Source organism: Martes martes (assembly GCF_963455335.1).
Source record: "Martes martes genome assembly, chromosome: 7".
Lineage (NCBI taxonomy): Eukaryota > Metazoa > Chordata > Mammalia > Carnivora > Mustelidae > Martes > Martes martes.
Genome location: NC_137894.1, coordinates 70,311,730 through 70,451,322, shown reverse-complemented (window position 1 = coordinate 70,451,322; position 139,593 = coordinate 70,311,730). Strand labels below are relative to the sequence as shown.

Sequence of the window (139,593 nt, the reverse complement as noted above, 5' to 3'; positions counted from 1 at the left end):
ATGCAACAAAGATGTAGAATAAAATGTGAATTGGGCTTTGCCAAGTGGTCCAGTGGGTTGACCCTGAAGAGATACCCAGTTTAATGCCTAAGTACCAGGACACCAGAAAGAAAAGAAAAACAACTACTGTTTAGAGTGCACCTGTCTAGAAGAAATTTTTGAATGGCAAGTGGGCTTTGACCCTGGCAAAGAAGAAGAGACTCCCAAACAGTATCTCCTGAAAGTTCAACTATTAAGAGTCTTTGGCAGAGTGGAGCTAGTTTGGGTAGATTTGGAAAGCTCCACAGGGAGGACCTAGAGGGACTAAGAGCACCTGCAGAAGATCTTGTAAATGAAGCCCAGGGGAAGGGAAACCAGAAGGAAATTGGAAGCCTTCCAGATGGGGTCAGTGTTTTTCTTCTATTTCATTAAAATGATGAAAACAGCGTACATACTGAGTGCAGGTGGCAAATAAATATCTATAAAATATAATCGGTTTCAATTATTTCCAAAGTTTTTTGTATTTCCACCCTACTAGGCAGGGTCCTTACTTTCAGGGACTCCATTCATGGAAACATGATGCATTCAGTATGTTCATGAACATGAAGGAGGTGATGGGAGAGGATTCATCTTAGTCTCCTTTCGGGTATTTAAAACTTTACTCCCACCACCAACCCCCTAATATATTACCACTAGAAGTCTCCACACCAAGGTCGTTGATTTCCCCATGCTTGAAATTTAGTTAAGCTGCCATGGTCAGGACCACACAGTGTTTATTACATCAGCCAATTCCTTAGAAAACATTAAGCAGGAGTTTTGTTTTGTTTTTTTTTAAGATTATATTTATTTATTTATTTGTCAGGGAGAGAGAGAGGGAGAACACAAGCAGGCACAGCAGCAGGCAGAGGCAGAGAGAGAAGCAGGCTCCCTGCCGAGCAAGTAGCCCGACGCGGGACTCGTTCCCAGGACCCTGGGATCATGACCTGAGCTGAAGGCAGCAGCTCAACCAACTGAGCCACCCAGGTGTCCCAAGTAGGAGTATTTTTGTCTTTAGCTTCTTCTTTAAGATCTTTCATTTTGCAGGGGAGACGGTTAGATCTCAAAAGCCAGATCTCCAAAACAACAAGGATTTCAATCATAGGATATGGCATCTTTTTTTAACCAGCAGTCTAACAAAACAGCTGTTGAAAGCTGACACCCAGGAAATGGCATCAGTAAGTTGGTCAAATAAGATGTTCCTTGCTCCTATCCCCATCAACAACAACTTGGTATCCATCCTAGATCACAAATGCCTTCCTGGGAGCTATGGGATCCAGCACCATATGCCAAGGGACCCAGGAGACGTCTTGCCAACCCTTACAGGGTACTAAGCATATAGACCTCAGTTCCAGTTGTGGACCCTGCAATGGACCAGGAACTGACTCCAGTGCCTCTTGCCCATGGCCCAGGAGTCCCTGGAGAACATTATCTTGGACAATTACCCATGAACAAGAAATCTTCTGTGAAAGTCCAGGAGTCCAGAATACCACTGGAGAGGAAAAAAAGAAAAGAAAAGAAAAATATATATATATGAATTTGGATGCATTGGAGAGGGTAAGAGGAACAGTTTGACCTTATCTACATTATCCTTTCTCCATGAGGGACCTTCTTAGTGCATGATTTCTCCCACAACGGAAAGTGAAACCAGGTGAGTGAGCACCCAGCTTCCGCAGCTGTGCAGGACAGGGCCAAAGAAGCCCATTTCTTTTTCACCCCATCCAGAATAGTGAATTGTGAGCTCACCACTGGGGAAACACAACCCAGCTCTGAAACAAAGCACTTGGTGGTCTTTGAGAGGTCTAGATGATACTTCTGAGCTATGCTGATTGAGATACAAACTATAGGTATGATAAAGAGAAATCAAGTTATAATTCAATGAGATGGGATAAAACATAATTATTCTAAGAATTTACTATCTTTTGATTGTTTCACCAATTCCATAAATTCCACTGATCAAGTATTCATTTTGACTTTTGATTAAATGAAAGTTTGAATTAAAAAAAATTTTCCTCTTCAAAAAAAAAAAAAAAAAAGGAAGTGGCTGGCACAATAACAGGACTCTCAGAGGACACTAAAGAGCCACAGATCCTAATAACCATGTCATGGACTCCATCAAGAAGCTCACCCATGATCTTCTAGGGAATGCTTCAACCACAGACCCCCCCATCTGGCCACAGGCACCCCCAGCACCATCTCAAGTCTTACCCCTTCACTCACACACACCCTATTGCCAGTTCCCTACATGTGCCCCCAGCAGAAGTGAGAGAGAGCTTTGGCAGATGGCTAGGGAGCCTCACAGACGGCCTGCACCAGCCCAAATCTCTGGTTCAGGGAGAGACCACAAACTAGAGCTCTAGCAACCACCCTTGAGAAAGCAAAAGGGAGCCTGTCAGCACTCAGCCTGGTATGCTGATGGATCAAGAGAGAGCACAGAGCCTAAGAACTCTGCCACATGAGGAAGCAAGAAGCATGGAGCAGGTGTATCCATAGAAGGTGGAGAAAACCTCAGAATCTCTAGCAGGGCTTAGGGAAGGTTTTTCTCTCTTAGTTATTCAGTAAAGACTGGAGGGGGTACTGCAACTTTAAATCTGAAGGCAGCAATATCAGACTTAAAGGGAGAAGAAAATTCAAGGAAACATGACATCATCAAAGGATCACAATAATCCTCCAGTAATCTACTCCAAAGACATGGAGATCTGCAATTTACCCAAGAAAGAATTTTAAATAGCTGTTTTTAGGAAGCTATAAGAAAACATAGAAATACAATTCAGTGTAATCAGGAAAATAATACATGAACAAAATGAGAAGTTTAACAAAGAAATGGAAACCCTAAAAAAAAAAAAAACCACACAGAAATTCTGAAGCTGAATATAATGAATTGAAATGAAAAATGCAATAGTGATCATCAACAGCAGAACGGATCAGACAGAAGAAAAAAATCTGTGTGTTTAGAAGACAGGAACTTTTGGGGAGCCTGGGTGGCTCAGTGGGTTAAAGTTTAGGCTCAGGTCATGATCCCAGGGTCCTAGGATCAAGCCCTGCATCAGGCTCTCTGCTCGGCGGGGAGCCTGCTTCCTCCTCTCTATCTCTGCCTGCCTCTCTGCCTACTTGTGATCTCTGCCTGTTAAATAAATAAATAAAATCTTAAAAAAAAAAAAAAAGAAGAAGAAGAAGACAGGAACTTTTGAAATTATCCAGGGAAAACAAAGAAAAAAGAATGAGGAAAGCTTGTGTGATCTTTGGGATACCATCAAAAAGAAACCATCTGGAAATTATTGGAGTTCCAGAAGGAGAAGAGGGGAAGAAGGGGGCAGAAAGCTTAAAGAAAAAATGGCTGAGAACTTCCCAAATCTGGGAAGAGATTTAGATATCCAAGTTCATGAAGCTCATAGATACCCAAACAAATTCAGCTTAAAGAGATCGCCAAAACACAATAAAATAAAAACTACCAAAAATCAAAGGCAAAGAGAGAAACTTAAAAGCAGCAAGAGAAAAGAAGTAATCTGGGGCACCTGGGTGGCTCAGTGGGTTAAAGCCTCTCTACCTTAGGCTCAGGTCATGATCCCAGGGTCCTGGGATCGAGCCCCGAGTCAGGCTCTCTGCTCAGTAGGGAGCCTGTTTCCTCCTCTCTCTCTGCCTGCCTCTCTGCCTACTTGTGATCTCTGTCTGTCAAATAAATAAATAAAAATCTTTAAAGAAAAAGAAAAGAAGTAATGTACAAGGCAACCCCAGAAGGCTATCAGCAGAGGGTCAGGATCGAGTGAGATGTTATATTCAAAGTGCTGAAAGAAAAAAAATCTGCCAACCAAGAATGCTCAGTTCAGCAAAGTTGTCCTTCAGAAATGAGAAATAAAAACTTTCCCAGACAAACAAAAGCTGAGGGAAATCAGCACTAGACCTGCCTTACAAGAAATGCTGGAAGGAGTTCTTCAAGCTGGAATGAAAGGGCACTAGTTAGTAACATGAAAACATATAGGAATATACAACACAATGGTGAAGGTAAGTATATATTCAAATTCAGAATGTGTTAATGCTGTCATACAGTGGTGTGTTAATCACTTAACTCTAGTATAAAGGTTAAAGGGCAAATGTATCAAAAATAAGTATAGCTATAATAATTTATTAATGAATACACAATATAAAAAGAAGTAAATTGTGACATCAAAAATATAAATACAGGGACGCCTGCGTGGCTCAGTGGGTTAAAGCCTCTGCTTTCGGCTCAGGTCATGATCCCAGGGTCGTGGGATCCAGTCCCGCATCGGGCTCTCTGCTCAGCAGGGAGCCTGCTTCCACCTCTCTCTCTCTCTCTCTGCCTGCTTGTGATCTCTGCCTGTCAAATAAATAAATAAAATCTTTAAAAAAAAAAAAAACAAACATAAATACACAGCAGGTAGGAGGCGGGTCCTACCTCTGGCTTTGCTGTCTCTATGACTCTCAATAAGTCTCTCAACCCAGTGCTTCTCAGACCACTTTGTACACAGATCACTTAGAGTTCTTGTTAAAAATGCGTATTTAGATTCAGTAACTCTAAGGTGAGACCTGAGATTCCAGGCAATGCTGTGATGCTGGTCCACAGACCACACTTTATACAGCAAGGATTTAACTTCTCTGAGCCTCAGCTTCCTCTTTTGTAAAATCAGAGATTAAGACTTAGAGGCTCTTCCCATTAGAACACATTCTGATAAATCCCACAGACAGCACTGAAAAGATTATGCTACACCTCCTTTCACCCACCTCCTCCCCACAGTACCCCTGATGCAGGATTCAAACTCAAGACAATACTAAACCTAGAGTACATGGAAGGAAGTTAGACAAATTCTGTTTTTCCTGTGATAACTACTTTAATCCTTTTCTTAATAGATCAAACATCATAGGCTTTCCAAAATTTGTTCTCAAATTTTGGTACCTTAAGTGTGTCCTTGGTCCACCTAGTAATAACCCAGCTAAGCCCAGTCAACCCACTGGCTCAGAAGATATCCTGCCATATGCCCAGAACACTCGAGGCACCCGAAAAACTGCATTATCAGTACATTATCATCCTTTGGGAAGAGCTAAGACCAACCTGGAGCCATCTGATCATAAGAAAGGATTTTTGTTTCCTTAACTACAGTTCTACCTTACATGCCAGGTGCCTTCTAGACATTTGATTGCCTCCTCAGTTTATGCCTAACTCAAGGATTGCCCCATCCCTTCCAGTTCCATAGCATCTAAGGCTGCCATATACAGCTCTGCCCACCAGAAGGAGGTGGCCAGGGAGGCTATTTCTGTATATAAAGTCTCCTTCCATCAGACCAATGCACTGGCTACATGAAAAGATGCTCAACATCATTAGTCATTAAGGAAATGAGAATCAAAACCATAAGGAAATATTCCTTTATACCCACTAGGATGGCTATGATAAAGACAAGAACAAGTATTGGTGAGGATGTAGAGAAACCAGAACCCTCACATGTCACTCGTGGGAATGTGAACAGGTTTAGAAACAAGTTGGTAGTTCCTCCAAAAGTTAGTCATGGCATTACCATTTGATGCAATTCTACTCGTAAGTATATCACCGAAAGAACTGAAAACATGTTCACACAAAAACCTGTACATGAATGTTCATAGCAGCATTAGTCATGAGAGCCAGAAAAATGGAAAAAGCTAAGTGTTCGGTAGATAAACGAAATGAGGTATATCTACAGAATGCATGGTTATTTAACTACAAAAAGGAATGGGGAACTGATACCTGCCACAAATTGCAGGAGCCTCAAAAACACGACACTAAGGGGAGGAAGCCAGACACAAAAGGCCACATACCATATGATTCTGTAGGGCCAGAAAATGTATCCCTTCTCCTCTTCTAAGTTCTTTGGCTGGTCTCATGATTAAATTGACATAAAACAGATGAACAGGAGAAAAACGAATTTAATTTTGCATGTAAGGGAGCCCCAAAGGTAGGAGACAAAAGGGCAAGTGAGGTTGCTAAGACACGTACGCCAGCCTGAGCAAAGGAATGGGATATGGACCCGGGGCTTCCAAGGGGAGGAAGGTAATTCACAGAGCAGATGTTTGGTAATCAGGTGTTTACCCTGCCATACGGATAGGTCTTTCACATAAAAACTTGTCTGTGGTGATAGCTCTCTCTCTCTGGGTCAGGCCCTGGATCTAAATTCTCTTCAGTAGTTAAGGGAGAGGTAAAAGTTTTTCTTGAGTCTACAGTGTCTTAATTGACTTCGGCTCAAAATAATCAAATAAACCACATGCCAAGGTGACACATTTTCGGGTGTCTGCTCCCCTTTAATTTCATCTATATGAAATGTCCGGAATAGGCAAGTCCATAGAAAAAAGAAAAGCAGACATTAGTGCTGCCAGGGGCTGAGGGAAAGGGAAATAGGGAGTGACTGCTAATAGGTATGACATTCCTTTTGGGAGTGATGGAAATGTTCTAGGATTAGGTAGTAGTGATGCTGCACAATCTTATGAATAAACTAAAAACCATGGGATTGTACACTTTAAAAGCATGAATTTTATGGCAGGTGAATTATATCTCGGTAATGTTATTTAAAAACTGATGGTACATGCCGAAGAGCAAAGGAGCAGACTTTAAAAAGCTCCCAAAAGGCCTAAGCTTGGACCATATGAACAACAAAATAAAAAATGAGAGCATTGGCTTCTAACCTATGGAATAAAATAAATATCCAAGAGTACATACCGATATGCAGGAAGAAAGAAAGAGAGAGAGAGGGAGGGAGAAAGGAAGGAAGGAGGGTAGAAACAGCCCTTCCTTACAGTAGAATTCCAATTTCAAAATGTAGGAATGATGGCAATAGTCCCCACTAGGCAAAATCACAGTAATGATCACTGCAAGTGAGAACCACTGATGAATGCTAATAGCAGTAGTTGAAAGTATGGTAAACAGGACATGTGCAAAATCTCACAGTATTTGGCACAAGATGCCCATAAACTTAAAAAAGGAAAATAATAACTCTACATCAGAGAAACCTGACAGACACTTCCTTAAGTAAGAAGTCCAAGTTGGCATCACGGGATGAGCAGTGGGGAGGTCACCTGGCTGACTCAGGGAGGAGAATATGTGACTTTTTAAAAAATATATATTATTTATTTGTCAGAGAGAGCAAGTGTGCATGAGTGGGGAAGAGGCAGAGGGAGAAACAGGCTGCCTGGGGGCTCCATCCCAGCACCCAAGGATCATGACCTGAGCCAAAGGCAGACACTTAACCGACTGAGCCAGTGGTATCCCTGAACATGTGACTCTTGATCTTGGGGGTTGTGAGCTTGAGCCCCAAGTGGATATAGAGATTACTTTTTAAAAAATTCTTTTAAAAAAAAGTTAGCATCACTGTTCATAAGTCATATTAATATCATGTATCCCCTTACATGATGGGCTGACAAAAACATGTTTCTTCGATCTAATCATAAGAAATTGTCAGACAAAATGAGAGACATTATACAACATAACTGACCAGTACTCTTCAAAAATGTTAAGGTCAAGAGGACCTGTCACTATCAGAGAAAACTAAGGAAACGTGACAACATAAGCTCCTGAATTAGATCTTGGACAAGGAAAGGAACATTCGAGGGAAAATGTTCAAAAATCAAATTAGGTCTGTAATGTACCTAAAAGTATCGTGTCAATATTAATTCTCTAGTTTCAATAATGGCACTATGGTCAAATAGGCTGTTAAAATTAAGGGAGGCTGGATAAAGGGTGATTGGAACTTTCTGTACTGTTTTATCACTTTTCTGTAAATCTCAAATTATTTCAAAATAAAAAGTTTAAAAACTTTGATTTAAGCAGCTATTAATAAAGTTATTTTTCTCTGAAAGTCAAGTTATTTTTCTCTGAAAGTCAGTTGTGGATTCCTTCTTTGCCTTATAGGTTGCTAACAGAATAATGTGAAAAGCAGCAACCCCATGACATCACAGCGCATTGCATTGGAAACCTCAGATTTTAACATTTTCCTTGTCACAGCTCCTTAGTTATATACACTTTGGCCAGCAGGTGGCAGCACTCAACCAGGTTCTTTTCCGCAAAACGCCGGAAGCCCGAGATTGCGAAGAGGGAGGGGAAACTGGCAGACCTCCCCGACCCGGGAGCTGAAGGTAACAACGTCATTATTCGATGTACAGTCACTAAAGGGAGATGCCCTTTTTATGGGCGCTTAAGTGATGAGGCAGGGAGGAAAGAATTGGTAAACAGTGATGTAAGGCTTGGAGACAAAATTTAACCACCCCGCCCTATCCCCACCCTGCCCCCACCCCAGCCCGGGGCATGAGGAAGGAGCCCCGGGCGCTGCTTCCACTGGGTGCTAATGCCACACTGTTGAAAGAATAACAAAGGATGACTTGCGAATTTAAACTTTCAAAGAATGAATTACAAAGAAACGATACATTATCAATATTATAAGAAGTTTAATGAGGTTTGAAGATGACTGGGAGCAACTTGGAGGGCGGAGGGGAGGAACTGTAGACCTGGAAGAAACTCCACACGGTTCTGTCTCTCTCCTCTCCTGTCTCCTCGCCCCAGAACTGCCCCCAACAAAGCCTGATGTCAGCCGTCGTTGCGAGCTGCTGAGCGCCAGGGAGAGAAATGTTTAAAAGAGCACAGCCACCAAGCGCCGGAGCTAGGACTGAAAGCTAAGACTTGGGAGAAGTCCAGTCCTTCCACGGAGCGGAAACCAGGTCTGAGCTCCTGCTTTTTATCAGCAAGTGAGTGGGCTCAAAGGGAACAGGGAGGCGGGCTGACTTCTGCCGTGGTGGGCACCAAGGGTGCCCGGAGGAAGGTGAGCTGTGCAAAGCCGAACCCTCCCCCACAGCGGTTCGGTCGTATAAAATATGTATTGTTATGTTTTGTAATTCCAAGTTTCCTAGACTGAGGACTTCTGTTCCTCATTCCACCACCCCACCCACCTAACTTTTCTTTCTTCCATTGAAGTGGGAGGGAGGATAATGGTTGTGAAATGTAAAACCCCAAGCTTCTGACCAGAGCTTCCTGCTACTTCTGAAGCTTCTCCCAGAGTGACCTCAATCACTAGGCCTGAAACCAAACAAACAAAAAAAGAAATCTATTTAAAGATATCCCTTCTACCACTTCTAATCCATAGCCTACTGCTAATGGACAGATGGGCATTGTGGTGTCCGCACAGAGAGCTCCCCAGCAACATTCAAATACTCAGTTAACACTCAGGGCCTGGCATCCTCAGACATCCCTTCCCCCTTCCCGCCCTCCTAGCCCATTCATCAAAGCCCTAGACTGGATGTGTAGAAGGACACAGCCTTCAGCATCAGCCAGGCCCAGGAGGGCTCGAGGGTGCCAGGCCTGAGAAATAGAGGACTGACAGAGATGAGCTTAAAAAGTCCCAAGGGGAAGTTGTTCCTGAGTTTCTGGTAGAGGCCCAGGTGCGGGGCGGGGCTGGGAGGGGGACCACTGCAGGCAGCTATGACTGTGGGAGCCACAGGGCCCATCCAAACCAGCCAGCCCAGGGACCCACCCGCTTTACCTCTGCCTTCCCTCCCAACCCAGAGTCCTCGCAGTTCATCTTGACCCACAGTATACCAGGGTAGGCCTTTTGTTCTGCTCGGAGCTTCTTCCCACATCTGCAGCTGAATGTGACAGGATGTGGGTAAGAAGGCTTAAATACTGTGATGCGGGAACCCGGAGCTTTACATAACACAGGCACCGCTCTGCTGACGGAGCAAAACTTCATACAAGAACTCACTGCCCACAAAGAAGCAACTCAGAAAGACCTGCATGGCAGTAAACATTTCCATTTGCTAAAATTTTCTCCCCACACACCTACCCCCCCCACCAACACACACACTGTTGTCCAGGATGACACTTGGTTTTAACCAGAAGGAAAATAAAAATGTAGCACAGCCTTGCACCCTACCCTGACCTGGCAACCTTCATCTTACATCTTAAGAAATCAAAGTTTGGGGGGAGGGGGGGACACAACACAGTTTGCTTTTTAACTTTGGGGTATCCTCTTTTTAAAATAGGAACTTTTTTTATAGTCAAAATAACATTTTCTCATTGAACCAAAGTTAAATTACCTAATTACATGCCTTAATATACAATTCCCAGTTAGAATTTCTCAAATTGTCAGTAACGTCCTTTATAGTTGTTCATCGAAAGTGGATCCCAGGGGCTCCTGGCTGGCTCAGTCAGTAGAGCATGTGACTTTTGGTCTTGGGGTTTGAGTTCGAGGGGCACGTTGGGTATACAGATTACTTCAAAATCTTTTTTAAAAATAAAGAAAGAAACTAGGCTCTAATAGCAGGTGCACACATCGCACCTGTTTTTTTATGTCCCTATTGTCTCTTCATCTACAACATTCCCTTTTCTCCTGCTGCTGGCTCTTTGGGGACTAGGATGGGCTGATTAGTAGAATACCAGCCTCCTGGTGATGGCATCCTCTGGATGGAGCTTAGCTTGTTTCTCTGTTCCTTAAGTTTCCTGTAACCTGCATGTTAGATCTAAAACAGAGATTTGGGTTAAACATTTTTAAAGTGCCAGAATTCTCAGTGTATTTTATAAAATGGAGAAAGCATCTCACAGAAAGGCTAAAGGACATAAATGACAATGGCATAGAATATAGCACACATATCAACTGATTGAACACATGTATCTTAGTCTCATGAAACCCAAAACCTACTTACTTACTTGTTACATGGACTGAAGTCTACTTATAAGTCTACCTTTGGAATCTCATAAGTCACAAATAGGAGCCCTGACACTGCCTGGAAGAAATCCCCATAAAACAAAAATAAAATAAAATAAAATAAAATAAAATAAAATAAAATAAAATAAAATAAAAAGAAATCCCCATAAAAGAAATTAGGATATTTAAGGAAACACCTCTGTTTTTTCCTTGGGAGCAAGATCTGTCTGTTTCCACTTTCTGAAGCACAGGCGCTAGCCTGCCCCCCACTGCTGGTTCCTATCTCAGTCTAACTACCTGTTCTGCCTGGTACTTCTCTCTGCCCTAACCCCATAACTGACAAATCAAGAGTAGCAACAGTGAATCCAGTAGTAGAAGAAGAAGTAGAAGAAGATGGGACTTTTGAAGTTTTACCTCATTGACAAAGTTTATAAGAGCCACTAATTTTAAAACTTAATCTACCCCAAATCCTAAATATTTTACCACGTTTTGTGGAATAAAGAATTTGTTCTATGAACATGTGACCTACTCAGAGAAGCCCCTTTAAAGTGATCTCAGCTATTTCTTCTGTTCAAGGAAATGCAGAACCTCTGGATCATCTTCCCCGCCCCCCACCCCAAGTTTTTATTTAAGTAATCTCTTTGCCAGGTGTGGTGCTTGACCTCATGACCCTGGGGTCAAGAATCACATGCTTGTCTAGCTGAGCCCGCCAGGTGCCCCAGCCCCGGGATCATCTTAAGACAGGTTAGCTTTGGCCTGTTGTTAGGATCATGGAACACTGAGCAGCAGCTGGGAAGGAAATGCTCCAAGTGCTAAGTTACCCTCAGATTAAATCAATCCATCAAAGAAAGCAAGGAGGCAAAAAAAGAAAAAAAAAAAACAACGAAAAACATGGGGATTGGTGGGACAGGAGGAGCCACAACTGTAGGTAAGAAACAAAGGGAATCGCTCTAGAGGAACACCCATCTGTCATCTGTCTGACTCTGATGAGTATGACTGCAGAGAGACTGAAGCTATGGGTTGGGAAGAAAACAAATTTTAATGTGTAGCCTTGTGTACCATAAGAGCTTTTTTTTTATTTTTTTAAAGCATATGCATGAGGGCACCTGGGTGGCTCAATGGGTTGAGCCTCTGCCTTCCGCTCGGGTCGTGATCTCGGTCCTAGGATCGAGCCCCGCATCGGGCTCTCTGCTGGGTGGGGAGCCTGCTTCCCCCTCTCTCTCTCTGCCGGCCTCTCTGCCTACTTGTGATCTCTCTCTCTGTCAATAAATAAATAAAATCTTTTTTAAAAAAAGCATATGCACGTAGGACTTCTTTTTTTTTTTAAGATTTTATTTATTTATTTGACAGAGAGAGAAATCACAAGCAGGCAGAGAGGCCAGCAGAGAGAGAAAGGGGGAAGCAGGCTCCCCACTGAGCAGAGAGCCTGACATGGGGCTCAATCCCAGGACCCTGGGATCATGACCTGAGCCTAAGGCAGAGGCTTAACCCACTGAGCCACCCAGGTGCCCTGCACATAGGACTTTTTCAACAACTACAGTGTTTTTGTTGCTGCTCTTTGTTTCACGCATTGATGTGTATTACCGTTCTTGGGAGGATTTGCATTTTCACTTGTCTACAGCTATAGGCATCCACCAGAGAGAGAATTTTAGGTGGCTCTTTGTTAGAACAGGGAATGTATTTTTGCCCAGGAGAAAGCCTTTCTCAATTCTTCTGAAATTTCTATGACAGCTCAAGACTGTCCCCACTATGCTTCTAGGGAAAGTGTGTGGTGGGCTACCCTTGTGTTTGAGCAGCTTTCCAGAAGCAGAATGCCCAGGTCAGGCAGCAGTGGCTGTGGCCTTAACCGCTAGTCTTCAAGGTGACGCCCCGCTCTCCCTCAGCCAGAGCAGAGAGAGGTATTTTTAACCTTGGTGTTGGCTTACGCAGAGGTTCAGGTATTCTCTGGGGCATTCTATGAGACAAGAAAGCTGAGATCCGACGCTTAGACTCATTTGCCCTACCTCAATGTGCTGGTTTTATGCACCTTGGAGGATTGGACTATAAAAGCTGTAATAAGTGAAAACTATTTATTACGGTTCCCCAGAAACCCTTTGGATATCATATTTCTTTTTGTTTCTGACACAGACGTGCAGTGCAGGGACGGGCAGCTCACCCCACTACCTCCCCCACCCCCGTGGGGAAGGGGATAGAAAAATTACCTCCACATCACCTGCCTTAACTAGACCAGGAAGAGAAACCAGTTGTGGGTCTATTACAAAAGAACTAGAATTACAGGTAGGTTATTTAGGTCCTCTTCAGAAGGTGGCGTGCGTTAGTCATAAGATCTAATAGCACGTGCATGAGACAAATCAAGTCAACAGGAAATTGTTGTGTTTTCATGAGGTGAAGACAAGATGAAATATATGTGCGACACAAAAAGATTTGTAGGAAATTCGGGGATTGCGGGGTGTTTTTTTTTTTTTTTTTATGAAATGAGTATGAAGGGATATCGATTTATTAACAAAAGAGGGATACAGACATATCGCTTAAGTAAATAGATATCCCTCCACGTCACCAGCTATGTAAGTGCTGGGCTAGAAAGCAACTAGTCTGGGCCCATTTGTGGACAATTGTCCCTTCCCTTAAGAGAAAGGAAGGTAAATGTAAGCAGGCTGTGAGTTTGTTTCAAATACACACAACTGCACACACACACACAATAGGAAGACAAGTCTGTAGAGACCATCAAAATTCTGATTACAAGGCCACATCATCTTTTAATGTCATGGCCTTTCAGAAAATGGAGTCCACTGAAGAATCTAAATCAAATTTAGTCCAGTTTTTGGGGGGTTTGCACTGACCTAAGAATAAGCTCGCTCCCAGCATTATTCTCTCAGATCATAGCTAAGGAAGAAGTGGCCGCTCCCGTATCACTAACACAGAACACCCCCAGTTACAAGGCAGGACGCGTAACATACAGTTTACAGCTGACTGTCTTGTCCCAGACTCCAAGTGTCTGCTTAGAACCTCTCCCGGAGCCCCTCAGAACTGGAAGGGAAGAGACCCACATCCAGATTCCTGAGTCACCCCAAAAGGTGGCCTTGGTTCCTTACTCCTCTCAGCTGTGCACGTCCCTCCATCTCACACCCAATTCTTCCCAGCTCCACCTCCCTCTTCTCCCTTTGCATCTTTCTTAGCTTTTTAAAAATCAAGACTTAAGGGAGCCTGGTGGGCTCAGTTGGTAGAGAGTGTGACTCTTGATCTCAGGGTTGTGAGTTTGAGCCCAATGTTGGGTGTAGAGATTACTTTAAAAAAAATAATAAAAATCAAGCTTTAGAATAACAAAGGTTTCGGAGCATATGGTTATATAGCTATTAAATCTTTATTTTCTATTTAATCCCTTTTATTCATATATGATATGGAAATTTTTTTTAATTTATTTTTTTAGTAATCCCTACACCCAACATGGGGCTCAAATTCACGACCCCAAGATCAAGAGTCGCACGCTCTTTTGACGGAGCCAGCCACCCCCACCACAACATGGCACAATCAATAGAAGAAACCTGAAATCAGTAAATTTAAAAATCAGAATTCAGGGCAGCTGGGTGGCTCATCTGGTTAAGCAGCTGCCTTTGCCTCAGGTCATGATCCCAGAGTCCTGGTATGGAGTCCCACATCAGGCTCCCTGCTCAATGGGGAGCCTGCCTTCTCCCTCTACCCCTGCCCATACTACCCCCCCCCCAACCCTTGTGTGCATGCGTGTGCTCTGTCTCTCTCACAAAAATAAATAAGTACAATCTTTAAAGATCAGAATTTATTTTCAGATTAAATCCCCATACTGTAAGTGCCTCCATGTGGTTGCGGTCTAATATCTGTAGCTACACAGACTTAACTAAAGAATCTTAGATCTTCCGTCTTCTTAATTGGAAGAGGAATCTGGAAATCATTGCCAAACAGGCTGCATGAGTCACAACAGGTGACTGTATTTTCCTTTCTGGTGTGAGGCAGTGCCAGATAAATTTAGTTTCTATTATTTTTGCTGTTTCTCAGGAAGAGCAGGGTTTGCAAAGTAAATTAGGATGGTTGATCTGATTCACTTCAGTTTTCATTTCCTTCGGGGTTGTTTTCTGACCAATAATGGAAGGTCATTTCACTCACTCCTCCAAGGCTGTCTATGAATCTGGCCTCAGACGTGAGGGTTTTGGAGCTAAAGCGTATCTGGATCACTTCCTAGTCACACTCAACTCTGTGGTTCATGCGGTCTGTTCGGTGTAGTACGGACGGCTAACAGAGTTTTGGTCCTTTGTTTTTCATTTTATATTCACTCATTTCATAAACATGAAATGCGGGCCTATGGTGCTTTGGGGTGCCTTGTGAGCTGTGTGAGAGGTGTAAGATTTGGCCTATGTTTTCAAGGAAATAGTCGGTGACTAATTCTAAATGAATTACTGAATGGCAGTAAATGACATCTATATAATGCTAAGGTCTTAAGGAGGGAAAGGATTCCCACAGGAGAAGGTCACTCAGGACAGTGTCATAAAAGAAGAAGAGTTAAAGTGGTACTTAAGGAAGCAGTAGAATATGTAGCATTCCTAGCAGCCTGGCTGACCAGACGCCCTGCCTAGATACCCCAACAAAACAGCTAGATCTGCAATGAAACATATTTTCTTTGCATCAATGAGCTTGTAGGAAGTGAGGGACATTTCCCAGGGACGGAGATTTAAATGCGAGTGCTGAAACCAGGGTGGTGAATAATCAGTACACCGGAGGCAAATTGCAGTTACCCTGAGGGCAAATCCTAATGAACTGCACTAGGGAGCTTGTATTAGTTGGCTAGGCCGCCATCATGAAATACCACACACTGGCTGGCTGAAACAACAGAATTTCATTTTTTCACAATTCTGAAGTCTAGAAGTCCAAGATCAAGGCACCAACAGGGCTGGATCCCTCTGAGGCCGCTCTCCTTGGCCTGAGGACTGTCACCATCTCACTGCCTCTTCACATGTTCATCTCTGTGCTCTTGCCTCCCTTGGAAGGGAACCAGTCATACTGGATGAAGGAATGACCCTGATTGGATTAGGGCTTCTGCCTAATTTTAATGCTATCACCTCTTTAATGAGCTCATCTCTAAATATGGTTATGGGTTCGATCTGAGGCACTGGGAATTGGGATTTCATCACGTGAATTTTGGGGAGAAAATTCTGCCCATAACAGAGCCTACATCTTGGGTCACAAAGGTGAACCTTGGACTCTAGATTAAGCCAAGGATCCTGGAAGGGGCCAAATGGTCCCTGAAGGCAGTGGCCCCTGCCTGCAGATAAAAATGAAAGTTTCCTCTGAAAAAAAGCAACTTCAGTTTAGACTCTGAGGGTTCCTATAGGTTAAGATCAAATATGCACTAATTACCAAAGATCAATAAGGAAGAAAGGCACCATGAGAGGGAATCCTCAAAAACGTTCCTCGTTAAGTCACCACTTACGAAGAATGAGGACCCTCCAAACTTTAAATACTAGAATTACCAAATAAAGGCTATAAAATAGTAATATAGGAAACATCTAAGGGCTGTAGGATTTCTTTTCCTTCTTGGTCACGCGGTTCTAAAGAGCAAAGAGGTAGACCAGAGGAAGAGTGGTGGGCAGCAAAGCAAAGTTCATTGAGTGATAAAAAGCGACAGTACAAAGCAGATAGTACAAAGTTTATTGAGTGATAGATACAAAGCTCCCAAAAAGGGAGGGAACCTGACGGGGTTGCCACCAAAGTTTCCATGTCTACGAGGTTTTATGGGCTTGTGGAGGGCTATTTTAATCTGACTCACCCTCCCTCGTCTGGCATCCAGTCAGGTTGTCATCTGTCTGTCATGTGGGAAAGTGTGGAGGGGTCCTTCCAGGGTGGGTGTAAAATCCTTTTAGGGTGGTTTCCCCTTAAGGCAGGGGCCCTCATCTCTGCCTGCCTTTCTTCCAACTATCCTTCATGGTAAATAAATAAATGTTGGAATCACAAAAATGGGGGGGATAACAATAAAAAATGATGGGGCTGAGTGGAAAAAGAAACACATAGAACTTTTAAAATAAAAAATATAAGTATAGAATTTTTAAAAACTCGATAAAGAGATTAAATAGCAGATTAGAAACAACTGAACCAAAAATTGGCTAACTGAAGGCAAGAGCTTCAGAAATTAACCAGAATGTAGTGCAGAGAGCAAAGATAAGACAGAAAAGAAGAAAATGTTTAGCATATGCCTAATTAGAGTCTCAAAAGGGGAGGTCTGAGAAAATGCAAGAGAGGCAATATTTAAAGAGATCATTGCTGAGGATTTTTCCAGAATGGTGGAAGACAAGAATTTAAAGATACAGTAAAAGCGATCTATGCCAAGGAAAGTAATTTCTTAAATATCTAAACCTAGTCACATCATAGTGAAATCTGCAGGACGCCAGAGACAAGAAAAAATCTTTTCTCAGAGAGAAAGGGCAGATCACCTACAAAGGAATAATACTTAGAATGACTGGAGACCACGAAATAGCACTTCCAAAGTCTGAGACAAAACAGCTGACAGCCCAGGCTGTCAAATTAAGTAATTTCTTAAATATCTAAACCTAGTCACATCATAGTGAATGAAAGTTGATTTGAGAGGTGATCCCAGGAAATATTTGTAGGCAAGTAGGGAAGTGAGACAGAAAGTAAAGGAGGCCAGAAAAGGTGCATTGTCAAGCAAGTCACCACCGTGAGCCACTGAAGCTTCATCCCACTGAGGAACCCCAGGGGCTAGTGTCGGATGGAGGAAGCCAAAGGGCAGGAGAGCTGGGGTATCCGCCCATCCCTTCAGAATGGGGTGCTGTTCCCAGGAGGCATTATTCCTCCACATTCTTGCCTGCACCCGGCAGGAGCAAAGAGCATGCAGCAGGCAGACCCGCAGATGCCAAGGGTTGGAAGCAGGACTGGCTGAGGGGATACCGAAGGGCCACCGGCAAAGCCTACCACCCACGGACTGCAGGAAAACTGCACTACCGTTGTGCAAGGGGAAGGCGTGAAGAATAATGAGCCGCTAGGCTAGCTACCATGTGGATCCATCTAAACAGACGCTGTTAGCATAAAATGAGAGTATTAGCATCGACGTCGTACTCCGACACGAGACAAAACAGACGGGACTGAAATGGTGGCTCCTGGTATACTTTAGAGTCTGCCTCACTGTTAGGGGGAGGGAATTAAAGGTTAGGAACCCTGAGTTTCCTTAAAAGAATACGATTTAGCCAGTTGTCTTTGTGGGAGGAGGATAAAGGTATGTTATCGGAGGTGACCTGATGCAGGAGCAGCTGGGCTTACAGCTTGGAGCAGTGCCAGCTTCCAGAAATGGCCAGCTGGCTGGCAGAGGAGCAATGGCTGAGAGTGGCTGTCAGGTAAGGCAGGGGAGGATGGCGGTGGGAGAACCCTGGAGACCTAATGTTCTATCCCACAGGACAGGGGTCCAGGGCTTTTTCATCACACACATCATCCATTAGTATTGTTTGGGCTTGTACCCCTGTATGTAATATTCGTACATTATAAACCATATACTCAAAAGGAATTTTTAATGAGCTAGATAACATTGATCTAGATTAGTTAAATATGCCTTAAAAATCGTTCTTAGTATTTGTTCTTAAAAACAATAATTAAAAAAATTTATGTGAGCGATAAGCTGGACTTACACAAGATGGTTATATGTTGATCTCTGGTTTTAGTGGCTGTCATGGCTGATAAAAGATACCGGGGGCGGGGGGGACGCCTGGGTGGCTCAGTGGGTTGGGCCTCTGCCTTCGGCTCCAGTCGTGATCCCAGGGGCTCAGCGGGGAGCCTGCTTCCTCCTCTCTCTCTCTCTCTGCTTGCCGCTCTGCCTACTTGTGATCTCTTTCTCTCTGTCAAATAAATAAATAAATAAATAAATTAAATTAAATATTTTAAAAATTAAAAAAAAAAAACCAGAGGCGCCTGGGTGGCTCAGTGGGTTAGGCCTCTGCCTTCAGCTCGGGTTGTGATCCCAGGGTCCTGGGATCGAGCCCCGCATCGGGCTCTCTGCTCTGCGGGGGGCATGCTTCCTCCTCTCTCTCTCTGCCTGCCTCTCTGCCTACTTGTGATCTCTGTCTGTCAAATAAATAAATAAATTCTTTAAAAAAAAAAAAGATACCTCAGGGGCACCTGGGTGGCTCTGTAGTTAAGTGTCTGCCATGGCTCAGGTCGTGATCCCAGGGTCCTGGGTTTGAGCCCCGGTCCTGGGGCTCCCTGCTCAGCAGGGAGCCTGCTTCTCCCTCTCCTGCTCCCCCTGCTTGTGTTCCCTCTCTTGCTGGGTCTCTCTCTGTCAAATAAATAAATAAAATCTTAAAAAAAAAAAATCCCTCACCAAAGTAAAGCAGACTGAGAAAGAAGTGTGCTTATAAATCATGATAATTATTATTTCTTCAATCCCACACACTCATTATGCAAGCATTTTTATTGAAATTCAGCTAGGAAATTTCCATGTTCTCTGATTTCAATCAGTGGTGATAGCATACTAATCAGAAGGGGCTGATTTACAGGGTTGGTTTTTTTGGTTTTGTTTTGTTTTGTTTTTTAACAAATGAGTGCAAATCCCATTGAAATTCTTCATCAGAACCATATTTAAACAAATTAGAAAATTATGTTTCTGAGTTTTTTTAAGCGGGCTGTGCCAGGAGGGCCCTGCAGCCATGTGGGTAGGAGACTTAAGGTGTTCCAGTCAAGAGGTAGGTATGGAAAGAGGGGTTAGAGAACAAATTTGACAGGATTTGGTAATGGCCTATGGAAGGAGAGGGAACAAAGAAAAGTCTGGGATTATGAATCCCTGGATTAGTGGGATTCTTTCAGGTTGCAAAATGCAAGAAAATAATCAAAATACCTCCATGAATAGAATTAGATTATAAGACTACATGGAAACCTGAAGGGGACTAGGAACCAGCTCTGTAACTGCATTCCTAGCCTCATGAAAATGTCACTCATGACATTTCAAATGTGGCTCTCGTGATCCAGTATCATCTCAGGGCTCAACTGAAGCCCTCCTCCGTGGCCAAGTTTGCGACAGGTCTCCAGAGCCTGCCATCACTTGTTCTTTCTCTCCCACCCCCAGTGGACTGACCCCCCTACTTTCCCCATCCACCTCACAGTTCCTGCTTCCTCCTAGACTTCATGATTCCTCTTTGCTCTTTTCTCCGTTTCTCTGTCTCATTCAACACCAGTTCACTCATTCAGCATCCCCTCTCTGCCTCACAATTTAAAGTCTCAAAGGGAGAGTGTCTGACTGGTCCAGTCACCACAGTGCTGGCCAGAGGTCTCAGGTAAGGCCAGTCGTAGGTCACTGGCCAGCCTTCAGATGGCTGCCTTCGAGCAGGTGTGCATCTGGGGTGGTGGGTAATGTCTCCATGGCACAAATTAAAGCCTCTTATGCAACCTGGGTTTCTGAGAAAGCAGCAGTGGGCATGCAAATAGGCTGTGGACCTACAAACAAGCTGGGGTTTTGCATACATGAGATGGGTAATGAGTCTGCTGCTGATAGCGTCTGTCCGTTATAGCCTGGGAGACAGGAAGATGGGATGTTCTAGATGTGGCTTATCATGAAACTAAGACCTGGGACTTCATATTTGTATTTCACTTCACGCCTGAAGCTTTACTTCAGGTATAACATAAAATTACCTAACTGATCTGTGCCACAGTTTTCGCATCTGTAAGATGAGTTCAACAAAACCTTATCTCATTGGTAGGTTATGAGAATTGAATCAGTTAATATATTCAGATCATTTAAACAGTGCCTGGCATATAATTATCATAACATGAATAGTTGCTATTTTACTTTCAATCATGAGTTAAACTCCAACTACATACCCCCATCCATGCATCATATCTGCCATTTTGGTCTCTTGATTTTTAAGTTTAGCCTCTGATTAAATATTACCTTGTATTGTTTTTTAATTATTTCCTGTTGCTAGTCTTGGCTCTCTCATATGATTTTTATACTTTAATATGTGTAAAATAAATGTTTCCTTATTCAGAATTTTGAAACTATTCTTTGTTTTTGTTTTTTGTTTTTTGTTTTTTTAATTTTTTAAATATTTTATTTATTTGACAGAGAGAAATCACAACTAAGCAGAGAGGCAGGCAGAGAGAGAGGAGGAAGCAAGCTCCCTGTGGAGCAGAGAGCCCGACGCGGGGCTCGATCCCAGGACCCTGAGATCATGACCTGAGCCGAAGGCAGAGGCTTTAACCCACTGAGCCACCCAGGCACCCCGAAACTATTCTTTGTTTTCATTTCACAGCCTATTCTCAGACTTCTCTGTCTGATAAATCAGAGGGTCAAAATTCTGGGAAAGGAAATAATTCTTAGCATAATAAATACTTTTTTAAATTTCTCTTGTTCTTATTTTTGTTTCAAGGTATCTGTTATATTGTCATAGTTTTTTTTAAAAGATCTTATTTATTTATTTGAGAAAGAGGGAGAGAGAGAGAGAGAGAACAAGAGCAGGAGGGAGGGGCAGAGGGAGAGGCAGAAGCAGACTCCCCACCGAGCAGGGAGCCCAACGTTGGGCTCAATCCCAGGACTCTGGGATCATGACCTGAGCTGACAGCAGACACTTAACTAACTGAGCCACCCAGGCATCCCATGTTGTCGTAGTAGTTGTTGTTGTTGTTTTTAAGATTTTATTTATGTATTTATTTCATAGAGAAAGAGAGAGCACACAAGCAAGGGGAGCAGCAGAGGGAGAGGCAGGCTCCCCACTGGGCAGGGAGCCTGATGCAGGGCTCCATCCCAGGACCCTAGGATTATGACCTGAGGCATGACCCAAAGACAGATGGTTAACCCCCATATTGTCATAGTTTGATTGATTTCCCTCTGAAGAAGGTCAAGTTCCCTGGGACATTTGATATCATCATTGAGAGATGAAGTAGGTGTTACATGTTTATTGAAAGTGATACACAAGATTGACTCAGAAACCAGGAGGCATATGTTGGTTTTTTTTGCCTCAGTAGTCTTACTGGCATGTGTACATACTTGAACTTGAATACTGGCTCAAATGAATCTTTTATGCAATGATCAATAGTTGGTAGGATTTGCTTCAAGTATTGAAACTGCAGTGTTACACTCTATTTACAGATGTACATTTAAGCAAATTTTCATGATATCCTTGTATTTTGAGATTACATACCCTAACTGTGAGACATAACCTACATGGCAATAAGCTAGTGGATACATTAACGAATGGATCCATCCCTCCTGGGACATGACATCCTTGAACTGAACCCCAAATTGTCCCTATCAATACAATGATTTTCCATTGTTTCACCTTGCAGGAATCTGGTTTGGAGCTTGTGCAGATCTCTTCTCTTTCCTCTCCCTCAGAGGGCAGTCATTGAGCCAGAGCAGTAACCCATAGACCATCCTTCTTCTGCAAAGCCCTGGCAGAGATACAGCATTCATGCCTCCCCAGTTTCCCTCTCACATGGCCAAAGTGGCCTGCACAATTGCTAACCCTCTCGGCTCCTTCTTTTTGCCAGAATTATCACTGTGTCAGTCAGAGGGTCAGGTGCTTTCCCTCTTCCCACGAAAGCAGGCACAGGTCAGATGTCACTATCGATGAGAGAGAGTGAGGCAAGGAATTTCAAAGCAGATGGAGGCAGGGTATATGTTTCCAGATTAATATTGCAGGGGCTATGGGGGCGACACATTTTTTTTTAATGATTTTATTTATTTATTTGACAGACAGAGATCACAAGTAGGCAGAGAGGCAGGCAGAGAGAGCGAGAGGAGGAAGCAGGTTCCCCGCCAAGCAGAGAGCCCGATGCGGGGCTCGATCCCAGGACCCTGGGATCATGACCTGAGCCGACAGCAGAGGCTTTAACCCACTGAGCCACTCAGGCGCCCCTGGAGGTGACACATTTAACAGAGATATTTCATTCCTTCCCATCTTGACACCAACCTGAAAGTCCTTTAGATCAGTAATGACAGCCACCAGTACTGATAACAGTAGAAGGCTCCTTCTCAGTATGTGTGCCCCAGGATCTCTAACACCCAAAATAAGGTCAAATGGAATCACAGGGCCATGACACCTTCCAGCAAACTCAAATATCCACAGTCACAGAATGTGCAGAAATATAAACATGTGACCCTCCATGTCAACAATGCAGCATTTTCTAAGCCAAAATTGTGTGCTCAATATAATTCTGGGTGCTGAAGAATTACCAAAATGCACAAGAGATTTTTCCTGTCCTGAAGAAATGTACAACCTCATTACAGAGCTGAGGCAAGCAACAGGAAACAATTTGAAAACCATGCAAGATAACATTTAATCAGAAATTGTAACTTAAATTAGAGAGACCAGAATGGCAGATAACAATGCATCTTGGGATATGTGGCCTTGAAAGAAGAATTACTCTCTCTGGACCTCAATTTCTTTATTGGTTTTTGTTTTATTTTGTTTTTAGGTAGGAATAATTAGGAGTAATATTAATCCCTTATTATCTGTTAAATGATTCTGTGATGGACCCATGTAATACAGAATGTGTCAGCACTTAAAAAAATTCCTAGGATTCATGGGGCGCCTAGGTGGCTCAGTGGGTTAGGCCTCTGCCTTCGGCTCAGGTCATGATCCCAGGGTCCTGGGATCGAGCCCTGCATCGGGCTCTCTGCTTGGCAGGGAGCCTGCTTCCTCCTCTCTCTCTCTCTGCATGCCTCTCTGCCTACTTGTGATCTCGCTCTGTCAAATAAATAAATAAAATCTTTAAAAAAAATTCCTAGGATTCAAATGTAGGACATCATTATTATTACTGTAATTATTGCCATTATGACTATTCACAGAAGACTTGAAGTTCAGGAAGGGGAAGGGATCCTGGTACTTTGGGAAGCATACCCAGAGAAGGAGGAATCTGAAAACCCGAGCCAGCTCTGAAGGATGAGCAGAATTCAGAAGGGGTGCAAGCAGGCTTGGAGGGGTGGCAGGGAGAACAGTGTCACTGAGGCAAGGAGAGAAGTGTGAAGGAGATGAGATCAATCAGGTGCCTGTTTGGCTGAACATAAGAACTGCTTAGGGTGTGAATAGGACACATACAGGGGACCTCACCACCAGGCACAAGTCCCACAGTTAGAAAAGGAATACGTTGGCATTTCCTTTGTTCAAGACTAGTGGTTTGGAAAAGAAATACTCGTGGTTTGCTTAGAAAAAACAAAGTCTTCTTATCAGGGCAGGTGCTCAGAGAATTAAATGTTTTGTTCTAGACACTACTGGCTGGATTGAATCCATGCTACCTGTATCACTGTCCATCATCACTGCTACCGCTGCTCCCCAATTTCTTCCTGCTACCAGTGACCTCATTTATGCCAACCAATGGCCATTTGTCTTCATCCTTCTTGACCTCCGCTGAATCTGTGCCTGATCCTTACTCATGCTACGTTTTCACAGAAGGCTGTATTGTCCACTCAGTGCTGGGAACAATTCTATCCCTGATTCCCAGGCAAATAGCTTCAGAATTCTGCCTGAAATTTAAACCACTGAGATATTTATACCTGTAAACCAGTCTTTCCTTTCAAAACACAAATACATCCAAGATGGCTAAGGAGGGCTGAGACTCACACTTCACTGTTAATGATTTTAATAAATTAATTTTTCTCCCACCATCTACCTTCAAGCTGTGCTGAAAGGAATGAAGGAATGCTTGCTTGATGAGTTCAGGTGGAAGGAAAGGTCATTTGGAAGATGAGGAAATCATGCAGGAGGGCTTTGGTCAAATAAAAAGCAGAATGAGGATACCAGAGATGAACCTAATTTTCAGACTTCTGCCAAAACTCGACCTTACCCATGTACACATATCTGGGGTCCCCTTCCCACCCCTCACACCCACCCCAGACTTTTCTTTTCCTGACAGCCCCAGAATGTAGAAGGGAGACACCTTTCTTTCCTCAGAGCAGCTCCAAATAAGAATAAATATACATTATTTTCTTCTCTCCAAACAAGACTGCAGGGTTCTCAGAAGGCAATCCTTGGCTCCTTTTCAGGACTGATCTCAGAGTTTCAGTTGCAAATGCTTAACTGCAACTTATATCTGCTGCCCCTGACTCCCCAATCAGGAGCCACAGGGAGTGAATGTTACCTAGCTATGCCCTGATTAAAACTTGGGTTCATGTAAAAAAAATCTAACTTCCAGGACCCAGCTGTTCTGGAATGTTCTGCTGGGATAAGACTGAATCACATGAGAGCTGGGAGAACACTTCTTTCCTTCTTCTCATGTTCCACATTGACCCCTAGAATAGTAACTTCTGCCCAGACTTTGTCCTCTCTAGGAAAGTGAGAAAGCACTCCCAGCTCTGCCTTTTGGGGAGGAGTGACTGATATGACCGGGGAGAAGGGTAAAGGTCACATTGCTTGCTCATTCTCTCTGGCTCAGACCTGCTGGGCCTTCTCCTCTCTGATTTTGTTCCTGTGAAGCAAGTGGATCTGGATGGGGGTGCAGGCCTACTTTCTGGAGGCTGATGTCTCTCTAGGCCTCCTCCCTGAGTCTGATAGGTAATATGGGTGGAAGCTCCCTTCCCTGCAGAAGCAGGTCAAGTATGCTCTGCAGAACAGCTTTTCCTACCCACGGGTAGAGCTGAAGTCCTACCTGGGTCTGGGTAGTTGTGGGGTTGTCTAGTTCAGCTTTACCATTAATTTCAAAATGTGGTTTTGTTCCCACTAGTTTTGCATGTGTATTTCTCAATTGATTCCAAATGAAAGGGGAGAAAGCATGTGATTGATTGGGTCCCTAAGATTTCAGTGATGTTTTAGGGAGACTTGCTTAGCAAAGCCTTCTACCCCCTTCCTTCTCAGTGCTCTCTGAAGAGCAAGAACCTATTCTGATATACCTTTTTTTTTTTTTTTAAGATTTTATTTATTTGACAGAGAGAGAGAGAGAGAAAGAGGGCATAAGTAGGCAGAGCAGCAGAGGGAGAGGGAGAAACAGGCTCCCCACTGAGCAAGGAGGCAGATGTGGGGCTTGATCCTAGGATGCTAGGATCACGACCTGAGCCAAAGGGAGACACCAAACCTACTGAGGCCCCCAGGCGCCCCTGATATATCTTCTTAGAGATCTAGCCCCCACCTTCACCTCTATCCTAGTCTTCACCTCCTTCCATCCCCATTTGAGACCTGGGGTTTGTCAAATGTGCTTGGTGGGCTGGAGAACACATTTGGTGCTGGTGATGAGGACCCAGTCACCTTCCAGTTACATCGTGTTCTGCTCCCTGTTTCTCAGGCTCTGATTTGGGGCACACTGTGGATTACCAGGGTATTTGCAAATGCTCTAAGGGCCCGCAACTCAGGATACACTTAAGTCTACGTGGTCTCCTTGCATAGTTATCAATATTAAGAAATAGTGGGCCATTTTAAAAATTTACCATTTACTATTCACTTTTCTTTAGGAAAAGAAACCACTGTGGGAATTCTATAATTTATTATTTATCAATAGGACCTTTCATAAGAGTAAATATTTTTATCTTTCAATCAAACCTCTGATGGATTACCTTTGAAGAAAGACACATTCTTATATTACAAATGTTTCTTATATTACAAGTTTAGAACAGTAACTCTAGAATTCAATTACATTGTCAGAGTTATCTGGCACAAACCATTATTGCAATGTCTCATAAAAAGCAATGAGACGAAAAAATAACCATGTTTTTATGACTGGAATATTGGCTGGCTGGTGTCATGGCCATATTCCAATTAGAATAATTATATTCCATCTATATATTTCTATCTATGAATCAGCTGGAGTGATCTATAATAGGAAAATTCATGTCTCAGACTTTTGAGGTCTCAGGCTTAGTAAAATCCCACCCCATTCCACTCCAGAAGTGTATTTTAAAAATTAATGGTAGGGGCACCTGGGTGGCTCAATGGGTTAAAGCCTCTGCCTTCGGCTCAGGTCATGATCCCAGGGTCCTGGGATCGAGCCCCGCATCGGGCTCTCTGCTCAGCAGGGAGTCTGCTTCCCTTCCTCTCTCTCTCTCTGCCTACTTGTGATCTCTGTCAAATAAATAAATAAAATCTTAAAAACAAATTTAAAAATTAATGGTAAAACATTTTTAATAGCCCTATTTTGCAGCTGACCAAATTCTCCATCTTAAAGGCTACAAAATGACATTTATTTGCATGACTTGAGATAACATAACATTCGAAAAGGTATTACACATTTTTCTAAGCTATGTTGCTAGAAGATATTACTATTAACATTTCTAAGCAAATATGTTCTTATATGTCATGCTTAGAGCAAATGCTTCAGTACTTGTACTATTCTGAACACATATGAATAGGTGACAATTCTGTCTGAAAATATCTGAGAGTGTTGCTCCGTCATGAAAAATCATACATGCTAACAGAAATCTGAGATGAACTATGTTAGAAGTGTCCCTCCTGGCCCCACCAATAACCCAGGAGTGAAAAACTTCTTATCTTCTGTTTTGTTCTCCCCTATCTCAGTAGTTTCTAAGTACCACAGAAACTTCCCTGTGTGACCTTCCCAGTTGCTGTCTCCTTTTCATTCCTTTGGTCACAACCTTGTCACCCTTCACTGAATTTTTTTTTTTAATTTTTTTAAAAGATTTTATTTATTTATTTGTCAGAGAGAGGGAGAGAGAGTGAGCGAGCACAGGCAGAGGCAGACAGAGAAGCAGGCTCCCTGCCAAGCAAGGAGCCCGATGTGGGACTCGATCCCAGGACGCTGGGATCATGACGTGAGCCGAAGGCAGCTGCTTAACCAACTGAGCCACCCAGGTGTCCCCCTTCACTGAATTTTTGTGAGAGACTTCTAATAACCTCAGTGCCCGTTAGACCCAGGCATGAGGGGCACATGCCCTTGTCCTCTTCTGGCTGTGCCCTTCTCCACAAAGTGAGCATACTGTAGGGCTGAGGGACATAGAGTGTATGGGCCTCTGTTTTTACTCTTGCCTGAGCCCTATGAGCATTAGCAAAAGGCCTGTCTAACTGGCGTCCCTATGCCCAGAATTTTTCAAGATGAACATTAGAGCCTCTGGCTCCTCAAGCAGAGAGGGGTGATATCAGTGGTATCTTACTTGGGCATTATTTCTCAGGCTCTTTGGAAATGTGCTTCCAGGTTTTGCCCTCAATTTTGTGGGCAATGTTGTGTCATTCGCAAAGAGGTAAAAAAAGAGAGCAGCTAGTTTAAATGACTAACTGCATGGGTGAGTCTATCAACATCCCAAACCAATCAGATTACTGAGGAGTCCAGAGTCACACGTCTAGGAACGCAGAGAACTGCATCCCAGCAGAGAACAAGCAAACCAAACACCACAGACATTTGCGTAAGCCTCCCGTAGTACCTGACCTCTCTTGACCCTCACAACTCCCCTGGTAAGGCAGTCAGGAACATTATTCACATTGACAGAGGAGATAACATGCTTGGAGAAGGGGAGTTAGTAAGTTGCCTAAAATTAGACAGCTAATAAATGGCAGGGTATCCCAAGGCCTGACTCCAAATTTTTGCATCTAGGAGGTGCAGGATCCAGACTTACTCTGAGATCATATAGATGTGCTTTTTATACTTGCAAAAACACTCTAGGAAAGTACATTTGGCTTCCAGCTCTGGTCTGGCACTGACGAGTGTTTCTTGGGGAAGTTGTTCCAGTAGAAGTAGGCCTAACTTTCCATCTTTAAGATAAAAGAGTTAAAGTAGATGATCTCTAGGACTTCTTCCAGCTCTGTGGTTCCTTTAGTCTGTACCCCAGATTGCTTTACACGTTTGTGAAAGTGGCCCCGGAGCCTGCGCAGTACCACTGTGTTCTATGAATGAGTCTTTATCAAGTGGCCCCTGGTGTCCTCCATCCTCCTTGGTTCATCAGATCCTGGGGCACCAGAAGTTAGACATGAACACTGGGGATGCAATGGCAAATCAACAGTCCCTTTTTTGTTGCTATTCCCAAACATTAAAAAAAAAAAAAAAAAGATTTTATTTATGTATTTGACAGAGACACAGAGAGAGAGGGGAACACAAGCAGGGGGAGCGGGAAAGGAGAAGCAGGCTTCCCACTGAGCAGGGATCCTGATGTGGGGCTCGATTCCAGGACCCTGGTATCATGACCTGAGCCAAAGGCAGACACTTAATGACTGAGCCACCCAGTCGCCCTATTCCCAAATATTTTTAGCGGCAAGACCACAGGCAGTAATTCCCATCGGATGCTTGTTCCAAGGGATATTAATAGGATCTCCTTGAAAAGGGAATCTTTCTGTCATTTGGCTAAACAATATCAAACAGGTTTCCTTTGTAGACACCCACTAATACTTACAGAGATTATTAATTATTAATCTTCAGGAGGAAGATTTCTCACCTCCAAAAGCTAATGCTTAGAACCTAGCTTTAGAAGACATTTGGGGGAGCACATTTGGGAACTGCTGATTGTTGCTAGCACCTCAGAATTTATACATATCCAAAGCAAAATGTAGCTTTTGGTGATGGCTAAATGAGATGTAAGATGATGAGGTTATCTGTTTGTTCCCTAATAAACCCAAAGGCAGGAATTTACCTGCCTACATGTCAGTTCTTTAAATACCCCCCTAGGAGATGATATACTTAATGCAGTGCCTAATCAGATCCGTCATGGTAATTGGGGGGAATGATGCTGGTTGTTTTAAGAGCTCCACGAGAGGTCTGTTGAAATCGAATTCTGGACTGGATGAGATCCACAGAAGGAAGTGTTCTTATTATTTAATGTTCTTATTATTTACTCCTCATCTTTTGAATCTAAAACAGCTTCACTCATTTACATTTTTTAAAAAAAGATTTTGTTTGACAGAGAGAGACAGAGAACAAGCAAGGGAGCTGCAGGCAGAAAGAGAGAGAGAGAAGCAGACTCCTGCTGAGCGAGGAGCTCAGTGCAGGGCTGGATCCCAGGACCCTGGGGCCTAAGGCAGAGGCTTAAGCATTTGGGCCACCCAGGCACCCCTTATTTACTTTTTTATTTTTTAAAGTAGGCTCCAGGCCCAACATGGGGCTTGACCTCACAGTCCTAAAATCAAGAGTCTCATGGTCTACTGACTGAGCCAGCCGGGGGCCCCTCATTTACATTTTTCAACAAACGTGACACCTAAGGACTTCAGCTATTTTTGAAAGTGAACTCTATCCCTGTGGCAGATTGCATTTTCTGAAGATGCCTGCAATAATTCCATCCCGCATACTCTTCTTACAATGACCCCTTGAGCCAGATTATAAAGATGTCGTGCACCCTTGCTCTCTTGTTTTGTGTTGCTCTCTTGTGACCCTCATTTGTGGAATCTGGCTACCTTGCTGGGAAGATGTCTAGACGAACGTGTGCAGAGAGACCACACTGAGAGATCACGTGCATGTATGCCTAGTCAGTCACCATATCGTCCGCCAGACCTGTGAGTGAAGATGTCTCCATGGGATTCCAGCCTTCAACCATTGACCACTTCCCCCTTCTTCCCAGTGGCAAACCTAGAGTTACAAGAGTGGAGACAAGCTGCCCCCTGTCTGCGCAGTCAGAATTCCCGATGCACAGAATCCATGAGCATTAAAAAATGTTTATTTTTTAACCATTTCAGGGTGGTTTGTTAGGCAGTCATAGTAACTAAACAACCACCGAAGGATAAAATGTGTTCCTGCTGAGGAAATTCGAAAGAACGTGTCGAAAAAGTTTTATTTCATGAATCTTTAGAATTTGAGATTTATCATCATCATTGTGTCTTGGACCTCTTTGTATTAGAGATGTTTGGATTCGGTACCAATATCACCAGCATTTTAGCATTTGAGTTTCTCCAAATCAGAATTTGTTTGTCCAAAAATGCCCAGGAATCCTAAAATTGTTAGCATATGCCACCCGATGTCTGGAAGCAGGGCTCATGAAATCAAATGCCTTCTGGGGCCTAACAGGTGAAAGAAATGAACCAAGTAGAGAGTTGGCCAAGGGGAAACAGGAGGGTTCCAACCAAATTACTATGGTGTAATTTGTGATTTCCACCAGCAAGTGACCTGGTCCCAACTTCCCTTCTGAAACTTTTGAGGAAGCCCTGTTGGCTTATTGCAATCCCTGACTTACGCCAGATCTCTTTTACAAGCTCCAAAGGACACTGAGAGTCCTGGGACACCCCCAGAATCTGAATTCTTTTGATGTTGAAACATGGACTCAAAGGTCATTCTCGAATTAAACTCACTGAGCATGATAAATATGCTAGTGCCACAGGGCAGTCTTGATTAAACTCCTCAGCAAAAAAATTAGTCTGAGAACTAGAAATGGGTCATTTGCTCCAAGGGATCCCATCAAGTTTCTAGGAATAAATCATTTTATCAATTTATAAACGTGGCTTGGATTCTTGAGAACTCTGGGCTCTGTGACTGACAGTTTATCTCCCCCACCAACATTTCTGAAATGCACTTTTGTAGCCAAACTGTGAAAAAAACACAATTTTTTATGTGTTTATTCCTTTAAGATGCGTTTTCAATCAAGTGAATGTGACTTTAATGACTGTCTTCCCTTCTAGACAGGAAGCCTCCTTGGGGGAGGCTTTGCCTGTCTTGTTTGTCATATCGCCCGCATTCAGTACAGTGCCTGGCACATGTCAGCTACACAATAATACATAGTCAATGATTGAACTGTATCCCATTTATTTAGTCCATGCACATACAGTAAGCACCCACTGTGTGTAAGGTATTAATCTTGGAGGTGGGGTAATGTTATGAGCAATACAGGCCCAACTCTGCCTTGGGACACTTAGAATTTAGTGAGGGGAGGGGAATGGAGAAATACCCAAGTAAACAAATAAACTCAATAATTTCAGGTACTGCTAATAGTTATGAAGAAGACAAAACAGTGTCTGGTGATTGAGGGGGTAGTCAGGGCTATCCCTTAGGAAGACTCTTTTTTTTTTTTTTTTTTTTTTTAGATTTTATTTATTTATTTGAGAGAGAGAAAGAGAATGAGCAATGGGGAGGGCAAGGGATGAGAGAAGCAGACTCCCCGCTGAGCAGGAAGCCTAATGAATGCAGGGCTTGATTCCAGGACCTGGAAACTGAGCTGAAGGCAGACAGACACCCAGTGGACTAAGCCATCCAGGCATACACCCCCTCACCCCCGCCACTAACCCCCCCACCCCCACCACTAACACCCTTAGAAAGGTTCTTATTAGTGAGCTGACTCATGGATAATGGGGAGCCAGATATTTATATAAGGGAAGAGCAGTAACAGTGGGATGAGTGTTCCAGTAACAGATATAACCAGTGCAAATGTCCTGGGGTGGAATTTGTTTGGCTTTTTAAAGGATATGCTACAATGAAAACACAGTATAGCTGGACCGTAGTGGAAAAGGGTCACATGGTAGAGGATAAGGTGGAGATGCTGGCAGGGGCCGAGCAGGGAAGGCCTTAGAAACAACAATAGAGAGGGATTCCAGGGGGTGCAAAGCATCAAGCTGTAACAAGAGCCAAAGGAGCCTGTCTGTAGTGGACCTAAAGGAACATTTAAATACACCTACCTCAGGAACAGAAACCTCACTAGCTACAGCTGCAATCTTACAGGTGCTCTTCTCAGCCCAGGACTCTGAACTTGAGGACACCTGACCTCACTGCTCCCTTTCTTTGGGATCAGCTGCCAGCAATATAACACACCAGAGCCTGGTGGGCCACTCACTAGCTCTAGAAATTTGGAGTTCTGAGTTCTTGTGCGCCAAGTATCACCCTGATTCAACATCATTATCATGATCACAATAATAAACAGCCCCAAATGCTTTACTCCAGATTGAATGAATCAGACCACAGTATCAGGAACGGGCCTTAACAACAAAACTATTTGGGGTCAGCCAGGTTGGGACAGTCCAAGGGCCCCCTCCTTCAGCAAACCAGTCCTCAGGCATCCCCCCCTTTAAGGACTTCCTTCTTCGCTACTCCTCCCACAGGCTCCAACCTCTGTTTATTTATGCCAGAAGCAGCAACCCCTGTGGGTCCTCATTGCTTTCTCCAGACCCAGACCCTCATTTGGTCTTCATGGCAGAGAATGCTTCTGGCCCCGTGGGACGGACTTAGGAGGTATGTGTCTGGAGGAAACGGGGCGTGGAAGGGGGATGAAGGTGTATGGGGGCACGCGGTGGGATGAAGAGGTTGAAGAGATTAAGCAGGACAGAGGGCTCAGATAGTTTTATAATCGGATGAGGTAAGAGAGCTCTGGAATATTCAAGGGAGAGAAAGCAGAAAGCGGGTGCAACCTTGGGAGAGGTGAACCGGGCCTGTCTACATTGTGATGTGAAAAGGTCACATGAAAAATAATCCATGCCTTGTCATTTTGTAATCAGTAGTTTGGTCCTTTAAGAGAGACAAGAGAATTTGAGCCTTGGGGCAAAGTTCAGCAAATACGTGAAAAATGTTATGTGAACTTTTCAATTCAAGTAGTAACTGCTTGGCTATGTGAAGTCTGATGATTTTGCAATGAAAGGAGACCAGCAAGAGGCATCCAGGTTAATAAATACTGGAAAAGGAGCTCCAAGCGAGTTCCCGTGCCAGATGTGAAATTTCAAAATAATCAATCACAGGGTTTGGGAGCTCAAAGGGAATTTAGACATCCTCTAATCTAGAGGAGGCAAAACTGACCCACTTGCCTAGACAGGTTTTGTGTCATGAAGGCCAACAGGTAGGACGTGCTGTCTCTGCTGACCCAGTCCTCCCCACTCCTGAACGCTCACGTCCCATCAGCCAGCTCCACGGGATTGTGTGACGTGGTTGGGCTCCCGAGAACTTGAGGTTGTAACCCCTGTGAACTAACAAACCTCATTTTGCCAGGGAGAAAAGGAGAAGACTCCTCTATGATATATATTTTTAAAGATTTAATTTTTTATTTAATGGAGTGAGAGAGGAGGAGAGTACAGAGGGAGAGAGAAAGAAGCAGACTCCTCACTTAGCAGAGAGCCCCACATGGGGCTTGATCCCAGCACCCTGAGATCACGACCTGAGCCAAAGCTAGAGGCTTAACCAACTAAGCCACCCAGGAGCCCCCCTCTATGATACGTTAACACAAGTGGATAATACTGGGGTGAGTAGCCTAAGGTTTAAAGTGACAGGCTCAAGCAGAATTTGTTCATACGACTGGAATAGGTAAAAAAAAAACCCTATCATTTTAAATTGGTGCTACATTATTTCTTTCCAAAACAGTTCAACAGAAACTGTCTCTTCAGTCCCGACAATGCTGAGGGGTGGATTTTATAAATACAACTATTCCCACTTTACAGATTGAGAAACGGAGTCCATTTTAACACCCACACCTTGATTCAGAAAAATCCTCCGAGCCCTGAGCTGTGTTATGAAGTTAGTGTGATAAGCTAACATCACAAATCCTGAACTGCAAGCACGGGTGTCCCTCTGGTTAAAAACAAGATCTCCTAAGATCTCCTCGTGGCGCCTGGGTGGCTCAGTTGTCAAGCATCTGCTTTTGGCCCCACCTTGGGCTCCCTGCTCCACGGCGGGAAGCCTGCTTCTCCCCTTCCCGCTCCCCTGCTTGTGTTCCCTCTCTCAGCTGTGTCTCTCTCTGTCAAATAAATAGATAAAATCTTAAAAACAACAACAACAACAAAAAACAAGATCTCCTCAAGTGCTTTGGTTCACCAGGAATCCGAGGTTTAACTTTCTGGCAAATGATAAAGGTTCTGAGGACCTCTCTTCTCCTCTCTCTTCCCTGTCTTTACATCCCAGGAATGTCTTCCTTTTTCTCAATTCCTCTTTTTTCTCAAAACAAGAAAATCAGTTCCTTTTCTGTTTTTTATTTTGTTTGTCCTTTATAATTATGGATTGTACTGATTAGTTAGCTGATTATACTTTAGCATAAATACATTTGCATGTGTGTGTGCCGCCTGGCCAACTACTTGCATTTGAAGACTTTATCACAAATGAAATGCGTGGCTGTTTAAAGAATTAAAACTCTGGGTGAGGAGTTTGTTTTGGGTGGGAAGCGGGACTCTGCCGGCTTTGACTCCCAAGGCGAGATCGAAAGTGTTATTGGTTTACCTTTTGGAACCTGAAAGTCCTTCTCCCTTCTCCCCACCCATTTTCTGTTGAGGAAGAGGGGATTGGAATTAAAACTCTGGGTGAGGAGTTTGTTTTGGGTGGGAAGCGGGACTCTGCCGGCTTTGACTCCCAAGGCGAGATCGAAAGTGTTATTGGTTTACCTTTTGGAACCTGAAAGTCCTTCTCCCTTCTCCCCACCCATTTTCTGTTGAGGAAGAGGGGATTGGAATTCCCTCTCCTGTCAGTGAAAGGTGAAGGTTTTGGAAGGAGTCACAGTCCCCCAAGCTGCGGAAAGCAGGATTGATCCCGGCTTCACTCAGAGAGGTTGGCGTGCCTTCATTTGCTCTTTTTCTTTTTCTTTCTTTCTTTCTTTCTTTTTTTTTTTTTTTTTTTTTTAACGATTATTTGTGAGAGAGCTTGAGCCTAGGCTCTGTCTGGGCTCCTAGCTGAGCAAGGAGCCCAACAGGAGACTCGATCCCAACACCCTGAGATCATGACCTGAGCCGAAGGCAGGCACTTAACCCACTGAGCCACTCAGGTGCTCCCATCATTTGTTCATTTTTCATTTGTCCTATTTACTACTCTTCTAATTTGATAGTCACTGCGATTTTCCCAGGGTAACTGCACTCCTTTCTTGAAGTCCCAGAAAACCTCTTTAAACCTCCTGTGTTTCCACCTTCTGGTGGCAAGGTTTCTCTGGCACAGAAGTAGTGTGGATTTGGGACTAAGATTTTCCTGGCTATCCTAAACCAAACTGCTCTCAGAGGCTCAAAGATGAAAGGCGAATGAACATAACAATGCCATTTTGTGTCTTTAATGAGCACTTCTTACAAACATTCTATTATTAAACTTTTATTTACTGAAACATTGTAAGAAGAGTCCAGAAAACTTCTGTATACCCTGTACTCAGATTCACCAGTTTTTCAGTATTTGCCACATTTGCTTTATCATTTTCACTCCCTCACACCCCTCCTCACTATTTTATTTTTTTCTGGATCATTTGAGAGTAGGTAGCAAGTATCATGCTCTTTAAGTATTTATTTCCTAAGAACAAGGGTATTTTTTAACATAACCACACTATAATTAACAAATTCCAGAAATTTAATCTTGTTAAAATAATTTAATCTACAGTCTGATTCTGATTTTGTCAGTCATCCAAGTAATGTTCTACTCTCCCTAAAAAAAGGTATCCTGTCTCTTTAGTCTTCTTTAATCTAGAATAGTTCCTCACTCTTTGTCTTTCACTACTTTGACGTTTATGAAGAATGTAGATGGTTTATTTTTATGTTTTTCAAATGGTTCATCTGGTGTTTCCTCATAATTAGACTCAGATTATACAGCTCTAGCTGGATTATTACATTGTGATTTTGTGTTCTTTCCAGACTCTCACATCTGGAGTCATGATATTTGTCTGTATCTACAACGGGATAATCTTAACCACCCAGTCACTGTTTATTTTTTCTCTGTGTATTTATTACTTGGACACTTGAAATCAGTAAAAAGCCTTTGGAAAGACAATGAGTTCATACAGATAACCTCCTCATCAGATTTAACATGCGTTCTTGTTCATCTGCGGTTGCTCAAACCGGCTGCAAGATGGTCATTTTTCCAATTATACCACCACTGCTTCCACATTTATTACATGACCTTTGTCGTGGAGAAGAGTCTTCCTTTCTAGGCCATTTTATGGGTGTTTAGTCCTACAATTTAGTTCTACAATTCACATACCATATAATTCACCCTTTCAAAATGTACAATTTGGTGTGTTTCTTCCTCTTTTTATTATGGTAAAATACACGTAATATGAAATTAACCATCTGAACCATTTTTTAAAAAATTTTTATTTATTTGACAGAGATCACAATTAGGCAGAGAGGCAGGCAGAAAGAGAGGAGGAAGCAGGCTCCCTGCTGAGCAGAGAGCCCAATGCGGGGCTTGATCCCAGGATCCTGAGATCAAGACCTGAGCCGAAGGCAGAGGCCACCCAGGTGCCCCACATCTGAACCATTTTTAAGGATACAGTGAAGTAGTATTAGATGTCTTCACACTGTGCAACCATCACCATCATCCATTTTTCCAATTCTTTCATCTTGTAAATCTGAGACTCTAAGCCCATTAAATAATAACCCTCTATCCCTCTACCCTTGGGCAACCAGCCCCTGGCAACCGCTGCCATACTCTCTGTCTAGTCCTGTTGGTCCTCCCCTCTAGTCCTATTCCTTCCATCTCTCCTCCATCTCAAACTCTTCATCCATTACTTCCCCTCTCCTCCTCAGGGAAATAGAGGAATCAATGAACCAACTAGATGTAACAGACACATTCAGAACGCTCTACTCCAAAACAATGAAGGACACATTCTTCACAAGTGCCCATAGGACGTTTTCCAGGACAGACTATATAATAGACCACAATTTAAATCTCTATAGGATTAAAAAATTTAACCTCCATCTTCAGAGAAGATATCCCATCTCAGAAGTTAGAAATAAATAACAAAAGGAAAACTGTTTATATTCACATGAAAATGGACACTTGGGTTTTTACAGTTTGGAACTAGCGCGCTTAAAGTTGCGCCCCATAGTTTAGTTCTGAGCAAGTTTTAATTTGGCATGATACCCGCTCCAAGATCATAGTGGTGTACCTATGAAAGTTGGAGAAAAGAGAATAGGTAAATACTTTTCTCCCCTGGTCATTAATCCGATTTCATGCTAAAGATCTAAACTTCAGAATCTAAAGGATTTCTACTTTGAGAATAAAGTAGTTAATGCCACACCCATACACATCCTGAACATTACAGAAGAGGGAGCTGTGTTGGGGGGAGCCCCATGTCTTGTGTTTAATGTCCTTCAGGTTTGGAAACCTAGAAACTGCAGAGCTGACAATTTAAGGAAATAAAAGGCAAGAAGGAAAATGACAGAATTGCTGCGGACGTCAGTAAGACACCAGAATTCTGGTCCAGGTGATCCTGTGAAGGCTAACCTGGGGGGTTTCCTCTCCCTAACACGTTCTGAGAACTTGTCTAGGATGCCTGCTGGGGAGATAAGGCTGCTTACCACCAGTTTGGATTTTATACAGAAACAAAGGGAAGCACTTCAGTGGAAGGACCCTGATGGGAGCTGCTTTTTGGGTAGATCATTCTGGTTGCTGGAGAGTGGAATCAGCATGGAGAGATCTAAAGCAAGATGAATTAGGAGACTATATTGGAGCAACACTGAGGGCCTTACAAGGCAGTGGCAGGTGGCAGTTGGGATTTAGGGATTCCTCTGGGACACCCACCTGGGATGACGAGGTACACTCTCAAAGATGTGGGAACGGCAGGGGTTGGAGACGGCACTCTGGGAGTCCCTTTCTCCTTGCCAAATGATCTTCCTCAAAGATATTTTTCCATCTCCTTCAGAAAGGAATAAAATGTTCATCTCAAGTGCTACCAGTGTGAAGACACATGCAAAAAAAGAGGAGAGAACATAGGAAATAGACATGACAGAGGTGTCAGCTGTCAGCGAGTGCTAAGGTGGTAATCACATTGCAATATATAAATATATCAAATCAACATGTTGTGCACCTTAAACTTACACAGTGTTATAGTATCTGAGTAAAAATAGACTTAGGGGCGCCTGGGTGGCTCAGTTGGTTAAGCGTCTGCCTTCAGCTCAGGTCATGATCTCAGGGTTCTGGAATCAAGTTCCGCATCTGACTTCCTGCTCAGCCTGCTTCTCCCTTTGCCTGCTGCTCCCCCTGCTTGTGCCCGCTCACTCCTTCTCTCTCACTCTGACAAATAACCTTTAAAAAAAAAAAAAAAAAAGTAGACTTAAAAAGATGTACTGATGGTTAGGCCAATGTTATGCCTGTGTTCAGTGATTCTTGAGCCATTGGCTTAACTCAGGTTCTCACTGTTCCAAGACTGGACATGCTTGTTCTAACATGGTACATTTGTGCAGTATGCTTTTACTTTCAAAATATTTCAGTTTTCATTCTCCCTTTTACTCCTCCGGAATAACTTTATTCTTTCCACTGGGTCAACTGATTTGGACCGTATTAAAACCATTTTCTAAATGGTTGTGCCATGGTTTGAGTTTCCCAAAATACTACCCCTTCTGTAGATCTGATCAAGTTTCTTTATTATGCTTAATAATACTATGTAAAGTGCATAAAATGCACTAATCTTAAGTATATAGTTTGAATATTTATGTGTGTATATGTATGGATAACCACCATTGAGCTAAAACTATAGGATTAATTTCCTATACCCCATGAGATTCTCTTAGCTGCTTCTTAGTCTATGCCCTGAAGCATTAATTGCTATTTCGATTTTTATAAACAGCTTCTACTTTTGATTGTTCTTAACCTTTATATAAATGGAATTACATACTACAGCTTTTTTGTGTTGGGCTTTCCTGCAACATAGTATCTGACCTTTCTCCATCTTGTTGTTGGAGACAATTATTTTTTTTAACTGATGGGTAGTAATCCATTATATAAATGTGTCACAGTTTATTTGTTCATAAACATTTGGGTTGTTTGATCTTACAGATATTATGAATAAAGTTATTCTGGATGTAAGGTACAAATACTACAACATTTGCATTCATTTCTGTAAGACATAAAAAAATAGAATTGCTGTATCATAAACAAATGCATATTTAATCCTAGTAGAAACAAATGATTTTCCAAAGAGATTGTCACTTTGCGCCTCCCCCCCCCCACCCCATCTGCAATATAGGGCATCTACATCCTTAAAAACATTTGATATTGGGGCACCTGGGTGGCTCAGTCAGTCAGGGGTCTGCCTTTCACTCAGGTCATGATCCCAGAGGCCCCACATTGCTGGGGGGGGGGTGTCCCTGCTCAGTGGGGAGTCTGCTTCTCCCTCAGACACTCCCCCCTCTTGTGCTCTTGCTCTCCCTCTCTCTCAAATAAATAAATAAAATCTTAAAAAAAAAAAAAACAACACTTGATATTTTCAGTCTTCTAAGTCTTAGTCTTTCTGGGGTGAGAATAATAGTCTCCTGTTGTGGTCTTAATTTGCATTTCCCTGATGAGTCATCTAAGGCCCTGTTGAAGTTTGCCTCGATATTTATCACCCATCTGGACATCCTCCTTTTCCAAGTTGCTGTTCAAGTCTTTTGCCCAATATTTTACTGGATTTTTTTTTTCCTTCAGATTTTATTTATTTATTTGACAGACAGCATAAGTAGGGGGAGTGGCAGAGGGAGAAGCAGGTTCCTGGCTGAGCAGGGAGCCTGACTCAGGGCTCCATCCCAGGACCCCAGGATCATGTCCTGAGATGAAGGCAGATGCTTAACCGACCAAGCCACCCAGGTGCCCTAGTTGTCTTTTTCTTACTGATTTATAGGAGTCTTTTAAAATAATGGTTCTGAATCCTTTACCAGATAAATGTATTGCAAGTATCTTCTACACTGTGACTTGCAAGTAAATTTATCTATAAGCAAATGGAATTTCATGTTCTTAACCTAGGGTTAGAAGACTGAAGGAAAAATTCTTGAGGCTTATTTCATCATGTTCTTATGAATTAAAGAAGTAGTTCATAATCTCAGATCAATTTTCTTAAAAAGTATTTAGTTCAATTCACCTAGCCATTTATGAGGCATCTGTTAAAGCCTTCTAGAGATTCCTAGGTAATTAAGATGATTTCCTTCCATGAGGTGTTACTGTTGAGCAAGAGAAGCAAGCAAGTCAACTAAGAGTGCCATAGGATGTGAAAAGACATGTATGGTGTGCAGTGGAAGTGTGAATGAAGGGAAAACTAATCCGGCCTGAGAGGAGGCAAACTGGAAAAGGGTGAGTTTTGAAGATGGGGCAGCAGGTTTCCATGGTTGGGTAGGCCTTGTGACTTTCAGGTAGAGAATGTAACTCTTGATATCAGGGTTGTGAGTTCAAGCCCCACACTGGGCATGGAGCCTACTTTAAAAAAAAAAAAGAATAGGGGGTATGTAAGGAGCAAATGCCCAGAGGAGTGAAAGGGCCAAGTACCAGAAGCAGCATGGGTCCGGATGGTTAGAATGCAGACTGCGGGAGAGGAGGAATGAATTGTCCTACAGCAAGAAATTTAGCTAAGTGAGGATGTGGAGAAGTTTGTAGCACAGTTATAATTTGAAACTTCACCCTGTGTGCTGGCAAACCGCATGAGGATTTGGAAAGTATGGAAGTAGTAAGATCAGGTCTAGATAGATTAGGTATAATTAGAACAACAATTTTAATCTTTTCTGGCCTTGAACCCCTTTGGAAGTCTATAAATAAAAAAAACTATAAATTCCTAAAATTAATTGTATTCAATGTATAAATTAAAACACATGGTAATTAAAAGGAATCCAGTCATGTCGAAATACAAATTTTCTTAATTATGACATTTGTTCTATTAGCATATTTTTTAAAAAAGATCTAGTGATAGATCTAATAATTATCATAATTTCGAAGTAATGATTGTAGATGATGAGATACTTGTTCCAACTGTAATGTGATAGGAAAATATCTGATTTCTACTGATGACCGTCATGGGTTCTCCTAATACTGTGGTTTGTTTCTTACATTCATAATCACAGGAAATGCTGAATTTCAGTTAGATGTAAGTGAAAATAGAAATGTGCTTTTCTCGGTGTCAGACCCAATGAAGTCCAGACTTAACGCATCCCAGACTTAAGGTTCCCTGTGATTAGGATACCTTGGCTGATAGACTTAAAAGAAGGAGTAAGCCAGAGGCAGACCAGCTGGGACACCATTTCAGTGATCCAGATAAGCCTGAGTGGAGACTGTGGTAACGGGTGGTATTTGGAAATAGAATCCAGGTGCGTGTGTTAAGAGCAGGTAGGGAGATGGTTTGGGAAGTTTGGGAAGGAACTCCCTCAGGTTCCCAGCTTGGGTAAGAGAGTTGATGGCATTCCGAGCTATACTAGCTCTTAGCTGAATTGTTGTTATAGCCTGCTAACTAGCTAGGAGGGTCTGTTCTTGCCTCACTAAGGTCTAATTTCAACAGAGCAGTCAGTGAACTTTTTAAAGATAAGTGAGATTACATAACATTTCTGCTCAAAGCCATGCCATGGTTGAAGTCCTTCCAATAGTCCTTAAGGCCGCATGTGATCTGGACCTCCCATCCTGTCTCTCCCCTCATTGCCTACTACCTTCACCCCTCCTAATCCCCTGCCTCCACTGTTTACTACCTTCCAGACAGTTGCTCTTCTCAAATATAATGAGGTGATGTTCTTGCCTTGGGCCTCTGCACTGATTCCTCACTTATCTGAAACAACTTCTCTCTCTTTTCCTTCTTTCCTTCCTTCCTTCCTTGCTTCCTTCCTTCCAAGATTTTGAGAGAGAGTGAGTGAGAGAGAGAGAACGAGTGGGCAGGAAGGGGAGAGGGAGAAGCAGACTGTCCACTAAGCAGGGAGCCCAGTGCAGGACTCGATCCCAGGACCCTGGGATCATGACCTGAGCCAAAGGCAGCCGCTTAACCAACTGAGCCACCCAGGTGCCCCTGAAACAGTCTTTCTTTAGGCAGCCACATACTAACTTCCCTGACCTCCTTCAGGTTACACCAGTGAGGTGTGTCTGATGACCCTACTTAAAATAGTCCCTCCTCAAGACTCACTTACTCCGTTCTATTTTTTCCTGCCTTCTAATATACCATACCACTTGCTCTGTTTATTCTCTCTCTGCTCTCACTAGCACAGAAGCCTCTTGTAGACAGGGATCTTTGTTTTGGTCCCTGTGGGTCTCTCTCTCTGGAGAGAGCAGTGGTTGGGCAGAGCAGGTGCTTAGCAGATGTGTGAATGACTAGGGGTGGTGTGTCTCTGAGAAAGGAAAGGCAGGAGAGCAGCAGAAGCTTTTAGGGAATGAAGTGGAATGTTATTGATTTAAGCAAGCTATGGGTTATGCTGGTAGATGTAAACACCTGAGTTGGTCTGGAGTTCGGGTGATAGAGTGATTAGTAGAGAATTGTATATGGAAGCTGTTTAGCTTGTGGGAAATACTGGAAGCTTGGGCCTGTCCAGAGAGTACCTGTAGACTGGTCGAAGAAGAAAACTGTCAAATCTGGGGGAAAAACTAACATTTAAAAGGAACCCCAAGGGGCGCCTGGGTGGCTCAGTGGTTTAAGCCGCTGCCTTCAGCTCGGGTGATGATCTCAGGGTCCTGGGATCAAGTCCTGCATCGGGCTCTCTGCTCGGCAGGGAGCCTGCTTCTCTCTCACTCTCTCTGCCTGCCTCTCTGCCTGCTTGTGATCTCTCTCTGTCAAATAAATAAATAAAATATTAAAAAAAAAATAAAAGGAACCCCCAAAAAGAAGTGATAGCTTTTTCTACTATTCTTTCTTTGGCTATCAAGAGTACACACAGAAATTACTCAGTTTAAAAGTGGAAAAGTATATGTGTTCAGGGAAATTGGTAAGACAAAAAATATTTTCAAATTAGATTTTAAAAATGTGCAGTGGGTTTTTCTAATTTTGGCAGCTGTGCTCTTGAAAAACAGTGGGGTTTTGTGGTGTTATAAATGCTTTGTTTCATTATTTTGTATTTTGTATTATTTGCTTTGTATTTTCTACCTGATCTGACACAAAGGCACCAGGTCAACTATGAATTCTTGAATGTCAAAGGAGACAGGGTAATTATCTGCTTTAATTCTAAGCAGTCATATATTGAAATGCACTTTGTTGGAAGCCCAAGTGTGAAGTGCAGAGACTGATGGGAAAAGTTGCAAAATTCTAGGATCTATTTGAAGGAAATGTATCAAAGTACAAAATAGGGGACGCCTGGGTGGCTCAGTGGTTAAAGCCTTTGCCTTCGGCTCGGGTCGTGGTCCAGGAGTCCTGGGATCGAGCCCTGCATCGGGCTCTCCGCTCGGCCGAGAGCCTGCTTCCGTCTCTCTCTCTCTGCCTGCCTCTCTGCCTACTTGTAATCTCTCTCTCTGAGTCAAATAAATAAATAAAATCTTTAAAAAAAAAAGAGTACAAAATAGTCACATCATGTAGTGCATTTAGAGAACTCCTTTATAGTTACTGGACAAAAGAAAGAGTGTAGGTATCAGAGAGAAGGATTTAAATAGTTATAGGCACTCTTCCATTCCCCTCAACTACTATCTTTTTTCTTTCTTTTTTCTTTTTCAGAAGACCTTTATTATTCACAGATTTTATCGGTAGATGAAATTTAGGATTTTTTAGTAAATTGCATTAATTATTTCTATTGCATTACATTTATTGATTAGGTCTCAGGCCCTTTTTAAAAAATTTTAAATTTACATCTAGTTAGTTAACATACAGTACATTATTTCAGAACTATCTTTTTTTTTTTTAAAGATTTTATTTATTTATTGGACAGAGAGAGACACAAAAAGAGAGAGAACACAGACAGGGGGAGTGGGAGAGGAAGAGGCAGGCTTCCCACAGAGCAGGGAGCCCAATGTGGGGCTCAATCCCAGGAGGATCATGACCTGAGCCAAAGGCAGATGCTCAATGACTGAGCCACCTCAGCGCCCCAGAGCTATCTTTTTCTATGTGAGCATGGAAAGCAAGACTTAAAGATGCGATTCATTAGTTGGTATTTTCACGTGCTACACTAAGAAGTGTAAGCATCTCACTGTGTTAAGTATAGTTCTAGTGTTTCATGTAAACCTTTGTAATCAGCTTGTCAAATTCCACTTAAAACATTTTTGTAAATTTCGATTGAGGATACACTGAATTTGTAGATTGAAAAAAATTTTCTTCAAAACATTGGGTTTTCCTGTCCAGGAACACAGTTTATCTCTAGCTATTTGTCTTCTTTTATGTCCTTTTTTTTTTTTTAATAAGTCTTTAACATTTTTCATTGGATTTGTTTGTAAGCAATATGATGGTTTTATTGCTATTGTGAATGGATCGTTCTCCCCTAACATTTTCTAACTGGTTGTTGGAGTATTAGAAGCTATTAATTTTCAGATATTAATCATATATTGAATTAGGTCTAGTTTAACCATCACGTCTGAAATAATTGTGTTTAAATAGAGATTTTATTTATTTATTTGAGAGAGAGCACCCATATGAGCAGGAGGAGGGAAAGGGAAGGTGGTAGAGAATCTCAAACAGACTCCACCCTGGGCATGGACTTGAGGCTTGATGATCTCCTGACCATGACATCATGACCTGAGCTGAAACTAAGAGTTAGATGCTCAACCAGCTAAGCCACCCAGGTGCCCCATCCTCCAAAATAGTTTTGTCTCAATCCTTCTTTTTTTTCTTTTTTTTTTTTTTTTAAGATTTTATTTATTTGTTTGATAGAGAGAAAGGGAGAAGCAGGCTTCCTGCAGAGGAGGAAGCCCAATGCAGGGCTCCATCCCAAGACCCTGAGATCATGACCTGAGCCAAAGGCAGACACTTAATAACTGAGCCATGCAGGTGCCCCTGTCTCAATCCTTCTATTTACTTATATCTTCTGTTTCTTTTCCTTTTTGAGTGTGTTGACTAAAACTTCAAATAGCAAATAGTAGTAGTGGAAATTAGGTGGTTTTTTTTGTTTGTTTGTTTGTTTATAATGTTCAAGGGAATGCTTGCTTTGAATGTTTCACTATTAGGTATGATGCCTTCTGTAAGGTTGTGTTAAATCCTCTATAAGGAAGCTTTCCTCTCTTCTTAGCTTTTAGAGGCATTTTAATAGGAATGTTATTAGATTTTGTCAAGTGTACTTTTCAGCCTAAGATAATAATTTGGTTTCTATTTCTTTTAAATGGAGGGTCTGCTGATTTGTATTCATAGACTTCATATTGTTGGAGTAGTTCTATATTCCCACAATAAACTCTTAGTCATGATGGGATATTCCTTTACCTTACTACCATATTCGTGCTAATACTGTATGTATTGGGGATTTTTGCGTCTAAGTTCATAAATGTTATTCTGGGTTTTTTTGGTGGGGGCAGTATTTCCCATTTGGGTTTGTTATCAGGATTATGTTGGTCTCAGAATGAAATGGGAAGGTTTTTATTCTTATCTTTTCAGTTTTTGTTTTGTTTTGTTTTGCTCTGGGTAGTTTGTATAACAAAGAAGTCCTCTGTTTGATGGTTTGGTAGAATTCTCATGTAAACTTGTGAAGTCCTCTGGGCCTGGTATCTCTTTGGGAGTCGCTATTCTGTTTCTTAGAAGATGATTAGTTTTTTTTAAAAAAAGATGATTAGTTTAGTCTGGCTCTCTACCCGTTCTTGACTCCATTTTATGGTTTATATTTTCCAAAAGATTATCCATTTCATATTTTCAAATTTGTGTAAAATCACATAAATAAAATTTTGCAATAATTAAATTATCTCTTCTAGCTATAGTTCTGTCCTCTTTCTAATGTCTAATGTTGCTTAAAGAGCTGCAAACATTTAAACTGCAACATATTGAACTGAAGACAGCACAAGATAATTTCCATAGCAGTACTGTAGCAATCAGCCTCTCTCATACAGCAATTAGAAGTTCGGGTGCTTAGGGATTTGGGAATCTTGGAAGAAAAGCCTGAAAAACATTTGAATGGTAGACTATAATAAACAAGACCATTAGTCCCTTGATGCTCCAAGTAAAACAATAGCCAGAGAGTCTGAGAAACTTTGAAGAGTTTAACAGTGTTCCCGAAACACTCTATTCTCACTGGACCATTTTATCTTCACTGGAAATACATTCACTCTTAATTTTAGGCAATTTAAGAAATACAGCATTAAAATTTTTTGCTTTGACTACTGAGTTAACAGCGGGATGCATCAATGTCAATTCCTTGACGTTTCAATTTCACCAAGCACTAGATTCCATCTTCTCCATTTTTCTTCAATCTGGCTTAATGAATTACCTATATCTTTATTTTCAGCCTTGTTATCTTGGGCAATCCAGGCCATTAATTTTCAGGTTATCTTTTACTGAGGATGAAGAAAAATGGCCTTTTAACGTCAGGACTCACTTTCATTTGTAGGTGACACATTACCACTGGTGCAAAATGCTCGTGTATAAATGTCATCACTTTATTCATTTCTGTTGACTTCTGCAAGCCTCATCTTGTTACTACACTTCTGGCTCTACTCAGCGACCATGTTCTACTTAATAGTTTATAGTTCTGTTAACTCTGTTTTCTCTCATTTGCTTTTTTTCCAGATATAGTAAATCTTAGAAAGCTCTGAACTGAACTTATTCTAATATAAATGTAGGTGTCCCTAGATTAGAGGGTGAACACATACCATACCCTTATCAATGCAGTATATTTGGAAAACCTTGAATATGTAAAACTGTAGATTGCAAGCTTCTGAGACTTACTGAGTGTAGGTTTGTCCCTATAGTACATATTAAGACCCAAGTGGTCTAAGTATTTCAGGTTAGACCATAACACCTTGCAGGCAGCAAGTCACATTTACTCACTCCTGAATTCCTAATGCTAATACATGTCTGGCACATAGCAGGTAATCAGTCCATATTGTTGATTGAATAATGAATTGACATCTGTAGGAAGTCTAATTCATTAATGCATCTCGACATTTTCACTCAGGATTTGAGAGTAATAGAAAATTGTGTTAGATGCTTTCAAGTTTCAACTCTCAGAGATGTTCAGGTTGCCTTTGTTACAGAGGTTTATTGGAAGAATTCATGGTACCATGAAAAGTAACAACAAAGAATCTCAGAAAAGCCTCAAAAAAAGTCTTCACAGAAAAATGGACCATCATTCCCATGACTGGGGACTGGCAACACCTTCAGCAGCCTACTTGAAGTTTGGATTAAAAGCACGTAACACTTGTTCAGAATTGGGTGTCTGTTACTCATATTCCCATTGCTCACGGATAGGGAGGCCTCTGTGTCTTTTCCAGCTGTGACTCTGTGTGTGTAAAACACATAGCTCACTACACTTCTACCATCACCATCGTGAAGAGTATGATTAGCTAATCACTAACCAATACGATGTGTTCCTTCTGGGCTGAGTTCTAGAGGATTGCCTTCAGGTCATGTATTGATCCTTGATTCAATCAGCTGTGGCCCGAGGAGTAAGGTTACATGGCAAAAAACAAAAAAGAGGGCGACAAAAGAGACAGGTACCCTGAGTCATCTTGCATGGCCTAGTACTGCCTTACTATTAAAAGCAATAACCAGGGTCTGTCTTGTATCAATATCTAACCATCCAAACACCCATACTGGTTTTATTTTATATTCTTGTTGCCACATGTTTGCTGTATGGATTTCATGTGCTAGACAAACCATCAATCCCAGTCATAGTTCCTAGAATCAAACCATGTATCCTGATGAAGAAACCATAATTCATTGAGAAGAAAATGTCATGTATAGAGCACACTGAAGAGAAATTCAATACATGGGCACTTTATAGATAAGAGCTCAGGAGGGTTTTTGTTTTGTTTTGTTTTTTTGGGGGGGTTTTGTTTGTTTTTCATATGTGACATTCCTGTAAATCAAAATATTCCGCAAGTACATTACTCTCAGAAAAACAATTTTGGTCAGATCTCTGCATGTTGGATCTTGCTGGTACACGTCATGAGATCATTGATAATGGCCTTTCTGGGATTTGGTACAAATAGTGTTGAATTCCCAAAATAGGTCTTCAACTATTCTCAGAATTATGCTACACTGACCTGGTACAAAGTAATGATCAGATTCAAAGCAATCACACTTTGAATTTCACTTTGTGAATTTCCCGATTATGTGATATTTTCTGAATACACAGTTAGTTCAGCTGGGCCCAGGCTACCTCTGTCCATTTGTGAAGAGTTTTGAAATTGTTTCTTCTCTTATGGGTGACATGATTGCCAAATCAGAAGAATATTTCTCAGTCCTTACCTTTTCGACTTCTCTGCAGCAGGCAACGTTGCTGAGTGCCATTGCTGAGTATGGTTCCTTCTTGTATCCCCTGACATCTTCCTCTACTCCCATGCAGTAGCCCCCATTTGTATGCTGACGTTTTCAGAGTAATCTAGATCTAAATAAGGTCTCATTCCCAAGTTACAGAGCAGAATCTTCCTGTAACATTCAGAATGTTTGTCTAGATATTTACAGGTTTTTCAAACTTAACTGTGTCTAAAACCAAATAGTCCTATTCTCTACACTTACTCCCACCCTCAGGGCCAATCTGATCTTTCTTTTGAGTTTCCTGCTAGTACATGGTGTTCTACCAACTATTCCAAGCCAGGTTAAGGTGGAATGGTGAAGGCAAGAATGTTGCCTTCTCTTTTTGCCTATGGCCAATCACCACCCAAATTCTAACAATTCTGCCTCCTAAACCTCTCTCCAGTCTATCTTCTCTGCTCCATCCCCACTGTCATTGCCTTAGTTCAGGTCTGCATACTCTTGGGGTTGGCCTGTTGAAATAGGTTTTTTTTCCACCACCTCTCCCACCATCCTGTTTCCATCTCCATACTCTGCTTTGTTGCTAAAGCCAATTGTTTCTGAAAAAATTTATGTATTAAAATTCTTTCTAGTTTTCTGTCATCCCCCTGATAAAATCCAAATTCACTGCTATGGCAGTATTTGTTTGCTATTGATGCAATAATGTGACATAACAAAGGATTCCAAAACTTGCTGACTTAAAATAACAATTTATAAGCAGGATGTATGGTTCTGCTAATCAAGACTGGGTTGATCCGTGGGTCAGGAAAGGTGGTTAGAGTTCATTCCACTTGTCTCTCATCTTCTGGAGACCAGCATGTCAGCCCCAGCAAGTGTTTTTTCATGTTAACACAGGAGGCCAAACCTCTTAAGGTCTAGCTCAAAACTGTCCATTTAGCTTTATTCTGTTCCTCAAAGCAAGGCACGTGACTGAACCAGATGCTGAACCAGGCAAAATTTTACTCAGACCTATTACTGAGAAAGACTGCAGCTATATGGGAGAGGCAGGGATATGGGGTTGCAGTGGGGGACAAAGAACTGAGGTGGATGGGTGTGGCCTTTTTCTAATGCTCTACATCATTTGCATTTAACTTCCTTAAATGTGACTTTCTAATATAGCGTCTTGAACAGAGTATATTCTGTCTTGCTTCAGTGACAAGCTGTTTCACGTGATAGGAACAACTTCTCCATCTCCATTGCACCCCATTTTGCCTGTCTAGTGAGCTCCTCTTCATCCTCCAAAACATAGCTGATATGTTCACCTTTCCTTCTTGAGCAACCCCTTCTCCTAGAAAGAAGTGATTTTTTTTTTTCCCCTTTCTGGGCTGTTTTCCTTCTGCATGAACTTTTTTTTCCCGTTATAAAATGAAGTTGTTACTTATTTATATGGCTATCTCCTTTTAAAATTAATAAAGTTTTTTGAGGGTAAGTACTAGTTTTTCTGGCCTTGGTCTCTCGGGCTCAGCAAAGTATTTGGCATACAAAGCTGAATGAATGCTGGCTTGAATTAAACTTACGTTAGACAGAAATGACACTTTGGAAATAAAGACCAAATACAGCAAGTTGCAAGTATAGAGTTTTGCCTGGGCAATTTAGAGTAAAGAGGCTGCTAGTGTTCCTTCCTCTCTGAAGCATGGCAGTATGAAATTATTGAGATACACACAACAGGCCAATAAAAGAACTACTTCTAGAATTCTCTTTATGCTTGTAAAAGGAAAAGAAAACTAGTAGAATTCTCTTTATGCTGAACTGAGCTTTTGGGTTCTGATAGAAGCAGCAAAAGCTTGGTTTATTAAAAATATATAACAGATTACTCTATCATGCTCTATCCAGTTTATGTGAAGAATTTAGTTTCAATTTTGTATTTTCCCATTTATAAAAAGGAGCTGGGATTTTCTGCATTATTCTTGTGTAGTCTTATAAAACTTTTGTGCTTTAAAACCTAAGGTGGGGGCGCCTGGGTGGCTCAGTGGGCTAAAGCCTCTGCTTTCGGCTCAGGTCATGGTCCAGGGTCCAGGGTCCTGGGATTGAGCCCTGCATCGGGCTCTCTGCTCAGCAGGGAGCCTGCTTCCCTCTCTCTGCCTGCCTCTCTGCCTACTCGTGATCTCTGTCAAATAAATAAAATCTTTAAAAAAACAAAAAACAAACAAAAAAAAACCTAAGGTGATGATACAAACTAAGAGAAGATTTTTCTTACAAACTTTTTTAGAGGATAAAACTCCACTTTCAAATTTTTTCCCTGAAGTATCTGATCATTTGATTTACTATGTACATTTTAAAATGGAGATTACTGTTGTTTACATCTACTTTCCTTTCTTTTTTAAATTTATTTTGTTTTTTTTCCAAGATACATCTACTTTTCAAGTTAAATAGTATAGGTCCATTCTTTCTTTCTTTTTTTCTTTTCTTTTCTTTCTTTTTTTTTTTTTTTTTAGATTGTGAGACCAAGATCGTGAGCAGGGGGGGTGGGGAAGGGGAGAAGCAGACTGCCCGCTGAGCAGGGAGCCCAATGCTGGACTCCATAACAGAACCCTGGGATCATGACCCAAGCTGAAGGCAGACTCTTTATTGGACTGAGCCACCCAGGAGCGCCCTCCCCCGCCTTTTTTAACCATGAAAAGCACTATGGTAGAATTCTCCTTAGACTGCAACAAACTGTGGGGGCACCTGGGTGGCTTAGTCAGTTGGGCAGCTGACTCTTGGTTTTGGCTGGGGGGCATGATCTCAGGGTGGTGGGATGGAGCCCCTGTCTGGCTCTGCACTCAGCAGGGAGTCTTGAAGAGTCTCTCTCTCTGTCCACCCACACACTCTGTCTCTCTCAAATCTAAAAATAATGCAATGAACTAATATAGTTTGATGAGATGTAAAGGATCGGTAATTTGATTAATAATAGACTTAATGGCTCTGCCCCCTCATGGAGAATTTAACTGTTTAGTGAAGTTCACCCATCACTACTTCTCAGAATAGCTTACATTGTTTGGGATAAGGTAGTTAGTTCTCTATGTGATCCTCTAACAGGCATAAGAAAAGTAACTGCTGTGAAAACTACCGAATCAAACATGTGTTTTGAAGAGTCCTACACTGCTATGCTCACCAAATTTAAGGTGCTCTCACCATGTTGTGGTAGACTCTAGTCCCATTAGGATGCATGGAACTTTTGATAGGACAAGAGCAAGTGGCAAGTTCCCTTATCTCAAAATTTGCACTGTTTAAAGGCTTCACTTGGTTGAGGAGAACAACTGATTTTCAAATGTCTTTTGTGTTGTTGTTGCCAAGCCACCAGATCCAAAAGTAGTCCTAATAGAAATATTATGTGAGCTACATATGTAACTTTACATTGCCCAGTGTATTTTTTAAAATTTAAATATCTAAATATGATCATATCTAAAATATCATTTCAATATGTAATCAGTACTTTAAAAGTATTAATAGAGGGGCACCTGGGTGGCTCAGTGGGTTGAGCCTCTGCCTTCGGCTCAGGTCATGATCTCAAGGTCCTGGGATCGAGCCCCACATCGGGCTCTCTGCTCAGCAGGGAGCCTGCCCCCCCCCGCCCCCCCGTGCCTGCGTCTCTGCCTACTTGTGACCTCTGTCTGTCAAATAAATGAATAAAATCTTAAAAAAAAAAGTATTGATAGAGATGGTTATATTTTTTATTACTGTCTTTGAAATCTGGCGTATGTGTTATACTTTATAGCACATTTCAATTTGGGTGCTATATTTTCATTAGAAATAATTGGTCTATATTTAGATTTCCTAAAATTTGCAGTTGGAAAAAGTAGATTCACATACCAACAACATACCCAAGTTGTTCCGAACATACTTCATTTTCTAATAATGAAACCAGAGCCCATGATTAAGTTTAAATTAGTTAAAATTAAAAATTCAGTTTCTCACTTTCACTAGGCACATTTCAAGTGCTCAGTGGTCACATGTAACTAGTGACTACTGATTGGCTGGAGCCATTCTGGAGAACAGTGGTAGTTTCAGGTGTTCTTCAATAATTAAGTCTTGGTGCCAAGTCTGGTGCCCCTCATGAACTACAAAGGAACTTGAGGTCACAGTTCATCTCTGCCCCTTAAAAAGATAAAAGGGATATGTGGTTTGAAGGCCATATATATGTGTTCAGGGAAAAGGTTGGTGAGTGTGGCTCTAGAACACATGGTGAGGTAAGACCTTGGGCCCTGAAAGTCAAGAAAGGTGTAGGATTGGGGAGGTATCCATGCTGGGTGACAGACATGACAAAAGCCCAGAGGCAGGAAAATACAGGGTTTAGGTGGAAAGCCAAACTAAATGGGACCAATAAGAGGTAGTGATTAAGAACTTATACTCCAAAGTCATGCTTCTTGAGTGTGGATCCTGGTCGGACATTTTTTTACCTTGACCTAATTACTTGACCTTGGGCATGTTATTTGATTATGAAATAGGTATACTATTTCACAGAGATGTTATGAGGATTAAACAGACTAATCCCAATAAAGATTTCAGAGTAGTACTTACCACCTAAGTGTTCAAGAAATGTTAGCTACTGTTATTGTGTGGCTATTTGCTCTTTGGAGTTTATTTATTTTAAAAAACTTTTTTTTAAGATTTGTCAGAGCACACATGCAAGCACACACAAGCAGGGGAGCAGCAGGCAGAGGGAGAAGCAGGCTCCCTGCTGAAGAAGGAGCCCAATGTCAGGGCCTCAATGCTAGGACCCCAGGACTCTGGGATCATGACCTGAGTCAAGGGCAGACCCTTAACCAATTGAGCCACCCACGCATCCCTGGAGTTTATATATAATAAAACAGCCAGAACCATTCTATTTGGAACTTGTATCTCAAAGCATTGAGCCCAAGTCTATCTAAACCAATTTACATTCTAAAATGTATAACCATTTTCAATGTTTCTGAGCCTTGTTTTCCCCTCTTGAAAATTTTGGAATAGTTTAACCTATTTCATGATATTACAGACATTAAATGAGGCCATCAAGGAAGACTCCTTCCAGTTATTAACTGTAGCCTTGGGAAAGTTATCCTTCTAAGCCTCAATTTCCTAATCCACAAGATAAGAAGTTTGTATCAGGATCAAGTATATAATATATGTGAAGTGCTGAGCACAGTTACTATCACAAAAATGAGCAATTAACTTTTGAAAAGATCTTAAATCTTGATGACTCAGAGACTTCTAGCAACTCAGCAAATCTGATTGAGTGTTTCCATGGCTTGAAGTTTAAAGGCTTTTGTATTTCTAAGTACTGTAGTCACTTCTGCAGACAGGAACCAGAAGAATCACTTTTCATTTCCTTATACTTGTGGTTATAGAAGGTAGACAAAGAGGAGCTGCAAAAAAAAAAAAAAAAGAAAGAAAGAAAGAAAAAACAGCCAACCAATTTAAGGGAAGGTGGAGGACTGTTTCTAATAAACAGTACCTTAGCAACAACTCCACAATCTTTCTCCCTTAGAAACAAGAAACTGCAATGAATTTAATGAACCACTGGAAACAGGTTAGCTTGGGAAAAGATAGCTTGGGAAAAGATAGCTTGCCTTTCCTCTTGTTTCAAGAACTAAAAGTACACAAATTCTTTTTTTTTTCTCTCTCTATGCAAGATTAGCATTATCGACACATTTTAATTCTACTATTCTTTATTTCCCCAAAACTTTATGATGAAACAGATTTACCAATCACCATATTTAAAACAGCGTATTTTCATGCGATGATTCTCAACCACTTATTCATGATCATCCTTTAGCTGTAGGTCACAAAGTTGTTCTTTCGTGAAACTTGAGCGATTTCCTTCACATTTGCCATTGATTTACTGTAGTTTTTACAGAATTAAAGATCTCCATATTTAGGTCATCATTCAGAGCCTGGAACTTTAGAACACTTGCAATATCAGCAATACAACTTAGAGGCCAAGAAAAAATTATGTCAATGTTCTTTGCTAGAGTTCTAGATTAGTTTCCAAAGGCTACAGTAACAAAATACAACAAACTTGAGTGGCTTAAAACAAATGAAATGTATTCTTTCACGGTTCTGAAAGTGAAAAGGGGGGAATCAAGGTACTGACAGGGCCATGCTCCCCATGAAGTTTGTGGGGGTGGGGGGAATCCTTCCTTGCCTCTTACTAGATTCGGGTGGCTCCTGGCAATCTTTTGCATTCTTTTGGCTTGCAGCTGCATCATTCCAGTCTCTGTCACATGGCCATCTTCACTGTGTCTCTGTCTTCAAATAGCTCTCTGTAAGGAAACTAGTAGTTGGATTTAGGGCCCACCTCCATTCAGTATGACTTCATCTTTATTATATCTGCAGAGACCCTATTTCCAAATAAGGTCACATTCACAAGTACAGGAATTAGGACTTCAACATTATATTTTGGGGGGCGCACTTCAGCCCACAACACATTCCTACTATTATGAGACAATACCACAAGGACAGTGAAAACGTATCCTTTACATGTGAAGTTTGTGCCACCCACTGATTTCCCAGCTCTCTAGCTTTAACTCACTAGGGAGAAAATGCCAGTCAGTATTAGAGGTACAGTTTAGGACATGTACAAGAAAACTTTATTGGTCAATATAAAGTTTGAGATGTATTGAACTCCTGCTCTGTGCCAGGTCCTTTGGTGCTAGAGATAGAAGAAAAGGGCACCCATCTCTACTTCAGTGGAGCTAACTCTGGTAGGCTGGCCTCGTTCCATGACCTTGGTAACAGTAACAGCCTTGTGTTAATAAAGTGTGCAAGCCAGTTATCCTCAACATCTCAGCCAGTAAAAGAACTTAGACCTCCATTAAATACAGTTTTGTTATGTACTACCTATTTCAACAAAGGTTGAGAAAAAAAGTTAAAGTTGAGGGAATTACGTCCTTGCAGAAGATGAATCAACTTTTTTGAAGTGAATTCTAAGTCTTTGGAACACTAGGGGAAAGCAAAATGGAGAGCAAATCAGATGGAAAAAGAGTAAGGTTCCTGTCAGCTATTTTGACTTCCCTGCTTCACCAACCCTTAACCCTTCACCAAGTAGCAACCAGTGATGTTTGTTTTGCTTGGGTGCCCCAAAGTGCAAACACATTTATCACCAACACTTACGAGTTGCCATTGTGGGAAGGTCCTTATTTTCAACCCACTCTAGATATGTTTTATGCAATTATAGAATTGTTTTAGAATTAGAAAGGTAAGAAATTATGTTTGGTGAGATTCAAAATACTTTATTTTTATAGGTGAAAGAAGGCTATAGAATGTGACTTGACCAAAGCTATGCAACTTTACTAGTCAGGACTTCAAGCTTTATAAGAGGACTGACCCTGTTTCTCTTCACTTTGTATTATGAGATTAGTGTGTGCTTAGCAAATAGTGAGTGCTCAGTAAGTGTGTGCTAAGTGAATGAAACAATGAGAATAATGAATGGGTAAAAAATACCTCTTTTAAGTACTTTATTTTGCCATAATGATCTCCAATTATTAAAAAGATTTAAGATTCTAATAAAAAGCTTCACATTAGTCTAACAAATGTTCAGACATCATCATTTATCCATGTGCTGTTAAAGCTTAATTATTTAAAAATTATTATTCTTTAATTTGTGTTCCATATTATCCAATATTCTCAGCTTCTGCTCTCAACATTTTTCTGGTCTTTATACTTTCTGCAAGTTAGGCAGAGGAAGAGGAACTAAATCACAGAGATCTAGCTCCCAGATCTGTTCACCCACTAAGCCTTTTACAATAGCTGTTATCTGGTCCCAGCTGTTGTGCTAAATTTAGGATTTTGAATTATCTGGAAGTGTTCTGTCTCCCATTACCAAGGTTAATTGAGAAGTGATTGTAGAACAAATAAAATTTCATAAAGGAAACTACATAATCTAGTATTCAATAATATCAAAGTCAGATCCATGGGGAGTTAACATTTGTAGCAATTACATAGATTATGGAACTGTTGCCATTTGTCAGAAGTCTCATCTTCATGATACCAGAACATTTGCCTGAAAATGAAATGTTACCTTCCTGCATGTTTTGCCCTGTTTGGGTTAGATATAGTCTTAATCACGGCAGTTGTCAATGTAATTTTACTGTACATATCAAAACCTCTGGAAAATTAGTATTTTTCATAATTGAAATTTCATGTATTTGATAGAGACAACAAAAATGCAATTGCCAATCTTGTACTTTACAAAAATTTTTTCTGATGTAAAAGTGATACTGTACGGCTTTGGAAACTACAGAATAGTACAAAGACAAACATAAGTCACCTTCAGACCTACCCTAATATTTTCCTGTTTTGATTCTCGTATGCAAAATTATTTCTAAAAAAAAAAACTTTTTCAGATGAAACCAAAGAGCATTGAAAATTTTGGACTTCTATTTGTCTCTGAAGCTCACAACCTATGTACTGTGTTTATAAACTGAGTAGCTAATAGCTTCAGCCCTTGTTAGGACTGCTTTTTTTAATTGCAGCAGATCCTTGTCATCTGTTTGTGTTTAAGTGATGACACGACATCACAACATGAAATGTCATCATGTCACATTGTTATAGGACAACAAAATTACAGCTCCTAAACAATAACACGGTGTCAAAAGTGTCCTCTTGCCATGAGTCAGTGTTTTAGATGTTATAAAAGTTATTTTTAGCACAGCGAGTATCTCAGGAGCTTGGGTTCTGAATCCTACTAAAATGTCTAGTGATTTGGGGAAAATCTAGGGTGAGAGGGGCTTCTTGTTCTTAAACTCCTGGCTCCTTGACGCGCATGGCTGCCCACTCTGCTGTCCCTGCCACATTAGATCCGGCTTCCACCATGTGCTGCAATCCACTCGGGCTCGGTCACAACCCAGAGCCAACATCCCAAGTGGTGGAGGAGGAAACTATAATTATCCTTCTCGTCTGGGGCAGGCCCTGGATGCCATCTCCCCAGTTACCCTGCGCTCTAATAGCGCAGCTCCGATTCCTGGTCCCAGACGCCCCACGGCCGGCCGGCTCTCAGCGCGGGCAGGGCCCGAGGCGCCGTCGCAGCTCCCGAAGCCCCTCCGGGCTGCCGGCCTCTGCCCGGCCCTCGCAGCTGCCATTCCCCGCCCCCCCCCCGCCCCCGCCCCACCCCGCGCCGGTGCGGCCGCTGGGCACCTGCACTGAAACCCAGGCCCCGGGCTGCTGCCCCGGGGCGTGCGGCGTGTTACCATAACAACCGGGCGCTCGCAGCGGAGGCCGCCGGGGAGGAAGTGACGAGCGGTGGGTTGGCTGTTGTTGGGACACGTGACCCGGGCAGTGTTTTGACAGGGCAAACAGCAGAGAAAGAACTGGGCGAGCGAGGGGGCTCGGGAGCTGGGGCGCCAGAGCTAGATACAGCGGGCGGGCGAGGAGCTGGCAAAGGCGCGGGGCGAGCTGGCCGGCCGGGGCGACGGGCGGGCGAAGCCCGGGGGCCGCGGGGCTCGGGTGCGCGTCGGGCAGGGGGACGGGCTGAGCGCTGGGAGCGGAGCGAGGCGGCGGCTGAGGCGGGGGTGGATGGCCACAGGGGCGCCGGGGAGCCGCGTCGGGCTTGTGCTCTCGGGCCCCCATGGTCCTCTGACGTATCCCGGGGGGCCGCTGCGCGCCACACTCAGCTTTCGCCGGCCCTGCGCCTCTCGGAGCCTGGGGTCTGAGGTGGGAGTGTGATGTGAGCTGCTGGGCGAGCGGCTGAAAGAAGTGCCAGCAGGAGGAGGGTTTGGGACGGGAGAGGAGAGCGAGTTAGTCAGCAGAGGTCCGCGGAGGGAGCCATGAAAACAACTCTCCGGCGGGTAGAGGGGCCGGCGCTGCGCTCGGTGCGGCGGGACTGAAGGAAATCCGGGGCCGTGTGGGGACGGAAGGGGCCCGCACGGGGCAGGCTGCGCCGAGCAGGGGCGAGCGCCCAGCTGTAAATACTCCTCCTGGGGCCGACCTCAGGCCCGGCCTCGTAGGCCAGGGACTTGGTCGGGGGCGACCCGGGACAGCCCGGTAGAGTTCGTTTGGGGCTGGGGGCTGGGCACGAGGAGATGACTCGCGTTTCTTTCTGACCCTTTTGTTGTGTAAACTTGGCCGCGGTGGCCACAGGAAGGCTAGCCAGAGGGTAATTACACAGGTGAGGCCCTGCGGGGCGGGCGGAGCTCCGGGGGAGGCGCTAGGGGGTCCTGAAGACTTTGCTGCGCCTAGGCACTAGGACCGAGGATTTCTTCCCAGCCACTGCGGAGGTGCCACTGTTCCCAGCGGCGTTTTTTTTTTCAAAGGGGTTAGTTAGCTTGTGTTGCTTGAACCTTTTTTTTTTTTTCTCCCCTTGCCTGTACCTCCAGGTTATAAATAGATCTTTCTTTGGTTCAGAGACGCTGTGTCAAGGAAGGACACTTTGGCCTGGAGAGCACACGGGCGGGGGAGAGGGGTGCTGCGGCCCGAGGAGATGGGGGAGGCGGTGCACAGAGTTTGGCTTTTTTCAAAGCAGCCGATGGTGCTGTCACCGCAGTTAGTGCCAGGAAGAGGCCTGTTAAGAGTACGTTTCTTGCAAGGTCCGGGTGTCGGAGCAGGACTAGATTAATTTTATTTTGGTCCCTTTTAGCATTTTGAAAACGGAGCAGTAGCCACAGAATCAGCGACAAGCCTGTTGAAGGAACCCACAAGTGTATTTCACAGCACCTTGGGTGGAAATTGGATGTGAAAATGAAGCCAGACCGAGGTAAATGACTTAAGTAGATTTTTTTTTTCTGTGCCCCATTTTATAAGTGTTAACCTGTTTTGTGGCAGGATCAATTCTTTGTATATTACATATGACTACTTGTTTCTGTTACAGGTTCCAGCTGGTGAGATAGAGAAGGGATGTGGAGGGAAAGTTAGGGTCTAGATGGGAGGTTATATTCTTCAAAAGTGTGAAGTTACAGTAGTTTCAAGAGATACTGTAGTGTAAATCAAAATGAGATTATCAGGAACAGCATTTGTATCTGTTGCCACAGTAGTTGGCGTCATTTTACATTTACATTACTCATTTTTAGGTAAAGTCAATCTAACTTGAACTTTAAAGTTTACAGACTTTTTCACCTTGAGAATTTGAATTTGAAAAATAGAGGAAATTTAAGGTTGAGTTGACAGATTTTATTGTGATTATTGTTTTTATTAGCTGATTTTTGTGCTTTCGGCAAACTCTAAAAGTTTGCAAAGTACTCCATGGCCTTATTTAAATATCTGTATGAGAAAATGGGTCATTTCCTTAATAAACCTGTATTTTCTGGATTTATGAGAATAATGTATACTCTGTTTTTCAAGGACTTCAAAGGAATTAAAAACTAATTTATCAATCTTCTTTTGATTAAGGACAGGGACCAAATTGAGAAGATTATATAGTAGTAGTTAGGAGTGAAGGCTTTTCAGTTGTATGGGGGTTTGAGTCCAAGTAACATTGTTGGAAGAGGATTATTGTATTTGGTAGGGAGCTGGACTAAATGACAAAGAGTTGAGGCTTTAAGATTAGAGATGTTAATTTATTTCCTATGAATTAAATGATCATTTTTAAAAAGATACATAATAAACTGGTAATTATTTCCATATGTTTTTCAAAGTGCATTAAAAGACAAATTTTCTATTCTAATTAAAAATATGTCTTTGGTAATAGTGTCTTCTAAAACACTAGAAAGAAGTGGAGAAAGCCATACTTAAGTTAGTGGTTTAAATTAGTTTTAAGTGTTTGGCTCTTTCTTAAAACTGGCTATGTATGCATGAAATACTATCAAGTGTGTTGTTACTAAGGAGGTTGCTTGTGTAGAATGCCAAGGTGAAACTTTTAGATTACATTGGTGACTTTTGGAAAAAAGATCAGTAATTGCATGTCAGAATAAACAAGCAAATAAAACCAAAGTTACTATTTGTTTTGAATTTTTGGTTGTTGTTAAAGTTTGCTTTAAGATTGTAAACAGCTTAAAAAATAATATTTGCATACATCTCTATTTTAGCCCAAACTAGTACCAAACACAATGTTATACATACGTACACACACACACACGCACGCATATATACACATACACACACAATGGTATATAATATGTATATATGCATATATATATGTATACTACATAGTATATGGTATATGTATATATACACATGCACACATGTACATACTGATTACTAGGAAAAATAAATACATTTATTAAGACTCAAAAAAGTGACTTTTTTTCTCTTTAAAATTATAGCTTTCTTTAGCATTATGATGTAAAGAATTGCAACTTTAATATTGAGACTTTCATAATAATGCTATGGATCTTTAGGCCCATAAAGTAATATCTTTTAAAGTAATATCTTTAATTTTGCAAAATAGTATAGATAAACAGAAAGAAGCTTTTCACAAAGCATACTTACCTTCACTATGTGAGTGTGGTCTTGTATTTTCTGTTCTACTTTCTATTTTTAAAATTTGCTATTACAACCCACTGAGTTGATTTCTTGGCCTGTAGTTAGAAAGGCAATACTTAGCTAGATGTCAGTAATATTTCATTTTTTTTCTACATTGGTGTCTAAGAAACTATGTGAATTTTTCTGTATAATTAAAACTTTACTTTTTAAATGCCAAAAATGGATTTTCAATTGTAATCATGATATGTGGGCAGACATCTAAAATAGGGCTAGAAATGCCCAATAGATTTAAGTTCATGAGGTGTTGTTTTGTTTTGTTTTGTTTTACCTCTAGCTTAAATTACTTCAGTCTGTTTTTTTTGTTTGTTTGTTTTTATTTGTTTTTTGGGAATTTTTTTGGTAAGATCTGATTTTTAAATTTTCAGTCTTTGTTGTTAAAATGTTTATTCTTCCCTCCTTTTAATTTCACTGCTTTTAGTCTCTGGGCTAGAGAACTCAGTAACCATATTTAACACTGAGTTCTCTATAAAACAAGAGTAAATAGGAGAACCCTTCAGATTTCTTTTAGAATCTGAGTAAAGTACATGAATTCTAGTGTAGAGAGAGACAGATATTTGCTTAGCGGGATACAGCTAAACTCTTCAGAGAGTTTCTAAATAAGTAGTAGGTTGGCTAGTTAAAAAAAAGTCGGTTTAAGTGAGGAACCATAAAAATAACAGCTTTAATTATTTCACCCATCTATTTATCTATGCTCAAGCTTCTTTTGGAGGGTAAAAAGGGATCTGTTTCTCAGAGTTAATCTGATCTTTTCTGTAAAAATCACACCAGTAATATACACCTAAGACTTCTAGTCCCCCCCCCCAACCTTCCCCTGAGATTTCTAGTTTTGGTTTCTTAAAAATATAGTAAGACTTTGCAGAGCAATCTGAGGACAGTATCTTTTAGATTTAAAAACATTTTAAAATTATTTGTTAATGTTTCACAGAATCTTATATGTGTCTTGTGTACACAGAAGTCAACAGGAAATTGTTTTGGAGGAAGAAGGAATATATGTTCATCAGATATGTTCTTTCCAAAGCGTTCAGCAGTTTTCACAGAATATAACTTTTTTGCACTCATTTCATGGGTTTATGTAATATTTAACTAAATTAATTATTATAAATAGGGTGGCATAAACAACTTTTGAGTACAAACACCAGGTTCTAGTTAAGCATACAACTCAACTAGTAGAAATAGAAATGTGCAGACAACTGGAAAGTACCCTATTCCCTATTGTCTGCCAGTTTGCTTTATGGAGGCTATGGAAAGCATTGGTGGATCTTGCTAATTGATTAAGCAAAAATCACTTAGGAGAGCTCCTACTGTACTTTCAGATAACTAAGATGTTACTGTAGGATAATAGCTACATTTTACAATAGTTAATGGTATTTTACCATAGTCTGAGGTTTAAAAAGAAAAATTCTGGGGGGGAGGGGCAGAGAGAGAGAGGGAGAGAGAATATTAAACAGGTTCCATGTACAGCACCAAGCCCCACTTGGGGCTGGATCTCACAACCCTGAGATGATGACCAGAGCTAAAATCAAGAGTCGGATATTTAACCGACAGAGCCACCCAGGCTTCCCTAAAAAAAAAATTTTTTTTTAAATTTCTAAGTAGTTACATAACATTACTTGGGCAGTGCAGCCAAAGATGAGTCTTTGATGTTATCATTAGCACATCAGATCTATGTTTGTATCCTTGTTCCATTACCTGTTAGGGAGGTAATCTTCATCTAATTACTTAATCCTTGAGAGTCTCGGGTTCTGTGTATAATGGGAATAAGTCTAACTTAATGCTTTATGCTTTGGTTAGAAACAGTTTTTCACCAGACAGTTCTAAGAATGTTGTGTGGGCTTATCAGCAATTACAAAAGACTAAGACCTATAAAATCTAGTAAATCATCAATAAATTAATAATTTAAACGTACTGTTTCAATTCAAATGTGAATGCATATTATAGGCCATTTATCATTCTTAAATAAACACTATTAGTGTAAAACCTGTTCCACAAACAAAATAACCAAACAATTAGATGTTTTTTGAAGTTAAAACTGAGAGGAGTACTGTGTCTCTTCCCCCTTCCCTACCAAATTCATGTGTTGAAATCCTAACTCCACAAAGTGATGGTGGTAGGAGGTAGAGCCTTTGAGAAGTGATTGGGTCGTGAGGATGGAGACCTCATGAGTGGCATTAGTGCCCATATAAAAGTGGATCAAGAAAGCCCTTCCATCATCTGAAGTTATGGTGAAAAGACATCATCTTTGAGCTCTCCTCAGACTCTGAATCAGCTGGTGCTTTGATTGTGGATTTCCCAGCCTCTGGAACTGTGAGAAATAAGTTTCTGTTGTTTACAAGCCACTTAGTTTATGGTATTTTGTTAAAGCAGCCTAATGAACTAAGACTTCCCCCTCCTCCTATTATAATACAAGTTTAGTTAGGCTTTAGCCTTAGTATTACAGCAGCTTAAGAAGTTACCTAGGGTGTACTGCAACCCTGTTAGCCTCAAGCAATTCCTTCATAGGCAACTGAAATAGGAGGAAAGAACTGGTAAGACCTAAGAACAAAATAGCAAGGGAATTTGTTGCCTTGCTTATTTACTTAAAATAGATCATTGTTATCCAGTGTAAATCAAACAATAGAAATGACAGTTGTCTGAGGAAAAGAAATGTTGACACAATTAAGTAGAACAGCTTTACATTAAATTCCCAGGTGGAGGTGGTGGTGGTAATAATAACAGCTAACTCTTGTGCATACTGTGTTCCAGGCACTGTTCAAAGTAGTTTACCTGTACAATTCATGTAGTCTTCGCAGTTGCTCAAGGAAGTAGATGCTTTTGTCATCTCCATTTTATAGATGAATGAAACTGAGTCACAGAGATTTGGCAAGTTACCCAAGTTCACATAGCTAACAAGAAGGTTCACCCAGATTTGAAGCAGGCTCAGTATATATTCTTAACACTCTGATGGGTAGCAATGAGTTGTGTAAAAATAGAAGATACTGGGACCAAACTGGCTTGCAGAAAACACAAAATAGATCTGCAGCCTTGAAAACTTCACTGCCTTACTTTTTTTATCTTTACAATGGGGGAAGTAATAGTATCTTCCTTTGGGTTATTTTCAGGATTAAATAAATATATTTAAGGTGCTGATAATTATGGTTGGCACGTAGTAAACATTCAGATATGAACTGCTTTTGTTATTATGAGACATACTCTAAAAAGTCAGTTATTTAGAGAAAGATGGGGAAGACAAAAAGGGGCTAATTCAACTGTACATATTTTGTATACACACTCTGATCTCAAGTTGAAAGTTACTGTTATTGACACTCATTGATCCTGACACATCAGTAGCTGTGAAATAATTGCTGACTTGTTATAACTTCTGAAATTAGACACTAACGGGTTTGACATAGACATTCCCTGTTTTTGCTAGTAAGAAGGAAATGATTCAGTGGATGGAACACTGTCATTTCTTTGAAGCATTAGAAAAAAGATAATTGGAAGGCAGACTTAAGAGGCTAATGTGTATATAGGGAGCATGATTTAAAAGGTGATTTCCTTTTCAAAAAGTGAAGAACCTGTGGAACCTGAGCATTCTACATTGTGAGCAAGTTTAGAAAAAAATGAAGAAAATTTTATTTACTTTTTTGTCTTCTCAACTTTGTATCTTGTTATGGGAATGTTTTCCCCCCATTTGAGGCTGAGGATATTAAAAAAACGCTATCAAACTTAGTAATATCAAACTTAGAATTCTGACTTAATATTGATTTATTTTATTTATTTTTTTTTTTGTAGTGAAAAAGCAGAATTGCAGACCCTGGAAACAGTACTTCTTTTTCAATATGTAAACCAAAGTCAGTTGGTCAATAGTTAATTCTGTCTTTGCTCAAATGGATGAAAACTCAGAATAATTCCTTCATTATATCAGACTTTTGTATTAAACTGAAACAGGATAGACGGGGTAACAATGCCAGTACCAAATCAAAATATTAGACAATAATTGATGTGTAATACTAATGAAACTTAACAATAAGCTGAGTTGAGTTTTTTCATAGTTTCCTTTTTTTTTTTTTAAAGATTTTATTTATTTATTTGACAGACAGAGATCACAAGTAGGCAGAGAGGCAGGCCCAGAGAGAGGAGAAAGCAGGCTTTCCACGGAGCGGAGAGCCCGATGCGGGGCTCGATCCCAGGACCCTGGGATCATGACCTGAGCCGAAGGCAGAGGCTTTAACCCACTGAGCCACTCAGGCGCCCCCATAGTTTCCTTTTTATATGAAAGATATTCATCCAGTAATAAGGACTTTTGCTTTGTTTTCTCCTTGTTCACCATGCCCAGCCCCATTGGCTACCTTGTAGGTTTTTGATTATCATTCAGGGCCTCGTATGGACTTATTCCCTCTACCTAAAAAGCCTTTCTCTCCAGGCATCAGATGGATGGCTCCTTTTGATCTTGTCTTAAATGTCATTTTTCATAGAGGCTTTCTCTGACTACCCTGTCTAAAGTGTGCAATTAATGTTAGCTACTCTCATATTTATTAAATTAGATGTCCTTTGTTGTTCTGTTTCAGCGGTCTTTTTTTTTTTTTAAGGCTTTATTCATTTATTCTGTGAGACACAGCAAGAGAGGAACACAAGCAGGGGGAGGGGAGAGGGAGAAGCAGGCTTCCAACCGCGTAGGGAGCCTGATGCGGGGCTTAATCCTAGAACCCTGGGATCATGAAATGAGCCGAGGGCAGACGCTTAACAAATGAGCCACCCAGGTGCCCCTGTCTCAGCAGTCTTACTTCCTTCACAGAATTGAACACATTTTGTAATGCTTGTTGTTTGTCTCCGCAACTAGATTTTAAGTTCCCTGAGGCCAAGAACCTTGTCTTTTGTTCAGCTATATTCTCATCACCTAGCAGGTATCCTTATATATGGTAGATTCAGTGTAGGTGCATCGGAGGTGCTTAACATAAATTTGTTGAATGAATGAATGATTAGTGTTTCTCAATGTTTGTGGAGCAAATAGGAGTAGAAGCAGAGGTCAGCAATCACTGATTGTTATACTCACACCTGCTGAAATTCTGCCAGTTTAGGGATTTGTTTGAATTATTGACTATTAGGCTAGTATCACAAGTTTATGCACAATTAAAAAATAGATTTTAAATACGTTTGCTCGATAAACTTAAAGGAAAGTTATATTTTAAAATTGATTAAATCTCATTGAACTAAAATACCATGTTGTAAAATAACAAAGGAGTAGGTGAAAGCTATTTGGTATAGGTGGTCCCTGTTTATATACATCTGATTAACAAATGATCCACCCACAAATGTTTGCTGCAAGCTCTCTGCCATCCACCCAGCATGCAGAATTTGTTCCTGTTGGCTATTTCTCTAGGGAGAGAGGTTAAATTGGTTGAAGAACTTCAGGTTTATGAGTACAAGAGGTAGGGTAGGTTAATAGGAAAAAGACTCAAAGGATTTAGAGTTTAGATTCAGGACCCATTCTGTCACTTAGTTCCATGACTTGGGTCAAGTCCCAGACCTGTTTTCTGTAAAATATACTGGGCCCAAAGTGTTGCTTCTGAGCTTCAGGTGAGGTGTGTCAAAGAACTTTATAAGCCATGAAGTGCTGTGTATGTTGACTAGTTTACCCAGTGGGCATAATCATTTGTGTAGATGAGCAAAGGGCCAGGTGCTCCTAAGTGCAGCTAACTGCATCTTACTTGGGGACACTCAGCCTAAACATCCATTCACATTGTACCTGATTTTTACTATTTTTAAACGTACTGTCTCCTTACTGAAATGTAATTGGAATACACCAACTATTTCTAGGTGATAATACACCGTAGTGAACATTTAGAGCAAGTATTAGGGTAAAGAGATTGAAGCAGAGGTGGACACTGGAGGGATGTTGAAAATATTAAAGTGGCGAGATGGTGCCCCAAATTGCTGTTTTCTTCATTTTAGAATATTACCCAGGATTGATTTAGTGCTTGGAGTATGGCCCTTCTACTTTGAATTCAGACTTCTTTCATGTTGCTGCAAGTAGTGGTCATTGTGGTTTAAAAAATCTTTGGTAGCCTAGCCTGGGAATCTAGTCATAATTCACACTATTAATAAGTAATATTTATTCCAAGTATGATCACTATTTGGACTTAAACTTGAGGGGCACTTGGGTGACTCAGTCAGGCATCCAAGTCTTGATTTTGGCCCAGGTCATGATTTCAGGGTCCTGGGGTTGAGCCCCACTTTGGGCTTTGTGCTTAGTTGGAGTCTGCTTATCTTCCTCTCCTACCCCTTGCCCCACTTGTGTGCTCTCTCTCTAAAATAAATATAAATCTTTAAAAAAAAAAAAAAAACTTACCTGTTTGGGAGCACAACTGATTCATCATTGGGGATTCACATTCTAAATTAATATGAATTTCCCTTTTTTTAAAAAAAGATTTTATTTATTTATTTGTCAGAGAGAGTGAGCACAGGCAGACAGAGTGGCAGGCAGAGGCAGAGGGAGAAGCAGGCGCCCCGCCGAGCAAGGAACCCGATGTGGGCCTTGATTCCAGGACGCTGGGATCATGACCTGAGCCGAAGGCAGCCGCCCAACCAACTGAGCCACCCAGGTGTCCCTGAAGTTCCCATTTTTTATTTTCCTACTTACCAAACTTATATATTCTTGAATGGAATTAAAATTTGTTATCAGTATCTGAAATCAGGCCATTTATAAAACTTACTCTCATCTACAAAATTAGCAATTTTCTTTTGTAAAGTAGTATCATATTTCTCTTTCTTTCTTTCTTTTCCTTTTCTTTTTTTTTTTTTTTGAGAGAGAGAGTGAAAAAGCACGAGCAGGGGTGGAGGCACAGGGAGAGAGATTATGACCTGAGCCGGAATTAAGAGTCAGACACTTATCAACTGAGCAACCCAGGTGCCTCTCTAGTGTGTTATTTCTATCTAAATTTATAATAGTAAAAATATGTAATTTTATCACATAATGTTGGCAAATTGCTTTTTATATTATTATACTATATGTTAACTAAATTCCAGTTAGTTAACATATAGTATAATAATTGGTTTCAGGAATAGAATTTAGTGATTTATCACTTATAGTATAACACCCAGTGCCCATCATGACAAGTGCCCTCTGTAAGAGATGGTGTTCTTAAAAATAACTTTAGGTTAAAACTCCATATCATATTTGGTGTACTTGATGAAAGGATATTGATGCACAAAATTCTGATTTGATCATTTTACAAAAGAATTAGCTCTAGGAGAAGTTCCTTAAACTTCTTACATTGCTTGCTCTATAATTTAGTTTGTATCTAATTTTTTAAAAATTTAACCCACAGAAAAGTTGAATCACACAATTAAATACCTTTTCATTGGTTAATTGTGAACATCTTACCACTTTTGTTTTAACTCACAATAGATAGGTGGGTAGATTAGGTAGACAAAAGAGGGGGGTTTCATTTTTATTTTTTGTTTTTACAACTTGAGAGTAAGTTGTAGACATGACACTTCAACCCTGAGTACTTCAACATGGAACTGACTGGTATCAGGATAAGAAAGCTGATTGTGTACATTTCTTCCCATTTCTGCATCAAATTAGTTGCTTGTCATACTCAATAGTGGTGATTTACAACATGGAAATTGGTAATGTTGTAAACCAGGTTTTTTTCCCCTCTCCAGACCAGCTGTTAGACATTTACCATCACACCACTGCATGTACCTCCTAAAAGTAAGAACATTCTCCTACATACCTGCAATGCATTTGTCATACTCAAGGAATCAAACAGTGGCACAATGCTAATATCTGATATACAGTTTGTATTCATATTTCCCAAGTTGTCCCAATATTGTCTTTAGGCATGTTGCCTTTTAAGGAAGTAAAATGCTTCCTGTTACAGAAAAGGAGTTAGACCCTGATATTGAGCAACATTTAGGAAGGTTTTGAACTATACTTTAAGAATATGTAAAGGTAGGGGCACCTGGGTGGCTCAGTGCCTTTGGCTTGGGTCATGGTCCCAGGGTTCTGGGATTGAGCCCCGCATTGGCCTCTCTGCTCAGCGGGGAGCCTGCTTCCCCCTCTCTCTCTATGCCTGCCTCCCTGCCTACTTATGATCTCTGTCTGTCAAATAAATAAATAAAATATTAAAAAAATATATGTAAAGGTAGAAGTGAGTAAAAGTATTGGTGTTTGGGGGAAAAATTAGGTCACATATATAGGACAATTAAGATATTTGCAGGTTTTTCCTTATTTTATTTACCTTTGAAAGAAACATTCTTTGTACTAAATAGATTTAAGAGAATAATGAGTATTTATGAAATTCCAGGATTTTTTTTGATTGAAAAGAATTTTATTTGAATTGAGAAAAATTATGTTTTTCATCCTAAAGCCTCAGGTTACCTCTCTGACCTCATTTTTTTCGTATTCTAAGATCCCTGCACTCTTGGCACATTGATCATCTTCTTCAGTCACCACAAGCACATTGCCATCATGGGGCCTTAACGTTTGCTCTCTGCTTCTAGAGTACATGTCTCATGACCCTGTCCTTCGTTTGACTTTGTACTTAGTTGTCGCCTCCTCAAAGAGGCCTTCCTGACCATCCTACGAAAAGTACCCCTCTTTTATTTTCTCTTTACATTGCATTACTTTTCTTCATAGTCCTTATCACTGCTTGACCTGATGTTCTATATTTATTTATTTACTTTTTTTGTTTTTCTCCCCAATAGGAATGTAAGCTTCATAAGGGCAGGGACTTAGTGATATTTGTTCACTGCTGTGTTTCCCGATGTGTGGACTGATGCCTGACATTTAGTAGCTGCTCAATAAATATTTATTATTAAATGAATGTTTGCATGAATTTTAGTATCTTTGTAATATACCATAGAATTCATTATTACTTGAAAATTTTATGCATTTTTTCCTGTGATTTGTTAGTTTTATAACCCTAAGAATTAACTCTCCTATATCAGTTTTTGTTCCTAAAGTAAATTTTTTGTAAAGGCTTTATTTATTTATTTGAGAGAGAGAGACAGAGAGTGACAGAGATAACAAGAGAGAGCACAAGTGGGGAGGAGAGGGAGAAGCAGGCTCCTGCTGAGAAGGGAGCCGAGCACGGGGCCAATCCCAGGACCCTAGGATCATGACCCAAGCCGAAGGCAGACACCCAACCGACTGAGCCACCCAGGTGCCCCTCAGTTTTTGTTTCTAAATGGAAATATTTATGCCCACTTCTCAAAGTTATTAGAGGATCAAATGAAATAACTACACAAATATAATATAAGAATTTGATAAATGAATAAATGGTGAAAATGTCTACCATGAGAGTCTGTAGGAAATAATTTCAGCTGGGGTGATTAATTTCATTGCACAGACTCTTTGTCTGAGACAACATCTCTATTGAGACTTAAACGATGGGTATGTTTGGGATAGGTAGAAGTTTACAGAGGTTGAAACAGGGAGGACTGGAAGAGATAACAGTCTGAGCAATTAAAATGTTCAAGGGGTACCAGATAGACTAACATGAATTGTAGGAGTTACTTAGGAATGAGGAAAATTAGGGTTTTGAATGTCACAATAAGAGATTTGAGTTTCATTCACTTGATAGGCACCGTTAAGTAGTTTGGTCTGATTAAAGAGAACTTTTTGGAAGAACAGTTTGGCATTTATATGCGCGCGCGCACACACACACACACACACACACACATATATATATATATATATATTTTTTTTAAGTTTTATTTATTTAATCTCTACACCCCATGTAGGGCTTGAACTCACAACCCTGACATCAAGAGTCACATGCTTCTCTGAGCCAGCCAGGTGCCCTTGACAGTAGATTTCTATTACTTAATTTCACTGTAAACCAGCAAAGAATTATTATTGAATATATGGCAGTCTTAAAATCAGTTTTTAGCTCTCAAAATTACATTATGACCTGGTGTTATAAAAATTACTAGACACTCATCTCTAACGTTGGCTAATCTTTTCTTGTCCATTTTTTCCCCCTTTGCCACCATTCATTGTAATATATGAGGGATTATTGTTCCCTTCTATGAAAATTCTTGGCAATGTTAACATGTGTACAATACTGACAATGCCATAGCTATTGTTTTGTGATACTCCTTTGTCAGAATAGTTAAACTGCACTATTAAAACAGCTGTGTATTATAAGAACTAGGAGGAAAAAAATTGGATAAAATTGGAAATTTTTCTCAGACATATTCTGGCAGAAACGTCATAAACTCTGGGAGTAGAGGCCTTTGTATCTTCTAACCACATGTGAACTATGGGAGTAAGGAGATCCTCCCCCACCAAGTACTGAATAAGCTTTCCTACCTGTGTTAGGAGGAAATGGACGTGTCTCCTCCCTGCCATCCAACCAAATAAACATTTTCACACCAAAGCTTCAAGAAAAAAATTTTTTTGGCTATAGGAGGGATTTATTCAGTGTATTATGGTAGAAAGAACACAAAGCAAGAAATCTTAGATCCTCTTATTCATAGCTTCTTAAAAATTGTCTGAAATGTGTGCTCTTAAGTTGGAATACTCATTCAGAAGTTGGGATAAGGAATATACCCTATGCCTTTGAGGAAGTGTATTCAAATCTTAATAACTGTGTCAATTAACTACTGGTCCTTGAGGCCTGTTTCTACAGTCTAGCATATAACAACCCTGACCTATGTTTTTTCTTGTAGCTTGTGTTGCAGAAAACTTGCCAGGGAACTCTGAATTGCTAACAATGGGGAAAAAACACCCTCTGGTTACATAGTGGTACAGATTAAATTCCATTACCAAGAGCTCAGGACACTAAAATCCTTTTGTTACTTTGAAATTAACTTTGGAAATCATGCTATTGCTTGAAATCAGAGTTGGAAAGGTCATTAGAAAGTGTGAGTCTCTTTCATTTTACAGTTAGGAAAACAAGACCCAGAGAAAAAGAAGTAACCCAACGATGAAAGTAAAACTCAAATTTCTTGCTAGCCCATCCAGTGTGTCTATACTTCTAGCAAGAGCTCAACTGCCTCTAGGTTCTGCACCAGGAATGACATAATGATCAATCAGCCTTCCTCAAGGAACTTGGAAGAAACACAGGCTAGGTGATTCTATCTTAACATTATTATATATTAACAATATAATGAAATTTGTAACTAGATAATGTGAAATTTAAAAATCAAGAATTAGCGGTAAAGCTTACTTAGAAATATAGAGAAAACCCTTTAATTTTGTCATATGAAAAACAGGGCTAGTTATAGTTATATATATATATATATCATATATATATATAGTTATAGTACTAAAAGGTCTATCATAATGATTAAATGAGGTAATCCATGTAAAGTGCTTAGAATAGTATTTGATTCTGAAGAAATAAAGTATTACCTAGAAATATAGCAACATTTCTTCAACAAGTAAGCTAAGTACATATTCATTAAAAAAATCATATATATATGATCAAATATATATATATATATTTGGTGGGGGGAGAGAATCAACCAGACTCATACGGAATGCAAAGCTCCACACAGGGCTCGGTCTCATGACCCTGATATCAATGACCTGAGCCAAAACCAAGTTGGGTGCTTAATCCACTGAGTGCCCCAAGCGCCCCAATAGGTACATCTTGTAAGTGTTCTGAAAAGAACCTACAAAGGCTAAGATAGTGACTAACCGAGGTCAGGAAAAGCACCTTTGGTTAGGATGATTAGGTAAGGCCTTTCTGAGAAAGTAAGGCAAGGATGTGAAGGAGCCAAGTATATAAGTCCTGAGGGGAAGAACATTCCAGGCCAAGGGAGTGGTATGTGCAAGGGTCTTGAATTTAGAAAGAGCGGCCATGCTTTAGGATCTGAAAGAACAGAACATACACCATAATTTGTATTTCCTTCCTTTGCTCACATTAAATTATCTCCTTTCTAGAAGATTTGTTCTCCGGGAATTTGGGACACATCTGACTAATTCCCTCACACCTGTGGTAGTGGTTAGTATGGAGTTGCCGTTTATTAGACACTTGAAAAAATGTTTAACTCCCTATGTATACTTAATCACCATCAGTGCCTTGTGGGTGAGGACTTGATCTTTCTTTTTCCTTTCAAATAGAAGTATGCTAGGATGTAATGAATTGTACATGGTTAGCTTTTTTTAAAGAGCATTTGAAAAGCTGATACACAGTTATAAATTATTTCAAATATAAAATACAAATTTTTTGACTTACATCAGTGAGCTGCATGGAGTAAGAAAATTCTCATTAAAAAAAATTAAAATAATTTGAGTTAACCATTTTATATCCCTATTTAACCATAATACAAAGTTCAGATTTCCTTGGGGGATGGGATGGAAATACTAACTGGGATGGTCCTGGTTTACATCTGTTACCTCTGTTCAATCCTATTTCAAGATTGTCTTCCTTCACTCTAAATGTGTCATTGTTTAGACAAAGAATTTTATGGTCATCCTAATTATTAGCCATTTTGCTGTTCTACTAGCACACTCTATAATTCATTTCATTCTGTATTAAAAGAGCTTAAGTATAGCTTCAGGTAGATAATTTTCCCCAGCTGTGTTCTGTAGGATATTGCATATAATATTTTATAATTTCTGTTGACTCTTATTTAAGTCAGGGGATTGACAACATGGAATGCTTGTCTTGATTTTGACAGAACACTTGGACTTTGTTTCAGAAATGGTTGATTTCTAAGGTGTTTTTACCAAAATGCACCTATTTTGACAAAATCTTGTTTTTATTCAAAGTCATCTGAAGTCTTATGAACGGGGCACCTGAGTGGCTCAGTGGGTTAAGCCTCTGCCTTCGGCTCAGGTCATGATCTCAGGGTCCTGGGATCAAGTTCCGCATCGGGCTCTCTGCTCGGTGGGGAGCCTGCTCTCCCCTCTCTCCTTTTCTCTGCCTGCCTCTCTGCCTATTTGTGATCTCTGTCTGTCAAATAAATAAATAAAATCTTTTAAAAAAAATCTTATGAACAATGCCTTCTGTGATAAATATTAGCGATTACTTAATGTATCTGTAGCGTAACTTCCCATTTTTAGAATTTACTGTTAAATATTGTAAAACTTTAGATATTTGGATCCCTTTCCCTTTGTTTTCTGAAACAAATCTTCATGATGTGCTGTGCCAGAAATGCAATGATGAGCAAGAACTAACATGGCCTCTGGAACCTGTGGTCTTTTCTGACTTTTTTCCTGAGTCAACACACAAATCGAGACTGGAAGGTTACCCTGTGCTTTGTTAAAAAAGGCTCAGGTGGGGAGTAGGGGAAGTGGCCCAGAGGAAGAGTGTATCAGATGGCCTGCACAGATCTGTAGAACTCCTACATTCCAGAACCCTCTTCTATTTGTAGTAATCTAAAACATGTTTGGTTTGAATATAGGTGTGTGTGTGTGTGTATGTGCGTGTATTGGAGAACGAGGAATGGAAATTTATTTCTCAGTAATTGGAAATTTCAGTTGAGGTGCCCAGTTCATGACGCCTTACTGATTTTGCCCTCTAGGCAATGCCGCTAAGATCTTCCTGGTCTGAAAGGTTAGAAACTTTTGAGGGGAGTCAGTGATAAGTACTCTCCACCAGCTTTCTGGGTGACATCATTGTATAAACTAAAAAATAAACAAATGAACAGCTTTGACCAATTGACTATAGCATTTAAATGAGGAAAAAGAAAACAACTGCCTCCCTCTCCACAAAAAAGTATATGCAGTAAGTTACAGAATTTGTACATTCTGTATCTTTAAAGATCAACCTTTGTGTCTCTAGTAATGTAGTGTCACCCCTGGTAAAGAAGGGTTTATGGTTGTGGCAGCATGTGAGGTATTTGAATTTTGGTTGTAAATCCCTAGCAACTGCTGCTTTTTTAAACTCTATTTAGTAAAATAAAACTTAACATCAGCCTTTAATATGTGCTTTCAAAGTCCATGTTGGTGAATGTGATAAGGTTGAACCAAATACCTGTTTGGGAACATGGCAGTGAATGGTGGTAATTGAGAGACAGTATCACATAGAGCCTTGGCTTTAAAATTTGTCAGCCCACAATTACAAAAACAATTGACATTGCTCCATCCCAACACTGTCCCCTCAAACACAAGTCATTACTAATCTTGCTCTGCAGTGGCAATTTATCTTTTTTTTCCTATTTTACTTAAAAAGAAAGTGATATTTCCAACCCCTTAAATTAATTTGATAGCACATTTAAATCTACAGATTATTTTAGCACTTGGAAGTAACTAAAAAGACCTGGATTCAGGTTCTGGTTTTGTCATCTGCTATGTGTAACCTTGATCAAATTACCTAACTTCTCTGAGCTTTAGTTTCCTCATAGGTTGAAACTGAGGTAATAAAAATATTCATTTTGTAGGTTTGTTATAATGCCATAACCTGATTTCGTGATAATGGAATAACAACCTGAATAAAATGGTTGTGTCAGGCACTTAAAAACACATAATTAATGGCTATTTTGATTGTCTCCAAAGTTTGCAAGCTTAGGGAATTGGGAGCAATAATAATGGTGAATCCTATTCAGAGGAAGATTAGTTCAGTTTCTGGTATGTTAGCATTTGAGGTGTTATAGGTAGCCAGAGTGTTTAGTCATATTTGGAAACAAGACTATTTGAAATATGAAAATTTTAAAAAATGCAAGCAAATAGAGTATTAGTGTTTTGGGAACTTAACAATTCAGGCTCTCTTAAAGCTACATGAGGTTTATTTAATTCTGTTATAGCTGTTTCATTTAACCAGCTTTCTGCTAACATTCTCCAAAATTTAAAATGCAGAATCTCATTTGTATGACTATGGGCATAATTAGTAGAGGTTTTCTACTCAGTGATAGGTACTGGTGATAGGTAGTTGTGGGAAAAAAAACAACATAGGACTTGGAATTAAACCTGGGCTAGGTGATTCAGCTAGGTGATCTACCAGCTGCCTTAATCTTTATGGTTCAGTTTCTTTATCTACAAAATATTCTTTTTTCACAAAGTTAGATTGTCAAAGGGACAAATGAGTGTAAGAAAGATACACTAATTTCTGGGCGCCTGGGTGGCTCAGTTGGTTGGGCAACTGCCTTCAGCTCGGGTCATGATCCCGGAGTCTCGGGATCGAGTCCCACATCGGGCTCCCAGCTCCATGGGGAGTCTGCTTCTCCCTCTGACCTTCTCCCCTCTCGTGCTCTCTGTCTCTCTCAAATGAATAAATAAAAGGTTTAAAAAAAAATAAGAAACAGTTCTTATAAAAAAAAAAAAAGAAAGAAAGAAAGATACACTAATTTCCATGGAAATACTTTCAGTAAAATATCTTATTAACAGAATAAAAAAAATTGTGATGGCTCTAGATTTTAAGACTGAATCAAACATACCATTCTTTATAATATGATAGCAGATGATTAACAACATCCTAGAACTTGTCTTTAAAGAAGTATGGGTATAGGTAAAGAGCAACCCATGTGCATCTTGGTACATGCTTTAGGTAATAATGATATTAATTTATAAAAAGTGCTATAGGATATTAAAATGAATTCATAAACCTGATCTTGATAACTTAGTAAGTCTGACTAGTGTGTGTACAAGATATTATTAGATGAAGTGTTTGTCCAGTAGCTTAGATTATAAATAACCCCTGTTCTAGCTCATTTTAAACAATGTAGTATGAATGATGCCAAAAAACAGGCTAGAACATTTTCTTCTCTCCAAGATCTGAGATTTTGTAAACAAGACTCTGCTCCTGGAGCTAATCTAGGTCATCATAACCCCAAATCTTTTGAAGGATGAGAAACCCAATTAAGTCTCTTAGGTACTTTTTAATATTTTAATTTTAAGAAATGTTTTAGCTCTTAAACACAGTATTTTTGGATTGCTGTTTGGCCACTTAGCTTATTTGTACCATTTCATAATGAATACAGATCACTGGGTAATCATTTCAGCAATAGTGATGGCTGGGAATCTCCATGTGAGTAACTTATGGCTTAATGTAACTAATTACGGCTTAATTTATCCCAGTACTGACCTAATAGTATAACATTTTGTTTTTGAATAAAAAGTGATCTAATGAGAAAAACCATAAATTTCTTAATTTCCAAAACTGTTAACAATGTTAAATTCTAGCTATTATTTAGTCTTTTTTTTTTTTTAAAGATTTTTATTTATTTATTTATTGAGAAAGAGACAGTGAGAGAGAGCATGAGAGGGGAGAAGGTCAGGGAGAAGCAGACTCCCCGTGGAGCTGGGAGCCCAATGTGGGACTTGATCCCGGGATCATGACCTGAGCTGAAGGCAGCTGCCCAACCACCTGAGCCACCCAGGCACCCTATTATTTAGTCTTTATTGCAAATTTGTTATTGAACTGTGAAGTGTGTTGTTAAATGTGATGTTATTTAAGAAACTTTTAAAATATCAATGTCATAAAGATTTAGTAGTGAAAATTTAAATCTTATCTTTGTTATTATTATGATACTATTCATTAATAGTAATTGCCCCTTATTGGGGTGTGTGTGTGTATGGGAATGGACATTTGCCCTTTACTAACTAATACCCTATAGAAGTGATGTTTGCAAAGGAAAAGAGACGACTTCAGTTGCTTAAGAGCCAAGTCCTGGGATAGGTGATTTATAACTCTTAGAGAAATTATTATTCCCACTTTACATGTAAAGGAATAGACTCAGGTTAAATAATTTGATAGCACAGTTTGTTAAGTAGAGAGATCTTGAACTACTAGACTACGGCTCTCCTCCGTTTTGTCTTGCTGCTTTAAAGGATCATTCCAGTAATGAGGGTGATTTTTCATGCAAACATGTTTACATTGCTATCCCCTAGGAGACCACAGAAGAAGATGATATTCTATTTGTGTGGAACATCGCTGTTTTCAAAATAATTTTATCCTATCTTTTTGGTCCTAACAACAAACCAATGTTACAGGCAAAAAAGAAAAGAAAAAGGGATTCCTGACTTAGAAATGAGCAATTTTTGGAGAAGTTCTTGAGATTATAAAGTTGATTAAAGGTGGAGTTTACACTAGAGCCCAGATCTGTGGCTCCTGGTCCATGTTCTTTTCCACTTCTTTTACTTTCTCCGGATTATGTATGTGATCTCTGAATATGAAGTAGTTAAGTTTTACAGATTGAATCTTCTGTGTCTTCATGTAATGATCACTCTATTACTATGGCCTGGCTCCCTGTTTAGCAGTCAAATCCTGTTTTCCCATCCTGTGATTACAGTATCAGTGACAGATTTAAGGTATAATGGAGCTGTAATAGTGCTTATTGAATGAGTAATAAATGGAAAATGCTGAGATTTCTATAATTAAACTTTATTCTTGTATGATGCCATATTTGCCTTATGGAAACGTATGTAAGAAAGGAGTTGTTAAGGGAAGGATAGCATTGGTTAAGCGCATGCATGTTAGATTCAGGAAGATCAAAATTTGAATCCTGGCTTTTCCATTTTGGTTCTACTCTACTTGGTCAAGTAACAAGCGAGTTTCCTCATCTTTGGGAATGGTAACTGCTACAGGGGCAGAGGACATAGGTATATAAAGAGACTGACACCAGGCCTGGGCCGTGGGCCTACCTACATAGAAGCTAGTATATCATTACCTGTAAAGGGTTCTTTTTTTTTTTTTCTTCCCTTGTCTAGTAGCAGTGTATCTGCTTTAGAAAGTATCCAAATTAGCATGGTTATCTCTAAAGTATCTTAAAATTAGATAGTTTCCAATTATTTCTGCTAATGGAGGGCACAGCTGATCTGAAACAGTTGATATTTGAGACTTTTCCATTTTATATTTAGAATATGTGGTTTAAAAAAAAACTCATGGAAGACCTCCTTTTTAATTTATTTCCTTATATGAGGATAATATAAGTAATTTATATTTCTTGAGCTGTCCATTTGGAGAGCACAATTTTGACCACGCTATATGAGTTGTAGGAGGAAAAGGGGCTTTTCATGGTTGGAGATTGAGAATTGAGAACCTGGGATTAACATTTAGTATAGAATTTCATATTATTCAGATTTTTAGCTTGTAGGCTGTTGAGACCTACAAAGTAGATAACATGCCATTCTTTTATAGCATACCCATTTATAGCTTTGTGTACCAAGATAAAAGCAGGGGAAAGCAAGCATTCTTCAGAATTAAGTAAAGTGCCATTGTGAAATTTTTTGGAAAACTGGCAGCACAGAAGAAGCATTTCATTTAATCTCTTTGTTGGATTTTACTTTTTAAGGTGGCATGTCTCGTGTGCATTTTATTCATTTATAGTTACATGTTCCTGACTAAATTTAATTTTTTTAAGGGGGGGCACAGAGAGAGAGGGAAAGAATCTTAACTGAGTTCCACACTCATCACAGAGCCCGATGCAAGGCTCAATCTCATGACCCTGAGATCATGACCTGAGCTGAAATCAATATTTGGTCACTAACTGGCTGATCCACCCAGGCACTCCTGGCTAAATTTAGTTTTTATAAGTTCTCTTTGTATGTTAATCATATTATAGATAGAGGCTATCACTAGCCTTTACTTTAAAAGTTTGAGGATTATAACTGAAAGAAAATATTCCAAAATAATTTAGGGATTGTATATTACTTTTCTTTTTTGACAGAAGAGATTAATTTTGAATTATAAACTTATTCATCAAAAAATTTAAAAAATTTTATTTCGTTTCACTTCTAGGTGTATGACTTGAGTAAATAAGTTTTTAGAGCTGATTTTCTTATTTGAACTGTGCAGATAATGATACTTGTTCTGTTTACCTCCCATAATTGTGAAATTAAATTAACTATTATTTGGGACATAAATCAGGCATAGTGCTAGGTTAGCAATAATGTAGACAAACATAGTACTTCTCTTTAAAGCACTTACAGGTGGTGGAGGAGAATGTCATTCAACCAGTCATTTTGCAAATAATTATTTAAACTTCTATGAACTAAGTCCTAAACAGGAGGTATAGGGGGACTAAGATGAGTCTTGGGTCAGGGAAAGCTGCCCTGGGGGAGAGGAATTTAAGCTGAGACCTATCAACTGAAGGCATTGTGGGAGACCACTCCAGTAGAAGAGGAATAAATATTATTTGCAAAAACTCCGAAGTTTTGAAGAAGCTTAGGATCTTTAGTAACTAAAAGTCCAGTCTGGCTGACAGAGAGCACCTTTTAGCCTTCACAAGAGCCATGTGAGTTGATGCCATTTTACAGATAAGAAAACAGAGGCTCAGAGGAGTTTAGTAAATTGTATAGGGTCTTTTTGTTTGTAAATGGCAGTTTCAGGTTTTGAACCGAGGTTGGTTGGCCTGACTCCAAACTAAATGTTCTAGTATGCCCTTCTTTCTCTGAGCCACTTAACTCACTGGCTTCTTGTGCTCCCAAACACATCTTCACTCTTGTTATTTCTCAGAGGGCTTAGCAGCTCTCCCTCTGGTTAATTTTGGGGCCAGTGATCAGGTTCTTTCTTTATACTAAGGTGATAATGATGTTTAACTCTTACAGGTTCTGTACTTTGTACTCTTACTTTTGTATACTGTAAACTCCAGGGATCCTAGAAGCTTTTTCAGGGGCAGGAATCTTGCGGACTCGGGCTGATTTGAAACTGCAGTGTTGTTTGTGGCCTCTCATTTAAAAATAGCCTCATGTTGCTCATGGGGTGCCTAAATAGAGCCAACATTTCCATTGGCCTCTGCTCCCTACCCCCAAGACACTCCAGATAAACAAAGATCTGAGTAATAAACAGTGTGCTGCTCCTGTAGCCTCTGCCTACTCCCACAAACCTCGGTTGTATAGAAATCCTAAAGCCGCTGCTAATAATGCATTTTATTGGAAAAATGTAAATAAAAAGAGCTTAATAGCCTTAAAAGTTTAAAAAACACTATCCTAGTTTATGTGATATTCAGGGGAAATATTTCCTAAAAGGGAATTTTTCTGATCCTTCATATCTGTTTATCTCACCACCGGCATCAACTCCCCCAAAACATCTTTGCAAGTTTGGGAGGGATTTTTGTTCTTCTTTAAGCTTCAGAGATAGTGTAGACTGGTACATTGAAGTCCAGTACTTGAAACCTGAAGAAAATCTCCTGTGCCTTCAACAGCTGCAGATAATTTTATGGTAAAGAGAATAGATGAATTCAGGCTAAATATTGTTGTTTAATGTAAAAAGAGACATTTTAGAGCAAATACCTAGCTAAATCTTTATTGTTGTAAGAGTTTACTAAGAAACTATTTTCTCTTTTTAGGTCTTTTTCTGATCTGTTAACATCAATTTTCTTATCCCTTAATAGGCATTGCATAAATTTGAGGGGGGCTATTTTATGCCCTATCCCATTTTAACGAACAGGTTGTACTTTTCTAAGAATTGTGAAGTTTGTTGTAAAGTAATTCTTTGTTCTAGGTAGATGGGGGTTGATATTCAATTCTAATTGCTTTAAATTTTTAGATTTTATGTTTCCAGAGGGTTTATCTTGGTAGAACCTGATTTACTGGAAATGTGAAATAATAAGCTGATTCCCTCCACCACCCCCTTTATCCTGTTTCCTGTGAAATACTGAAATAAATGTTTGCCTTATGAATTTCTCTCTTTTAAAAAACATCCAGAGGCACACTTTTTAGGGGCTCAATGCTAGAATACTTTTGTCAAGATGGTTCTGCCGTTCTTTCAAGTTGCCTAAACACAGCTGAGTTGGTAAGAAGAGCAAAGACAACATGATAATGCTGCCAAGTAGACAGGAAGCCGTAGTGGACCTAGCAAGCAGGGGCGGCTGAGCACACCCTCGTCCAATCAGCTGTGAGTGCTGTTGCTATGTGCGCTTACTCTGCTGCCTTTGTGGAAAACCTTACACAGAGGGAAGCGGAATCAGCACCCACCGCTGAACATTTGTTTTAACCACTGCAGACATCTGGATCCCTCAGTTACTGACTGTGTAGCTATTGACAGCCAGAAGGCAACTTCTTTTATACAAGGATCCCAGTATGGTTTTCAGTGGAAACAAAGGGCTTCACAGAGAAGGTGTGTAATGAAGTGTTTTTAACGGCTTTATTTTTAAACTTCCAATTTTCTGTAGCTATTTAGCAGTTGCAGTGTTTGCTTTACATAGATTTTTTAATAAATAGGTCTCGAAAAATGATCTCACTTTGAAAAAACTTGAACTTAGGGAATTTTCTTTAGCTTCATATTTTCTTTGAATAGCCTTGCTTAAAAGATTATTAAGATGCTGATCTGAACAATGAATAAGAAGAAAAGAAACCAAAATACAATGTGCTCACTTTAATAGGGGGAAAATGTGATAAAAATGAGACTGCAGGGAAGAGAATTGGGGTTAGCCAGAAGCATAAACTGTATTTGGGAGCAGGAGGTGTTTTTTTAAAATAAAAGCTGTTAAGTATAAGCTGTATTTAAAAGAAGTTACATATTTTTAACTGAATTCATTGTTTCTGAATTTGACAAATTGAGTGAGCATTTTGGCATAGTTTGGGAAATTGATGTGTTATCTTTTTATAAAGGATTTCTTAAGATGCTGCCGCAAATTGTATAATCTTATAATTATTTTGATCTGTTGACTGGTTCTGTGCAGTTCAGATAAAAGATGGTAATATAATCCAGCCTCAAAGTCAGAGTCGTGCTCTGCTCTGTTTAAAGTCCAAATGGAAAGTGGAAAAATAAAGGATGTTAAAGACAACATACCACAAATGGTTAAGATAGTATTGTAAAATTAGAGGACGCCTCTAAAATGTAACAATTCTGTATCTGTCTTACTTAATACTGCAAATATAGTAAAATCTTATTAAATTAAAACTTACTAATTAAATATTTGTAATAATTGAACAGAATATGGGTTATGATTTTGTTTTATGAGACCTGGAAAAACCAGTTTATCCAACTGATTGAAAGTGCAAAAGTTTTAAAATATCTTAAAAGTTTTCTACATATTCTCATAGAGAGTTGACATAGTTGGTTTAGCTAATGATTCTTTTAAATTAATTAAAGCAGAACAGAAGACTAATAGCATATTGCCCATTTATGAACAGTTTTCTGTGGCTTATTCATTTTCACCTGGCTGTGTAACTGGCTCCTTTTTAAATTCACTCAGTGATTTATGTTTAGTGAATAAAATGAATATAACATAAATTTAAAATTGATATTAGAGCTTTATTTCTTATCTCTTTCAAGAAGTACCTGTCATTGGGGCACCTGGGTGGCTCAGTTGGTAAAGCAACTGCCTTCAGCTCAGGTCATGATCCTGGAGTCCCGGGATCGAGTCCCACATTGGGCTCCCAGCTTCATGGGGAGTCTGCTTCTCCCTCTGACCTTCCTTCCTCATGCTCTCTCTCACTGTCTCTCTCTCAAATAAATAAATAAAATCTTAAAAAAAAAAATTCAAGAAGTTCCTGTCATTAAGTAGGCTTAGTAGTCAGTGGTTAAGTAGGCTTAGCAGTCAGTGGTAGCATAATTTGATAAGTGAGGAGAGAGATTTCTTTTCTTTGGAAAGAACTAAAAATATATCTCATGCTTTGGTGCTCATCACTGATTATTTTTAATGATACATATGTTGTGTTAAGTTAAAGCCTTCAAAAAATAGATTCAAGTTTATAAAGTAAATTGTCACTAAACATTAAAGTGTTTCACATGAACCTGCATGTTGCATTTCTTAGTTTTTTCAGTTTGTTGGGTGTACCCCAAAACTTGAACTTGATAGGAGTTATCATAAAAATTGTAGCATAATAGGGGCACCTGGCTGCCTTGGTTGGAAAAGCAAGCAACTGTTGATCTCAGGATTGTGAGTTCAGGCCCCACATTGGGTGTAGAGATTACTTAAATAAAAACTTCAGAAAAATTATAGCAAAATAAAGAAATCTATTATATCCTTTGGACTTGATATCCTCCAGTGTAAAGCACTCGTGTACAAAAGAAGATCTGTGAGGGGCCATGGGTTTGGAGGCGGAGAATGATAGGAGGACCCAAGTTCATTAAATATAACTACCCACAGAGAAGTTATTTTAGTCATTTCCATTTTCTTGAGCTATCATTCTCATCAATCACTATTCTTATTTTTTACAATAGAACCACAAAAACCAAGTTGTGCTTGATTTGATTTGCTACTTTTCTGTCTTGTTTCATTTCTTGAGAATTAATAGACTTCCCAAGAGCAGGCTGGTTTCATTCGTATGCCAGAAAAGATAAAGGAACGTGATAGTGGCAAGAAAGTGGAGTCTACTGCTGTGTTACACAAAAGCTTTGCCGTTGTGAGGCAGGAGGAATAGTCTTGGCAGAATCTCAGATTTTATTCTTGGGCTCAGTAACTAAAAGATGTATTTTATACTGGAACATCTGAAAGTTCCTGTCCAGTATCAAAACCTCAGGATAATAACTGATGTTTATAGTCTGGTCAAATATAATAATGTTGATAGCATAGTTCAACTTTTGAATTCATCTATTAGTAGACAATACAATTTTATTGTCTTATGCTATGTCAAATCTTTAAATTGGCTATACTTTTATGAAGTAGAAAAATAGTTCAGTTCTCGAAAATAGTGGTTTCTGTTTTGTCTTGGCCACTTACTAATATTTATCAGTTGCAATGATTGATATAACTGATTTTTAAGTAATGTTGTTTCTCTTTATTTTGAAATCACCAGGCAATAATATGTAACGTATTATATGCAATTCTAAAGATTCTGTAACTTAAAACCTCAATAAGGGGTGACAACTTGAATTTTTCTTTTCTCTCCAGGTCTCCTATAAAATCTTTTTTTTTTTTTTTTGTAATCATTCCTACTTCAAATATTATCCCAAATGTTTGATTCCTGTATATGTGCTTACGTACTACATGATACAATGTTGTTATTGTTTTTTTTTTCCTGTTTCTTTGTTTTGTTTTTTTTTTTGGAGGGGGGATTTCTCCCTCTTCCTTGAAGAAATTCCATTACTTATTCATATTCTGAATCTCAAAATGATTTGACTGTCATAGTTGAGCAGGGAAGTTTAGTCTTGACAACTTTCTGTCAGGCGTTTTCATTTAGCTACATGCTGTTGCATACACTGTATTGCTTGGAAGACTAGTAAATCGTACTATTTTTTTTTTTTAATCTTCAGATGTTGCTATATCTAAAATCAAAAACCCAGGTTTTAAAAATGTAGTCAATGCAGTATTGCTTGAATCTGATTATATAATCCTTAGTGATAAGGCTAAGTTAAAAGTGGTAGCATGATGGCCATTATTTGAGAAACTAGAAATATCTTCTTGTCTCTTTGCTGTTCTTCTCAATTTTATTCATTCAGAGACTTCTGAACATCAAAGGAGTTGAATTAGAAGCTTATGATAAACACCTGGACATTATAAATTATAGGAAGTAGTCGAGATGGAGTAGGACATATAAGACTCATAGATAGTTGGGCTTCAGATTGTGCCCTAAGCTTCTTGTCACCCTGAATAGGATAGGGGAAGCCAATCAGTTGTATATATCTCTGTTATTTAACATGACATTGCTAAATATTGGCCATTAAAATCTAAATAGATTTCTGTTTTCTTAATATTTTGAGATTTTGGGGGGTTCAGATTTGGGGTAGCTTATCTATTCTGTATGTTTTTTTTTTTTTTTAAGGATTTTATTTATGATTTGAGGGAGAGAAAGAGAACAGGGGAAGTAGCAGAGGAAGAAGGACAACTAGACTCCACACTGAGTGCAGAGCCAGCGCAGGGCTCTCTCCCACAGCCCCAAGATCATGACCTGAGCCAAATCAAGAATCACATACTTAACCAACTGAGCCACCCAGGCACCCCTGATTTTTTTATTATTTAGCAATATTAGGCACAATTTCACCTCTTTGAACAGTAGTTTCCCAGTCAATATAAGGAGACCTTAGGGTAATTGTGGAATTTAAATGAAATAGTTTAAGAAAAACTACTTAGGCTAGTGGCACTGAGTTAACACTCAATAAAATGAAATTTTTATAATAAACTTGTTAAAATTTTTCTACATCTTGGAATTCTGAGGATTTTAAGTGTAGTTTTTTAGACTTTTCCCCTGAGCTTCACATATGTTGGTATTTTAGTTTTCTCAGTTTTCTAATACTTCGTGATCTAGAGAGTCATGGAAATAATGGGATTTGGGCAGAAGAAAGGGCACAAGGTTCATAGAGAAGTACATTTCTGAGTTTCTGGAGTAAGAGAATAATCAAGAATACTAAGGAAATAATGGGTAATATAGAAAGGTAAATAAGGGAAGGCAGAAAAAAATATTGTTCAATGTAATATTATCTTAGGGGGGTGTGTGTGTGTGTGTGTGCGTACATGTGCATGCATGTACACAGAAGTAGCGCAGATGCTGAGCTGACTGACTAGAGTTGCTAAATCCACTAGGGAGTGGTTTCTTAGGAAGTAACTTTTTACTGATTTTTCTTTTGAGTCCCTCAGCTAGGATTAGGGTAAGGGTGACCTGGTATTTGACACCCTATTAATGACAAGGGACAAGCCAGCTGCCTGAGAGCCAAAAATTAAATATCATCACATACATTGGGGCACCTGGGTGGCTCAGTGGGTTAAGCCTCTGCCTTCGGCTCAGGTCATGATCTCAGGGTTCTGGGATCAAGTCCCACATCAGGCTCTCTGCTTGGCAGGGAGCCTGCTTCTTCATCTCTCTCTGCCTGCCTCTCTGCCTACTTGTGATATCTCTCTGTCAAATAAATAAATAAAATCTTTAAAAAAAAAATCATCACATACATGATGAATGTAACTGTGTTGAAATATAAAAACTTCCAGAGAAAAAGTTGTTGATGTAGGACTAAATTTTGAAAACTCAAACTTCCAAGCCAAAATGTTCAGAAAATGCTCTTCAGTCATTTTAATAAGTGCACAAAATTTCGGGGCACCTGGGTGGCTCAGTGGGTTGAAACCTCTGCTTTTGGCTCAGGTCATGATCTCAGGGTCCTGGGATCAAGCCCCGCATCGGGCTCTCTGCTCAGCAGGGAGCCTGCTTCCCCTTCTCTCTCTCTGCCTGCTTCTGATCTCTGTCTGTCAAATAAATAAATAAAAATCTTAAAAAAAAAAATAAGTGCACAAAATTTCAACTGACTGCAGACTTTTCATTGCTTTGAGTGGTCATAATTTATTTAACGTTCTTTTAGGAGAGAAGTATAATTTGAGTTCCCATCCTATTTTCCATATTTTCATCAAGTGCTAAGATTTTGTGATTCCTACATAAACTTCTGTTATTTAGCTCTCCAACTTGCTGATGATACAGTTTAGCTTGTTGAGAATTAGAGAATAAACAGAAGTAAAGAAAAGACCATCTTTTCCAAGTGTATTCTGTTTTATCACTGTTAATATGTTCCTTAGTACTACCCAACTAGCTAGCTTCTGCTTTGGGTCCAGAGACTTTTTTGCAACTGACAAAAAGGATAGGAGAACCATTTCAGAAATAAGTATCCTGGTTTTATCTGACTGCATTGCATTGATGTACTTGCGGGAGGAGGTGGTGGAATGAGGGAAACATAACTTACCCTAAATCACTTTTCTCAAAAAAAAAAAAAAAATCCACACAGAAAAAGAATAAAAAAGAGATTGCTCTATGCCAGTATTTTTCAGTTTGAAGTATTCTAGGAAAAGAACCCACATCTATGCTTATACATACCTGATTTTGTGGAAAATATCCAGAGGTTCATAAATTCTCTTAGGTTAAAAAATTTATTGAACATGTCTTGGTTTTAGACATTGGATAAAAGCATTAAGTTTTAAAAATTATTTTGTTTTTTTAGCACAGGGTTACCTGTGGTTTTGAGAGACGGTACTTTGTTTCCTTCTCTGACACTGTTTTCTCAGTTTTTTCCCCCTCATGATTCTTTCTGAGGTGTGGAGTGATAATACCTTATAATCAGGAATATTCCCACAAAGGACAACGAAGAGGAAAATATTTGCTACTTGAGCATTTTTCAGGCTCTAAAACAGTGATGAATTAGGTCTAATGGTTTATGCAGAACACGGAAAATGTATATAGGGTTAGTGCAGGTAAGAACAAATGAATCAAATCTGTGTAGCTCTGTTTGTGCCCATACATCCATGATGTGGTATGGCTTAAAGCACAGTCTGGCAGCCTGGACTTGAAAGAAGCAAGACAAATGGAAATTTCCGCAATAACGCTGACTAGTTTTAATTCTTACATTTTAAATCTTAAGTCCTCTGGGAGCTTCCTCTGATTTCCAAGATTGAGTTTCTTCCTGAACATATGCTCATCTACCCGTGTTATCATTTATCACATCACCGTGAATTAGATGTACCTGTAGCATCCTCATCAGACTGTCCTCTACTTGAAGACAGCACAGCAGCTTGAGCTCCGCATTGCCTTTGGGAGAGAACTAGATTTCACTGATGTTTTATATTGGTAGATACTTCTTTTTTTCAACTCTTTATCTTCTAACCTGTTTTCAAAATTACTTAAAATATAGCTTTCTTTTCTAGAGTTTAAGCTGCCCCCAACTTATCATGTAAGCAGCCAGTAGATTATTATGATGAATTCGCTCTATAAATCCCTGAAAAAAAGGGCAAAATTCCGATAATCACTAGAGAAATTAGAACTCAAAAGGCTCTCTGTCTCTTATTTTTGACAGTTTAAATGTTTTTGCTCTAGGCTAGAGATTTAGTGATTACCTAACCCAGTTTCATTGTTTTAAAAACAAATATTTCCTTGTTCATTTAAGAGAATTATATTGAGGCACCTGCCTAACTCAGTAGGTAGAGTAACCCTTGATCTCAGGGTCATGAGTTTGAGCCCCATGTTGGGAATAGAGTTTACTTTAAAATTTTTACTTTAAAAATTTTAAAAAGATTTATATTGATAAAGGTCCTTAAAAACAAAAACAGCAAAACTTTTTCATTACAAAAGAGGGCAGAGACTAGGTCCCTGTCGACTAAATTAAGACCTACTTTAGGAAGCAAAGAAAGTTGAGATTCTAAATAGGTTTAGGACAGTGTGTCAGCTGATACATTTGTAGAATTTTATTTCCAATTTCGACTTTTCAAATTTGAAAAAAAAAAAAAAAACCAGAAAACTAGTTGGCAGTTAAAATATTAAACCCAGGCAAAGAACAAAATAATTATCTGAAAAGGGTAATAGCAAGCTTTTACCACTTTAATCAGAAATAAGCTGAAATAAGAATAAAACAAGATCTGATGGAACATTGATCATTCATTATTTCCACAAGTGTTGTAGTGCTTCTTCATGCCAAGCAGCTAGGCTGGGCAACAGGACCAACTTGTTCTTGTGGAGCTTGATGGGTTAGAGGAGAGATGCAAATAATGACTTAATTTTATTTGTGTTAAGTTTTAGGAAGGGAAAGCATAAGGTGCAATGAACTCTTGAAAAAAGAATAAAAAGCCCTGGAAGGGTGTAATGGGATCAAATGAGATGGATAAGCCCCAATGATGAATTATGTGTTTAAACTGAAATAGAGATAATCTCATTATTTTATGCCTCATTTATTTATTTAAAGGTTTATTTATTTATTTTGTCGGGGAGGATGGGAGGGGTAGAGGAAGGAGGAGAGAACCTTGAAGAGGACTCCCTGCTGAACACCCAGCCTGACCTGGGGATTGATCCCAGGACCCTAAGATTATGACCTGAGCTGAAATCAAGAGTGGCACACTTAACCAACTGAGCCACTCAGCCACCCCTCTTCTTTTTTTATTCCAATAAAATTAACATACAGTGTTACATCAGTTTCAAGTGTACAATAGGGTGATTGAACACTCTGTACATTACTCAGTGCTCATTGTAATAAGCCCTCCATCTCTTTCACGCATCCCCCGATCCTGTGCCCTAAGTTTTTATCTGTAGAACTTTCTTTTTAAGTGGGGCTTGAATTTATGACCCTGAGTTGCATGCTCTGCCAGCTCAGCCAGTGAGGCACCTATAATCTGTAGAACTTTGATCAAGTGGTAAGGTTAAATTTTTAACTCCGTATGAGTAGAAATTATGTTAGAAAATGCAATGCGGTGGGGAGAATGTACAGAGAAAAATCCCATGCACAAGAGCAACAAACAAATCTAATCTTGGATGAACACAATAGAAATATTTAAGACCTTTATGAAGAAAATTTTAGAAGTCTGCCAAAGGATGTTTTAAAAGGCTTACATAAGTGGTGAGATTTTAATCTTTAATAGGCAGTTTTCAAAAAGTTGAAGTGATTTTTGAGTCACTAGTTTTAATTTGGGAGAATTATTATTATTATTTTTTTAAAGATTTTGAGAGAAAGAGAGTAAGAGAGAGCATGAGAGGGGAGAAGGTCAGAGAGAGAAGCAGACTCCCTGTGGGTTAGAGCCCAATGTGGGACTCGATCCCGGGATTCCAGGATCATGACCTGAGCTGAAGGCAGTTGCTTAACCAACTGAGCCACCTAGGCGCCGCCAAATTTGGGAGAATTATTGATAATTACTGTGATATCTGAAGACCAGAAAAGCAGTTGGAATGTTACGAGAGTTGTAGTGCTCTCCTGATGCACAAAAAGATGAACAGATGCATTACCTCTTTACTACAAGGTTTTTCTATAGCATGGCTTTAAGAATATTGGCATTGCTGGAGACGAGGATTAAAACGACTGAGTAGGGGGGTGCCTGGGTGGCTTAGTGGGTTAAAGCCTCTGCCTTCAGCTCAGGTCATGATCCCAGGGTCCTGGGATCGAGCCCCGCATCGGGCTCTCTGCTCAGCAGGGAGCCTGCTTCCCCCCCACACACTCTGCCTGCCTCTCTGCCTACTTGTGATCTCTGTCTGTCAAATAAATAAAATCTTTAAAAAAAAAGAAACGACTGAGTAGGGCTGTGAGGCCTGCCAGGAGGGGACTGACTGCTGGAAACAGGAGGAATTCTAAGTGATTCATTGGAATACGGAGGGTGGGATATCTTGAGGTGGCTCTAGGAGAGAATGAGTAGGTCAGTTTGGTCAGAGCATTGGATACATAAAGGCAGTAATGAGAGAAGTGAACAAAGGTAGATAGTGTTCTTTTTCAGCTCATCTCTCATTACTCTCTTTTATGTATCTGATGTACCAGCTAAACTAGGAATGGTGAGGGCTCAGGTATAGGAGGTTGTTAATAGAAGTCAAACCTTTTCACTGATACTTTATTGGGAACAAAGGAAAAAGGGGGAGGCATATATGATTCTAAGTTTGCAAGTCAAAAAATGCAAAAATAGCTGGATTTGGGACAAGTTTTGTACTCTCACCAGCAACCCCATGACTGTTTTTAGTTTGTGGTTGACTAGATGTACCAGGGTCAGTGCTTATGGCCAAAGTGGGACTAGTAGTAAAGGGGATAGTATTTTTTATCTCCAGAAATTGGCACAAGTAGAGTCAGGTACTGTTTAAATTGGGAGGGGACAACTAGTTTCAAACACCTTCATTTTACAAGTCAGTTTGTTGAGAGTCACAGAATTTAATTGACCTTTCCCAAAGTCTTGGGGCTAGTTTATTACAAAGCCAAAATTAGAATCAGGTCTTCTGGCTTCTAGTACATGGGTTTTTATTTTTATTTTTTTTTTCAAGTTACTGTAACATTTTTTTCATTAGATTTTTGTTCTATTGAGAGATCTGTGAATTTAAAGATCTTTTATAAGTATAAATGTTATTAAGGTCTGTTATTTAGATATCAAAATTTAGGGAAAAGATCTAAGTGAAATGTAGAGTGAAAGCAGATTAGTCAATTTATTTTCTAACCAGATGATTTTGGAAAAATACAACAACAAGTAATTGCTTGATCATAATAGTTATGTTCAGTTGACTATAGTTCTAATTGTGTGTGAATTGGCTGAACTAAAACCAGTTTAATCTGGTTCTAGGAAGTATTCTGTACTTGTCTGACTGAAGTTGATGATAATGACCACAGAGTTATCCAATAAAACATTAATTAAAAGCATTACATTAGCATTAAATCCTACTGCTTGATTGTTATCTTTATCAAAGGATAGTGCCTTTGGCAGAGTTAACCATTTTAAAGGGGGAAATAGGGCAATATGAAACTGCTTTGAGGAAAAAATTATTGTTTCAGTTCTCACCACTTTTATAGTGAGGTGATATCCTCACGATAGCCATTTACAATTAAACTGTAATTTTCCATTCTAAATAATTGATCTCCCCACATTTGCACAGAGGTTAATGAATGAATTCCACTTGCACAAATAAATGGTTACAAGGGTGGCATTGTCTGCCTGCTTCAACTGGTTGAATCACTAGAAGAACTAGTGGGTATTCTTTCTTGGTGTTATTACATCATCTCGTTTTTTTTTCTCTGGCAAACTATCATTCTCATAGACTTCTGGTCCTTTGCCCCCTTTTTAAGAATTGGCCTTTTTCCACTTTTGTGAAACATGATCTCTACCCTTCCCACCATTGCTCTCTCAAATGATAGATAAGCTTCTCAGACTGATTGAGGTAGATGCAGTGTAAAGGAAGGGGAAGGAACCCATTAGTTAGGCTCTTGGTTACTACTCAGACAGACATTGAAGTCAGATAGCTTTCAGCTTACTACCTTGGTTCCCAAAGGTTTTCCTCAGTTTAACATTAGCTTTTCATTTGTCCATGGCAAAGATGTCAGCCTTTCTCAAGAGGGACTGTCCTTTTCTGTGATCATGCTTTCCAATTTTTGGTTATTAAATGACTGTTTTCTTTTCTGAAATGATGCTGAAACTAAAAGATAAGTAATACTTTCTCTGACTTGCTCTTATTTAAGAAGTGAAATATTAAAAATCAGCAAGGTTTTAAAAAAATTGTTTATATTGTCATTGATACAGGTCATCTTTAAGTTTATACATTATTGAAAAAAACTATAAATATAAAATTGTATATGTTGCTATTTAACTTGGACTTTATCATACATTTTCCTCTAGCAGTTATTTTAATGGCTGTAGGATATTTTACCATGTTGACATCACTCAAACCATTTTCCATTGGTAAATTTAAAAAGTTTTTTTAAAGTTTGCTCTTTCTTTAAAAAAGATTTTATTTACCTGAAAGAGAGCACAGGATCAGGGGCAGGGGCAGAGGGACAAGCAGACTGCCTGCTACGTGGGGAGCCCCACACCAGGCTCCATCCTAGGACCTTGAGATCACAACCTGAGCCGAAGTAAGACACTCAACCGACTGAGCCACTCAGGTACCCCTAAACTTCATACTATAGTAACTATAACATGGATTTTCTTTTCTTTTTTTCTTTTTTTTAAGATTTTGTTTACTCATTTGAGAGAGAGAGAGAGGCAGAGAGAATACAAGCAGGGGGAGAAGCAAAGGGAGAGAAAGAAGCAGACTCCCTGCTGAGCTGGAAGCCCTATGTGGGACTTGATCCCAGGACCTGGAGATCATGACCTGAGCCCAAGGCAGACGCTTAACTAACTGAGCCATCCAGGCACCCCTATAACGTGAATTTTCAGTATGATTTTAATTTTTATTCCTTTGTTTAAACCTACTCTCTAGAGAGAGTAAGCATTCTTCTCTGTGTTTATTCTTTTTATTTCACATTATGTGCCTTCTTTTTCTCTTTTCATTTAACTTTTGAAATAACAATAGTTTAATTAAAATAGCATATAGAATAATGCAATAGAAATAAGGAAGACTTTGTCGACCATATATTATAGAAACATTTCCGCTTCTATTTTTTTTTTCATTTTTTCAGGAATATTTAGGTTTTATACAGTTTAATCTGCATTCTTTTCCTTTGTGTGTATTTTTCTATTTCCAAGCTGAGAAAATTCTCATTATTCCATAGGTCAAATAAATACATGCCGAATATTCTGCTAGTTTCCATCTTAAAATTATAGGCATACCTCATGTTATTGTGCTTTACTTAATGAGTTTTGCAGATACTGTGTTTTTTACAGATTGAAAGTTTGTGGCAACCTTGCAGTGAGCAGTTCTCTTGGCACCATTTTTCCAACAGCATTTACTCACTTCATCTCTACCTCACAGTTTCGTGATTCTTGAAGTATTTCAAACTTTTTCATTATTATCATTTGAATCGCCGCAGTCTCATGATAAAACTTTCATGAGGAGTTGCTTCTTATGGATGAACAAAGAAAGTAGTTTCTTGAGATGGAATCTGTTCTTGTTGAAGATTGTTGAAATGACAAAAGAGGATTTGCAATACAACATAAACTTAGTCAATAAAGCAGCAGCAAGGTTAGAAAGGATTGACTCCCATTTAGAAGGAAGTACTACTGTGGGTAAAATGTTATCAGAATCATGTGCTACAGAGAACTCTCCCACAAAGGAAAGAGTCAATTGATGTGGCAAAGTTCAGTCTTACTTTTGAAACAAATTGCCACAGCACCCCAACTTCAACCACCACCCGAGTCAGTTGGTAGTCACCAACATCAAGGCAAGACCCTCTAACATCAAAAAGATGAATTCCCTAAAAGCTCAGGGGATGGCTAGCATATTTTAGCAATAAAGTATTTTTTAAATTAAGGTGTATACATTGCTTTTTTAGATGTAAAATTGTTGCATACTTAACAGACTACGGTATGGCGTAAAGATAACTTCTGAGAAGCCCAAAAGTTTAATTGACTTTATTGCAACATTTGCTTTATTATGGTAGTCTGGAGGTGAACCTGCAATATCTCTGAGGTATGCCTGCTTATTGTACATGTGGCTCTTTTTCAAGGTATTCATTTTGATGTATGATCTAATGTGCTGTTTCTCACTGTGTTTCAGAGATCACCTGTGTCAGAGGCATATAGAGCTTTCTTGTTAAATATGTAAGCCATGTGAGTCAGAATCTCTGGAAATATACACAGGAGATGATACTTGTGTTAGGATCAGATTGCTGCTATAAGAAATTACCACACCTTTATGGCTTAAAACAACACAAATTTCTCCTCTCACAGTTCTGTAGTTCAGAAGTTTAAAATGGGTCCAAAGTGCTGTGCTTCCTAGGGACACACACCAAACTCTGTCTCCTTGACTTTTCAAGTTTCTGGAGGCCTCCCATATTCCTTGGCTCACGGTCCCTTCCTCCATCTTCAGAGCTAGCAGTGTAGATCTTCTCTCCTTTCTGATCTGCAGCATTATAAACATCTAAATTCAGATGGTAGACATCTATTACATAGGTTTATTCAGCCGTGTTTCTAACAAAATACAGAATGCCCAGTTACATTTGAATTTCAGATAAATGACTTAATTTTTTAATGTAATTATGTTTTATACTGAAATTCAAATTTAACCAGCATCCTGTATTTTTATTTGCTAAATTGGAGAACCATAATCATAGAAAGTAAATGACTCCCCATAATTCTGTCTTGCAGCCCTTGAGTTAACTATAAAGAGCAGTTTGGTATATGTTTGAGGTATTTTTCTTTAGATAATTAAGATTATTGTATAACTGTCCCGGTATTATGCATTTTTATATAGCAGTGTTCTACAACTTCCTTTTTTCTTGATATATCTTAATAGCTTCTTATGTTCATTTCAGCAATATTTAAAAGTTTAGCTACCACACTTAGTAGTATAATCTCTTAAAATTTTTTTGTTAGAAAGTAGTAAAATTGTGGAAAAGTAGACTTTTTAAAATACTACAATATTTTCAGTGGTTTTAAATTATAATCAGATATCATAATGACATTTAGGATTAACCCATTTCTAGATCTTTAAGACATCACAGAGGACTTACCCAGGACATCTTTGTTTCAATTGTTAACCAAAAAAAGTTGAAGAAAAATTGGTAATAAGATCTGCAGTTGACGCAGCAGAGGCAGTGAGTGAGCACTAGGGAATTAAGTACTGAAGTAGGACTAAGATACGTTGTTTCTGGAGATTTTCTGTATATTTTTGCTGCTGTCACATAATCTGTCTAGACTTTTTCTGATACTTCTTTAATGTTTCATCAGAGAAGTTGTGAAAATAATTGAGGTGAGCTACATGAAAGTATTTATGACTCAGAAATTACAGTATAAACAAAATGTGCTGTATTGACTTCAATGCAATTAAAATGAGTGATTCTAAAAATAGTAGACTTACAATATTAAAATCTGCATAAACTTGACATTGAGATTGACTTTAAGATGCGGGTGAAGAAAAAAATCACTGATGAACCATCTCATCAATGTCTCATCACATGTTCCATCATGATGGAACTTGTCTCAATTTTAGGATCTCTGTCATATGTTTAGAAAGTACAAGACTTTGATAACTTAAAGATAGTATCAGGGAGAGAGAGAGATTGAAGATTTATTATAAAAATATAAAAATCCTCATTACGTAATAGAGTTGATATTTGAATACATGTAGTTTCTCTTCTAAGACTCCCCACAAATGTTTAAGGAAAGAAAATTTTGTTTGAATCAGCCAACATGTTTTTTATTACAATGTAGAAAAATGAACCTGGTGCAGTTTCCTTATTCCTATAGCTCCAATACAACCATAAAACCAAAACAGTTTAAAAAACTAAATGCAAATAAAACTTTAGAACCAGTAACTTTTTCTTTCTTCATTTATTTATTTGACAGAGAGAGAGAGATCACAAGTAGGCAGAGAGGCAGGCAGAGAGAGAGGGGGAAGCAGGCTTCCTGCTGAGCAGAGAGCCCAATGTGGGGCTCGATCCCAGGGCCCTGAGATCATGACCTGAGCTGAAGGCAGAGGCTCAACCCAATGAGCCATCCAGGCACCCCACCTTGTATTTCCTTATAGTTTTACCACATATGTATGTAATCATCAAGTATCTCATTTAATTTTGCTTGTGTTTTAAGCTTTTATGTAAATGGAATCATCTTACAGTCTTATATAACCTGTGGGTAGCTATCACTTGTTCTTGTATTTAAGTCCACTGTCATATTGTGTCCTGTTTTATGAATATGCCACAATTTATCCATTTCATAGATGGTAGAATTTGTTCTGGTTTCCAGGATTTTTGTTACTACAGATACTGCTTCTTTGAATATTCCTATACTGGTCTCCTAGTGAATGGGCACAAAATTTTTTCCATTTTTTTTTACTGAGCAGAGTAATTTTTTAGTTGTAGGGCATGCACTTCTTTGCTAGGTAGTGCCAGGTTATTTTTCAAAGTGATTGTACCTGTGTTTACTTTTACTAGCAGTATTTGAGTATTTCAGTTGCCCTACACATTTACTGACACTTACGGGGTCAGACTAATTTTTCCTCTTAAATCTGGTGATTTTGAAATGGTATGTCATTGTAGATTTAATTTGTGTTTTATGATGATTAGGGATGGTTAGCATCATGTGTTCATTATCTTCTCAGGATTCTTAGGTAAACTATTCTGGATGTTCATCTTTTATTGGTTATTTAGGCTACAGATTTTCGTTTTCTGTATTGGGCTTCTTTTCAATCTCTGGTGCCTTTGGTGTAGCACTTTGCTCTGTTTCCACAAGAAGTTCTTACAGCCTGCAATTAATAAAGACAGTCTTCTGCTCAACAACCCACTTGGAAAATATAGAAATTCTTTTAGAAGCTGGGGCTCCTTTTATAGTAGAAAATGTATGAGGAAACAGGAAGGCCCCCTTTGGAATGTTTGAAAGATGGGACTTGGGGAAAAAAGTCTGAGGAACAATTAGGAAACAAAGTATTAGCTTTCCTTAGAAGTTTTTACTCCCTTTATTTGTTCAGTTTCCTCTAGCTCTACTGTTACTGTTTTCCTTATTTTTACATTTTTTCACTTCTTATTCTATTTGTTGTTGCCTCTTCATTCATTTTGTTTCCCTTCCTTTCCTGCTGTTTCTCTCTGTATTTTGATTCCTAATCTTAATTATTTTATTCTTTTCTGGTTGTTTTCTTTCAAAAATACCCTTATCTCCACACAAATGACTACAGTTGAGTTGGTAAGAAGCCAGGAGGGGAATATGGATGGCACTCACAGGCTAGAGACTTTGTGTAATTGGAAATTTGAATTGAAGAGGAAAGGAAGTGTCTGTTAGGACTGCCACGTATAGTCCTCTGGGAAGAGAATTGCTTTCAGAGTTGTGGGGTGTACAAGTTTTACCTTCCTTATCCTTGTGTAAACTCTATTTACTCTTTTGTGGGCTAGAAAATACCATCTTTATTAACAATTAGGGAAAAAAATCCAACAATAAATAAGTTGCACAAATTACATTGAAATTGTTTTATGAACTCGCTAATTGTTTTACTACTATAAAAAGAGTTGTTTATTTTGTGTTGGGCCTTTGTAGCATTTTTAGTTAAAATTATTTTAATGGAAATGCTTTTATGGTAAATTCAAATTCATAAGTAATTGCTTGCTTCTTTATATTATGCAACATTTGCAAAGGTGGAAAAGGAGTTACTACTTATTTTATTACTTTGCTCTAAGTAACTTAGAGAACATAGAAACTTAGTGTGGCCTGAGTACTGAATACATAAGGCCTGTCATATCTCACATCGTACCTTTTATGCTTTCAGAAAAGGTAAATTTTAGTCTTAAAACTAGAAATATCCAGCTTTTAACATTATTTAGGTCCTGTTTGAAGAAGTTCAAAGTGCTTTATAAAAACTATTTAACAGGGCACCTGGGTGGCTCAGTGGGTTAAAGCCTCTGCCTTCAGCTCAGGTCATGATCCCATGGTCCTGGGATCAAGCCCCGCATCGGGCTCTCTGCTCAATGGGGAACCTGCTTCCTCCTCTCTCTCTGCCTGCCTCTCTGCCTACTTGTATTCTCTGTCTGTTAAATAAATAAATAAAATCTTAAAAAAAAAAAAGCAACTATTACACATAAAATAATCTAAGAATGATCTTATGTTGATTTTGTTCACTATTATCTTGAGCTTTTGTATGTACATAGAATTTGCAAAATAATAGTTCCTGTAAGTCAGAATGTCTACAAGCATGAGCAGCAGCATTAGGCAAACTTGAGAAACACTTTAAGGCACTGAAAATAATTAAAATACCCTGATTTCCACATGTCAAATCACTAGGCCGGCCTTCTGTTCATTTCCATTTGTTATACTGGTTGTGCTAATTACTAACTATAGAGTAGAGAATTAGTAATTAGAGAATTAGCCAAGGACTTTCCTTTGGTTTCTATGAGATTTAGTGTGATGAAGTCTGTGAGACCTGCCCCTCAAAATTACCTACTCTTAGTATTTTAGAGAAGACACTATCAGATGGTAGAAGCGGCTATTAAGTTGGAATTGAGGAAATAAATTCTCTTAAAAAACTGATTACTAAGGCCCAGGAACATACCTGAGTATAGTAATTTTAGTGGTGGGAGGGGTGATTAACAACTCTTTATTACAGTTTTACTGTGAATGAGTTAGATTTTTGAGAAACATAAATAGTTTGTAAAATAGAAGTTAAAGAACTTCTTGTACATTGCTGCTATCCCAACCACCTTCAAGCTGCCATTTGTTGTAGGGCTCATCATTTGAGTTTACCTGCCCTATAAAATTCTTCAGAGCTGGTCATACTTTAGCATAGATCTTAAGTTCATCTACAAATGCTAAAGCCTTTTAATTAGCTAAATAACTACACTTAAATACTTTTTTATTTTGCTTATGCATTCATTGGCTACCTTCTATATGCCAGGCATTGTCCTAAGCACTGATAATGGAATGATGACCCTACCTGGCTCCTACATGCATAAAGCCTATGGTCTAATTAGAGACATACAACCATTATAGTAGTGTGAGAATTGCAGTGGGAACACCTGAAGCTTATGAGAGGGTTTTTTTCTGTATATGCTTCCCACCTAAATTGAAATTAACTGAAATCAGGAACTAAAAAAAAGTTGGCATGTTTTCAACTCCATTGGAAAGTATGCTGTTTGTAACAACATACTCTTTTGTTAAGCGTTTTAAATTCCTGCTTCTCTTCCCTCTTTGGTGTTTTCTGACTCATTCACAACTCTTCTTTTGCAACTTTTATTTTTTTATTTTTTTTTAAAGATTTTATTTATTTATTTGACAGAGAGAAATCACAAGTAGGCAGAGAGGCAGGCAGAGAGAGAGAGAGAGAGAGAGGGAAGCAGGCTCCCTGCTGAGCAGAGAGCCCGATGCGGGACTCGATCCCAGGACCCTGAGATCATGACCTAAGCCGGAGGCAGCGGCTTAACCCACTGAGCCACCCAGGCGCCCCTTCTTTTGCAACTTTTAAAGTGTCGGGTTTGGTTTGGGTAGCCATGGCGTATAGCAATTCATATCATATGATAGATACCGAAGAGACACACCTGGATGGAAACATCTTATGTCTCACTGGCAAAAAAATAGGATTCAGAGTGTTTGCATGGGCAGAGAAGCAGACCGTTCTGGGAAGAATGCAGAATAGTAGCCATGTAAACTGGAAAGTCCAGTTAGAAATCACAGGAAAACAGGGATTGGGGATTAGATACGAAGGTGTTTTATAGTAAAGGATCAGAATCTATATTCAGAGGTTGGATAACTGATACAGTATGGACAACAAAAATGACCTGAGTATGAAGCCAACTACCTAAGGCTGAGTTTCCATCCATGATTCTTCCCTGAACCAGAACTGGAATTGGACTGATAGGCCATTATATTGCCATGTATGTCGGAGCAGTTCCTTTACATTTCTGAAGCCCAATTTCCTAAGGTACAAATGAATGAAAATACATGCTCTTGATGGGGTTTTTTTTTTAGTTCTTTAATGTGTGACCTTTTTTTTTTTTTTTTTTTTTTTTTTAGATTTTATTTATTAGAGGGGCGCCTAGTTGGCTCAGTGGGTTAAAGCCTCTGTTTTTGGCTCAGGTCATGATCCCAGGGTCCTGGGATCGAGCCCCACATTGGGCTCTCTGCTCAGCAGGGAACCTGCTTCCTCCTCTCTGTTTCTCTGCCTGCCTCTCTGCCTACTTGTGATCTCTGTCTGTCAAATAAATAAATAAAATCTTTTTTTAAAAATTGTATTTATTGGAGACAGAGAGAGAGCCCGAGCAGGGGCAGAGGTTAAAGGAGAAGCCTAATGCCAGCCAGCCTCAATCCTAGGACCTTGTGATTGTGGCCTGAGCCAAATGCAGACGCTTAACCGCCTGAGCCACTCAGGCAACCCTAATTTATGACTTCTATACAAAAGCTAAGACTTGGCTTTTTAAAATTTACTTTATAAAAAAACAAAAAACTTTTCCCTCGTCATTTTGCCCACAGAAGCTGCTTATTTTTCCTTGGCAATAAAGGGACCACGCTGCATTTTAATTAACTCTTAGTGTTTGTTTGGTTTTTTTTTTTTAAAGATTTTATTTATTTATTTGACAGACAGAGATCACAAGTAGGCAGAGAGGCAGGCAGAGAGAGAGGAGGAAGCAGGCTCCCTGCCAAGCAGAGAGCCTGATGCGGGGCTGGATCCCAGGACCCTGGGATCATGACCCGAGCCGAAGGCAGAGGCCTTAACCCACTGAGCCACCCAGGCGCCCCTCTTAGTGTTTTTAAATGCAGAAAATAGAATACTGAAACACTTTATTTATAAGCAGATGTAATTGTACAGTTTTGCCAAGCATTATAAGGATAATGTTTCAAGGTGGAATATCCCCTTGCTTTTTCTGGAAGTGCATAATCTAGACCTTTCCATAATATCTAAAGCGAAAGAACTTTAAAAGGAAAGACATAAGGCAAGAAAGGAGTAGTTGTCCAAATTCATTTAGTACCAGGAATCCTTGAAGATAGTTTCTCTGAGTTGAAAGGTTAGGTCTGAGTCACTTTTGTGTGAAATGAAAAATAAGTATGAGCTTCTGTGATTGAGAATTAAGAACTATTGGTGTTAGTAAGCAGGTTTATAGAGCTAATTCTCTACTTATAATATGTGTGTGACTTTGGGCAAATGATTTTACAGACTTAGTTTTCACATCTTCAAAATGAGAGGAAGACCTATGTCATTGTATTTATATTTATCTTAAATTTAACAAACCCTTCCATAGTGATCACTATGTGTCATAATAGTCTAAAAATTTTTTTATAAATAATCATTTAATTCTTCTAACTACTCCCTGAAGGTTGATACTATTATTATCCCCATTTAATAGATACAAAAACTGAGGCAAAGAGAAGTTGTGTAACTTGTACAAAGTCAAACAACTAGCAAGTAGTAGAACTGGTTGCCTGACCTCAGAGTTCATGCTCTAAGCTATTAGTCAGTGTTACGTCATGAGAATTAAAAGGAAGATGCACTTGACAAAATACTTCACAACTCATGGTGATTTGTTTAATTGGATGTTTGGATTATGTGACAATTAAAATTTATGGCCAACATTTGAAAAGGTAGATTATAAAAACTTACATATGACTTGATATTCCAGATGACACCTCAGAATACTGCAATGCTTTAATTATAATTTTGTACTTCGGTGGTTATTGTATTATGTAGATATACAGCAAAAATATTTGATTGAATTCAAACTACATGCGAGTCCAGAAAGTTGCTTTTAAAAGTAAGTCTTTGGGGCGCCTGGGTGGCTCAGTCAGTTAAGCGTCTGCCTTCAGCTCGGGTCATGATCTCAGGACTCTGAGATCGAGCCCCACATTGGGCTTTCCGCTCAGTGAGGAGCCTGCTTCTCCGTCTCTCCCTGGCTCTCTCTTGACTCAAATAAATAAAATCTTAAAAAAAAAAAAAGTCCATGATAAGTTTGTTTATAGATCACTTGCCTTTTCCATAATAGAATACTGAGGACTTTTGGGGTGCCTGGGTGGCTCAGTGGGTTAAAGCCTCAATCTTTGGCTCAGGTCATGATCCCAGGGATCGAGCCCCACATCAGGCTCTCCGCTCCGTGGAGAGCCTGCTTTCTCTTCTCTCTCTCTGCCTGCCTCTCTGCCGACTTGTGATCTCTGTCTGTCAAATAAATAAATAAAATCTTTAAAAAAAAAAAAAAAGAATGCTCTTTCCCCAGGATACCTGGGTGGCACAGTTGGTTGAGAGGCCAGCTCTTGGTTCTGGCCCGGGTCTTGCTTTCAGGATCGTGAGATTGAGCCCAGCACTGGGCTCCACACTTAGTGCCAAGTCTGCTTGGGATTCTCTCTCCCTCTCCCTCTGATGCTTGTTCTTTCTCTCTCTCTCTCTCTCTCTCTCATAAATACTTTAAAAATGCTCTTTCCCCTCATTTTTGAATAACTAGCTCCTTGTTCAGGTCCAGCTTAAATGTTGCCTGCTCAGAAAAGCCTCCCCTGAACACGTGACATAAAAACATTCACATAATCATTTGCACATCACTCTTACACTTACAGCATAGCACTTAGCCCCATCTGATATTTTTCTTACCTTTTTTAAAAAAGATTTTATTTATTTATTTGACAGACAGAGATCACAAGTAGGCAGAGAGGCAAGCAGAGAGAAAGAGGAGGAAGCAGGCTCCCTGCAGAGCAGAGAACCCAATGCAGGGCTCCATCCCAGGACCCTGGGATCATGACCTGAGCTGAAGGCAGAGGCTTTAACCAACACTGAGCCACCCAGGTGCCCCCTGATATTTTTCTTATTAATCTGTTCTTGTTTTTCTCTGCCACCACATGTTCCAATTCCCAGTGTTTAGGAAACTGCCTGGCACAGAGCAGGTATATAATAAATAATTGTTGAATAAATCAAGTCTTAATACCTATGTACTGGTTTTGTCAACAGAGTCCAGTTCTTTGAGCATAACCTCTTCCATTAATTCTTTATTTTTTTAAGATTTTATTTATTTATTTGAGAGAGAGAGAGAGAGAGAGAGAGAACAAGCAGGGTGGAGGAACAGAGGGAGAGGGAGAAGCACGTTCCCCGCTGAGCAGGGAGCCTTATGCAAGGCTCAATCCCAGGATCATGACCTGAGCCGGAGGCAGATGCTTAATGACTAAGCCACCCAGGTGCCCCTCTTCCACTAATTCTTAACACCCATTCTCAGTTCCCTACATATATGTTTCTCATATTATTATGAAATTCTAGATCTCAATTTTTTTTTTTTTTTTTTATTTATTTTTTTTTTTTAAAGATTTTATTTATTTATTTGACAGACAGATCACAAGCAGGCAGAGAGGCAGGCAGAGAGAGAAGGGAGGAAGCAGGCTCCCTGCCGAGCAGAGAGCCCGATGCGGGGCTCGATCCCAGGACGCTGGGATCATGACCCGAGCCGAAGGCAGCGGCTTTAACCACTGAGCCACCCAGGCGCCCCTAGATCTCAATTTTTTTAAATTTATTTTTAAAAAAGCAAAAAGAAGAAAAAGGCATTTTAAACTGCCCAGTTCCAATTTCAACCATAGGTATGCTGTTACCTATGTTTGTCTTTACAAATTCCTGAATTAAATAACTAAACTATGACCTACTAAGTAGGAATTCTACAGCACAACAACTAAATAAAATATGTGACATTAGGTAATGCTTTTATTTACAAGTTATTTTTCAATTAATAAGCCTTGTCATTTAATATCAATCAGAGAACATAGTTTACTTAAAATTTAGCTTATATGTTTTTATGTTCACTTTATGGGGTCGGCAATATGTTGTATGTGTCTTTTCTATGCATGTGGCACATGTGATCATAACATTCTTTCTTTTGAAATACTATGTTTTCACTTTCATGTTTTGTAAAAAACTTATCAAAAGTAGATCTATATCATTATTTTAGATATAACTGTACCACAGTATACTAACCAGTCCTATATTGTTGGATGTTTAGATTTATTCCATTTTTTAAAAAGATATTTATTTATTTATTTATTTGAGAGAGAGAGAGAGTAGGTGGAGGAGCAGAGGAAGAGGGAGAAACAAACTCCCTGCTGAACAGGGAACCATCCCAGGACCCTGAGATCATGACCTGAGCAGAGGGTAGATGCTTAACTGACTGAGCCACCCAACACCCTGGTTTATTCCATTTGTTTTTTAAACTTGTATAAACATTTTAATAAATATCCCTTTTATTCAGCTTAGTATACATGTTATTTCCTTGATAAATTTGTAGAAGGAGAATTTTGATTGATATAACCAGATGGACTTCCATGAAGTAAAAATAAGGACATTGATTTTAGAGAAACTTTTTTTATTAGCAACCCCCAGGTGGTTCTGCTTCTCTTGTTATTGTATTCCACGTCATGAAAAGCATGGGATCTTTCCACTACCTTCCCAGACTTTATAAGTAACCAGAACACCATGTACAGCAGCCCAATGATGGGTAAGACATTACTCTTCCATTCCATCTAGGCAAAGCTTTGAAGTAGCTCTGAGCTTCCCTGGCTTGGGTTTGTGTTCTAAATGACATGATGAGCACTGCTTCAGTCGGGCTTCTACTTGGGGTCTCTGGAGAAGGAAGTAGTGGTTCTGGCCTCTCCCCTGGGTGTTTTTCTGAGCTACCTCTGAAGAACAGAGATTCTCAGGGTTGAAAGAACTCTTGCAAATCTAACTGAGCTACCATTTGATATTTAAATCCCTCCAACCACACCCCTGGCATGTGTCTATCAGTCTGTCATTGAATACCCCTCCTGATAAAGAATATACTTCCAGGAGAGTTAGTCCATTTTATCTATGGATCACTCTCATCAGAGTTTTCCCAAGGGCCAAGTTGTTCACCTCTTTTGTTAAACTGAAGGAATGGAGAACTCCAGAGCCAGAAGTGCCGGCTGTACAGAAGCAGCCAGTTTGGTCAAGGTTCCCAGTCAGACTGCGGTGTAAACAGAATCCTCATGACAGTCTTGGTGGTAGAGGGACTCTACAACTATGTTTTGATTCATTAATCCCCAGTCTCCAAAGATCTGTCCTTCATAACCTGTGAAAATTTATAACATCCTGTTTTCTTAATGTTACACTTTACTTCAAAGAAATTATTTCTTCTAAAATATGTAACTACTAGGTAAGCCTAATAGTCCATATTTGTCTAGATACGAAACACCTTTTGTTTTTGGAAGAACAAATTGCTTTCGTAAGTCCTGAAATCATAATTTATTTCTGGAATAAGCTGTGTCCTCAAAATACAAAGTTATAGCTATTGAATTTTCTTTTTTTTTTTTAAGATTGTATTTTATTTTATTTGAGAGAGAGAGAGAGAGAATGAACAGGAGGAGGAGGCAGAGAAGAGATAGAGAAGCAGACTGCCTGCTGAGCAGGAAGCCTGATGTAGGCTTCCATTTCATGATGCCCAGATCTTCACCTGAGCTGAAGGCAGACGCTTAAACCAACGGAGCCACCCAGGCACCCCTATATTGAATTTTCTCTGGCGTGGCATATTTCTCATTTACTATTCATATTCCTTACGTTAAACTCTGCTGTCTGGTATTTTAGAGGTCGACGTTATCAAAATTTTAACTATGCAACTTTTCTAATGGCTACTGTGATTTAGTATTCTCATTTCTTAAAATTCAAACACCCATAAATTTTTCCTAACAACTTAAAGATTGTCATCACATAGTCACATGCACTTAAGGTAGTATTTTAGTTTTCATGATACCACTGTATAACCCATGCTATTCCTTGTAATTCTTATGTAATGTTTACATAGATAACTAATAGATAACTACTGTCATCTCTAATCTTTGTTTCGAATTTTTCATTTAAATATTTAATATTCTGAGTATTCAATAAATCATCTAAAGGATTATAGACTCCAGCCGTTGTTTGGGAGGGTTTTTTTTGGGGGGGGTTGTTTGTTTTTTAAGTAAGCTCTATATCCAATGTAGGGCTTGAACTCATGACCTGAGATCAAGAGTTGTGTGCTCTACCAGCTGAGTCAGCCAGGATCCCCTGGAGTTTTTTAGCTTACAGTTGAAGAGATAATGACTAAATCAACTAAATTTTAGTAAATGCTGTATTCAAAAGCTCTTTTCGTAATAGTTTAATTTTTATCACTTTAAAATTGATGATTCCTAGTGTGTAAGCAATGCTGTGCTAGGGCTTTAGAGATAAATTATAGTTTTTCAGACATAAGGATAACACTCTTAAACTCCCTACTCTGTGTGCACTTCCCCCTTTCTTAATTTGACCTGGTAGGTTTTTTAATATTTCAAGTTGTAGCACATAAATATGAGACTTACTACTTAGGTTGTAGACCATCCTTGCGATTCACATGGAGTAACTGACGTCTTGGCATCACTCACCATTCTATAGATTAGGAGCCACTGCTCTGCCACAATTCTTAGCTTTCCAGGATTACCTGACAAGCTCAGGGCAAGGAACAGCATGGCCCAGAGAAATCTCCCAGGAGCTGAAATCATGCCAGGTAGCCCATGGGAAGCCTGAAGTAACCTTGAAAACCCACAGAACCACCAGAGAAAGGGCTTGAGTGGTCTTTTACATCTTTTGTTTCCTTCTGAAGGACACCAGGATTTAACTCAGTGCGTCCCAGGAGACTAAAGGAGACCCTTAATTTTTTAATCTGATTGATTCCTGGAGGAAAGTTGAAAGCTGAGACTACTATCTTGTTGGCTCATTATTATAAATTAGGGTCTTATTCATGGAAACTACAGATCTTCCTTGACTTACAATGGGGTTATGTCCTGATAAACCCATTGTAAGTTGAAAGTATCTTAAGTGAAAAAAGCATCTACCCCTCCTAACCTAGCAAACATCATAGCTTAGCTTAGCCTGCCTTGAACATGCCCAGAACACTAACATTACCTTCAGCTGGGCAAAATCATCTAACACAAAGCCTATTTTAATATAAAGTGTTGACTGTGTTCTGTAATTTATTGGATACCATACTGAAAGTGAGAAATAGAATGGTTGTATGGGTATAGAATGGTCATAAGTGTATTGGTTGTTTACCCTCTCCATCATGTGGCTGACTGGGAGCTGTAGCTCAATGCAGCTGCCCAGCATTGTGAGAGAGTCTCCTACCATATTGCTAGCCTGGGCAAATATCAAAATTCAAAGTAAGCCTTCAACTGAATACATACCACTTTCACACCATTGTCAAGTCAAAAAATCATAAGTTGATCAGGGATTGTCTATAATTCTATATAATAAATGTTCCACAAAAAATGAAATAAGTGTTCCAAAATGTGTTATTAAAATATGCATTGCATATATGTTATTTTTACAATCATATACAAAAATATGTCATAGCAGTATTTCTAGCTGCAATGAAAGAAAGCAGGTATGGGGCTGTTAAGGACCTAGATTCTGGAGACACACTGTTGATTCAAATTCCAACTTTGCCCTTACTAGCTGGGTGATCTTGGGCAAGTTAGTTTTCTATGCTTCAGTTATCTGTAAAATAGTGGTAACAGTTCTCACCTCTTAAAGGTGTTCTAAGGATTAAATGAGTTAATGTGTAGAAAGTACTTATAACTAGCAATGCCTGACAATGTTACTAAGTGTTGGCTGTTATTTTGTGTTGCACATGGTCATTTAAGGAAATTTTTCTGAAAGGTCTTAACATACCAGCTCAATAAAGTTGGCTTTTAAGGCTGTTTCTTTTCTTGATAAGCCTTCCTAAAGCTAGAAACAGGCATTCTTCATCATACCCTTGAAGGCTATTCACGATCTGACTTCGGTTCTTTCTTTTCCATGCTTTCTCTATACAAATTCTCTACCTAAGTTGTGTTTTCTCGGGTTCTGCTCATTGCCTACCTCTTTTTTTTTTTAAGTTTTTTATTTCAATATAGCTGATGCACAGTGTTATATTATTTCCACGTGTACAACGTAGTGATTCAGTTCTCTGTGCTATGCTTACCACAGGTGCGACTACCATCTGTCACCATACAATGCTATTACAGTATCATTGACTATATTCCCTATGTTGAGCCTCTCCTGTGACTTATTTCATAACTGGAAACTTGTATCTCCCACTCCCCTTTACCCATTTTACCCATCTCCTATCCCCTTCCCTCTGACAACCATCAGTTTGTTCTCAGTATTTATAGGTCTGATTCTGCTTTTTATTTATTTCAATGCCTACCTCTTTTGCAAAATTTTACCACTGTTATCTGAATAACTTTGGAATTTATCAAATGCTATAGTGTTCTATTTGCTTTTAAAGTCATTTCGAATCATCAACCCTTTGCAGACAGGAGCTATGTGCAATACAACTCTTTATTCCCTGTCACCTAGTACAGTGTATTAAGTACTTAAGTATGTGTTGTTTAACTGGATTGCACAACCAATTGAATATTGTGTATGTATATTTGCACACATGTTCAACGTGTGTAGCAGGTTAACACTTTTGAAATTTAACTGTGTTTCACAAACTTGGAGCACTTACAAGAAATTTAAAAATTACTACAAATGAGTGAAAACACCTGCAGATTAGATTTTTTTGAACTGTGTAGTAACCAAAAAACAGCACACTTTTTATGTTGTAATTTGGGCCTACATCAACTACTGGATAATTATAGCATTTCTCCTTTGAAACTAATACTGCACTGTAGCAGAGGCAGAGAAAGACTTCATAGCTCTCAATGCCCACAGCGCAGAATTAGGGTTGTGAGAACAAGGAACTAGATAAGAAAGGGACAAGGGAAAGAGGGGAGAAACATACAATTGAATTTGTATCTTCCACTAATATTTAATAATAATAATAAAGCATTTAGGTAAAAATACATGACACAAGACTTTCAACCTTTTGGTTATTGGTGTAATTTTGTGTGTGAAAACTGTTGCACTTGACATCCAAAAATCTAAATATTTATAGAATTATAAGTGTATACCTGAATCTTGGACATTTTAGTTGAAGTTTACATAAAAATAATTCTGTGCTATAATTTTAACCATCTTTGTCTTGACTGAAATTTGGAATTATCCATCATCTCCTTACCCTGTATAACTTATGAATTAGAGTTTACTATATTTTAATTGTCTAATTTTTATCCCTCTTTTACTCTTTGTTAGTGAATATACTTTAATATGAATTGTGACATTAGGTATTTTAGGTATAAAAGGTGAGTTCTTATCAAGAATACATTAAACTGAAGACTCTTCTTTCTTTTCTTTTCTTTTTTATTTTTAATACCAGATACTCTAGATGAATATTTTGAATATGATGCAGAGGAGTTCTTGGTCTCTTTGGCCTTGTTAATAACAGAAGGTCGAACACCTGAATGTTCTGTAAAAGGTCGCACGGAAAGTTTCCATTGCCCTCCAGCACAGTCATGTTACCCAGTAACTAGCAAACATGAGTGCAGTGACAAGCTGGCTCAGGTGAGAATTGTGTGTTGAGTACTTTTTATTTATATTTATACAAACTAGTTTAAATTTTGCCATCATCTGTGTTACATCGTAATTCCAGCGTTCACATTTAAATATAAAATCAGTTAAAAAACTATAGCGAATGCAAGTTGGTGCAGCCACTTTGGAGAACAGTGTGGAGATTCCTTAAGAAATTAAAAATAGAGCTTCCCTATGACCCTGCAAATTGCACTACTGGGTATTTACCCCAAAGATACAGATGTAGTGAAAAGAAGAGCCATCTGTACCCCAATGTTCATAGCAGCAATGGCCACGGTCGCCAAACTTTGGAAAGAACCAAGATGCCCTTCAACGGAAGAATGGATAAGGAAGATGTGGTCCAAATACACTGTGGAGTATTATGCCTCCATCAGAAAGGATGAATACCCAACTTTTGTATCAACATGAACGGGACTGGAAGAGATTATGCTGAGTGAAATAAGTCAAGCAGAGAGAGTCCATTATCATATGGTTTCACTTATTTGTGGAGCATAACAAATAACACGGAGAACATGGGAAGATGGAGAGAAGGAAGTTGGGGGAAATTGGAGGGGGAGATGAACCATGAGAGACTATGGACTCTGAAAAACAATCTGAGGGTTTTGAAGGGGCGGGGGGTGGGAGATTGGGGGAGCCTGGTGGTGGGTATTATGGAGGGCACGTATTGCATGGAGCATTGGGTGTGGTGCATAAACAATGAATTCTGTTACACTGAAAAGAAATTAAATTTAAAAAAAAAATTAAAAAAAAAAAAAAGAGAGAGAGAGAGGCCAAGGGGCACCTGGGTGGCTCAGTCGGTTAAGCATCTGCCTTCGGCTCAGGTTATGATCCCAGGGTCCTGGGATTAAGTCACAAGTCAGGCTCCCTGCTCAGCAGGGAAACTGCTCCATCTCCTTCCCACTTGTGCTCTCTCTCACTATCTCTCTCTCAAATAAATAAATAAAATACTAAAAAAATAAAAAAATAAACCATAGTGAAAAAAATCCTAATCCTGGACCATAGCTAATTACCTTGACTCTTAATGCTTTTGAAAACACTGTGGGTAGCTTTGCAAATCAGCATACATGTTGACAGCCAATTTCATACCTGCCTTCTCACACACCAGATTTAAGATTATTACTACTGACTTTATGTTTATTTAGTGGAATTATCTTCATGATTATTTTCCTTGCATTAGTCATTGTCCCTCTGATACCTCCCCCCCCATGGAAGGATAATTTTTGCTATCATATTAATGTTTAAAAATACTTAGTTTGGTAGGTAGTGTATAATTTGTTAAAAGGACTTTTCTCAACAGTTCCTTTCTTAGTCTAAATTTATACTTTTAAAATCTTGTCTTTGTTGAGCATTTAGTGAAAATGAATTTTTAATATTTAGGTTTTCACTTGGAATGAATTTTTCTCCTGTAACAATGATAAAATTAACAAACTATGCTAGGCCACCTGAAGGCCTGTCAGATACTGTGTTATGGCAGTTATTTTTCCACAAAATAAAACAAAAATAACCCCCAAGAAAATTTGCATCATACCTGTTTAGTACTAATCCGCACTGTGGAACTCAATAGTATTAATCCATTACTTAATGATGAACTCTAAATAGACGAGCCTAAGCAAAGCCTGCCATTGGTGACTCATTTTCATATAGATGTCTTTTTACAATTACAGTTTTAAAATTTAAATATAAAATTCCTTGAGCAATCGAGACATTTTGCTTATATTCATTTCCCTTTAAGTGTCGTCAAGCCAGAAGAACTAGGTCTGAGGTCTCGTTGTTGTGGAAGAATAACCTTCCAATCATGGTGGAAGTCATGCTACTCCCAGATTGCTGTTACAGTGATGATGGGCCCACCACAGAAGGAATTGATCTCAATGATCCTGCAATTAAGCAAGATGCATTATTATTAGAAAGATGGATTTTGGAGCCAGTTCCTCGACAGTAAGTTGTTGTACTGTTGAAGTTGTTGTTGGTAAATCAGGTTTTCAATTGCTTTCTCTAAATTATTTTAGTAATATGTCATGTCTTTGAATTCTTCTATTTATGTAGTAAAATTTAGACATTTAGTACTTATGTGACTTGCAGTGACACTAGTTAATGCATGTCTAGACTCTTGAAAACACACATCCTGAATGTTTGTTTTAGCTCCTATCTTTCTACAATTGAGTCATTTCATACTTGCTGACATTTAAATGATACTTTTTCCTTCCCTTAGGAGTGGAGATCGATTTATTGAAGAGAAGACTCTTCTGTTGGCTGTCCGCTCATTTGTGTTTTTTTCCCAATTAAGTGCTTGGCTGAGTGTTTCTCATGGTGCTATTCCACGAAATATTCTTTACAGGTATGTCTTGGGCAAAATAAGAATAGTGCATATTTAATTATGTTAGCTACTAAATGATAGTTTACCTTTTAAACAGTTAATTTCCTTCATTTCTAAATGTAAGTAGATAAAATTTACTGAAGTTGTTCTCAAAACAAGTTAGGGAAATTTAAATGGGAATCACTACGAACTTTGCTTTTTGAGTTAAATTTGGTATAGAATAGTTTTCAGAGCATTTTTTAGCTTTCAAGAACCAACAATGGACTTAATGCTGCCAGTATAAATACAGTAGAAAAACTTTCTGGGCTGCTGAATTTCCATAATGGTAGACTTAATTTTTGTATTGTTAAAACTAAATTTATAGGATACTGAACAGCTCTCTGATTGACTCTGTAGGCAGGTGGCCATGAGATCACTAGTATCTCTTCATCACCTTGTACAACAGAATTAGCTGAATCCATTTATTTAGTAGTAAATACAAAATCCATTTTTCCTGTTTTGACAAATAATTTTAACTTACAATATTCTCGAGCCTTAATGCTTAAGTAGTCTAGTGTTCTTAAAAAGATCATCCCTGTTCTAAGCATAAACTACTGTACTTTTTGGGTGCCTGGGTGGCTCAGGCTCAGCTCAGTTGGTTGAGCAACTGCCTTGGGTTCGGGTCATGATACCGGACTACCGGTATCGAGTAATGTGTTGGGCTCCCAGCTCCACGGGGAGTCTGCTTCTCCCTCGGACCTTCTTCTCTCTCATGCTCTCTCTGTCTCTCTCTCAAATAAATAAATAAAATCTTTAAAAAACTATTACACTTTTATTGGTTTTATCAGAATGACATGCATGGTAAAGTAGTTGAAAGTAAAGCCTTTTTACGTCCCTTTAACAGTAATTAATGTAAACAAAGATAAGTATATGATGATCTGAAATTTTTTTATAATATACAATAATGTTACAAATTTTATAATCCATTGATTCCCTATTTTTCCTGTACAATTCTAGAATCAGTGCTGCTGATGTAGACCTGCAGTGGAATTTTTCACAGACTCCAATTGAACATGTGTTTCCTGTTCCCAATGTTTCTCACAATGTGGCCTTGAAAGTCAGCGTTCAGTCCTTGCCCAGACAATCTAATTACCCAATGTTGACCTGTAGTATTCATGCTAATATTGGCCTTTATGAGAAAAGAATTCAAGAACATGAACTTAAAGCCCATCAGCACCACAATTCTAATGAAGCAGAACAAAGTAATACAAATAGTTCACAGCGTCTGTGTAGCAAACAATCTTGGACCATGGCACCCGAAAGCATATTACATGCAAAAAAGGGCACAACTCTAGAATATACTGCAGCCGTCAAAAATGTCAAACTATATCCAGGCACTGGCAGCAAATCTGACCATGGAACATGTCAAGCCAATATTCTGGGCTTCAGTGGTAGAGGAGATAAAAAGTCACATGAAACACCAGTGAGAACTTTAAAATCATTTTCAATGATTGATTCTAGTGTCTCTAGCCGCCAGAGTTCCTGGCAATCAGTTGGTGAGACTAATCCTTTAATAGACTCTTTAATTCAGGAGCGACAAGAAGTTATTGCAAGAATTGCTCAGCATTTGATTCATTGTGATCCAAGCACTTCACATGTTTCTGGACATCCATTTAATATGCAGCAGTCTAGTTCACTTAATTCAAAACTTTTCCGCGTTTCACAGGAAAATGAAAATGTGAGAAAATACAAAGAAACATTCTCTGTTTCTTTTGGTAGTCCAGAGCTTACCTCCTCAGAAGACACCAGTGAGGGAAAAATTCAAGTAAAACCAGAAACTCCTCAAAGTGCCTCTGGCTTTTCTGATGGTCTTTATTCTCGTCAGGCTGTTGGTGAGACTAATCCTTTGATAGGCTCTTTACTCCAGGAGCGGCAAGATGTTATCGCAAGGATTGCTCAACACTTGGAGCATATTGATCCAACAGCGTCACATATGTCCCGGCAGTCATTCAATGTGCATGACTCCAATTCGGTTCCTTCTAAAGTATTCAGGAGTTTGTATGAAGACAAAAGTTTGTTGAAGAAAAACAGAGATGACACCTCTGTTTCCATTTCTAATACAAAATTTTCCTTATTAGAAGACAGCAGTGAAGGGGAAAACTTAATACCCAATAAATCATTGAGTTCTTTTCAATGCAATAGTAAAGTCAAGTCCTCTTTGAAACCTCAAATAAAAAGAAATCTGTATCAGGACAATCCTAGTGAAATCATTCAAAATACATTTCTAGAGACACAGAACAAAGCTACTGGTGTTTTGACTCCCTCGAATATGCCTCACTGCAAAAAAAATAACTTAGATTTGACAGTTAGATTGGAAACTGCACTTTCTGACTATCAATTTAAGGAGCAAGAAATTAACCATGAAGTTGATAAAAAGTATTCAAATTGCAACAGTATTGACAAACAGACTTGCACAAGTAAGTATAAGGAAAAAGTAATAAAAAATGAAAATTGTAATCCAGAATCTTTTAACAATCACCAATTTGAGAATTCCAAGAAAAATAACTCAAAAATAAAAACTACTATGTTGGAAATGTCTGGATATTTGAACAAACATGAAAATAAGTGCTCAAATAAAGACTCAAAAAGGCCCAAGACATGTGAGCAAAATACTCAACTTCATAGTGTAGAAAATTATCTCAACGATAATGAAGTTTTCAAATGCAAAAAACCAGACTCATTAAAAAATGAACAGGATAAGAAAGAAGAGACCGTTGATGAGAAGTCGCAGAACTGTTCTCAGAGAAAGATTATAAAAAACTGTTTGTCTACATGTGAACGACTGAAAAGTACAGAGGTATTGGTAGGTAACGTCTAATATTTCAAATATATTTCTTGAACATTTATTATGGTTTGAATTTTGTTTACAGGAACTCTAGTTATAAAGGCCCAAGGTGCCCATTAATTATAGTATATAGTCTGTCAGAATAAACCTGCAATAAAATAACGTCCTTTCAAAATAACCCACTTAAAAGCAAATGTTAGGTAAATTTTTCCTGTTGCCCTTTGTTGGTTATTTCAGTATTATGGGCAAGTGCTGGAGAGTAAATAGTCAGAAATGTAAACTCATTAGCTTAACATATTGTTTGTTAGCAGCTCTGGCCTAATATAGTGTGCCCATTGTGTTATGTCACCACTCATCTAAGGATTTTTGGAATATCTATAGTGAAATCACTAGGCTGTTGGTCAGAATACCTGGGTTCCAGTCCTGACTTCACAATTTGGTCCTTGAGTCACACTGAATAAGTTATGTAACTTGTCAAAACCTCAGTCTCCTCAGTTTTAAAATAAGAATGATCAATCTCTTGGGTCTCTCTCAGTTGTGACAATCAAATAACAGATTTTAAAATATTTTGTAAACCTTCCATGCACTATGTAAATAAGATACTTCAATTATTTCCATTTTATTTAACTTTCTAACCAAACCATTTTTTAACTTTAGAAGACCATTATTATGCTTAAATTTCCTTTATTTCTGTAAGTATTATCACATTTAAATCTCAATTATATTGAAAACAACTTCTTTACTGCGTTGATCCAAATCTGAATGACCTTAGTTCATTTTCATCACTAAAATTAGTTCTCTAACATATGGATTTAATCAAATGATAGTTTCCAATTTACTAAAATTGTAATTGTCACAAAAACAGTTAGCTTTTCTTGATCCCTCCTGGTACCTAATAGGGTGGCTTAATTTGGCCATAGTATTTTTCAAGGTACTAAGAGTTATTTTTTCATATTCTTGTTTTAAATATAATCATAAAGTGTTTATTAAGTGCCCAGGCTTTTTTTCTGAATATTTTACACATGTTGGCATACCTAATCCTTCCACTAAACTATGAGGTCAGGTGTTATTACTAATTCCAGTTTACAAATGAGGATTCTCAGCTTGGAGAGATTAAGTATCTTGCCCAAGGTCACAAAGCTAACAAATGGTAGAACCAGGACCCAAAGTAGTCTTTTCTGATTTTCATGTGTTTTTAGGAATTTCTGGTGTTTGGGTTTAAACTTGCTTAATTTTGAAGAATTAGCCTATTTCCTGTATCACTTCAAAAATGTGGTACTATAACCGCATTATATATATTTGTAAATTCACATTTACTGTATTTCTGTATCATGCTCCACCAAACTATATGCTCTGTGAACAGCTCTTAATGTTAACACAGTTTTATATTTTAGAACATTCTGGTTTTTTCTACCTGTGAGTAGTTTTTTTCACAAATTAAGAACATCAGATGTTGGCTTAGCCGTTGTTAGACTCTGAGTATTTATAAATATGACCATATGTTGTTAAGGCAATTTTATTTGGACATAGTTTCTTTAGAATATTTGTGTTTATTCAGTATCCTAGAAAAAACTTGGACATTGTTTTCTGATTAAAATAAATGTGTGTGTGTGTGTGTGTGTGTGTGTGTGTGTGTATAGATCTATAGATCATTAGCTTCACCACCAAGGATGTAATACTTCAGTATGTTATTAGGAATAAGACTAAACAAAAAATTACTTAAATATTACCATTACAATCTAATTATTTTCCTAGCAGAAGACTATACCAGTGAAACATTCAAGTGTCTGGCAGAAACATAATTTTCATTCCTTAGATGGAACTTCAACCAGAGCCTTTCATCCTCGAACTGGATTGCCTCTTCTTTCAAGTCCTGTAAGGTTTTTTCCCTCTTATTTCATATTTAAAGTTGGAAGCATCTAAAATGTTTACAAATCATTTTATCCAAATTGTAATTGAAAAAAAATTTAAACATGTTTAACAGAAATTTCCAGTTAGAAAACATTTTATTTTTTGATATACTTAGTAACTCTATGTTAATACAGGGAAAGGCTAAAAGCAAGAATAAAAATATTAGGATTATAAGATTTCTCTGAAATTCTTTTGTCTAATATTTTAATTGTTACTAAATATCAAGAAAGTATTTAGTGTCAAGTGAGTTTGTATAAATAAATTTGTATCTTAGCAGCAGAGCTAGTTGACACCATCAGGTGGGTCATTTGGCAATCAAATTTGTGGTTGTCTTTGACATGGAAGCCATGCCACATCTTATTTTGAGACACAGAAATCTCCCCACTCTACGTTTACAAATAGATCTGTAGATCTGAGTGCAGTGGTCAAGAGTGTTCCTTTGGAGTGACACCGATGTCACCCTGTGTGACATTTGTGACATTAGTTCAATAATATAATCTGAGCCTCAGTTTCTTCATCATTAAAAAGGGGGTGATACGGTCTCTTGTAGTGTTGTGAGGATGGTTAGTAAGCAATCAGTAGTTAGTTGCTATACCTGCCATTTCAGTTAAACCTGAGGCAAGTAATCAATATCACAGCAGAAGTAAAAACATGTATGTTTTGCTACTGACATGATAATTTCTGTTGCTTTATCTGTGTTATATAAACTGAAAGGATACAGTATCTGGCCTATGTTCAAAAAATAATTATTGAGCAAGAAATCTGGAATCTAAACTTGTAACGTGGACCATAGATGTTTATTTTAGAGAAATTAAATTCCAAACAATTTAAAATAACCCCAAATATTTGACCTACCTATGAGATGCTTTCAAAAAGCCTGAGTGATGAGGAAAAAAAACTGGTCAGCATCATACTGACATAAAAGGCACTGTAGACTTCTGTTTAGTACGGTAGACTGAACTGATAAAGGCAGACCCTTCTTCCTCAAACGCAGGTATTAAATAACCTTTAATACAAAATAATATATAATACATAAGATAATGTAAGAGAAAGAAAGATAAATCTCCAAATTTGGGGCAAATTATGGCTCTCTAGGATATCTGAACCTAATAAAATACTAGAGTTTAATGCCTCTGGTGGGACAGGGGTTGAGATGTAAGAACATGCGTACATGTACAATCGAAATTGTAAATATGAAAAATATTTTAATTGTGTATGCACACACATGTGTGCATAAAAATGCAGATGGATTAACAGATGGATTCAGCTAATTGGACTACAATCATTGAGTGGAGAGACAGATATTAAGAAAGCATCTCAAATGAAGTACAGAAAGGAAGAGACATGGTAAAATGTGAAAGAGCCACAGAGGATAAAAGGAGGTGTTCAGTGTAAGTCTAGTACAAACTCCAAAAAGTAGGACTAGGCGGAACAAGGAAAATGCAGTATCAGAAGAAGTGAAAGAACTTTCCAAATTCAAGACATGAGAGTTTAGATAGAAAACTTCACATTAACTTCACATTTTGTAGTCAGAACTTTGTAGCTCTGACTATAAAAAATAGCATGGTATACTTGTACAACTCAAAAATATTGAGACTGTTTAGACTTTCAGTATCATATTTAATAGGTTTATGTATTTAATATTCTCTAGATTATTAAACAAGTCTTTCTAATTTGTATGTTATATGTGATTTTACCTTTATTTTACATCTGGATCTTTCATCTTTAGGGTATTTTTAGCTAGCTGGTTTGATTGGTGTCTTAAATGTAATGGGGTATATGATGGTTTTTGAACATACAGAGTAGTATTTTTAAATACTGTTCTCTGTGCAGCTCCAGGGTTCTTGGAAACATACAGTGGAGTGGGGATGGACTAAGGAGCAGCAGAGCTGGCATCACTACTTAATTTTTTTGTTTGTTTCTTTTAATTTTAAAGCTATCAATCTTTTATTACCCCGCAAAATACAGAAGTACAGTTGACCCTTGAACAACATGGGTTTGGTCTGCCCGGGTCCACTTATATGTGGGGTTTTTGTTTTTGTTTTTATTTTTGTTTTAATGTAAATGTATTTTCTCTTCCTTATGATTTTCTTAGTAACATGTTCTTTAGCTTTGTTTTAAGAATGTAATACAGTACATAACCCATATAATATACAAAATATGTGTTAATCAGCTGTTTATGTTAATGGTAAGGCTTCCAGTCAACAACAAGCTATTAGTAGTTAAGTTTTGGGGAAGCCAAAACTTACATGAAAATTTTCAACTGCAGAGGGTTGGGCGGGGTGGTCAGTGCCCCATAATCCCTCTGTTGTTCAAGGATCAACTATATATAATAAAGTAAAAAAGTAAAAGTCTTTTTCTATATTAGGATTCTATGTAAGATTTGGTTTTACAAAAAAAACAAATTCTGCTTCTTAAAAACTCAAAACCTAGTAAAAGTGCTTTTATTAATTTTCTGTTTTTTCCTATCAGTAAATAAAATGAAAACATAAGAACAATATGTAATAAAGAGCATGATTGTAAGTAGGCAGTTTTGGGAGAAGTTTTATTATTTGCCAAATATGGTCAGCTTTTGTTTGAAAAGTGGTCTATTAATTCAAGAAAAAAATACAGTATTTTTAAATATCACAAATGATTATTTTGACCTTAGGTTCCTCAAAGAAAGACACAATCAGGTTGCTTTGATTTGGATTCTTCATTAGTGCATCTGAAAAGCTTATCATCTCAAAGGTATTTAAAATTCATTTGTACTTGTCACTTAGATGTGTCAGAAATTATGTTCTGTGCTTTCCACAGAGAAAAATACGGCATATTTTTCAGATTCCCTCTGGAAATCTTCTTGTAACTCATAAAATATTAAACTGTGATTCCTGAAGTTACAGGGCAAACCACACCAAAAAGACATGTATCAGAGGTGGTGGAGGAGGTCATCGTTAATCAATAACCCACTATTGGAAATGAGCAGTATCTTAACAATTAACATATTATTTCACATACAATGATTAATGATGAAGAAGGGAGAAAATAAGAAAATGAGTAGCTTGAGTAGCTACTATATATCCATCATCATAATAAACACATTGGTTTTAACACTTAAGTAGATTTGAGTATTTCTGGTCATTTGCCTCCTCCTTCGCCTTACACTTCTTTGCAAAGAAGCCTTGGAAGTGTGTTCCATGTTGACAAGTAATACTCTCATTATTTTCTTTAGTCACATAATTTTGCCTTTGTAGTCTCATTTTTAACTGAAAATGAAGACTGATAAAAAAGACTGTTATATATTTCTAGTAGATGCCACTATGTGATATATTATAAATTCTTTCTTAAAACTTTCTAGGATGTTACTTATATTTTTTTGTCAAATATAACAAAAGACCATAAAATCAAACCAGGATTTTAAACAAAATATCTCATATCTTAAAATTTGGTAGGATTAATTTTTTATCTTATAGCTTAAGTAAAATTAAAATTGATCAAATTCTCCTGCTTTAATTTTGTACAAAAAGTCAGAAAATATTGTGCTTAATGTTTTTATTTGCTGATTTTCTTTTTAATAGTCCTCGACCATGTTTAAACATTGAAGATGATCCAGATATTCATGAAAAACCATTTCTGAGTTCTAGTGCTCCACCTGTAACAAGTCTTAGTCTCTTAGGAAATTTTGAGGTAATGTTTTTCAAAATTATTTTAAGAGTTGGCATTTTTTAACCTTAGATCTAGGGTGTTATTTATGTCATTTGTTTGTGAAAGGGAAATAAATAAACAAATTGTATTTTTCAAATCCTTGAAATCACCTTCTTTCCTTTGCTTTTTCCTTTTCCCCTTCCTTTTTGTAAGAAGCAAAGTTAGAATTGTTGGTAGTGACATCCTAGAACTGGGTACTTTGTAGGAACGATAGAGAACTTAGGTAAAGTGGAGTGAGGTGTCCATTAATAGCTAGAAAAGGGACTTAACCACACCTTACATGGTGGTACTGACTCTAAAACCCAGGAAGGAGGTGGTGGGCTGATAGCAGCCCCTTCACAATCAAGAGGTTGACTTACAAAATCAAACGGTTCTTTGAACTATATTCGCAACTTTGTTATAAATCTAAATCTATTATAAAATAAGATTATTTTTTAAAAATTGAATGGGTAAAGGTTTCCAATAATGTGCTATTTTATTTAATAAGAATATTTCTAGTTAGGATCAACTGTATTATGGGATTAGTTATCCTTGATTAGAAAACAACCTTAAATATTGAAACTAATGTAATATTATGTGCCAAATGCACATCAATAAAAAAAAAGAGAAAGAAGAACAGCCTTAAACGTGAACCTGTAAATGGGGTTTTAAGGATGATTTTAATTGGTGAGTTTTTTATGGGAAAATAATTTAAAATTTGTAGTTTTAATAGCTTCATTGGAATTTTGGTGGTTTAATATATTAAGAATATGCCGTCTTTAAAACTAAATTTTAATTTTTAGGCTATCTTCCAAAGTTTTAAAATGAAAAGACTTAATGGTGAATTGATTTCTTTTCCATGTCACTTTCAAGGTATTACTTCAGAGATGTTGAACTCTGTATTCTCTGTCATTATTTTAAAATTGCATAAGGCTACTGTGAGTGTCAGATGTTCTGCAACCTTTGTATTACAAGAAAATTTGTGAGGGGGAAAAAGAGCATCTGATATGTAAAAACCTTAGGGAAGATGGTTAAAAGATCAGTACACTGGAGGGTACTTGTGCAGATATGCATAGATTTTCACTTGACTTCAGTAGAAAAATACAGAGAGGTTCTGAGACTGTCCAGCTCACAGGTCCTTTTTAATTTATACAAGTCCTGTGTTTCAAGAGTTCATTCCTTTTTATTGCCACAATATGGATATAGCACAATTTGTTTATTCATTTACATCACTCTAGACCTTTGGGTTCTTTGTTTCCAGTTTTGGCCTATTACACATAAAACTGCTGTGAGGGTACCTGGGTGGCTCCAGTTGCTGAAGCATCTGACTCTTGATTTCAGCTCAGATCATGATCTCAGGGTCATGCGATTGAGCCCTGCATGGATCCTGCTTAAGATTCTCTCTCTTCCTTTCCCACTGCCCATCTCCACTTCACCCCACACCACACATTGGTGCATTCTCTCTAAAAAAAAATAAATAAATAAAATTAAAAATAAAGCTGCTGTGAATATCATGACCTGAGCCAAAGGCAGATGCTTAACTGAATGAGCCACCCAGGCACCTCAATTTTGTCCAATTTATTATTTTCTTTCATAGATCTTGATTTTGATGTTGTATCTGAAAAAGCTTTTCCTAGGGGCCCCTGGGTGGCTCAGTGGGTTAAAGCCTCTGCCTTCAGCTCAGGTCATGATCCCAGGGTCCTGGGATCGAGCCTCGCATCGGACTCTCTGCCTGCCTCTCTGCCTACCTGTGATCTCTGTCCGTCAAATAAATAAATAAAATCTTTAAAAAAAAATTTTTTTTCTAACCCAGGTCTTCTCAGCCTTGGCACAGTTGATATGTGAGCCAGATAATTCTTTGTTATGTGATCTGTTTCAAGCATTGTAGGATATTTAGCAGAATCCTTGGCCTTTAACCATTACAGTCCAGTACCACTATCTGCCCCTCCCTCCAGTTGTAGCAGTTAAAAAAAAAGTCTCTGAACACTGACATATGTCCCTGGTTGTGAACTACTTACCTAATCCAAAGTCAGGAAACTTTTTTTCTAGACATCTTATTGTTTCAGCTTTTGCGTCTAGTTCTCTGATCCATTTTGAGTTAATATTTATATATGACACGAAGTTTATAATCAACTGTTTGATTTTTATGAACATGAATGTCATATTATTCTAGTCTTGACATGAATTAATTTGAGTTGTCTAACATGTTATCCTTTCTCAAAATTGCTGTCACCATTCTAGTTCCTTTTACCTTCTTCATGTAAATTTTATCTTTTTTTTTTTTTTAATTTGATAGACAGGGATCACAAGTAGGCAGAGAGGCAGGCAGAGAGAGGAAGGGAAGCAGAAGCAGGCTCCTCACTGAGCAGAGAGCCTGATGCAGGGCTTGATCCCAGGACCCTGGGATCATGACCTGAGCCGAAGGCAGAGAGGCTTTAACCCACTGAGCCACCCAGGCACCCCTCTTCATGTAAATTTTAGAGTTAGCTTAATCTGTTTCTACAAAACAGGATACTGGGGGCTCCTGGGTGGCTCAGTGGGTTAAAGCCTCTGCTTTCGGCTCAGGTCATGATCCCAGGGTCCTGGGATCGAGCCCCACATCGGGCTCTCTGCTCAGCGGGGAGCCTGCTTCCCTCCTCTCTCTCTCTGCCTGCCTCTCTGTCTACTTGTGAGCTCTCTCTGTCAAATATATGAATAAAATCTTTTAAAAAAAAAACAGGATACTAAGATTTTGTTTGGATTGCATTGATATAGATCAGTACGTGGAAAATTGACATCTTAAGAATATTAAATATTTTTTAAAAGATTTTATTTTTTTTAGCTTTTTAAATTTTTTATCTTTTTAAAGATTTTGTTTATTTATTTGACAGAGAGACACAGCGAGAGAGGGAACATAAGCAGGAGGAGTGGGAGAGGGAGAAGCAGGCTTCTGGCAGAGCAGGGAGCCCGATGCGGGGCTCAATCCCAGGACCCTGGGATCATGACCTGAGCCGAAGGCAAAAGCTTAATGACTGAACCACCCACACGCCACTAAGATTCTATTTTTAAGTAACCTCTACACCCAGGGTGGGGCTCAAACTTATACCCCTGAGGTCAAGAGTTGCATGTTCTGCCAACTGAGCCAGCCAGGTGCCCCAGAATATTAAATCTTTTCATATCTGAATATAGTGTATCTCTGCATTCATTTAGCTATTCTTTGATTTTTTCATTGATTTTTTTTGTAGTTTTCAGCATGTATATATCTTAAACATACTTTTGTAGATTTATATCTAACTAATCCATGTTTTCAGGTGATATTATAAATTATATTTAAAAGTTTTTTAATTTTCAGGGTTCCTGGGTGGTGCAGTCAGCTGATTGTCCAACTTTTGATTTTTGGCTCAGGCTGAGGTCTCAAGGGCCGTGGGATTGAGACCCGAGACCCTCGTTGGGCTCTACACTCAGCACATAGCCTGCTTAAGATTCTCTTCTTTCTCTGCCATCTCCCTCCCCCTGGTGCATGCTCTTTCCCCTCTCTAAAAAAAATTTTTTTTTTAAAGAAAGGTTTTTAACTTTTAGTCCTTCATTGCTATATATTAAAATACAAGTGATTGTGTGTGTGTGTGTGTGTGTGTGTGTGTGTGTAATTGCCTATGACCTTGCTCAGTTTATTGATTTTATTGATTTTGTTGTTGTTCTTCGGGTTTTTTTTAACATAGATATTCATATCTTCTACAAATTGGGTCAGTTTTATTTCTTATTTTGTAATCCATACCTGTATTTCCTTTTCTTGTTTTGCACTGAGGAGGGTCTAGCATGCGTTGCTAATATATTAAAGTCATTAAAACCTGAATAAAGTCAGAAACTAATATAGGCCATTGGCCTTATCTATAATAACTTTTTATGTGTTCTTCCTATGAAAATATTACCCATCTTTAGATTTATTTTATTTAGGAAATTTTTTTTCAAGATTTTTTTTTTAAGATTTTTTTTATTTGACAGACAGAGATCACAGGTAGGCAGAGAAGCAGGCAGAGAGAGAGGAGGAAGCAGGCCCCCCACTGAGCAGAGATCCCGATGCGGAGCTCGATCCCAGGACCCTGGGATCATGGCCTGAGCCAAAGGCAGACCCAGGCGCCCCTAGGAAATATTTTTGAGTAACTACCATGTGTTGTGCTGTATGCTAGGAGTACAAAGCTAGATAACATTCCTGCCTTACAATATTACAGTCAACTGAGTATATAAGTGATTTATAAACTCAAATAATTATCATCGTAAAAGAAATTAACTCAGTCCTCCCATATCCACTCGGTGCTAAAGGAACTGAGGAAAGCTTTACTGAGAAACTGTCACTTGAGCTTAGTTACAAAAGATGAGTAGGAATTTGTCCAGTAAATTTGCATGAGGAGTGGGAAGGGATTTTAGACAGGGAACTACATTTGCGAAAGTAGCAACAGAATATGATGATGTTGGAAAGCATCAGCTAGAGTTGGAGCATGAGACTCTGTCCAAGTGGGAAGAGAGGAGTCAAGAAATCTAGGGTAGGACTTACATGCCATGCTAGGAAGATTTGACTTGATCTAATAGCAGGAAGCATGAGGTTTTGTCTAGTAGGTGATATAATACCTTTTGTTTGTTTGTTTGTAGAAAAACAACTCTGCCGGTAATACAAAGGATACACTAGAGTAGGAAGGACTTAATTAGAAGATGTACTTGTTCAGAGGAGAGGTTGTGAGGGTCTGAGCTAGGTTAATGGTGGTAGGGAAGAGAGTTGCAGCCATGAGACTGAGTGGTCAAATCACAGAATATGCATTGGATTGATTGCAGGGCAGAAGGGAGGTTAGAAGCTTGGTTATAACATAGGTCTTTTGTTCTTAGCTTTTTGATTGGGAATTTCAGAATTGCTAATGTCACAGTTTGAACTTTACAGTACACAAACTATCAGGCTCGTGATGGCTTCCAGTGTTCCTTTTTTCCCAGACGGCTACTGTATCAAAGATATGGTACTCAAATTTCATGATAAATGTATATACGTATGATATATGTATATAAATGAGAGCTTGTGAAAAGTTTAAAATGTTTTTCATACCTAGCAAGATAGCACTAAATTGTTAAAAGTGATTTTCAGCAAGTGAGCTTGAAAGAAATGAAAAAAAAAAGAAACTTTTTTATTTGTATTTCTGGGGTTCTGGGGAGGAGGGATTTATTTATTTATTTATTACTTATTTATTTGAGAGAGAGAGCATGAGCAGAGAGATAGAAAATCTCAAGCTGACTTGACATGGGGCTTGATCTCACAAACATGAGATCATAACCTGGGCTGGAACTAAGAGTTGGAAGTTTAACCAACTGCACCACCAAGACACCCTTTATTTCTGTGCTTTTAAGTTTTTCTCCAATGTTAAAGACAAGTTAAACTATAAAACATACGTCACATATAATGTTATTTTTTAAAGAAGGAATTATTTTTCAGTTGAAGTTTCAGGTACTTGGCTCTCTCTTTGCATATGACCTATTAACAAGATTTAAAGTGCTTCTCTGTGGCTAGTACCTTGTGGATAGGCTCTCTGAAGAGTAAGAAAATTTCTGATATTATATCTTCTCTGTTAGAACATATTTTTATTTACAGAGATTAAGAATAACATATTAAACAATTAGGTTTAACTAATGGTGAAGTTTAAGGATAGTTAAGTGTGAGTTGGAATAGTGAGAGGAGGCCAAACTTCATACAATGGTAGAAGATTGATGGGGGACAAGTTGATGACAGGTCTGATAAACTTATGAAGTGAGGACACGGAAATGTTAGCCACCTTATTTGTTTGTTTGTTCTATGTTTGACTTGTCATTCTTTTCTTTTCTTTTCTTTTTTTTTTTTTAAGTAGGCTTCAGGAGCACCTGGGTGGCTGTTGGTTAAGTGGCTGCCTTCAGCTCAGGTCGTGATCTTAGCATCCTGGGATGGAGCCCTGCATTGGGCTCCCTGCTCAGCAGGGAGTCGCTTCTGTCTCTGCCCCTTCCCCCTGCTCCTGTGCTCGCTCTCTCTGTCTCTCTCTCAAATAAATAAAAATAAAATCTTTAAAAAAATTAAAATAAAATAACATAGGTTTCATGCCCAGCATGAAGCCCAGTGTAGGGCTTGAACTCATGACCCTGAGATCAAGAGCTGAGTTGAGCTCATGAGTGGGATATTTAATGGACTGAGCCACCAAGGTGCTCCTATTTAATTTGATTTTAATTTCAGTGTAATAAACAATGTAATGTAATGTTTTCTAATTGCTGTGACTAGGACTTCCAGTACTATGTTGAATAAAAGTGAAAGTGGACATCCTTTTCTTTCTCCTGACCTTGGGGGATTTCCCCTTTAAGTATGGTGTTCACTGTGGGGTTTTCATAGATAGCCTTTATTATGTTGAGGTATGGTCCCTCTAATCCTACTTTGTTGAGGGCCTTTATTATGAATGGATGTTTTTCTGTGTCTATTGAAATGGTCCTATGGTTTTTATCTTTCTCTTATTGAAGTTATGCATCACATTAATTGATTTGCAAGTATTAAAGCCACATTTGCATCCCTGGAATAAATCTACTTGATTGTGGTGAATGATATTTTTTAATGTGTTGTTGGATTCTGTTTGAGTAGCAACCATATTTTTTTAGTACCAGAAAGCGTGATAATGTATTTCTTTAAATGAAAAACAGACAAAAAACAGGATGTGTGTCAACTTCTAAAATTTATTTCTTAAAAATTTTGTCTTCCAGGAATCTGTCTTAAACTATCGGTTAGACCCTCTTGGCATTGTTGATGGTTTCACTGCTGAGGTAGGGGCAAGTGGTGTTTTCTGCCCCACACATTTGACTCTTCCCGTTGAAGTGTCATTCTACAGTGTTTCAGATGATAATGCTCCCTCTCCTTATATGGCAAGTATTTTAAAAATTGTCTTAGTCTGCTAAAATCAACCAATTTAATGACAAATGTCTTTAAAGAGATTTAAGACTGCTTTCTCGCAATGCTGGAAACAAAGCATTTCCTAAGAGAAAACTAAAGGCTGAATGAGACTAAAATACCAGCATGTTACCTCACAATCATTGAATATTCCATCAAAAACTAATGATGTACTACTATATGTTGGCTAACTGAACATAATTTTTAAAATGTTACCTCACAACTTCTTTTTCAGCTAGTTCTAACAACAAATTTCCTCTTTTGCATTTGAGGCTCTGCTGAAAATTTACTTGTTTTTATGTGATTTGAAAAAATGAAAAACTATTAGTGACACTATAATTTCATATCTTGCTGAGTTCACACAAATTCTCAAGTGCTTACTGTGCACCCTGGTCCCACAAGTGTTGCCTTCCCACGTGATCATCTCAGGAAGATTTAGTTAACAATTTGGTGAAGTAAGTCTTCTGTGAGACCCTTTTACTACCCCCTTTCTTCTATTTGTTTTGAGACTATTTTTTTTTAATCCTAGAGTTGATTTCTAATCCTAGCTATTTCTGTTTCCATACGTATGTTATAACGGGGTGAGTAAGATAGCCAAGGGTAATTTAGAGCAGTTTTGAGCCTTATGATCCTATGATTTCATCTTTCCTGTTTTTGTTTTTGTTCTTGATTACTGAGGATAAAACAAGCCTTCAACTGCAAAAATGAGACAGGGTCCAAGAGTATGTTTAGTTTCAGCACTTTACAAAAAACAAAGATGGAGAGGAGACTAGCAGTGCAAGTCTATAAGAAGTTTACAGTAGTGGTATCAAATAGGGAGTCAGATATGTGTTTTCATGTTAGGTCTTATTTTGAGAAATACAAATTGCTGTAGTTACAGAAGTTTACAGCTCCGGCCTCACTACTTAAATTTCCTAGCTTATCACATGACCCTATTAATTCCTCTCCTAATAGCCCTCTCCCCAACCTTCTAGATTGTCAAGGACTAAAAGCTGTAAAAAGGGAATTCTGTGCAATTAAGAAACAACAGAGGAAATGAAATTACACATTTTGGGGGACCTGAATATAGCCTGTTCATTATTGGTCCAGTTTGCTCAAGGAAAATTATTTTAGTCTTACTGCATTCTAAGGGTGAATTTTTTTTTTTTAAGATTTTATTTATTTATTTGAGAGAGAGCAAGTGAAAGAGAGCATGAGCAGGGGGAAGAGCAGAAGGAGAGAGAGAAGCAGACTCTACACTGAACAGGGAGCCTGACACTGGGCTCAGTTCTAGTACCCTGGTACCGTGACCTGAGCCAAAAACAGGTGTTCAACTGACTGAGCCACCCAGGTGTCCCTGAAAATTTTATTTAAGAGCATGACCAGTGTTTCATACTTTTATTTAAAAACAGCATCGTGGTGTCTGCTCATTTATTCGGGTTTTCTTTCCCCAATAACATTTACAATTATGGATCATAGTCATAAAGATGCACAACAGTAACTATTATCTAAAACAAAGACCCGGGGTGCCTGGGTGGCTTAATTGGTTAAGCGTCTGCCTTTGGCTCAGATCATGATCCCAGCATCCTGGGATCGAGCCCCACATTCGGCTCCTGGCTCAGCAGGGAGTCTGCTGCTGCCTCTCCCTCTGCATCTCCCCTTGCTCATGCTCATGCTCGCTCGCTCGCTCGCTCTCTCGCTCTCTCTCTGTATCTTTCTGTCTCAAATAAATAAATAAAATCCTTTAAAAAATTAAAAATAAAACAAAGACCCATTCCTTCACAAACCTGCCCAGTTATCACAAAGCCACCTGATATTCATTTACCATGGAAAGATGTATCTACTTTTCCAGTATAATTTTGAAAAAATAACAGCTAATTTTGGATAACTAGTAACATGGAAAGTACAACTGATGTAAGTTCAGTATCAGAATAAATGTATCATTCTGGAGTGCTTACGATATTCAGATAGAACTATAAAAGGTATCCATTTTGCTTTACCAGGACATCAACAAGTCTCATCAGTTTCACATATTCTATTGACGCTTAGTAATACGGAATGGAAATGTAAGGTCTACAATATTGTAATCTGTCATAATGTACAAAGTCCCCAGTGACTGTTAGGATGACTTAGAAACAAGATAAAAGAACAAATGGCTGGAAATCAGCTCAAGTAAATATCTTTGAGTGAAATTTACAAGCAAGAGAGAATTTGAACTCTGCTTTTAAAAAGCAGACCAGCATTAATCTTTTATTTTAGCTGACATCTAAAACACATAGCATTAAGAGATACAAGGTTTTGTCACTTTGTCTCCAGAAAGTACACACAAATGATTATAGCTTTTGATATGGAAAGGGTATGAATCAGTTTATTGAGGTGGCTTAGTCTGTCCTTTAAGAATCCCTGACTTGCTGTTCTCTGATAATATTCTTCAGTAAACTTCCCATTATGTAATTACATTTTTTCTAGGTTATTTTATTCATTAGGAATGGGTTCCTTTTGTAAATGACCTAGTTCAAATCTTAGACCACAAATCTTTCCTACTAAATAAAATTAATCTTGTTTCTTCAGGGATTCTTATTTACATTTGGTAATTTAGTGTATTTTCAAAGGATTGATCACATTTTGACAAGATAGTATATATCACAGACCTTCAGAACTGAGACACCTTGGGATCTCTCATCACAAATAACACAAATGACTCATAAACATATAATTTGGCACAAGGACTGAAAATTCTGTCTTTGTGGTGTAGAAGTGGTACAGGATTTTTTCGTTAAATAATCACTTAAAGATTAGCTCAAAGCCACATAATCTCTCTCCAATTTGGGCATCAGTGGTAAAAATGTTATCCAACTGCTACATAACAATATTTCACTGTTTAGAAACTATTGAATGGTGGAACCAGGTAAACTGTTCTAAGAAATGTATGCCAGTGGTAAATTCATGGTATGACTTCAATTATCATCATATTAACAGGACCATATATATTATTTTTTTGTATTTGTAATTCACCAAATTAAGATAAACTTCTTTTAGTTTTACTTATTGCGTAGTCTCTATAGCAGAGTAATCTGAGGAGTTTTTGTGTGTGATTTTGACCCAACTTAGTTTACCTTAACCTTCCTATTCCATTCTATAATGCCAGAAAAAAAATGTATTTTTCTTCTTTATGTTCAACACTGTAATTTTTTATAGGTAGATTCATTAATATGGGGACCAACTAAAATAATGAAATTATTAAAATATAACAAACAATAAATTAGTAATAATACTAATGAAATTCCACATAATTTCCCAGTTTGTATCTAAAATTCCTAATTTACGAATGCCCCTATTGGTCTTACATTGCTTAGAAATAGTTGTAAAGTGTTGGCACATACTATAAGGTTTAAAAAATATACATACCGTCTTTATAAATTGATTTAGTTACTGTTACCATGTTCTGAGAGCTATTAAAGTTAATAAAGGAATAAAGCTATTAAAGGAAAAAAATATAGTCTTTTTTTTTTTTAAGATTTTATTTATTTATTTGAGAGAGAGAGCGTGAGAAGGAGGAGGGTCAGAGGGAGAAGCAGACTCCCCTCTTGAGCAGGGAGCCTGATACAAGACTCCATCCTGGGACTCCAGGATCATGACCTGAGCTGAAGGGAGTTGCTTAACCAACTGACCCACCCAGGCGCCCCTAAATATAGTCTTTATAGTAGTTTTTGCCCCACCAGTTCTCTTAAATGTATTTAGGGGAAGGTAGCAAGGAAAATGGCAATGTTGCTTATAGCAATGTGATTATAAAGATAGCTATTATTTGGTTATATTCTACTTTCTTTTTCTGGAACTAGGAAGAAGAGGGGCATTATATACCATAGCTTTTTTTCACATAAACCAGATTGTAAGAGAAAAATTGTTTAAAGCTTCATTACTGCTTTGGTTAGGAATGCAGTTTGTTGATAGGCTTTTTTTCATGCTTTAAATGACCATGTGGTAAATCAGATTAGACAAGAACAACCTATGTCCTTTCAGTGACCATTTCCACGAATATTTCCTAATATTAATGTGTTAATTTAATAGTCTGAGGTTGGCACTCGACTCACATAGCAGAGTCTGGCCCTCCTTTTTATGTTTGCATGCTTTTTTCACCCTCCAACCCTGGTCTGTCTTACAAATAACAGAGATGTTTGATGGGACAGTCCTGTTTTATATTTACTTCTACTGAAGTTCGACATGTTTTGGCATGTACAATATAAAATGTTGGGATATGAAATGTAGAACATGCAATTATTCTATTTAACTACTTGAAACTGTTACCCCAGTTAAATGAATCAGCCTTCCTTTCTGAAAGCTATCTAAGAATTAAATATCACAATTACCACCTGTAGTCATTTGGTCATCTTGCTTATCTAGGAACTTTCACATGTGCAATTCTAGCTTTCCTTGTTTTAATTTATGCTTGTTTGCTGTCATTTGGGCTTCTGTAGTGACTAGAACATGCTTCTCAGAAAACGACTAATATAGAATGGTAGTACTTCTCAAACTTTAATGTACATATGATATCATCTGGGGGATCTTAAAATACAGCTTTGATTTGGTCGGTCTAGGGAGAATCATAAATTGTACATTTCTAAGACGTTTACAGGTGAGTCTGATGATGCTGGTCTGTCTGTAGTCAGAAATCCATATATTAATTTAACTCACCAACTGAAGAATTAACTTCACTGTTGGCTAAGACTTAGACCCTTCTGCATTCCTGACTTCTTATATGTCCAAAGAACAGTAAATTGATTGCTTCTTCATTTCCATCCTCCCATGTGATGACAAGGGAATAATCCCATCTTCTCCCTTACTTCCTTTTCAGTCAAGGAGCTTCTTATTTCTGTATTTTATATCTTAATATAAATTTCAAGCAGTGTAATGTTATATATTATTCATTGCAACATCTCAGGAAGAACAGTAAATCCTTTTTGGACCCTCACTGTTCTGTACTCAGAATGTACCTATTGATGGGGAATATTTTTGCATACAAGTAAAATTCTAAAATGTTAGTAATTACATGGTTTATTATTTTTAGTCTTTTATTTACATGTGCATCAGTTTGTACTCAATTTGTCTTCTTTTATTTCAAGGGTGTGATTACTTTAGAGTCCCTTGGTAAAAGGGGTTATCGAGTACCTCCTTCAGGAACAATACAAGTGGTATGTGTTTTATAGCCTACAATTGCAATAATCATTCTCTCACATACATATAGAACTTAGCCCTTTCTCCTGCTACTGCTGCTGCAACAACTTTGGTAAGTAACAGTGGGGCTGCAGCTTTCTTTGGAGTTTCCCTGCTCTGCCCCAGGAATGGCCATGTGGGGACCTTCATAAAAGGAAAGCATAAATAATCTAATGAAGGTGAATGCTTTAGAAAAATAGTATATACCAGTTTATGTAACTTGAATAGAGCTATTTTCAGTGTAATTAGAACTAACATTACTAGTGCCTTCTATTTAATATAATTAGCCAGACTGAGATTGACCTATTTCAAAGAAGACCTCAACTATTAGTATTGCTTTGGCAGGAAACCACGGAAGACAAAATTATATGATCCCAAGTGTAATAATTTCTAAGTTAATCTACTAAGATGGTTACACAAAGTAGAAATGTAGTCTGACTGGTATGAGTGCAGAGAAGGCACCCTCTCTTTTGGTCTAGGTGTTGATGTAGTTTTGGCTCAGGAAAATTCCTCTAGCCCAGAGCAGTCATTCATCATTGGTCTTGCATTCTCAGAAGACTTATTTGTTATCAAGGTCAGTTTGTGATTGAGTTCATCTCCAAGTCAGACCCTGGATAATCCTGCAGGCCCAGAAGTCTATTTTCCAAAGCTGGCGCTTGCAGACTAAAAAGAATCTAATTGATATTTGTTGGTTATAACTCAATAGAGCTGAAATTTAAAAAGGAAAAAAAAATCTAGCTAAGTTCCTTACACTCAGGATCTGGTCTAATTCAGTAATCCTTCTTATTGATGCCTTTTGGCCTCAATGTGATCAGTGTTTCACCAGATTTTACTCATCACCATTGTTCAAATACAGCAAGGAGTCTGTATATTTATTTCCTGTCTCACAGGGATGAAACACAGTACTATGTAATATGTATGTGTGCATATAATGCAGTATATACTCGTATATAAATTTTACCAAGAAAGAATCACTGCATATTAAAGTAATACTTCTATGTTAAATGCATTTCTTGAACTAAAATGAGTGATAATCTTCTCGTTCTCTCACCTCTGGCTATGTAGTTCGTGTGACAGAATAGGTCACTGGAAAGCTAGCTGTCAGTTGTCATAATAATGAGGCATAAACCCAGAGGCAGCATATTCATACCTCTTGTTTGAGAACAGCCAACTTTTAAAATGATTAATTTTAAATCTGAAACTTAGGTATGTCTTTCATTCCTTATATAGTTTAATTATGTATAAACATGGTTTGAACTCCTGGCTTGCTAGTTGTTGTGGTTCTTGAATGTATTAGCCTTAATCTTAAGACTCACTAGATTTCAAAAGTTGGATCATAATATTGATATATTTCTCATTTTGATTCAGTGAGTGATGTCCAGTGCCACGGATGAGCTTCTGAAAGCATGGGCACCAAGTTACCTATTGATGTGTTGGTAATTTGGTTAAAGTCAGATCAGCAGCTTGGGATCTTGTTTAAAAATTAGTACTTTAAAAAAAATAATATTCCTTCAATTATTAATAGCCATGTATCAGTTGAATTTAATTCAGTCTTCACTACGGATACGTATTTTGGTCTATTATGGTATTGGTGATTTTTTAAAAGTTTAGTGTCACTACAGTTTTTGTAATGAATCCAACTGTAAGAACATGAAGTATTATTCATCCTACTTTGTAACTAATAATAATGAACTTTATTTTCTAAACTCAGAAAAATTTCCAAATAAGGAAATTTCTCCTTTTTGAGAACACATTTTTAATTTTATATAACTATATGTACCTAATATACCAAAAAGTCTGGTTTTACCCAGCTATTTTTAAATTTTTCTATTTACTCACCATTAAAAATGTAAGGAAAATTAAAATTCTGAGTATTTTGCAGTTGACACACTTTAATAAAGCTAATGTTTGAAATAAGTGAACTGGAATGTTTTAATCCAGTAAGGGTGTATTTTGCTTACTTTAGTGGAAGCATTTCTTAAAATCTGAACAAAGAGTAAAAGCTATGTATTGTCTAATATGAAATTTGTGACTAAAAATTTTGATTTGTTACAGGATTTTATATTATTGGGAAATAAAAAATTGAAACTTTTTTTTTAATTGAATATCACTTCATAAACTTTTAAGATGTCATTAACTTTAGTTCCCAAAACTGAATTATATCCACTGGGATTAACTTTTAAAAAAACTTTTATTATTGGCACAATCATTTTGCATCAAATCAACAAACCACTTTTTAAAGAATAATTTTTATGTTGTTTCTTCAGACCTTATTTAATCCTAATAAGACTGTGGTGAAGATGTTTGTTGTGATATATGACTTACGAGATATGCCAGCCAATCATCAGACATTCCTTCGACAAAGAACTTTTTCTGTACCTGTTAAACAAGAAATGAAGAGAACTGTTAATAAAGAGAATATCCGACATGCAGAGGAACGGTTATTACGCTACCTCATACATCTGAGGTAATGTTTCAAATAAATAGGAAAGTACGTTACTAAAGAAGAACTTCAAAATTTTAGTTTATTTTAACACCTGTCACTCTGACTAGACCAGTGTCCTTTGGAATTTGCTTAATTTGGAAACTTTTTATATGCCAAGATGCAGAAAACACATAGCGTATCTTTCTGCAGTCATTGTTACTTGTTGAATTAGGAGAGTTTTCATTTATAGCAATGTAACATAGGGGCGCCTGGGTGGCTCAGTGGGTTAAGTCTCTGCCTTCAGGTCATGATCTCAGGGTTCTGGGAGCAAGCCCCAAATCGGGCTCTTGCTCAGCGGGGAGCCTGCTTCCTTCTCTCTGCCTGCCTCTCTGCCTGCTTGTGATCTCTCTCTCTGTCAGATAAATAAATAAAATCTTTTTAAAAAATTATGAATGAGGGGGGCGCCTGGGTGGCTCAGTGGTTTAAAGCCTCTGCCTTCGGCTCGGGTCGTGGTCCCAGGGTCCTGGGATCGAGCCCCGCATCGGGCTCTCTGCTCGGTGGTGAGCCTGCTTCTTCCTCTCTCTCTGCCTGCCTCTCTGCCTACTTGTGATCTCTGTCAAATGAATAAATAAAATCTTGAAAAAAAAATTAAAAATTATGAATGAGGTATTTTATATCCTTTTATTGTAAATGTTTGAAATTAAACAGAGATTTATAGGAACAGCACAACTCAATATGAAGTAGCCACATTTCAGGTGCTCAGTAGCCACATGTGGTTAGTGGCTACTGTATTGGGCAGGGAACATTTTTAACTTTCATTCATTCATTTAACAAGTATTTATGTGTGAGGTATGCTCCTGGGCACTAGGGAAACAACAGTGTGAAAATCTCTGTTCTAAAAGAGTTTATATTCTAGTAATTCCATCAGAAATACCTTTTCCTCCGACTTTTGCTGCCCGGGTCACAGCACTAGGTTGTGAGAAGCTGTTTGCCCTTGAGGTCCAAGTTGCCAGTATTCTGGGACTAGGTTTTCTGCCCTTAAATCCTAGTGTAGCTCTCAGGCAATCAGTAAATCTACTGGTTAATAGAAAGCTGAATAGCCATTTTTTCCTCCCAAGATTTTATTTGTTTGACAGCACAAGCAGGGAGAGCAGTATGCAGAGGGAGAGGGAGAAGCTCTCTTAGCAGAGAGCCCAACATGGGGCTGGATCCCAGGACCCTGGAATCATGACCTGAGCCAAAGGCAGATGCTTAACTGACTGAGCCACCCAGTTGCCCCTGAATAACCTTTTGTTTATAACTCTGTTCTTAGTAATTTTCTGATGCTGTTCATAGTAAGTTCTCAGTCACATCAGCAAAAGTAATTCATTTTAGCCTAACTCCTTGCTCCAAAAGTTGCTATTCCTGAGAAGGAGGTACCTCTCATCCAGGGCCCAGGCAGAAGACCTTTAATCTGCTACTGATGGAGACCACCAGCTATCTTTCAATAGATCTACCTTGTGGTGGTCTAGAATGAATAAATAGTTGTGCACTCAAGTCTCATACTTGAAAAAGTCTAGTACTGCTTAATTGGTACTTTTGCCTTGGGGTCTTCTGCCTGGTGTTCTGAATCCTTGGGACATGTTGAACTGACTCAATGTTTGTTTTTTGGGGGAGGGTTCTTTTTTTAAGATTTTATTTACTTATTTGACAGAGAGAGATCACAAGTAGGCAGAGATGCAGGCAGAGAGAGAGGAGGAAGCAGGCTCCCTGCTGAGCAGAGAGCCTGATGCGGGGCTCGATCCTAGGACCCTGGGATCATGACCTGAGCTGAAGGCAGAGGCTTACCCCGCTGAGCCACCCAGGCACCCCTGTGTTGTTTTTTTCTTTTAAGATTTTATTTATTTGACAGACAGAGATCACAAGAAGCCAGAGAGGCAGGCAGAGAGAGAGAGGGGGAAGCAGGCTCCCTGCTGAGCAGAGAGCCTGATACGGGGTTTGATCCCAGGACCCTAAGATCATGACCCAAGCTGAAGGCAGAAGCTCAACCCACTGAGCCACCCAGGTGCCTCTGGCTCAATGTTTTTAAACCCAACTCTACACTACCTGTTATGTGCCTGATAGGAAGTGTTATGTAGATTGTGGAATAAAAATCTGAAAACAGACTTGGAAGACTTTAAAAAGAGAAATGGTATGAAATAGCAGACTGTAAGAGTAGCACTCAGCCCAATCTAGGATAAGATTCAACTCTCTACACTTCCATTTGATACCATTCCTCTTGAAATTTCACCACCATAGCACTACATAAGCAACATTCACTAAGGTAAACATAAACCACCCCAGCCTTTATAATCCCCACATAGTGATCAGATACTTTAAATGCTATAAAGAAACCTCTTTGGGAAGTATACCACATATGTATGAGTATGTTCTACTTGCTAAAGGTCTCAGTTTGCTCCTTCAGATTAAGAAGGTAAAAAAACTTCAGGCAGAATGGAAGAGTAAGCTGACATTTGGCTCACATACAACTGACCACCAGATGTTTCAGCTAATTTAGGAGTAAAATTCAGAAACCCAAAGAGTATTTCTGCTATGCAAAGGGAAAACGAGAGAGATTAGCACTAAAGAGTATGTTTGTATGCTTGACTAGCTTCCAGACAAGTTTATAGGACAAAAGACTCCAGCCCCTGTATTACATCATAGATATTAGCAGGGTATCGACACAGTTCCATACACAGTTCTGATACCATTTTCATTTCACTACAAACTTTTGTCTTTTTAATGATGGTTAGGCTTTATTTAGCTACTAGCCATTACTAATGATAGCAATAATTCCTCAATACTTGATTATTTTCTGTTGTGACTTTTCAAGTTTGGAATCCTTTTTAATGTACTCAAAATTGGGAGAGGACAAGTTATGTGAAATGGATGTGACTAGAAGATGCTAGGACTGCAGAGCCCAAATGTCGTGTGATTGACTAATGTGAACTGAAACTTGACACTGTAGGTGAGGGAAGGTGCATGTGTTACGGTGTCAGGGATGAAAGTAGGATGGTATGGGAAACAAGCTTTACAGAAAGAAGGGCCTCTGATCATATGAGGAAGAAAGGGAGTGTCGATTGTTCAGGTAGTGAATAATAAGGGAGAAACACTTAACTAGTAGCACAAACTTTGACAATAGAAGATTAAATAAATGTCTTGTTAAAGAGTCACTCAATATTGTAGCAAGACTAATTCTTCCTGCTTTCAAAATTTAAATCCTCAAGTTTGTTTGTTTTAAAAACTCAGTGCCTGCGATGTTGCATCTTTCTGTTTGCTTGTCTGTATAGGTTCCAGAGTTCTAAATCTGGAAAGATCTACCTCCATAGAGATGTACGGCTCCTGTTCTCAAGAAAGTCAATGGAAGTTGATAGCGGTGCTGCATATGAACTCAAATCTTACACTGAATCGCCAACAAACCCTCAGTTTTCACCAAGATGTTGATAAGGAGTGACAATTTAAAGTATTCGCTCAGTACCCAAGTTGGAAAGTAAAAATTAGCGTAGAACGGAGTGTACCGATTAACAACCAGGAGAGTGGATCCTCTCCTATTATCCTGGACCAGTTTTTATTAAAGGATTCCTGGAATGAGATCCACATATTCCAAGTAGACTGGAAACACTCATGTCCTAATAATCCTTTTTGTACTGTTGAAACCACTTCATTGGACATGTTGCAATAGCAAACCAACCCCCCCCAGTTAGATTAGTGTTGACACATTTTATTTCTCAGTTATTTAATATTTAATGTTTTCCTTAATACTCAAGTGATGTTTGTCTCTAGTGTTCTAATGTAGCACAAATCCTATGTAAAATCATACTATGTATTTTTGACATTAATGTTGAAATCCAAAATATATGCACAAATCTTTAATTTTGTGTGATGTGTTTTAAGTACTATTCATTTAATTTATTGAAAATGAGAATGAAATGTTGAGCTTCTTTAAGATTAATGCACTATGCAAGCATGTGTACTTTTTATATCTCCCAGCTCTAGTTTTTACCCCATCCAGGTTGCTGTATCACATACTAGTCCTTTAACATGCTGTTTTGGCAGTGCAATGTGGACTAAGCTGCTTCACATTCCCTTTGCAAGTTCAAATCATTATGCCCATTCATACTCCTTCTAGAACTCCTTATCCCTAAAACAGTTCTATTTTTCCTTAATTACTACTACAGAGGCTTTACATTAAATTGCTGTCCCATGCTAGATAACTTTTGCAAATTGTTGAAAAGAATATGTACTTTGAAAGTAAATTAGTATTTATATTGTAAATATATGCAAAAAACAAAGAAATGTGTATTTGGCTTTTATTTTTAGATGAGGCATTCATGTGATCGAGTGATTTCTGATAGCCATCAGACAGTTTCCATTCTAGCTTTATAGCAGACAAGAGGAGAGGGAAGTTGTCTTGAGCTTCTTCCCCAAGGAAATTTACCACTTTTTAAAAAGTTTTTCTTTTTTTTTTTTAAGATTTTATTTATTTATT

The 139,593-nt window shown here is 38.8% G+C and overlaps 1 protein-coding gene across 4 annotated transcripts; it reads left to right on the top strand.

Moving 5' to 3' along the window:
- The first annotated feature begins 57,733 nt into the window (after positions 1-57,733).
- On the top strand, positions 57,734-139,386 carry ATOSA (atos homolog A). 4 transcript variants are annotated; one of them, XR_013967111.1, is made up of 13 exons: positions 57,734-57,906; positions 59,036-59,152; positions 109,632-109,816; positions 111,576-111,778; positions 112,053-112,178; positions 113,154-114,999; positions 116,740-116,856; positions 119,543-119,622; positions 120,450-120,558; positions 127,288-127,446; positions 132,571-132,734; positions 134,929-135,128; positions 138,395-139,386. XR_013967111.1 is itself a non-coding variant. In XM_080808336.1 (13 exons), the coding sequence occupies exons 2-13, from the start codon at positions 59,137-59,139 to the stop codon at positions 138,546-138,548; spliced, it is 3,264 nt and encodes a 1,087-aa protein (XP_080664462.1). In that variant the 5' UTR covers positions 57,734-57,906; positions 59,036-59,136; the 3' UTR covers positions 138,549-139,386. The 4 variants fall into 4 exon arrangements, 2 of the variants coding, with proteins under 2 accessions (XP_080664462.1, XP_080664461.1); XR_013967112.1 differs by having other exon boundaries at positions 116,737-116,856; XM_080808336.1 differs by having other exon boundaries at positions 132,571-132,639.
- The last annotated feature ends 207 nt before the right edge of the window (positions 139,387-139,593 follow it).

Bases quoted from the DNA above. Each gene is read 5' to 3' on its own strand.
- ATOSA (XM_080808335.1), top strand. The intron at 120,559-127,287 runs GTAATGTTTTTC...TTTGTCTTCCAG, and splicing joins GTCTCTTAGGAAATTTTGAG to GAATCTGTCTTAAACTATCG. The intron at 127,447-132,570 runs GCAAGTATTTTA...TTTTATTTCAAG, and splicing joins ATGCTCCCTCTCCTTATATG to GGTGTGATTACTTTAGAGTC.